The sequence below is a fragment of the Pecten maximus genome, chromosome 16 (genome assembly GCF_902652985.1).
Source record: "Pecten maximus chromosome 16, xPecMax1.1, whole genome shotgun sequence".
Lineage (NCBI taxonomy): Eukaryota > Metazoa > Mollusca > Bivalvia > Pectinida > Pectinidae > Pecten > Pecten maximus.
Genome location: NC_047030.1, coordinates 32138102 through 32282280, shown reverse-complemented (window position 1 = coordinate 32282280; position 144179 = coordinate 32138102). Strand labels below are relative to the sequence as shown.

Here is a 144179-nt window from a genome sequence, read left to right as displayed (position 1 = left end):
CCTACATCAACACGACAGGTCCGAGGTACTTATCAGAGATAGGTACAATATATACCTGTAGGTCTACATCAACACGACAGGTCCGAGGTACTTATCAGAGATAGGTACAATATATACCTGTAGGTCTACATGAACATGACAGGTCCGAGGTACTTATCAGAGATAGGTACAATATATACCTGTAGGCCTACATCAACACGTCGGGTCCGAGGTACTTATCAGAGATAGGTACAATATATACCTGTAGGTCTACATCAACACGACAGGTCCGAGGTACTTATCAGAGATAGGTACAATATATACCTGTAGGTCTACATGAACATGACAGGTCCGAGGTACTTATCAGAGATAGGTACAATATATACCTGTAGGCCTACATCAACACGTCGGGTCCGAGGTACTTATCAGAGATAGGTACAATATATACCTGTAGGTCTACATCAACATGACAGGTCCGAGGTACTTATCAGAGATAGGTACAATATATACCTGTAGGTCTACATCAACACGTCAGGTCCGAGGTACTTATCAGAGATAGGTACAATATATACCTGTAGGTCTACATCAACACGTCAGGTCCGAGGTACTTATCAGAGATAGGTACAATATATACCTGTAGGCCTACATCAACACGACAGGTCCGAGGTACTTATCAGAGAAAGGTACAATATATACCTGTAGGTCTACATCAACACGACAGGTCCGAGGTACTTATCAGAGATAGGTACAATATATATCTGTAGGCCTACATCAACACGACAGGTCCGAGGTACTTATCAGAGATAGGTACAATATATATCTGTAGGCCTACATCAACACGACAGGTCCGAGGTACTGATCAGAGATAGGTACAATATATACCTGTAGGCCTACATCAACACGACAGGTCCGAGGTACTTATCAGAGATAGGTACAATATATACCTGTGGGTCTACATCAACACGACAGGTCCGAGGTACTTATCAGAGATAGGTACAATATATACCTGTGGGTCTACATCAACACGACAGGTCCGAGGTACTTATCAGAGATAGGTACAATATATACCTGTGGGTCTACATCAACACGACAGGTCCGAGGTACTTATCAGAGATAGGTACAATATATACCTGTGGGTCTACATCAACACGACAGGTCCGAGGTACTTATCAGAGATAGGTACAATATATACCTGTAGGTCTACATCAACACGACAGGTCCGAGGTACTTATCAGAGAAAGGTACAATATGTACCTGTAGGCCTACATCAACACGACAGGTCCGAGGTACTTATCAGAGATAGGTACAATATATATCTGTAGGCCTACATCAACACGACAGGTCCGAGGTATACTTATCAGAAAGATAGTTACAATATATACCTGTAGGCCTGCATCAACACAGCGGGTCCGAGGTACTTATCAGAGATAGGTACAATATATACCTGTGGGTCTACATCAACATGACAGGTCCGAGGTACTTATCAGAGATAGGTACAATATATACCTGTAGGTCTACATCAACATGACAGGTCCGAGGTACTTATCAGAGATAGGTACAATATATACCTGTTGGTCTACATCAACACGACAGGTCCGAGGTACTTATCAGAGATAGGTACAATATATACCTGTAGGCCTGCATCAACACGACAGGTCCGAGGTATACTTATCAGAAAGATAGTTACAATATATACCTGTAGGCCTGCATCAACACAGCGGGTCCGAGGTACTTATCAGAGATAGGTACAATATATACCTGTGGGTCTACATCAACATGACAGGTCCGAGGTACTTATCAGAGATAGGTACAATATATACCTGTAGGTCTACATCAACATGACAGGTCCGAGGTACTTATCAGAGATAGGTACAATATATACCTGTAGGTCTACATCAACACGACAGGTCCGAGGTACTTATCAGAGATAGGTACAATATATACCTGTGGGTCTACATCAACACGACAGGTCCGAGGTACTTATCAGAGATAGGTACAATATATACCTGTGGGTCTACATCAACACGACAGGTCCGAGGTACTTATCAGAGATAGGTACAATATATACCTGTGGGTCTACATCAACACGACAGGTCCGAGGTACTTATCAGAGATAGGTACAATATATACCTGTGGGTCTACATCAACACGACAGGTCCGAGGTACTTATCAGAGATAGGTACAATATATACCTGTAGGTCTACATCAACACGACAGGTCCGAGGTACTTATCAGAGAAAGGTACAATATGTACCTGTAGGCCTACATCAACACGACAGGTCCGAGGTACTTATCAGAGATAGGTACAATATATATCTGTAGGCCTACATCAACACGACAGGTCCGAGGTATACTTATCAGAAAGATAGTTACAATATATACCTGTAGGCCTGCATCAACACGTCAGGTCCGAGGTACTTATCAGAGATAGGTACAATATATATCTGTAGGCCTACATCAACACGACAGGTCCGAGGTATACTTATCAGAAAGATAGTTACAATATATACCTGTAGGTCTACATCAACATGACAGGTCCGAGGTACTTATCAGAGATAGGTACAATATATACCTGTAGGTCTACATCAACACGACAGGTCTGAGGTTCTTATCAGAGATAGGTAGACTATATACCTGTAGGCCTACATCAACACTGCGGGTCCGAGGTACTTATCAGAGTTCCACCAGTAGCTTGGACAAGAGGTACTGCAGCAGGCACATAGAATACACTCATATAAACCATCCTGAATAAAAAACAAGTCATGATCATAGTTTTTTTATCAATGTTATTCATCACCTTTTCCAAATACCTTTTAACTGTAACAAGAGGTTGTGAAGATTGCTAACAGAACAGTTATTTAATTCAACATGTTGTCTTTTCATCATGAAAATAGAATAGAACTTAAACATCTTGTGTATTTCAACAATATTTTTTTATTTTTAAAGATTTAGTTGAATTTCAACTTTCAATTTACTCTCACAATCCTATCTTCTTAAATTTTGATTTGTTTAGTATTTTTTTATCAGGCTGGTTGAGTGAACAGTCCTGGATGTTTTTAGAGGGGATGTCCTTGTAGTAGCTGGTGGCTACCTCACTGAAAACATATGGGAAGCCCATCACATTCTATATTTCGGAGCAATTTGGGCAGTGTATATTAGCACTTCCGCAAGGAAACAACCATGTTAGCACAGGCCCATCTGTATCGAGGGGTTGACATTAACTTAATCGCCTTGACAGACTGCTGGGCTGTCAATGGTGAAACCGGTACCCCTCCTAAGGCATTTGGGGGAAGGTCCCTTAAATGCAGTTTCCTGCTGTCTAACTCATCCTGAGCATGAAAATATCAGATCTTACACCAACAGGTTTTATATAAACAGTTTTGAAAATAAAATTATTGAAGTAAACAAAGAAATTTTAGCTGGACATTATACATTTGACTGAAAATGTTGGCAGCCCACAGGGCTGCTGGTCTGGACATTCTAGCAGCCCAACAGGCCTCAGGAAGCCCAGGGCTGCCAGGCTACTGTTAGTGTCGATCCTTGTGTATCTTAACTTTCCGAGAAACACAAATCGCCACATAGAAGGAGTGTCGAACCACTCACCTCAAATCTTCACCGGAGGTTACATACTCGACCCTATAACCCACTCACCTCGAATCTTCACCGGAGGTTACATACCCGACCCTATAGGCCACCGAGCTGTCGAATCACTCACCTCGAATCTTCACCGGAGGTTACATACTCGACCCTATAACCCACCGAGCTGTCGAATCACTCACCTCGAATCTTCACCGGAGGTTACATACTCGACCCTATAACCCACCGAACTGTCGAATCACTCACCTCGAATCTTCACCGGAGGTTACATACTCGACCCTATAACCCACTGAGCTGTCGAACCACTCACCTCGAATCTTCACCGGGGGTTACATACCCGGCCCTATAACCCACTGAGCTGTTGCAGCCCCCTGGCAGATTAACAGTAGATAATTCACAGGACTTACATGTTTCATTCATCAATCAGTAGATTTGAATCATACAAGCTTAAGAGGCACAATAGGCCTGTATCGCTCACCTGGTTTGACATATACATGTATAATATTCAAATGTTTACGAACGAAAACATGAATGAAATCACTGAAAATGTAATACTTTACAATTTTCACTGCAAAAAAAGTCAAACTGCCAAAATATCTCAACCATGAATCAAAAATATTTGTCACCAAATTATTTTAACCTTGAGACACAAAATGAGTATCGAGTCATTATTTGTGATAAAGAGTCGAACTTCATTATCTCAACCTCAGAAGACTAAATGGCTCCGAGTAAACATTCAGTTCTGATAGTAATATTTCCATTTAAGATGTTTCTGATAATCTGGAATACTCCGAATATCTCATGTTTTTACATGGCCCTAATGACTTCGAGATAACAATAGGTCTGACTTACAACATTGCCTTGTTTGTCGGAATACTGACCAATTTCGCTCTGTCTTTGACAGACTGTAGATTCTGTTCCTGTCCTATCTTGCTCTCGTCCGACTCTATACTCTTCTGTTTCAAGTATGGCTCTATGGCTCGGTATTGGGCATAGAAATTACTCATGTCCTGAAATAAATAAATAATTAGTATGTCTTGTTTTTCTAAAAGACTGCACCATTTAACATAGTTCATATATCTGTAAATAATTATTTGTATCATGTATAGATTACAAGAGGCCCAGGGGCCTTAACAGTCATCTGACTCTAGATTAAAGACCCTTATACTATTGTAGTATGCAAACTCTGTGGCAGGTATAGTGGAACTGTGGGCCATGGTGGCCATCTTCGAATTTGGATCAACCCGAAAAATATCAACAACACTTGATCAAGACTATCTCAGGATCATTTCTGGTAAGCTAGAGATGAATCCCACAGGTGGAATTTGTGAAGAAGATTTAAATAGGTGTTGTTCAGGAAGAACCATGATTGCACAATCAAGTTACAAAATGGCCGCCGTGGCTGCCATGTCAAAGTTTTTACGAGGCCTAAAAAATAACAACACTTTGTTGGCTCTCCTTCCTTAACATCCTCACCAATTTCCAGCTCAATGGCACCAGTGGAACTGGAGAAGAAGTTTAAAATGTGTTTTTCAAGATGGTTGCCAAGGCGGCCATCTTGGATTTCTGACCGACCTGAAAAATAACAACACTGGATCATTTCTGGTAAGTAAGAGCTGAATCCCACTGATGGAATTTGAGAAGAAGTTTGAAATAGGTTTTGTTCAGAAGAACCACGATTGTGCAATCATGTTACAAAATGACCCTTCGGGTCAGATGACCTAATAAAAGATATAACAGTTAATCACTTTTAATGTTATGTACAACGAAATGTATATAACGCTCACCTGTATATGACGACCACCTGTATATAATGACTGCCTGTATATAACGACCACCTGTATATAACGACTGCCTGTATATAACGACTGCCTGTATATAACGACTGCCTGTATATGACGATCACCTGTCTATAACGACCATCTGTGTGTAACAACTGCCTGTATATAATGACTGCCTGTATATGGCGACCACATGTCTATAACGACTGCCTGTATATAACGACCACCTGTATGTAATGACTGCCTGTATATAATGACTGCCTGTATATAACAACCACCTGTGTGTAACAACTGCCTGTATATAATGACTGCCTGTATATGACGACCACATGTCTATAACGACTGCCTGTATATAACGACCACCTGTATATAATGACTGCCGTATATAACGACCGCATGTCTATAACGACCACCTGTATATAACCACTGTCTGTATATAACGACCACCTGTATATAACGAACATCTGTATGTAACAACTGCCTGTATATAATGACTGCCGGTATATAACGACAACCTGTATATAACAACTGCCTGTATATAATAACTGCCTGTATATAACGACTGCATGTCTATAACGACTGCCTGTATATAACGACTGCATGTCTATAACGACTGCCTGTATATAACGAACATCTGTATGTAATGACAGCCTTTATATAACGACCACCTGTATATAACGACAACCTGTATATAATAACTGCCTGTATATAAAGACCATCTGTCTATAATTGATGACGATGAAATTTTTATTTTTTATTTATTAAATGATAATCCAATGGAGCATGAGGTAAAAAGCATGAACACAAAACCTGAACAAACTTTTCAACTCAAAACAAAATCACAGCTTAATTTTTATATTTCCAATATTTTCTTTTAACAATAATGACATTCAAAAAGTCCGATACATATATTTACCCGGAAACACCAAGTCAATATGATGTATTGTGTTTATGACGTGGTGTGACGTCACACTTAGTTTAGCCCAGTGTCATTTTCCTGTTATCTAGATAAATATAATGTATTGTGTTTATGACGTGGTGTGACGTCACACTTAGTTTAGCCCAGTGTCATTTTCCTGTTATCTAGATGAATATAATGTATTGTGTTTATGACGTCATAATCATTGTGACGCAACACTTAGTTCATCAAGATAAATATAATGTATTGTGTTTATGACGTCATAATCATTGTGATGCAACACTTAGTTCATCAAGATAAATATAATGTATTGTGTTTATGACGTCATAATTGTTGTGACGTCACATTTATTAGCCCAGTGTAAAGTGTCAAGATAATTATAAGGCACAACCATTAACCACCCTTTTACAAACAAGTATCAAAATTTAAAAATCAAGGATCTTTGGTTCAGTCAATATTGTGTTATACCAACCTGGTAGAATCTAAAATATTGACCTCAGTCTTCTGAATAGAATTCTATATAAGTCTATATTAGTCTATTAAATACTATAAAATTCTATATAATACTGTATTACTAAAACATTCTATATAATACTGTATTACTATAATATTCTATATAATACTGTATTACTATAAAATTCTATATAATACTGTATTACTATAATATTCTATATAATACTGTATTACTATAATATTCTATATAATACTGTATTACTATAAAATTCTATATAATACTGTATTACTATAAAATTCGATATAATAATGTATTACTATGAAATTCTATATAATTCATATTAAGATTTAAATTTTGACATGAAATTAATGTAAATTGTGGTATGGAGTATTAATTACTAACCTCCGACGGATTATTATAAGGAGGACCACCAGGATCAGCAGAATAAGGATGATCAACATGAGAACAAGTCAAATTAGGCCACCTGTAAGAAAATTCAGGGATTTAGTCTGGCCTCATATTGTCTCTCCCTGACTGTCTGGTCCCATATTGTCTCTCCCTGACTGTCTTGCCCCATATTGTCCCTCCCTGATTGTCTGGCTCCATATTGTCTCTCCCTGACTGTCGAGGCCCTCAATGTCCCTCCCTGACTGTCTGGCCCCATATTGTCTCTTCCTGACTGTCTGGCCCCATATGTCCCTCCTTGACTGTCTGGCCCCATATTGTCTCTCCCTGACTGTCTGGCCCCATAATGTCTCTCCCTGACTGTCTGGCCCCATATTGTCTCTCCCTGACTGTCTGGCCCCATATTGTCTTTCCCTGACTGTCTGGCCCCATATTGTCTCTCCGTGACTGTCTGGCTCCATATTGTCTCTCCTTGACTGTCTGGCCCCATATTGTCTCTCCCTGACTGTCTGGCCCCATATTGTCTCTCCTTGACTGTCTGGCCCCATATTGTCTCTGACTGTCTGGCCCCATATTGTCTCTCCCTGACTCTCTGGTGCCATATTGTCTCTCCCTGACTGTCTGGCCCCATATTGTCCCTCCCTGACTGTCTGGCCCCATATTGTCTCCCCCTGACTGTCTGGGCCCACAATGTCCCTCCCTGACTGTCTGGCCCCATATTGTCTCTCCCTGACTCTCTGGTGCCATATTGTCTCTCCCTGACTATTTGGCCCCATATTGTCTCTCCATTACTGTCTGGCTCCATATTGTCTCTCCTTGACTGTCTGGCCCAACATTGTCCCTCCCTGACTGTCTGGCCCCATATTGTCTCTCCTTGACTGTCTGGCCCCATACTGTCTCTTACCGTCTGGCCCTATATTGTCTCTCCCTGACTGCCTGGCCCCATATTGTCTCTCCCTGACTGTCTGGCCCCATATTGTCTCTCCGTGACTGTCTGGCTCCATATTGTCTCTCCTTGACTGTCTGGCCCCATATGTCCCTCCTTGACTGTCTGGCCCCATATTGTCTCTCCTTGACTGTCTGGCCCCATATTGTCTCTCCCTGACTGTCTGGCCCCATATTGTCTCTCCCTGACTGTCTGGCCCCATATTGTCTCTCCCTGACTGTCTGGCCCCATATTGTCTCTCCCTGACTGTCTGGCCCCATATTCTCACTCCCTGACTGTCTGGCCCCATATTGTCTCTCCCTGACTGTCTGGCCCCATATTGTCTCTCCCTGACTGTCTGGCCCCATATTGTCTCTCTGTGACTGTCGGGCTTCATATTGTCTCTCCCTGACTGTCTGGCCCCATATTGTCCCTCCTTGACTGTCTGGCCCCATATTGTCTCTCCCTGACTGTCTGGTCCCATATTGTCTCTGATTGTCTGGCCCCATATTGTCCCTCCCTGACTGTCTGGCCCCATATTGTCTCTCCCTGACTGTCTGGCCCCATTTTGTCTCTCCCTGAGTGTCTGGCCCGATATTGTCTCTCCCTGACTGTCTGGCCCCATATTGTGACTCCCTAATTGTCTGGCCCCATGTTGTCTCTCCCTGACTGTCTGGTCCCATATTGTCCCTCCCTGACTGTCTTGCCCTATATTGTCTCTCGTTGACTGGCCCCATATTGTCCCTCCCTGACTGTCTGGCCCCATATTGGTTCTCCTTGACTGTCTGGCCCCATATTGTCTCTCCCTGACTGTCTGGCCCCATATTGTCTCTCCCTGACTGTCTGGCCCCATATTGTCTCTCCCTGACTGTCTGGCCCCATATTGTCTCTCCCTGACTGTCTGGCCCCATATTGTCTCTCCGTGACTGTCTGGCCCCATATTGTCTCTCTGTGACTGTCGGGCTTCATATTGTCTCTCCCTGACTGTCTGGCCCCATATTGTCCCTCCTTGACTGTCTGGCCCCATATTGTCTCTCCCTGACTGTCTGGTCCCATATTGTCTCTGATTGTCTGGCCCCATATTGTCCCTCCCTGACTGTCTGGCCCCATATTGTCTCTCCCTGACTGTCTGGCCCCATTTTGTCTCTCCCTGACTGTCTGGCCTGATATTGTCTCTCCCTGACTGTCTGGCCCCATATTGTGACTCCCTAATTGTCTGGCCCCATATTGTCTCTCCCTGACTGTCTGGCCCCATATTGTCCCTCCCTGACTGTCTTGTCATATTGTCTCTCCTTGACTGGCCCCATATTGTCTCTCCCTGACTGTCTGACCCCATATTGTCTCTCCTTGACTGTCTGGCCCCATATTGTCTCTCCCTGACTGTCTGGCCCCATATTGTCTCTCCTTGACTGTCTGGCCCCATATTGTCTATCCCTGACTGTCTGGCCCCATATTATCCCTACGTGACTGTCGGGCTTTATATTGTCTCTCCTTGACTGTCTGGCCCCATATTGTCTCTCCCTGACTGTCTGGCCCCATATTGTCTCTTCCTGACTGTCTGATCCCATATTGTCTCTCCCTGACTGTCTGGCCCCATATTGTCTCTCCCTGACTGTCTGTCCCCATATTGTGACTCCCTAATTGTCTGGCCCCATATTGTCTCTCCCTGACTGTCTGGCCCCATATTGTCTCTCCTTGACTGTCTGGTCCCATATTGTGACTCTCTAATTGTCTGGCCCCATATTGTCTCTCCCTGACTGTCTGGCCCCATATTGTCTCTCCTTGACTGTCTGGTCCCATATTGTGACTCTCTAATTGTCTGGCCCCATATTGTCTCTCCCTGACTGTCTGGCCCCATATTGTCCCTCCCTGACTGTCTGGCCCCATATTGTCTCTCCCTGACTGTCTGGCCCCATATTGTCTCTCCCTGACTGTCTGGCCCCATATTGTCTCTCCCTGACTGTCTGGCCCCATATTGTCTCTTCCTGACTGTCTGGCCCCATATTGTCTCTCCCTGACTGTCTGGCCCCATCTTGTCCCTCCCTGACTGTCTGGCCCCATATTGTCTCTCCCTGACTGTCTGGCCCCATCTTGTCCCTCCCTGACTGTCTTGTCCCATATTGTCTCTCCCTGACTGTCTGGCCCCATATTGTGACTCCCTAATTGTCTGGCCCCATATTGTCTCTCCCTGACTGTCTGGCCCCATATTGTCCCTCCCTGACTGTCTGGCCCCATATTGTCTCTCTCTGACTGTCTGGCCCCATATTGTCTCTTCCTGACTGTCTGGCCCCATATTGTCTCTCCCTGACTGTCTGGCCCCATATTGTCCCTCCCTGACTGTCTGGCCCCATATTGTATCTCCTTGGCTGGCCCCATATTGTCTCTCCCTGACTGTCTGGCCCCATATTCTCCCTCCCTGACTGTCTGGCTCCATATTGTCTCTCCCTGACTGTCTGGCCCCATATTGTCCCTCCCTGACTGTCTGGCCCCATATTGTCTCTCCCTGACTGTCTGGCCCTATATTGTCCCTCCCTGACTGTCTGGCCCCATATTGTCTCTCCCTGACTGTCTGGCCCCATATTGTCTCTCCCTGACTGTCTGGCCCCATATTGTCTCTCCCTGACTGTCTGGCCCCATATTGTCTCTCCCTGACTGTCTGGCCCCATATTGTCCCTCCCTGACTGTCTGGCCCCATATTGTCTCTCCCTGACTGTCTGGCCCCATCTTGTCCCTCCCTGACTGTCTGGCCCCATATTGTCTCTCCCTGACTGTCTGGCCCCATATTGTCCCTCCCTGACTGTCTGGCTCCATATTGTCTATCCCTGACTGTCTGGCCCCATATTGTATCTCCTTGGCTGGCCCCATATTGTCTCTCCCTGACTGTCTGGCCCCATATTCTCCCTCCCTGACTGTCTGGCTCCATATTGTCTCTCCCTGACTGTCTGGCCCCATATTGTCCCTCCCTGACTGTCTGGCCCCATATTGTCTCTCCCTGACTGTCTGGCCCTATATTGTCCCTCCCTGACTGTCTGGCCCCATATTGTCTCTCCCTGACTGTCTGGCCCCATATTGTCTCTCCCTGACTGTCTGGCCCCATATTGTCTCTCCCTGACTGTCTGGCCCCATATTGTCTCTCCCTGACTGTCTGGCCCCATATTGTCCCTCCCTTACTGTCTGGCCCCATATTGTCCCTCCCTGACTGTCTGGCCCCATATTGTCTCTCCCAGACTGTCTGGCCCCATATTGTCTCTCCCTGACTGTCTGGCCCCATATTGTCCCTCCCTGACTGTCTGGCCCCATATTGTATCTCCTTGGCTGGCCCCATATTGTCTCTTCCTTACACTGTCAGGGATTTACTCTAGCTCCTCAACAAAACTGACAAGGATTTAGTGTGGCCCCACACTGTCCATCCTGACACCTTCCGAGACTTTAGTCTTGTATCAGATGGTCCCTACCTGACACCAAAAGGGATTTAGTCTGGCCCCACCTTCATGGATTCAGACTGCCCCTACATGGTCCATTATTTTAATGATTTCCTTATAATACATGTGTACTGCATTGCTTTCCATTTATTAAATGCCGAAAGGAAATGAAAATCTTCTGGAACATTTTCTTTAGGGTGGTTACCCAAAAACGATTTAAGTGATATAATACAACCAATATTATATGTAAGAATGTTGAAAGTCATATTGGTTGTGTTGTATAACTTCAATTTATGTTATTACCTTAACTTGGTGATGAGTAATTAGATTATGAGCATTATAATATGGGAGACTACTTAATCAGATCAAGTTTCTGAGTGATATATTGTTTGGTTTTATTTACTGGACAATTTTAATTTGCCACACTTTCATTAAATTTTATAAATTACTCCACCCAACCCTTTTAGCCACTCAACACTTTCACAGATTTGGATGTTATTTCTACAATATTTGTAGATCAATTTTTCACACCTGGGGAGATGATTGACACGCCTGTGTAACTTACAACAATTGACCAGTGTATTGAAAGATTCCCCCTAAGGCTTTGAATTAACCAACTGTCCAGGTAATGAAAGGGTGTCACACCTGTGTTAGCAGGTGGACAAAGATGAGTGAGGGGGAGGGGGGTCCTATAACCTCCATTTTTTACCTGTGAGACATACTGAAGATTTAATTTCCTAAGACCTAATTAAACCAGATATAAAATGAATTATCTTAAACTGGTCATTTAACATCAGTATAAAAACTAATGTTTAAAGATAAGTATGAATTAGAAATATTGTATCAGGGACTCAGCTTGTTACTCTTCTTTTGTATCTTGCGCAATTAATATTAAGTACATCAAATATTCCATAATTACATTAAAATATAACATAAGCAATGTTAAGAACATATGCTCTCTACAATTATAGCACATTTTACCAAAATAAGAATATATGTGATAAACTCATAATAAACCTTAATTTATATATATAGTATACCACAATATATAATCCTAAAAATTTGTTAATTTAAAAAAGAAACAAAAACAACATAAAACTGATAAAAGAGGCATAATACAAGCAAAATATTTCATATAGATTCTATGGAGACCCTTAAACAGTTCAAGGAGAAATAAGTTAAGACCATCAGGTGTTGATTCATATATATATGGGCTTCAAAATTTACTCCGTGATGATATGATTGAATATTATGGTCCATTAGATGGTTTTACTTCTTATAAGGAAACCTCAAGAGATTCTACTTCAAGTGTACTAAACATGTATGTTTACTGTTTTCCATAATTAGGTAATTATATTTTTTGTTTTAACTTTTAATTTCCTATCAAAAACAGAAATACACCAGGATTGTACATTAATATATATATATGTGTACATTTATATATTTAGATGATTTTTTTCTGTGTAAAGTAGGCATCTATCATCTAATAACAAACTAAAAGCAAAAAAAAAATGAAATACATGAATTTTATTCAATTTTATTTGAGAGGTTGCATTTTGCCTGAATATACTTATATGTATACACATGTATATATATTTGCAATTTCTGATTTTATAGATACATATACATAAAGTTGTTAATTAATCTGTTTATAAAGTTGTTAAATCATCAGCTCATAAAGTTGTTAAATCATCTTTGTATTACTTTACCAAATCCTGGTGATATTCATTAAGAAACTGAATACAGAAATTTATTATTTCTTATGGAAAAGTTCATCAGACAAGATAGAAAGAGATGTAATTATTAAGAATTGTAGTGAAAGCGATCTGAAAATGAAACATTTACAATCTTTTATTGATTCATTAAGCTTACACGGATTCGACGACTGTTTGAAAGTACTTTGTAATAGGAAATGGCAGTCGATGATTTTTTAAAACATTCAGTACATGGTAATACAGTTATTTTAGCAAATAGCGGTTTAGATTATTTTTGAAATGCCAAAAAACTTGTAAGAATTAATTTTGGAAAGATGTTCTAAGATGAAGTTGGTGTAAATTTTCCAAGAAGACAGAATGTTCTGAAAATAACAATGCACTAAAAAACCTATTTGGTATAATAATTTAGTAACAATAGAAAATAAGAGCATTTTTTATATAGATTGGTATTAAAAAGGATTTATATAAAAAAATGTAAAGTCAAAGAAAATAGCAATGGTAGATTTTACAGCTATACAGAATTAATGGAGAAATTCAATATTCATACTAACTTTCTCACTTATCAAAGTGTCAAAAGTGCTATATATACTGAAACGAAAAAGAAACGCAACTTCAAATTGTAGGTTTAATAAAATAATACTTGTGAGCATTATGTTTAAATTTCATATGTAATAGTTAATATTGAATATTGATGTAACATCCTTTAAATGTTTAGAGATTTTTAAGAACAGGTCACTTTGCTAGAAGGTCATGATTGGTAGTACCCTACGTGAATCCAAGTTGAAATGGTAGCAGTTTTGAAACCGTGCCCTAATATCGTGTGTGTCCTCCTCGAACAGTTATCACATCTCTAATTCTTTGTTGCATTGAGTTCATCAGGGCATTGACTTTCCGTATTGGAATGTTATTCCATTCTTGGACGAGTGCATTTGCTAACTGAGGGAGGGTATTTGGGGGGTTACGGCGATTTCGAATTCTTCTGTCTAATTCATCCCACAAATGCTCGATTGGGGACAGGTCGGGGCTATATGGAGGCCAATCTATAGGAACAATGTTCTGTGTCGCAAGAAAGTCTCTACAGACTCTTGCAACGTGTGGTCTCGCGTTATCTTGCTGAAAGGTTAGATGATGCTGCCTAACAAACGGCACAACATGGGGCCTAAGGATCTCATCCCGATAGCGTACGGCCGTTAAATTCCCATTGACTATCACCAAAGGCGTCTTCAAACCATGGGAGATTCCCGCCCAAACCATAACTGATCCACCCCCAAATCGGTCGTGTTCCAAAACACAGGCGTCAGCAAAACGTTCGCCTCGACGCCGGTACACACGTTGACGGCCATCTGCTCGAAATAACGTGAATCGAGATTCATCGGTGAAGAGCATAGACCTCCAACGTCTCATAGGAAAACGTCTGGGCATATGTGCCGTTGCCCATTGCATACGACGTGCTCGACGTTGCGGTGTTAGTGGTAAACCAACGTACTGTCGCCTTGCACGCAAATTAGCCTCACGCAGTCTGTTGATCACTGTTTGGGGATGAATTCGACGGTTATGATTACCAATCGTATTCCTTGCCGTTTCAGCGGCCGTTAATCTCCTGTTACGCAGGTGTGCCAACCTAAGAACCCGGTCTTGACGTCGCGACGTTACGCGTGGACGTCCTGATCTCGGCTGGTCATCGACTCTTCCTGTTGCGTTAAGACGTGAAACTAATCGACTAATAGTCGATTTGTGAACTCTGAATTGTCGAGCGACGTGAAGTTGCGTGTTCCCTGCCAGAAGCATCGCTATAGCACGTCCTCTATCAACCTTTGATAACCGTGGCATAATTGTAAAAGGAATTATTGTTTGCAAAAGTATTGGCGATGATGTGGCTCAATGTTAGTGATGAATTGATACTGGTTTGAATGAAAAAAGAACGCATATGTTTGTACAGGCACGGTTTTTGATGTTTTTACCGCGCCGGAAGTGCATAGGTCTCTAGTCACACTTGGGTGATTTTGAAGATTGGTATGGGTGTTAGGCAGGGTGCATGTTTATTTCCGCGATTTTTATACAGATATGTATATTTAATACAAAATTAATCACAATTTTCCATGTTGCGTTTCTTTTTCGTTTCAGTATATATAGAAAAAGAATTTTTCCAAAGAAGATATCTCCACTGAATTCATAAAACTACCTTACATAGTAATACATACCTGCCAACTTAGATTTTTTTTCAAACAGAATAGAGGAGCATGAGAATTTTATAACTGTCTGTTTAAAAATAATATAGCATCTTCTGGAAAAAGGAAATGGGAAGCATTGTTTGATTTTGATGAAAATACATCTATAATACAAGATGCCAGGAAAAGAGTCTGTGTTTATCAGCTTTGAAAAATTACATCAAAGAAACAAACCACACTCTTAGATATACTGCAACCAGTAAAGGGGAAACTCATCTTAACATCTTTAATAAGGACTGGAAAAAATGGGAAAGACTACTGGTCTCTACAAAAATTATAAAAATGTTTAGAGGTTTCATTCTATTTTTGGAATTTCATATTTTATATGAAAAAATACATTTGAAGAATGTGTATCCTATACTCAACTTAGGCTTGAGAAAATGCTGACCTGCTTTAGATTTCACAGGAAGGACTATAAAGTATTCATTTTAACAGTTATAATCACAGTTTTCTGGGCTAATGGAAATATAAATACAGTATACTATAAAACACACGTTAGCTTTTACCTTCACACAAACAGACAGAATTATTGTCAAAGATCTACATTGTCCTTCACCTTTTGATCAAAATGACCTTGACTTCTCACCCAGAGTGACCTAGCTTTGTCTTGGTCAGGAGTCGGTCAATAAGTATGAAAGTTAAGGAACTATAGTGGATGGACAGACAAACAAACCGACAGTGTTAACTATAGGGCACCTGTATGGACCTGATTAAGAAAAACCATGTCATTCAGGGCTCCATACAAATGTAGGTCATAGAACACATTATATGAAGTCATAATTAATTGCCTTTACATGGCTCAAAGACGGCTCAGACCAAAGTTGGGCAAAAACCTATCACTAATTTGAAACAGAAGAAGGAAATTTGCCCATTAGATTTGAAGAAAATTAAAATCTAAATAGTGTACAGAGGATAATTGGGCTGCAATATGCCATAAAAATAGATGAGACTGGACAAATGTTTTCGTTCATTCTAAAAAAAATCTTCATAATCAGCACTTGTCATTAATGCCAGAGAAAATAATAAATTATATCTGAAATCAGCATGTCATGTGTTTGATATATAGTATTCAGTAAAAGAACACATGAACAATAGTGCATCAAACACAGTCATTAGTACATGTATAGTGACACTTTGACAAGGACGAATGGAAACTTTTCCTTTAATCCATGCTAATTCTGTTTAATGCTGAAGGTGACTATAACCTGACAAAAAAGTCTGATATTTCCTCAACTAAAAAAGATATTTGTGCATGAGTAAACATTCTTTGTATACATGGCATTTTATGGTTTATGTATAGAAATCTAGAGTATTTTGATTGAGTAACAATAATACATGTAATTTAATATATTTAGTAGAAAGAGACAGGCAGACTAACATCCTTAAAAATAATAATAATAATAATCAAATATATTTGTAGGAAAGAGCCAGGCCTTCAAAAACATTTAAGAAAACCAGACTGTTGTTTTCAATAAGTATGATAGGTTGTATAGGAAAAGGAGTTACCTCCCTTGCAAAGTTGTTGGTTTGGTTTCGTTTTTTATCAGGCCTTATGTTGTAATATTTAGACATTAATGCTCACATTACATACAAATTGATGTTATAGAAGTGTATTTTATTAGTATTTGAGTTTTTTTTTTTGTGTGTGTATTTGAGTGTATTTGAGTATATTTGAGTGTATTTGAGTAAAAAGTCAAGCCCCGCACCCACTTGGTGAATATTGGATGTGCCGGAGGCAGTAACGTCATAGGTTGTCTCCCTTGGCACTCACTCTTCTGTGTATATTACAAAATACGCTTTGTCGTGTTTTGAGGTATTGTAAAAAGGTAAGCAGAACACGTTGTTGTCTGTTGTGTAGATTTGTTTATACCTTTGCAACATGATAACTTTTTATCAGGGTGCTGATTGGTCGTATTATAGCCCGACAGGGGAATTAAACGTGTTATATCAATAATCACCGCGAGTTTGTACCGGTGTTCGTTTCGTACCGCAGACGTACTGTTTTTTTTCCAGTACAGACCTACTTTTGATGACCACACTAAAATAACACCAGTTCGATGGCACTTGGATTACTTGTCTGGGACTACTCTTACATTGTAAGAGGTTAACGTTCAACACGACGAGCGCCGTGTCGCAGATCCACCAATTTAATCAGGCGGGCCAAGACCTCTTGTGTAATATTACAAGAGTCATGATCAAGAGTACTGCAGTACATAATCTTAAGTGTTACGATGATGATATCACCTTTAAAGCTGCAAGTTGTGGTGTAGTAAGATCGTCAGAAAATTCGGACTAAAGAGTACGGTGATCATCTCAGCAAAATGTTTGACTAATCAATGAATTTTGTTTTTGTTAAACTTACACCATGAAAAATTCTATAAATAAATACATACGGTATAAAACTTTTGTATTTTCAGAAGTTTACTGATATAAGCATCAACTTTTAACGTTTATCTAGGGCTATGTCAGACGCTGAGGAAGACAGTAGCCCCTATGAGCAGGGTGAACTGGCCCCCAGCCCTGACTACAGAGAACAGGACGATGACCCTGATAGTCAGCTTTCGCTATCTCCACAATCAAGGGAAGCTATAGATGATGATGAAGACGAAGATGAAGATGTTGTACACACAAGCAAAGACAAGTAGGTTAAATTTTATAAGTCCTGTGTTATATTATGAGGATCAACATAAACAGGGCTCCGATGATCATAAAATGATTTCATTGTGTCGCCATCATTCTAAAAACATGTCCTGATTTAATTTCAAAATCACTAATCTAATGGGATTCTTGTTGTTATGAATACAAATTAGTTTTCTCCGGTTTTTTTCATTCTTCCATTCTGATCTTATCAGCCTAGATGTTGCTGAGGTTTTGAATAGTCTCAATTATCAGATTGCAAAGTGGCTCAAAAAATCCCATTATAAATGAACACACTTATAATTTGTTTGTTTGTTGGGTTTATCACCCTGTGAACACTGAACAGCCAGGGTTATTTTGAGACAGCCGGGTCTCCTTGCAGTAGTTGGTGCCTACCTCACTGAATAATATACAGAAGGCCTGTTGCATGCCATCCAGAACAATAAGGGTAAAGTGTCTTGCCAAGGGACACAATCATGACAGCACAGACCAGTCCGTTTCTCTGCTTTCCCAGAAACACAGAAGTAAACCAACACAGTTAGTTAGAGAGCATTAAACCATACACCTCAGATCTTCTCCTGACGTTATATGTAGCCAGTGTTCCAACCAACTAAGCTATCGCAGCCCCTTTACTGTATATAGACACATCTTAAAGAGTAGCTAGTACTGAAGCCAGGTTGACTGTATGTTTTGCTTTCATCTACAGTTGGTAACCATACAGGGCTTTTTCTCAGGGCTGGCAGGTAATGGGGCCACATTCCCAATTGAAATTATAACAGATTCAAGCCAAATTCTCAAAATTTGCAGTTTACTCCTGAAAAAAATCTTTCCCAATTCACTTGTTATTCCCAGAATGAGGCAAACAGGCCTCATCCCGAACCAGTGAGAAAAAGCCCTGCATAGTGTTTGAGGGCACAGCCTACACCTGTACAAATCTGACATTTCAAAATTGGTTCTTGAGAGAACTTTTTTCACATGGATGATGGAGAATTTTCTCTGCTGGTATTAAAAGTACATGTAGAAACAATTTGGTCTAACAACGCGTACAATCACACTTTAGATGCAATTGGTGCATTTTCATGGTCAATAATATTGTTATGGAACTCTTAAGAACGACATATAAAATTTTAGAATTTCCAGATATTATAGATATATCTTGTCCAGAATATTTTTCACAACACTGAGTCTGACCAGTAGAAACATTTTGTTAATTTAGAATTGATGATGAGGATGGCCTAGACATCAAACCACCCCAGGTACAGGCCGGGCGAAAGGAGCGGAAACACAAACATAAAGACGATCGTCGCCGTGACAAGGAAAGACACGCTCAGTCACGAGAAAAGAGTGATAGGCAGCCAAGAGAGAAAGATAGTGAGTGATTGTTTTTATTCCTGGTCTGTGTCGTTTTTTTTTTTCAATTTGCGATTTATTTGTACCTATTCCGTTAAGGGTAATAGGACTGATTATTTCTCTCTCGTACAACTACATACCTACATCAAGAAAAATTGCATGAGTACAGTGCAATCTTTAATTTTAGAATGTACAAGTAGCTAACTAAATCTTACCTAGTTATTTTTTTGTATTTATATATTTTCATTTTTGCTTACTTTATTGTGTCATTTGAGCAAGGGATACCTGCCAAGTTTCGCATGTATATATTTGACAGTGTTACATATATAATGTCCTTATGACAATTTTTGTTTTTTTTTTTTTTTTTGACATTATTTATTTTACAAAAATTGTGAAACAAGTTAATACCAACATATATTAATCCCTCATGATGTCTAAGATTGAAGCATTCAAGGGGTCAAACTGCAGAAGGAAAAGTGGAGTATCTGGAGAAAACCTGCTTGGTCAGGCAGGTGACCCCATACCTTTTCATATCCGGTCAGGGAATCGAACCCCGGCCACCTAGGTGAAAGGCAAGTGTGTTACCACTGTGTCACTGTGCCTATCACCTAAACAACCAGTGTTCAATATGTACCTGATCAGACATGAAAGGGTATGGAGGGTCAGTCATCCTGCATGGCCATGTGGATTTTCTCAGGACACTTTGTTCTCCTCCCTCCCACAACAACACACCAAATACACTTCCATCAGGGCCTAGAGTGATAAGTATAAGCTGTATAAAAAATAAAGGCGGTGGTGTTTTTTTTTGTTTTTTTTTTTCAAGAAGAAATTCTTTGGAGGCAGTTTCTCCTTTCAAATGATCATGAACTGACCATTAAAAATATCAAGCTTCGAGGAAATCAACATCTGGATTTTCTGATAAGTCATTGTTGTTTTGATACTACCAAAGAACATCATGAAAACAATTTATGGTTGTTACAGGATCCTCACGTAGTGCCCATGGTTACAATCGTGAGCCACAGAGATCCAGAAAACAGGATATGAGAGAACGGGAGGTCAGGGATACAAGAGATACTTATCGCGAATCTAAAGAGAAGGAACGAGAGCGTCGAGTCAAGGAGGAAGAGAAGAGGCAAAAATCTCGTATAGAGAGGTGAGTGTTTTCAGTTTCAACCTTTTTCTGTCTGGAATCAATTTCATGCGTAGGGGAATGACTATATATAGTTCCTTTTATGCACTATTCTGGTTTAAATGTTCTCAATGCAGTTGAAAAAGAGACAGTCTGATTGGTCAATAATTCATGACCTTTGTTCATTATTAAATATGAAAGGTCATCATGAGGATTCACACAGGTCACCATTACATTTCTTTGCAACACAACGCAAAAATGCAATGGAATAAAATGTTCAAGTTTTAACTATATTGTATCTGAATTTGTATTAAAAGGTGATAAAAATCTTGTATTTCTTTTGCACAATCTTTTGAGATCGCAGGTAGTACATACTGCCCCAGAGGTTTGTCGTAACCTGTTTGTATCATTTAATCCATTTGAATTAGTGACACAAGTTCAGAGTAGTATGTAATTAAAGCTGTTTTAAAATCTGGAAAATTATACAGTTTATTGAATTATTGGGCCATTGCACCATCTGATCTAGATTTCTTTTACAATTCTTTTGACCTAGATTGCCAAAAGTGGGCTATATTGCTATAATATCCGCTATCCTGGTGAGTTATACAGGCCAGCTGCACCTCTTGTATCATTGCAGCATTTGTATTTAATCTTTCAGAGAAAGGCTGGAAAGATTAGAGAGAGAGAAGGAAAGAGACAGAATAAGAGAAACAAGGGAGCGTAAAGAATTAGAAAGACGAAAACGCAGAGAGGAGGAGGAACGAGAAAAAGCAAGAGCAGAAGGTATGTATCTAATGTCTGAGGAAATTTTCGTTGAAATCTAGAATGCTATACCTGTACATTTGAAAATGTATATCTCTTAAGTCATTGCTAAATGTTCTGTATATTTTTACACAAGTAAAATTTTTCAAATTTTTGGCAAGATATGTCACATTTCATACATACGCTCTGTACAATTACAAAGATACTATAAACATTCTTTACATTCACACACTTTCATGCTTGAACATATACATAATTATAAATAAACAATAAAAACCCGCAGTATTCATGTATGAAAACAAAAACAAGACACATCAGAGGGCAAATGGTCATTTCTCAGTGTAATGAAGTAGTTTTGAAATGTTTTTTTGTAGCTCTATACAGACGTGAAAGGGAGAAGGGTAAAAAAGCATTAAAACAGTCAAGGGTACGGAGTCGAAGTCGAGAACGACAATTTACCAGTGATCCACACAGAGATAAAAAATCTCGTCATCGTATGAAGTCACCAGAGCCAGGTAGGTTTGAATTGTGACATTTAGACTTGAATTAATGATTTTAATGAAATAGAAATGTACTATTGAATTGTAAGAACATGTATGTAGTACACTGTAGTACTTTCTATATGTATTGGGGAATGTCACATCAAAGTAGTTTAGATATCGATATAAGGAAAACATTTCCCACGTGTAATGCATTACCTGTCAAACTTGAACTACATGCAGATCTTCCTTACCACAAGTGCTTGCTTGGGATTGTTTTTCAGGTCCGAAAGTCAAATGTCAAGGTCACTGTTACTAAAAATAGAAATTTGCTTCCGTGTGATAACTCAAGGTTCCCTTTGACCAATCAAACTCAAACTTCATGTAGTTTTTCCTTACCACAAGTGTTTGCATGAAATGTTTTTTTAACTGGTCCAAATGTCAAAGGTCAAGGGTACTGTTACTATAAATAGAAAATCTGTTTCCATACAATAACTCTTGTAATCACCTTTCTGCGCAGGTGACACATCCACTTAAGTGGAATTCTTTTTTTCTGCCTATTCACAGGCTATTGTGGTACATGCATGAAATTGACAATATTTCTTTGAAAATTGACTTTGAATCAATGCATGATTTTGTACTATAAAATTCCCAGTTAAGAAATGAAAGTACTGTGATTTATATTTAGAACGGTCAAGGCCCCGTGGGCCACACACACCTGAGGAGGAATATCCACATGAGGTGGAGGATATGGATGAGGAGGAGGATGAAGAGGAGGAAGAGGACCATGTCGCATCCTCCCACGAGGGGCTTGCTGAAGGCAGTGACGCCCACAGTGGCGACTCGGACGTATCTGTTGAGGAGGAGGACAGCGAGTCTGATTCTGATTCAGGTATAGATGTTTGAATGTTTTTAGCTTTGACATGTGATGGTGGAATAAAATAATTGCCAAAGTCATGGTTAATTATGTTACACAATTATCTTTTTAATTTATAAATGATGAATGTTGAAAATGTAAGTAAATCACTTTATTAGTGAAAGTCTGATCTCTTCTTTATATCAAAACCTGGGTGTGTGTACACTTTAAATAGGCAGGTAGGCAGAGACTGATGAGTCTTATCGTTTCATTAAATTTTGTCAAATTAGTTTAACCAGAAATTATTTTATCAGGGTTTTAAATTTGTTAAATTACTTTTTGAACAACTGGGCAAAGATGATTTTCAATAGTTTTTTTTTTTTTTTCAATTTTTTTAAGGAAAATAAAAATTCTGATGTAACTCAATTTAACCCTCTTGATTTAACTGGATATTAATGAACTTTCCTTCAGGAAGCGGCAGTAACTCCAACATTGGTAGCGAGGACAGCCACCCAAAACACAGTGACATGGAAGATGACTTGCATCATCAGGATCCAATGAAAGGTGGGAGAGTGATGTCCCTTGAATCCTAATACAACTGGGGCTTGTTCGTTTGTACAGACAAACTGATTTGTCTATTTTTAGCCCACCATCATCAGATGGTGGGCTATTCAAATCGCCCTGCGTCCGTGGTCCGTCCGTCCGTCCGTAAACAATTCTTGTTATCGCTATTTCTCAGAAAGTACAGAAGGGATCTTTCTCAAATTTCATATGTATGTTCCCCTTGGTGCCTAGTTATGCATATTGCATTTTGAGACCTATCGGAAAACAACATGGCCGACAGGCAGCCATCTTGGATTTTGACAATTGAAGTTTGTTATCGGTATTTCTTAGAAAGCACTGAAGGGATCTTTCTGAAATTTCATATGTAGGTTCCCCTCGGTGTCTAGTTATGCATATTACATTTTGAGACAAATCGGAAAACAACATGCCCGACAGGCAGCCATCTTGGATTTTGACAATTGAAGTTTGTTATCGCTATTTCTCAGAAACTGATGAAGGGATCTTTCTCAAATTTCATATGTAGGCTCCCCTCTGTGCCTAGTTATGCATATTGCATTTTGAGACCAATCGGAAAACAACATGGCCGACAGGCAGCCATCTTGGATTTTGACAATTGAAGTTTGTTATCGCTATTTCTCAGAAAATAATGAAGGGATCTTTCTCAACTTTTCATATATAGGTTCCCCTTGGTGCCTAGTTATGCATATTGCATTTTGAGACCAATCGGAAAACAACATGGCCGACAGGCAGCCATCTTGGATTTTGACAATTGAAGTTTGTTATCGCTATTTCTCAGAAACTGATGAAGGGATCTTTCTGAAATTTCATATGTAGGTTCCCCCTGGTGCCTAGTTATGCATATTGCATTTTGAGACCAATCGGAAAACAACATGGCCGACAGGCAGCCATCTTGGATTTTGACAATTGAAGTTTGTTATCGCTATTTCTCAGAAAATAATGAAGGGATCTTTCTCAACTTTTCATATATAGGTTCCCCTTGGTGCCTAGTTATGCATATTGCGTTTTGAGACCAATCGGAAAACAACATGGCCGACAGGCAGCCATCTTGGATTTTGACAATTGAAGTTTGTTATCGCTATTTCTCAGAAAATAATGAAGGGATCTTTCTCAACTTTTCATATATAGGTTCCCCTTGGTGCCTAGTTATGCATATTGCATTTTGAGACCAATCGGAAAACAACATGGCCGACAGGCAGCCATCTTGGATTTTGACAATTGAAGTTTGTTATCGCTATTTCTCAGAAAATAATGAAGGGATCTTTCTCAACTTTTCATATATAGGTTCCCCTTGGTGCCTAGTTATGCATATTGCATTTTGAGACCAATCGGAAAACAACATGGCCGACAGGCAGCCATCTTGGATTTTGACAATTGATGTTTGTTATCGCTATTTCTCAGAAAATAATGAAGGGATCTTTCTGAAATTTCATATGTAGGTTCCCCTCGGTGCCTAGTTATGCATATTGCATTTTGAGACTAATCGGAAAACAACATGGCCGACAGGCAGCCATCTTGGATTTTGACAATTGAAGTTTGTTATCGCTATTTTACAGAAGGTACTGAAGGGATCTTTCTCAAATTTCATATGTACGTTCCCGTTGGTCCCTGGTGTTGCATTTTGGGACCAATCCGAAAACAACATGGCTGACAGACAGACATTATCGCTAAATCTTAAATTTTATATATAGGTTCCCCTTGTTTGAAAAGTACTAGAGGGCTGTTTCTGAATTTACACAGATTAGTAAGACTTAGAGGAAGGGAAAAGTAGAGAAAAGATCAATCTGACATGGAACCTATAAAGATCATTCAATGGTGGGCGCCAAGATCCCTCTGGGATCTCTTGTTAAATGTAATATTTCAGGAATATATCTTGATGGACCTGCAGGTATAAATGTAGGCCTTCAAAGTCTTTGTCAAAGCTCATCTGAAAAAATCAAAAAATCAGCAGGTTCGTGCTTATTTTATAAACGACGACTCTGATCCAATCGCTTGGACCACGATAAACGAAAACTGTCCTGTTGATATTGCAATAACTGTAACTGAACACCCAGGGTGCTTTCGCATAAAAGGTTCAAGCAGTCAGAGCCAGATTAGTGAAAATGGATGAAAACTCTTAGGTGAGAACAAAAATTAAATGTTGTGAGGATGGGATTAACTGATGAGAGGATTAACTACTGACTTGATAACAGAAATTGGTCAAGGCATTTAGATTGTGACATATTGATAATCTCTGTTTATTCCCTTTGAATCTGTTGTAGATAATCTAAGGTCAATATTTGATGACGATGAAGAAGACGAAGAGTCGGACCCCGAGAGCGTTGCATCCTCCGCACACGTGTCGGAACAGCACCAGGATGAACGAATGTACCTACAAGACACGCCCCCACAGTCTCCCGTGGAGCTGGCACCGGACCTCCCGCCATACCTCCCCGCAATCCAGGGCTGTCGTAATGTTGAAGAGTTCCACTGTCTTAATCGCATTGAAGAAGGAACTTATGGTGTTGTGTATAGAGCAAGGGACAAAAAGACAGGTATTGAAATTGTTATCCACAACGTTGTCTAGATTTGAAATTTGTCTGACGAGTATAGTTTATCTACATTTGTCTATAAATCTTATCCCTAGGAAAACTGAAGAAACTCATCTTGCTACCTCCTTTCTTGTTATTGTGGTTAAAACAACCAAATGCCGCACAGGAAACCATACTGACAATGCTTATGTTTACACTGGTATGTTAATGGCAGAGGCGGTCTTCAGCATAGTGGGTGTGTCTCAATTGGAGGTCACGGCTTTATGCACTTGTGACGACACAAGTCAATCAGCCTCATTCCCACCCCAAAAATATGCATATTCAGAGCCGTGGTTTAATAGACACTGATCTTGTTTACCAGTCACGAGGAAATCGGGAGAGACATAATATCACGATTTAAACATGATTTTGCATCGGATCAGCACAAAATATTGGGTTTTTTTTTTATGAAATTGTGTCCCATATTTGTGTTTAAAAAACTGTATAGATTTAACTTGTTTACAAAAGTTAAATTTTCTTTATGAATATGATGCAAAAGTATATGGTGAATCTAGTTTTAAAGTGTAACCCTTTAATATGGAATGGATGAAATTATTTTTTATTTTTTATATTTCACAATAAATTTATTGCAGCAATACAAAATAAAATAATAAAATCTGATTCTATCATAGATGTAGCAGAGTAAACACAGCTTTTTTTTTTTTTTTTTTTTTTATGTGTGGGAGTTGAAAAGCAGGTTTAAGTATTGCCAAATCCCCTTTAGAAATTGTGATTATTTATTTCCAATTTCAAGAAAAAAAAGTTTTATTAAGTTATAAAAGATTTCCATATAGATAAAAAAAGTCTTGGTTGTTGACTTAAATGCAGATAATAGAAACAGGTTGCTAAAAATTATTCAAAGATAGAATAAGTGAAGAAAATACTGTAGTTAGTATTTTGTTGTAGATATATATTACTGTAGATTTATAGTGATTTATTGACTTTATGTTGCAGATGAAATTGTGGCATTGAAGCGACTAAAGATGGAAAAAGAGAAAGAGGGCTTTCCTATCACTAGTCTAAGGGAGATCAACACTCTACTAAAGGCTCAACACATGAATATTGTTACTGTCAGGGTAAGGAGATATGACATCAAGAATATCTATTTAAGGATTGAATCTTGATTTGGTCAATTTCATGGGGTCATGGATTGAGTTGCTCTTGAGACAAATTTAATGAACTGCGCATGTTGAATTTGTCTCAAGAGCAACTGCATTCATGACCCCATGAAAGCGACCAAATCAAGAGTCATTCTTTATATTTCAATTGTTTTTTTTTTCAAATAAAAAAGTCGGTCTAGATATTAATGTCTCGAAGTTTGTGCAAGTCCAAATACGGAAAAGCCCAAGGAGTTGCAGATTGTGCATGTCTAGTCGGTCGAGTAAAATAGTCCGCAATATTAGGGATTAAAAACAGCATTATTTTGTCAAAATAGAAGAATTTAGCATATCTGGTCTTTCATAAAATACAAGAATACATTATCAATTTGATAATTTTAATAATTATTCCATGTTTATAACAACAATGTAGAAAAAGTGAAATCGTTCCGCGGAAGGATTTTAACCATGTATTCATACGCACTGATCAGTTAATCTGATCAAATTCATGAGCAAATGAAACAGATTAAGTTTGGTAGTTTCATTGAGTCCAACTTGAGTAGAAATTGAAGTATTTTTGTATAAATTTATCCTGCGATAAGCCCATGGTGTAAATATGTAAAGTTTGAACACTTAAGTAGTATCAATACAGGGGGGTGGAGACGCAATGTCCCAGAAGGTAGAGAGTTGTAGCAATCCAGACCAATCTGCCGTGGGTACATATGTATACACGAATATGTACCCACGAGGTCTTGCCAAAAAACCAGGTAATTAATATATGTGTAAAAACGTTGAGAGCCCAACACGGAGATTCATTCAATGGTCTGATTTATTGGAGAGTGTTGTTGACATGTTTCGTCTGTAGGGTAGCTGTCATCAACAACATTTAGTAGTTTGTATGCTTAACGGAGTAAAATGCTAAACAATTTTTGCACTACTTATTTTATTTCTGAAAATATATTATCATTCTTCTATAAGCCCAGGGACTGCATGTGTATTAAATAAACTTTGAACTCAAAGAATTTATGCTTTTTTGAATGCAATGAAATAGTATGTGTTTCCACACTGCAAGAAACATGGATGGGGTTAATTCCAGACACTGGCTTACTGATAGATAAATATAGAATGGAGTCACAGAGAATTCAGATGCAGAATTTCTTATAATTTAAAATATATGTATTTTTTAATGTGATATTTTGTATTTGTAGGAGATTGTAGTCGGCAGCAATATTGACAAAATATATTTAGTCATGGACTATGTGGAACATGATCTGAAAAGTCTGATGGAGACAATGAAGCAGCCATTCCTTGTTGGTGAGTTGAGTCTAATACAAGATGTTATTGATTTTCTTGGCAAACATGATACCAATTTTTTGCCTCCTTTAGAAAATGCGAGATCAGCATATAGTGTTGCCCCCATGTCCCGTCCTGGCATGTCCGATCCCGATATAATGTAAACACTTAATTAGCAACTTCATCCTTTGCCAGATTTTGGTCAAACTTTAAACAAAAGTCAAGTATGAGTATAATTCAGATATTTTAGGGTTTTAGGGTTCCAAGGTCAAGGCCAAGGTCACACTTGCTATATCCATAAAAAAACGTTGACTGATTCAATTCAAACAATTCTTTCATGGATTCAGGTCACATGGCAGCAAGGGCATTTATGTCTTACAGACATTTTCTATTCTCAGAAATATATAAATATATGTTCTATAAGACCCTACTTTGATATACAGATAAATATTGAAACCTTTCAAGTCAGGACAGAGATTTTGGATGTTTTCGTGGACTTTTTGCTTTGGAAAAACAGGAATTTTTCAGTCCCTGCCTATTCCAGTAAAAAAGATATCGTACAGGACTCCAGAAAAAAAATAAGAAATTCTATGTGTGGTGGGTGCCGGAGAAAATGTGTCTGATCATACATGATACTATTAAATCACATATTTGTATTTCCTTGGTTGGTGGTTCCTGTTTGGCAAATCTGGAGTTCCCCATTTGGGTAGATATTTTACTGGACTAAGTTGATTTTAATGTGAGAATTTCAAAAAACTTTCCTCAAAAGAATTTGAAACTCTGTGCTATACTTCCCTGAGCAGATTTTGAAAAAAAAATTATTTGAAATTTTATACAACATACCATAAGCAATCAACAGATGATTTTTTTCTGAATTGTTTTAAGTGTTTGAAGTCCATTTTAGAGACAAGTCCTATAATTGTGTTATAGTTACAGACACTGACATTTTAGGCTATCGTTAGATATCCTGATGTACTTTCTCTATACCAGGTGAGGTGAAGACACTGTTGAAGCAGCTCCTTTGTGGGGTAGATCATCTCCATGACAACTGGATCATACACCGGGATCTCAAGACATCTAATCTTCTTCTCAGTCACAAAGGCATACTCAAGGTACTGTAACTTACTTAAATTTCACCAATGCTTATAGCAATTTTGTTTATCCTTCGCTTTAATGTCTGTCTGTCCGTTCGTCTGTCATGCTTCATTCTGTGCAAAAAATGGTAACAGATTTTCCAAGTTTGATTGCTACTTTTGCTGAATTTATTTCACAGAGTTATGGCCCCTTCATTAAGTTAAAATGTCGTTTTATGCCATTTCTGTGCATTTACTGCAACAACACAAACTCACTTGCACATCATGCTTTTACCATCTGTAGTCATCGTCAGAAACATCATAGTCATCAGCATCATCATCAGCATCATCATGTCATCATTATCATTGCAGCCTTATATTAATCACTATCATTATCTAGCACAGCCTACACAGCCTCCATCATCATGTTAACAAAAGGCAGAATACAAATCATCTTTATAAATTCTCTCATTCTGCGTCTTTGCCCAAGTGATAACTTATTATTATTAGCTGGGGGTGGTAGGGCACATAAATTTCTTTAACATATCTCAGTATGCTTGTTACCCATATCTTATCCTCATCTTTGCCTTAACTCAGTGATATTGCTCTAGTGACTTCAGATCTTAAAAGATTTTCAACACCTATTTTAGAGATCGTGTTATGTAGATAACCCTGATCTATGTCCCTTGTTCCTAATCTGGCTATCTTGTTTACCACAGATATATTTTATGGCCTCCTCTGCCTCGTTTGGTCTCACTAATTAGGAGCAGAAGCAAGACAATGGTGTTTTCTGTCTTTAAAAATTGTGTTTTTCTCAAGTTCTCGGGCAGTGTCAGTATAAATAAAAATGTCGACCCTGAAATGTAAACAAAATCATTTTCTAACTCAAGATCAATACATTTAGATATAAACAAACTACATATTTATTCAGAAGAATAAGACTTGGTCCCAGGCCCATGAAACTGTCTTAAATCTCTCAAGTTTTGCCTTATTTCTTCACGGATAAGATCATGAAAGAGACCTCTACAGTCATATGTGATTGGTTAAGCAAAAACTTATAAATTGTGTCCATGCCCTCTGGAAGTATAAGTGTCTGCTGCTTCATCGCAATACCCACACTACAAATCTAGGTCAGAGTAGTATGGCAACAAAGTTTGATGATGAGTAAAATTATAAAGGTTACAATGAAGATTAGGAAAATATGCTGTTTGAAATATTTTGATCAAATTTTAGGGTGAAAAACATTTTGGTGGATTTTAAGTATTCTGCAAGAATCACTTGAGAAATCAAACTAATAACTTGAACTTTTGCATTCATCTTCATTAAACGATGTACTTTACCATATAAAATATTAAATGATATGTTTAGGCTGATTACTGGTATTAAAAAGCTATTTTCAGAATGTCTTGATTGTTTTGAGGTTTAGTCATTTAAATAAGTTGAAGAGAGGATATTGAGACATTATTTCACAGACTATTTTGTTTCCTGAGATCGCCGTCCTTAAATGAGATCGTCTCCCTTTATACATCCAATAATGAACTGGTTAGCTGCTAATTGTTAAGACTGACTTTAGGAATCGTGCATAAATATGAATTGATCGCTGAATTGCTTGGCCCTGAAAAATAAATTTATGCAAATGGTGGGTTTGAACCAATCAAAAAATCATTTGAGCAATTAGAGATAAGATTTTAGGTACAAGACTGTATAAGTTAAAGTTTGTTTTCTTTCTTCTTTTACAGATCGGTGACTTTGGTCTTGCCCGGGAATATGGATCACCTCTTAAACAATACACACCTATAGTTGTCACATTATGGTACAGAGCGCCCGAACTTTTACTAGGGTGTAAGGTAAGTATTGTACAATTATGTATAATAATACAAGGCATTTTTTACCGTTTCACACTAGATTTTGACTATGACTAGATAGTTGATCAGTTAAGGTTGATTTGTATGCAAATACACATTTTAAAATACTCATAAACAAAATCTATGAGCATAGTCTTCGCCAAGTAAGAAAAATTTATGATTCTGTAAGAAAATATAAAGAATCAGCCATCTTTCTGTGTCAAACCTCTTATATAAGCTTCTTTCTTCAATGTCCACATTTTTAGGTCATCTGACCCAAAGGGTCAGGATGACCTATAGTCATCGTGCTTCGTCCGTCGTCGTCCGCCGTGCGCCGTGCGCCGTGCGCCGTCCGTAAACTTTTTCTTTCAAAACGCTACTCCTCCTTAACGCTTGGGTGGATTACTTCCAAATTTGGTTTGAAGCATCATTGGGGGAGGGCAATCATATTTTATATAAATGAGGCTGGTCTGACCCCTGGGGCCAGAAGGGCGGGGCCCCAAAAAGGGAACTTAGGTGAATATTGCTATAAAATCCTACTCCTCCTTTACCCTTGGGTGGATTACAACTAAATTTGGTGTGAAACATCATTAGGGGAGGGCGGTCATATTTTATATAAATGAAGTTGGTGTGACCCTTGGGGCCTGAGGGACGGGGCCCCAAAAGGGGAACTTTGATGAAATTTTGCTATAAAATCCTACTCCTCCTTAACCCTTTAGTGGATTTCAACCAGATATGTTGTGAAACATCATTTGGGGAGGGCGGTCATATTTTATATAAATGAGGCTGGTGTGACCACTAGGGCCTGAGGGGCGGGGCCCCAAATGGGGAACTTTGATGAAATTTTGCTATAAAATCCTACTCCTCCTTAACCCTATAGTGGATTTCAACCAGATATGTTGTGAAACATCATTTGGGGAGGGCGGTCATATTTTATATAAATGAGGCTAGTGTGACCCCTGGGGCCTGAGGGGTGGGGCCCCAAATGGGGAACTTTGATGAAATTTTGCTATAAAATCCTGCTCCTCCTTAACCCTTTAGTAGATTTCAACCAGATATGTTGTGAAACATCATTGGGGGAGGGTGGTCATATTTTATATAAATGAGGCTGGTGTGAGCCCTGGGGCCAGAGTGACGGGCCCAAAAAAGGGAACTTTGATGAAATTTTGCTATAAAATCCTACTCGTCCTTAACCCTTTGGTGGATTTCAACCAGATATTGTGTGAAACATCATTGGTGGAGGGTGGTCATATTTTATATAAATGAGGCTGGTGTGGCCCCTGGGGCCAGAGGGGCAGGGCCCCAAAAGGGGAACTTGGATGAAATTTTGCTATAAAATCCTACTCCTCCTAACACCCATAGTGAATTATTACCAAATTTGGTGTGAAACATCATTGGAGGAGGACAATCATATTTTATATAAATGAGGCTGGTTTGACCCCTAGGGCCAGAGGGGCGGGGCCCCAAAAGGGGAACTTTGGTGAATTTTTGCTATAAATCCTACTTCTCTCTAACCCTTGGGTGGATTAATACGAAATATGGTGTGAAACATCCTTTGGGAAGGGTGGTCATATTTTATATAAACGAGGCTAGTGTGACCCCTGGGGCCTGAGGGGCAGGGCCCCAAAAGGGGAACTTTGGTGAATATTTGCTGTTAAATCCTAATCCTCCCTAACCTTTTGGTGGATTACAACCAAATTTGATGTGAAACATAAGGTGACGGCAATCATATTTTTTAATGAGACAGGTTTGACCCCTGGGGAAAAAAAGATGGGGCAAAAGGAGTGCTTAGGTTAAACATTTCTTAAAAATGCAATTCCTCCTTAATGCCTGAATTGATTACAACCATATTTAGTATGAAACATCATTGGGGAAAGGCAATCCTAATTGATATAAATGAGTCTTGTCTGACCCATTGGGACAGAGGGGCATGCCCCAAAAATGGGAACTTGGCTAAAATTTTGCTTTATGATGCTGCTCTTCCTGGACAAGCTAAATGGATAAAAACCAAATTTGATCTAAAACATAACTGGCTGCGATAAATAATTTATGGTAATAATGCTGGATTGGGGTGTGTGTCCCTGCTGTAAGTGTAAGTGTTTGTCAGATGACCGTTAAGGCCCATGGGCCTCTTGTTAGGTCATCTGACCCGAAGGGTCAGGATGACCTATAGTCATCATGTTTCGTCCGTCGTCGTGCGCCGTCCGCCGTGCGTAAACTTTTCACATTTCAAACTTCTTCTCAAGTTCCACCAGTGGGATTGAGCTGAAACTTGCCTGAAATGATGCTTGGATGGTCCTGACCAAGTGTTGTTATTTTTCGGGTCAGTCTGAAATCCAAGATGGCCGCCATGACCGCCATTTTGAAAACACATTTGAAACTTCTTCTCAAGTTCTACTGGTGAGATTGAGCTGAAACTTGCCTGAAATGATCCTGATTTGATCCCAACCAAGTGTTGTTATTTTTCAGGTCGGTCCGAAATCCAAGATGGCCACCATAACCACCATCTTCAAAAACATATTTTAAACTTCTTCTCAAGTTCCACCAGTGCTGTTGGGCTGAAACTTGCCTGAAATGTTCCTGAGTTGATCCCGACCATGTGTTGTTATTTTTCGGGTCGGTCCGAAATCCAAGATGGCCTCCATAGCCGCCATCTTGAAAAACACATTTTAAACTTCTTCTCAAGTTCCACCTAGTGCTATTGAGCTGAAACTTGCCTGAAATTATCCTGATATGTTTGCGACCAAGTGTTGTTATTTTTCGGGTCGGTCCGAAATCCAAGATGGCCGCCATAGCCGCCATCTTGAAAAACACATTTTAAACTTCTTCTCAACTTCCACCAGTGCTGTTGGGCTGAAACTTGCCAGAAATGATCCTGAGATGATCCCGACCAAGTGTTGTTATTTTCGGGCCGATCCAAAATCCAAGATGGCCGCCATCCTGAAAAACACTTTTTAAACTTCTTCTCAAGTACCACCAGTGCTATTGAGCTGAAACTTGCCTGAAATGATCCTTATTTGATCCCAACCAAGTGTTGTTATTTTTCAGGTCGGTCCGAAATCCAAGATGGCCACCATAACCACCATCTTCAAAAACACATTTTAAACTTCTTCTCAAGTTCCACCAGTGCTATTGGGCTGAAACTTGCCTGAAATGTTCCTGAGATGATCCCGACCAAGTGTTGTTATTTTTCAGATTGGTCTGAAATCCAAGATGGCCGCCATATCCGCTATCTTAAAAAACACATTTTAAACTTCTTCTCCAGTCCACTGGTGCCATTGAGCTGGAAATTGGTCTCGTAAAAACTTTGACATGGCAGCAATGGTGGCCATTTTGTAACATGATTGCGCAATCATGGTTTTCCTGAACAACACCTATTTTAAACTTCTTCTCAAATTCCACCAGTGGGATTCAGCTCTTACTTACCAGAAATTATCCTTAGATGGTCCAGACCAAGTGTTATTATTTATTGGGTCAGTCAGAAATGCAAGATGGCCACCATGGCCAACAGTGCCACTATATACTTGCTACAGAGAATGCATACTACAATTATATAAGGGTTTTAATTTAGAGTCAGATGACCGTTAAGGCCCCTGGGCCTCTTGTTAGCAGTAACGTACTTGATGTATAACTACCATCCTATATATAGCGATCATTGTTGTGGCAGTATAATGAGAGTTAAGGTCTATTCCAGTAAAATTTTATGCCATCTGCAGAACTCCAGAAATAAAGAAATTCATGCTGGGTTCAGCCATAGAAATGTGTTCTGACTTGCCGAGATTATTACCAAGTTGTGGCAGTATATCAAGGGATTACTCTATTTTACAGGAAGATGCCACAGTGATAGACACGTGATCAGTGGGTTGTATATTTGCCAAGATAATTACCAAGTTGTGGCAGTATAACAAGGGTTTACTCTATTTTACAGGAATATGCCACAGCAATAGACATGTGGTCAGTCGGTTGTATATTTGCCGAGTTCCTGATGATGAAAGCGCTTTGGCCAGGGAAGTCCGAGATCGATGAATTAAACAGAATATTTAAGGTAACGAGTTCCTTATTGATATCTAGCATGAATTTTAACGTCTTTTTTGTACCATACATATACTTTCCTACCCTTATATACAGTAGTCAAAATGAATTGAGCTGCATCATACAGCTTTTTTGTCCTTCTAGGACTTGACAGTGATGCTTACGGGCCTAAGGTTTTGTTACGTAGGAACTGACTGAGGAAACTCAGGATAGCTAGAAAGAAGTGTCAAATTCTGGATGGGGAAATCCAATAGCCAAATAATTCAGTAAATTTCGTAATTTTCCAAATTGGATTTCAAAAGAATTTCAATCACACTTGTATATTCTGCATTCTGCATTTATTCAAATGAAATAAAATGAGGCATGCAAGTAATTAGAGGTCTACAATGAAATTTCTGCTGTGTAGAAAGATGTCATGGCAGATCTGCTAGGGGTGGTATCTCAGATGTTATAATAATATGACATTGTCTTCATTTCCACACAGGACCTGGGAACTCCTAACGAGAAAATCTGGCCAGGTGTCGGCGAGTTACCAGGAATGAAGAAATGTACGTTCACAGATTATCCTTACAACACCATACGACAGAAGTTTGGTTCCTATTTCACAGATGTGGGATTTGACCTACTTAACAGGTAGGTACAGTTTTATAATTATCGATGTGGAAAAATATACTGTAAACGCTGAAATTTACGCGAGGGGGAAATTTACGCTAATTATTTTGACTCCTTTTGGTCGCGAAAATTCCCCCCAGGCATATTATTTTCATTTCAATTTGCGTAATCTTGAACTACAAGCGAAAGTGGATAGATCGCGAAATTTCCCCCGCGCGTATAGTTTACATATTGAAATCACGAAATTAACCCCCACTAAATTAATCACCTTTACAGTATACCTTATTTACAATGATGTATTACATTAGCCAAGAGAGCCTACACATACACTTGACTTAAATGGGCTTATTGTCAGACAATGAAATCACACTTGGTAGCATTTTCACAGAACTGTAATAGACATAGATAGGCTTATTATCAGAGGTGGACTAATTGCTGGATAAATATGATGTACAGTATTTATTCTGTAATTTGTCGGAAAAGACCAACACAAAGAAAAAGTTTGACTTATTGCAGGAGAATGAAATTACACTCTTCTTAACTGTAAATGTATTGTACATGATACAGTAGGTGGAATACATCTGAATATATATAATGAAATTTTACTTTCTGTGATTTTGTGGGTTAGAGTTCACAAATTCAAATGTCCAATCAATATATTGTTAAAGATTTGCCACAAAGGTATTTTCATAATTGTTCAATATAAGTTAAGATATTGGTACTGCATGGGTGAAAGTCATTGAAAATAAGACTGATTAGATATATGTGGTTCAATCCATACCCAGGAAGGTTGTGCTTCTCAGGAAGCTGAGATCACAAACCCTCATAATGGTGAGGTAGCCACCAGCTACTACAAGAAGACTAAAATCTTGACATCGGCTGTTCACATGGTAATTGATAAAGTAATAATCCCAGCATACAAACAAATAATAAAGACCACAAAACTGGAATCATGCACAGTACCGCAAACCTACTTATATTCGTGGCAACTTATTTTTGCGTTTTCATGCCTAACAACTTTTTTCTATGGTTTAATTTCGCAATTTACAGTCATAAAACATTGATTGTATCTGTAAAACTATTTTAAAAAAATTGATTTTTGCACATTTTAATCACCTGTTAAATATGCAAAAATTAATCGCAATCAAAAATAATTTAGTTTACAGTATTTCTTTCCAAGTTGTATCTCAGTTTAGTCTTGATTTCTCACATTCCAGATTCTTAACGTATAATCCTGAGAAACGGATCACAGCTGAGGAAGCCATTAACCACGCTTACTTCAAAGAGTCCCCACTTCCTGTAGACCCCTCTATGTTCCCTACGTGGCCTGCCAAGAGTGAACAGCCGCGCAAACATCAGAACTCTCCGAAACCTCCATCAGGTGGCAACGCATACAATAAACTTATGGTAAGTATAAACCTCCCTCAGGCGGCAACGCGTACAATAAACTTATGGTAAATATATACCTCCATCGGGCACAACGCGTACAATAAACTTATGGTAAATATATACCTCCATCGGGTGGCAACGCGTACAATAAACTTATGGTAAGTATAAACCTCCATCGGGTGGCAACGCATACAATAAACTTATGGTAAATATATACCTCCATCGGGCACAACGCATACAATAAACTTATGGTAAGTATAAACCTCCATCGGGTGGCAACGCATACAATAAACTTATGGTAAATATATACCTCCATCGGGGGCAACACGTACAATACACTTATGGTAAGTATAAACCTCCATCTGGGGGCAACGCGTACAATACACTTATGGTAAGTAAAAAACTGTCCTCAGCTATACGGCGAAACACAAGATGAGTTTAGGATGTACTTTTAATGTCACCCTTTTGATCAACCACGCGGGTACAGACCAGATTGCGATGTTCTTGGGCTCGGTAATGTAACATTGGAGAAAAGGGTCCTGATGCTGCAGGAGGCCATTCATATTAGTTATATATCTTACAAATTCTAAATTCGTGATAAATCAACATGTAACTGGACTATGGTGCATCTCAAAAGGTTTAGAGCATCTACCTAGAGTTTGGAAGTTATAGGTTCGAGTCAAAGTCAGGTCCTTGAATTCTTTTCTCCGATTACATTTTGAGTCCAATGATATATAAAAAATGGAACTCCTTGAATAAACTTTGTTGTGTGTTATGCTTATTCTGTGACTTAAGATTTGCTTTCAGCTCCACTTCTCTCAGTTTGTGGCCATTTATATTTCAATCCTTTCATGGGACAATGGCTGTTCCAGTCATTTCCTAGGACCATGGATAATTTCAATAATTTGCTGGTATGTATTCCTATCATTTCAGGCTGATGAAGATGTTGAGAAAGTGATTGCATCCAGAGGATTCCACCTGACCAATGCAGCTAAAGGAGCGTCTGCTGTGGGGATGGGCTTCAGTCTAAAATTCTAGAGACGAGACTGAAAATACTTCATCTCTTACAGATCTAGTGAATTTCTGGAGACGAAAAACGAACTTAAGTCTGAAATTCTAGAGATAAGACCGAAAATACTTCATCTCTTACAGATCTAGTGAACTTCAGTCTGAAATTCTAGAGATGAGACCGAAATACTTCATCTCTTACAGATCTAGTGAACTTCAGTCTGAAATTCTAGAGATGAAACCGAACTTCAGTCTGAAATTTTTGAGAGGATACTGGAAATACTTTATCTCTTAAAGATCTAGTGAACTTAAGTCTGAAATTCTAGAGATGAGACCGAAAATACTTCATAAAAAAAACCCCGATATGACCAGGAATTTTTCATCTGTTAAAACTCTAGCAAACAGACTGAATGTCTCCAGCAGAGACTGGAAATATTGTATCTCTTAAAAATTCCTGTGAACAAATTGAAAATAGGTCTATCTGATAGCTGAACCAAAATTTGACTTAAGATACTAGAACTATTCTGACTTAGAAATTCTTGATTTAGAACATTAATATACTAACGAAAGATCTTAAACATTGATTGTGTGCAAGGATAATTCTTGCTGAACAAATAAGGATATCTGCCTTGTAACACTAAAGAGTGATCTCATAATGTTGTCCTGTTGGAGATTAGACACTGATCCTGAATTTTTTCACTCAGTGGAAAAGTTTATTTCAGAGTGAATTAATTCAGAAACAGAAATCTTACAATCAGGTTGAGATTTTGGTTTCTGACCTACAATGTGTGATAGATTCTGTTATTATGGTACATGAGGCTTGGAGATCTGGAACATCTGATGTTGGAATTTTCTATCTTCTCAGATTTCAATGCCACCTTAACATGACAATATTCTAGCATATAAAGGACGCATAACCCACAAGGGAGATAATTTAGTCTTGGTGATGAATTTCTAAATATTAAACAATACAGTTTTTTTTATGTACATTTGACATTTAAGTTCTATTTCCTTCTAGATTGATTTGTTTCTGGATATACATTGAAATAGATTTCGTTTTAGACTTCATCTGAAATAAATCTATTACATGTACATGAAATACAGGCATTAAACTTCCATTTTGAAGAGGAATCTGAATTCATTACCAGAAAGAAAACCTATCTATGGAACTGGTCTGTGCATTTAGTCATATGTTCATTTAAAACATCTCATCCAAGATAGTTCTGAGAAAATCTTACTGATCATCAGAACAAGAAAACATAATTTTTGTGAGAATGTTGGGTAAGAGTATCAAATAGAATGGAAGATATCATTATTCATGCACAGTTTATATGCATCAGTTATCTCCCTTGTATTTAGATTTTGGAACAAAACCCATAAACTTCTGATTATTTTTTATAGAAATGTGGGATAATGTTTGAAAAACAATAAAGTTAGTTACTTAGCTTCAACATTCACAATTTTGTATTGAAATTTAGAAAAACTCTCCTTATCTTTATGTTGAAAATTATTTTAGGAAAATTCCTGGCCTCATTAAGTTGACAGTGCAAGGTGTCCTTGGGTAAAATTATCATTATCTAAGATTAATTCCTTACTGACATGTTGTTAGAGAAAAAAAAACAAATCTGAGAATTTTATAACTACAGAAAAAAATTCCATTAATTAATGAGGAATTATTCAGTGACATTTTTGTCAATGGTTGCTGTACAGCTATGAAAGAAAGTTATATTGAAGCGTTTCTCCTTATGTTGTCCTTATATTGAAGAATGTGGAATTTCTTATTATTTATTATTATAAGGAGAATACAAATGAAAGGAAAAAAAATGAATATTTTTGGATAGTAGAAAGATAAAATAGTAGGTGTGGCTGGTCTACACAAAGTGAAGTATATTAACATTTATTTCAACATAATGACATTGAAGAATTACTTGAATTTAAAATAGATTTCTTTCTTCACAATCATTGTACAAAGGAGAGGAAATGAAGACAGAGAGTTACTAATGAATCATTTGTATTGTATGTCTGGTTTGAAAGTGAGTGGTGAGAAAAGTTTTCATGTTAAATGCCAATCATGTTTTTTATTACGAAAATAAAACATGGTAACAAAGACATATATTTTGTGTATGTTTTCTTTATTTAAACACACATCACACATTGGGGTACCCAATCCTTTCAATTTTCCCCCGTTGTTCCTGGTTTATTTTGCAAGGAGCTTTTATAATGTCCTTATAATGTTGTTAAGGTCTTTTTCCAAAAAAATAAACATAGATAAGTAAATTAAATTTAGATCACTTTTATGAAGGACAAATGAACTGGTGCATTTAAGATTTGTTTTACTGTTTTGAATCTTATTAAGATTGACAGCATTTTAAAGTCGACTCTGTGCAACATGTGAGCAGTTTCATCAATACCTTATATTTTTCCATACTGGAAAGCATTTTGGAATTTAAGTAAAGTTTCTTAACGAAGGTCTTTTCCTAAAATCAAATATTGCTTAAATTTTAAGTAAAGAAAGATACGACTTCGTAAACATACACACAATCACGTCGTGTCACAAAAATGCATAAATCGACATGATTGTATCTAATAAACCCAAGCAAGCGAAAAAAATGATGAAAGCGTCTTAAAAATGATCGCTTGTAAGACCGAAATTTTGAGGTGAGCACGATAGAATTTCTTCCGTATGCAATTAATTCTTTGTTCACTATTATTAAAGTCTAAAAAGGGTTTCTTATTTTCAATCTACCATCGCCTTTACCGGTCGCATCATTACGGCAAGGCTCGGATTCATACCTTTTGATGGCGGAGTTGGCCGACTTGTTTTTAAACCACGCCCCGAAATGTGAATTGTTCGTTGCTTAGAATTGTATGACAATATTCCGTGGTCAAACAACCAATCGGAGTTGTCGGAGATTTCAGTTTCTATTGAGCATGCGTGAATTTGTAAAATTTCCATTCTAAGTGGTGTCGTCTGCAAAAACGGCAGCCATATTTGTAAGTTTAGAATTGCCGAAGTTTGAACGAAGAGGAGAAGAAAAATAGCTGGTTAAGTATAACATACAACGATATGAAAATGGGGAAAATGCGGTAAACAATTGTTTTTAAATCATTCAAGTTAGGCGGAGACTTCAATTCAGAGGTCTTTGTCTACTTCAAAAGCCAAGGCAATATATCGAAGTTGAAATGCAAACACGCTTTTCTGAATTTTCAAAATAATTCTTCATTAGAGCTGAGCAAACATTAAAACAAGCAGAACGTGAGTCTCGATTTAATTTCAAACGAGTTTGGTTCACAAGACTTTTATCCCGCCAATATCCAACATCTCGATACATTGAGAGCGATGTGGTTTTACTATAACGGGGATTGGGTACAAATTAGGATTGAATGAATGTCTTGTGATTCGAACTTCGCTCTGATAACTCATAAGACTGATGCTGTCTATCTATTCCGGTATTTAATGAAACTTTAGGATTAATTTAATGTTTAACATTGGAATTTTGTATTTTTGAAGGTCTTTTTCTTTTCTATTTGTTTCTATGGAGATTGGTCACCCTGCATGCGCTCGGAGTCTTTGGTTGTTTGAGAGAAATTTCGGGGGGAGGCAATGGGAAATTAGTTAAAATGTTTTTGATGCTATTAAGCGTGGAACCCATTTTATTTTGTATTGAATTCTCGTGGATCTAGATTCTTCATGAAAAGTTCAAATTTGCATACACAGGTGATGTTTTGTTTGCTGTATAGATATGCCCTCGTAACAAGTTGTACAAATCGTTTCTTCGTAACAGGTCATCCATTTCACGTGAATCTGATTTCGGGGCTGTCGGGTGTACATTACAATCTGCGTTACCTAGAAACTAGTTGACGTTTGACAGAAATAGCTACGAATGAAGATGGACACGCTGCTGATGTTATGGGAAAATGGTGTTATATTTTTTCTTCTTTTAATAAAATTGCAAATGATATATTATGGAAGACGATGAAACTTTAATAACACAAAATAGCATTTTTTAGAAATCTAGAAAAAGAATTTCATATCCATTTCATAAATATACCCAACCAGAAATGCATGATATACTTTTTAGATAATCAAATAGGTGGTCAAGAAGGAAACATGACCGAAGTATTGGTACAAACGATGTTGCTAGTCGTAACGCAAACACATTCTAATGTATAGCCACTCAAAAGTTTCAATCGAATTTTCTTAATTGACTGAACGTTACACAAACGCTGTAAAGTTTAAGTTCCGAATGATTTTGTTTCACAAGACTTCCATCCCGCCAATATCCAATATGTCGACATATTAGTACTGGTGCCAATGACGATGTCGTTTTACAATAGGGATGCATGTCTTGTGACTTGAACTTCACTTCGAATCATAACTCCAATTCAATATAATGCTTTGGGATTTTACTGAAATTAAAGTGGTTTGAGGTGAGGGATATTTATTTATCTATTTATTAAAAGCAAAACCTGTAGGCATGGAGCCAAATATGTTGGTTCAAGTGGCAGGCATTTGTAACAATATGAAAATAAAATGCCGAGTGTAAGTGTTTAAAGACGGAGACGAAGTCATGGGCACATTTGTGGGAACAAAGAGTTTTATGAATTGTATGTCGAATTTCGATGGATGTATTATGGAATACTGCCTGTTCGTCCTGTACGTCATTAAGTGGTAAGTTTATTCACAAACTTGCACCTTCATAAACAAGCATATTGTATGAATGTTAGTTCATTTTTTTTTATTCCCCTCTCCTCCCCAATTTCCAAATTGTTGAAACTATTTTTTGTGAAATGTGAACTTTATTTTACAACGATTGCGAAACAACTTAACTATATTAATCACTCTTGTTGATTCACATGGAAGCACGTGAGGGGTTTTACTGTGCGAGTAATTCCCCGGAGTATCCATGGAAAACCTACGTGGTCGGGCTGACGACTCCAAACCTTAATTATCACTTCCGATTAGGAATCGAACCCCGGCCGCCCAGGCCAAAGGCAAGTGAAGGCATTAGAAAGATCTGAAAGGGCCTGTTAGGAGTAGGTTTAACCATCGAATGGAGGGACGCATCGGTCTGCGGTGTTCTTGTTCTGTTTTAAAGTGGATTGGTACGTACCTTTTTACCTTTTAAACTAACTTGTATATGTTTGTATAGTTCAGTTTGGTGTTATATATTATAACGCATATCAATGTTTCCTGCACGTGGAAGACATTTAAGAGGAAGAAATCCCCTTGGCAGTCATCAATTTCAGCTGAAGATGAATGATACTATCATGTTTTGGGTTTTTTTATGTAGAAAATTGGAGGTAGAAACCCTCCCTGTGTTGGAGATACGGTGGTCTAGTGGAAGGACGCGGGCTACGTGACCGAAGGGTCGCTGTTCGAGTCCTGGCAAGGGTGATATGTTGTATCCTTGAACTCCGTTGACTTCAGCTGTAAATGAGGTTTGTTTGTTTTTGTTTAACGTCCTATTAACAGCCAGGGTCATTTAAGGACGTGCCAGGTTTTGGAGGTGGGGGAAAGCCGAATTACCCGGAGAAAAACAACCAGCCTACGGTCAGTACCTGGCAACTGCCCCACGTAGGTTTCAAACTCGCAACCCAGAGGTGGAGGGCTAGTGATAAAGTGTCGGGACACCTTAACCACTCGGCCACCGCGGCCCCCTGTAAATGAGGACGTGGTAGTGTAAGAAATGACAGGATGGCTGTATGCTTCCACTGGGAGTTGGGGGGAAAACATTGGCTATGTGCTAAAGGCCCACGATTTGAGACGGCTATGTCGCTGTGATATACCGGTATACAAAACTCCAAATTATTTGATGCTTATAACATATACAAAAAATGTGTTGTATAATGGAAAGTTACGGCAAGTTGGTTTTTTTCATCGAACAGACAATATCAAGTTATCTTGTTATGAGAAAACCATATGCCGATTCTAATGGTATTTATTTTATGAGCCACACTCTAAAAAACAAGATCACAGATAAGTGTAAAAGGAATGTGTCTTTTTGTGCTATATACAAGATATATACGAAACAGCTTCGCGCTTTCTGTCACAGAACTCGTTAGTTATAGCGATACATTTGTTTTCAGGTCACAGGGACTTTACATATTAAGATATCGTTGTCAGTGGTTGGGGTCGCATGAGCTTTGTACAAAATTATGGTACCAGTTGTTAGGATCACAGGGACTTTGAACAAATTGAGGTACAAATGTACCCATGTCAGTTTTGGGGACACAGGGGTTTGGTAAAAATTAAGGTACCCATGTCAGTTTTGGGGACACGGGTTTGGTAAAAATGAGGTACCCATGTCAGTTTGGGGGACACAGGGGTTTGGTAAAAATGAGGTACCCATGTCAGTTTGGGGGACACAGGGGTTTGGTAAAAATGAGGTACCCATGACAGTTTTGGGGTCACGGAGATTTTGTACAAACTGTTACCCCTTGCCAGTGGTTTAAGTCACAGATAACTAACTGGTTTTGGAACAAATTGGGTCACCCTTGTCAGTTGTTGGTGTCAAAGGAATTTGTACAAACTTGAGCACCATTTCGGTGGTTTGTGCCACAGTGATTTGGTACTAATTAGCACAATTTAGTGGTTTGTGGCAAATGGACTTAAGTGTAAAAATGATGTCATCCTGTCAGTGGTTGGGGTTGCAGGGACTTTGTGTTGGGTTGATTACCAACGGAGATATATGTGTATTGCATAATGATATATACATAAATCGAAAAATTATGTCCTTTTTGCTCTTTTTGGAAACACTATCCGCAATACTTAAAACGCTCAAATGTATGAACCATAGAGTTGGAACTGTGTACAAAGCTCCTGTGGATCGGCTCCAAAAATTAAAACACTATGCCGTTTGTTTTTTTTTTAAGTGAAAGCAGATGTACCGCGGTGGATCTACGTGTTTCTGTAAGCGTTTTTGACACGGAATAATTTATCAAAATACACTACACCGTATATTGCATACATGTTAGTATAACATACACTTTCTGCCGGTGAAAAGGCCGGGGGACCTCTTTAAAAAGCTGTTAACCCGTCAACAGGATTTGTCTATCATTTCGTATGTTGCCAACTTTTCGCGATGATTTGATGCGTAAAATAACGGAATCAAAGTCCATGACAAAAGTTTTTATTTCTAAAACTTGATCACGATTATGTATCAGTCAATTAAACGCGTTAGGTATTTTAAAAGTATATGTCAAAGAATTACAATAAACTGACGTAAGGGATTTTGATCACACTATGACGTCACAATACGGCATGCAATCGAACATTAAAATAGTAGCAATAAAGCGCTTTTGACCAAAAAAAATTCTGATTATATAATTTGATTTCGAAGTAGATTGTAATATGTATATTCTTTTCGCGAGTAAATGGGACCTAGCTGTGAATACGAGCAAGACTGAAATGGTTGTTTTTCGTGGTAGGTCACTCAATAACTGGTATAACAAAGGCTGTAAATTAGAAACTTAGAGTTGAATTATCTTGGTATACTCCTAAATTATAATGGTGAATTCAGGATACAACAAGGAGCAAGGTAAAAACGCATTGTTTTCTCACTTGAAAACATATTGTCTCTATTTGATACAAATGGCAAAACATTTTAAACTATGGTTGTTGTATATGGGAATTCATTCAGCCCCGGATATAGAGAAAGTGCATATTAATGTTTGTAAAAGATTGCTTGGTGTACGCAAAAGTACAAGGAACGAAATTGTTTATCTTGAATTAGGCATGTGTCCATCAAGAGTATACGGACAACTGGAATTATGAAATATTGGATTAGATTGAGAAACTCCCGAAAATTGTATTTTACAGTCTTGCTTCGACCACATGATAGAAAGGACGAATTATATAGATTAGGTTTAGGATATATGTGGAAATCACAAAATGATTTTCCAATAATAAAGCAAAGATTTTTCTATATCTGTATATATGCTAGAGTGTGAAAATAATCGATTGGTTTTTTATAGTTTATAGAACTATCTGAAAAAGTCGGTATCAGTTGAATACTTAGAAGATATTGCTAAAATTTTACTGTAGTCGCACACTGTTTATATTGGAAAAGGTAGATATCATAACATTGAGCGACACCAAAGAGGTTGTCATTAATGTGACCTGAATAATATTGAAAACGAGTTCCATTTTGTATTAGTGTGTCATTGTTTTACAAATTTAAGAATTATGTTCTTGAAATTGATATGTATCAAATACAAGTGTGTACAAATTATTGTAATTACAGTGTACTTTGTCCAGATAGACCTAATGAATTGAAAAGTTTGGGTAAATGAATTATTACTTTGATGGATAGTTCGTGTGTACACATACTTTTTGATATGTAATTACTTATTATCAATGTATGTAACGAATATATAAATACATCCTCAAATTATTTTTGTGTATTAGTCGTTCTACGGCTGAACCTAAATATATATGAATTTGTGAAATCTTTATTGCTGTATATGTGTCTATTCTAAACTGACGAGCTAATTAGCTCAAAGCAATAAAGAACTTGTACACGCTTTTGTCAATGTTATATTTGGGAACCAAAGCTGGGAATTATCACGCACCTGACAAAAGCAATCATAGATTAATTTGATATTAAACCGTGATTTAGTATATCAATTTTCCATATTCATACAACCTGTGTTGCAAATTGTGTTCCTTTGTGATGTAACAAAATTATCAAATACCAAGCCAAATAGGTCATAGATACCATATCCCATCATTCCTAATTCACCCCATGTGGGACTGTCATATGTGACCAAGAAATTATTGTACAGCAATATATGACCCCTGATCGAGCAGTTACCGTCTGTGCTCGGCAAGGGCGGGAGGGAGCCTTCACTGACCAAATGAAAACGGCCCCCTATTGGGGACAACCAGCTGACAAATCTAGAGATGAGAGTAGAGGTCAGAACCAAAGCCGAGACTAATTAAACCATCAGCATGAAGAGGCCAAGCAAAATAAGAATCCTATCATTTTCCATTAAGTAATAGAATCTATCATAAATATATTACTCAATGCTGAACTTATAACCAGGACATCAAGTACCTGCTCCTGAACAGAGATCGCTGTTAAACTTTCTCACTTATTAATACACATATACGTATATTTTTGTTACACACCAAACTAAGCCCATACCGCCAACCAGTCGTTTTGTGTTGTGTGTGTACATTTAAACAATAATAATTAATAAGAAATTTCAACGACTAAAACGTAACCTTTATATATAAATCGATCGTCACCATTTGCTGTTCAGTTTTGCGTTTAAGTTTATAAGTTTCAATGTTAATCTGGCTTTTATCCAGAACTCGGAAGTATATTCCCATAACTGTATATATACCTATATCTTTACGTGAAATTCAGTGCGTGTTCTACACGTGTACAGAAACAGTCATCGCACGCGCGTTCAGATTTTACAATGTCTATCAATCTTTATCCTGGATTGTATGTAGGTTTTCCATTATATATATATATTGGTCCCGTATCCTGTGTTCTATTTATAACTCAGCTTAAGTGTACAGCACGAGCGTCCCACGAGCGCACGTCTTACATACATAATATATAGTAGCCTGTGTATCTTATTATATCCGCCAAACCCTCAAACAATTTTCCTAGGCATATATCGGTATAGAGTCTCATACAGTCGACTAGCGCTCATCTGCCAAATCTAGAAGGGCCGGGCGAATAAACTTGAGAGAGAGTCATTCCCTAGCAACCAAATTCCAGATTCCTTATAGGGCGAGTCAGCCGCTGAAGCCAGCACTGTGTATTTTTGGCAGTGTTGTTGTATGAGCCCCACCAATGTGCGACCCCCCGCCACAGTGAAAACCGATCTCCGTTCTGACTAACCGAACGCCTCCATATATGGCACACGGAGGCCACAAAATCTGCGTTTTATCTCATGAACTCCCGATTTTACACAAATTTGGCAACATGTGTTGTGGTTTTACCACAGCCAGTTTGCAAGGCACGTCTCTGACAAAAGTTTGGAGACTTTTGAAAAGTTCTGGTATTCTCTTCTGTTGTTGATCAGCTGATCGACTGGTTGTGGAGTTCAGATATATTGTATACACATACAGTAGGAACTACCACAAAGGGAATATATTTCTATGGATATTGCATTGGATTATATTTTAACGGTCATATACATCTGACAATGGATTGGAGATCATCAATGGCTATTATCGATATCGGTGGAAAGAGGATGTTGTACGACGACGAGTTCCATTGTTATTGTTGATATATCGTCATTCGAGGAGTAACTGGAGTTTTAAGATTTTCTGTGATTTATAAATAATATTGTTTATTCGCTATGTCTCACCGGAGGAAAAATGCCCACCCCCTGAACAAGCAGAAACGGATTGGTAGTGTGGTGGACAGAGTGTTAGCCGCCAAAACACGAGAATACGTACGTATATATTAAATATTACTGTTGTATCTCTATACGAATATCATAACACTGAATATTGTATTCCGTGACGTCACAACACTTGCACGGGACGGCTAATTGACCCCAACGCTACTGATATAAACAGTATATTTTTACGGTGCTCTGCATGCAGATTTTACAAACCCCGGCTTTTCTTATTACTTTGTTTTCCTGGCATGTGCAAGTGTTCAAATTTAATTGATTGAATTTATACACTATATTTTCGCTTGGTTGAGTTAATTTATAATTAATTATACATTCAACTTTCATAAATGCATGCTGCATCGATATTACCTCATGAAGTCCAGCAGAGAGCATGTCCAGATGGAAGACTTGATACTGAATTAATGACTTTGAATATAAATATGATAATTTGTTAACATCACTGTATATCCTGCTTGTGTTAATGCGCCATGCTATTTTTGCTCCTTTCTCTGGTTCGAAAAATAAATATACCACACTTTATTTTTACCTACATTTATTAATTTCTGTTATATCCTAAAAATCTATGTCATATATGCATTAATTAAAATGTTTTCTGATTTCTAACATATTTGTGACATATATCGCAGCTTATCACACAATTGTGGTGTTCTATTTGTGGTGTTGATGGCATTTGATAATGGACAATTAGTAAATTTCATGTGTGTATCCACTGTCACTATATCAGCTGCTAGAATGTCATGCATCTTGTCCTGTAATATCGGACAGTAAACCCGTTTACATCATGGAAACCTGGACTTGAGCAAGACTATAATAGTCTTTCACAAGTCCGAGATTATGTCCACGTGTGCTGGTAAAATGCCTCTACGTGCCAATAAAGATTTGAATAAAACTCCATATGTTGCTTAAACTCTTGAAAACCATGCAATGATAATCTATGATAAGTTAAGCCCTGGGTGGAAACGACATTGACGTTTTAAAAAGATCGTAAATGTCTCTAAATCACCATTTTTTAACCGATTATAGTACAATTTCGGATCAAGATAAAAAACACCTGCTGGTCTTAATTCCTTTACAGTGTAACGCAGATGTCATTGCAATGTTTTCAAACAAGACAAAGTTGTCAAACTTCCATTTTCATTTTTAAAGAATGCAAATGATCTTTGTTGCACCCACTTCCACCAGGTATCGATACTTCAATATTGATGAAGTTGTATTGAAATTTCTTTGATAGAAATAAAACATAACTTACAACAAAAACAAAATACACGATTAATTATGCATCGCACGTGTGAAATTAGTCACATATTTAACGGACCCAATTAAAATAAGACGACTTTTGTCAATGTAGCCCGAGTTTCCTCTGACCCCGACACCAGACCTGGACATTCGGACACAAGACATCTATCTGTCTGGTGTCATGGCCAGAGGAAACTCCAGCTAATGTAAATGGTTTTAGATAATCGTCTTAAATATATGAATTGACACGATCCAGCACACACCGCGAAGTAAATTAAACATAAAGCTTTGAATCCGGTTCCTAGACCTTTTATCTTTAATATTCAAACGATATTTCGTTTAACTTCACTCAAAATATATTCCTTTGGGGCAGTCTGATGACGTAGAAGATATTGTTCGCATTGGGCTCCTCACTAAGACCCCCACACGCTTAATTAGAACTATCCGGGCCAACAAGGTGATTGATGAATATATAGCAATATAATTTATTATCATTTCGTCAAATAAATGGTTTATTTTGTATTGCTTTTAAAGTGCTTACTACGAATGTAATACGTATTAAAATATATAAAATATGTGTTCTTCAAGTTTTATATGGTTTAATTTAATGAACTATAAAAGTGATATCAAGGACAGTTCTGCATATTTTACGTGGCACTATTGATACTACAGGATGGCATTTTGGACAGGAACTTGGCAAGATACAGGTAACTAGGATAGGACAGGCTGGATTTATATATAAAACAATTTGAAAAATCTCTGAATTTTAAAGAATATCACCAAATTTAGATGTGATGATTTTCAAATCGATTGGCAACTTCGCTTCTGTGCACAACCATCTGCAGGAGAACGCAGCAGGGTAGCCCAAGTTTCCTTTCATCCCAATACCAGACATTAGACATTATGACAGTGTGCCCGAGTTTCCTCTGACCCAAACACCAGATGTTAGACATTTTGACTGACAGTGTCCGAGTCTCCTCTCACCAATACACCAGATGTTAGACATTTAGACTGATCGTATCTCTGAGTTGCCTCTGAACTTCAACAGTAGACGTTAGACATTCTGACCAACGTTGTACCAGGCGTCTGTCAAAATGTCTAATTCTGATGTTGGTGTCAGAGGAAACTCGGACTAGATACAGGAATGTGATTAGTAGTGAGTGACCTTACATGGATGGAGGACAGAAACTTAAAAGTTATGTTATCCTTCACACCTCCATCAAATTGTGTTAACTACTAAACTCCAAAATGTCTTCGCCAGAAATCAATGTCCTTCATTTTATGTAAATCTTGAAATACTTCGGCTTCTGTCCATGCTGGGCTACTAATAATTTTGATGATAACAATACACAGTAATCAAAGACTATTTAAACGACATTTTAATGGAGATAACTGAAATGTCTAAATTTTGTGTCATAGAATACCTCTTAGTCTGAACCTCTGTCTCTAGAATATTAAAATTATAAATGAAAATGATATCACTGTTTCAAACTAGGGGGAGATGATATATTATTATAATTAATTAAGCTGAGCATTCTTAACATAAAACTTAGGGGCTGGTGGCCAGTCAAATAGAATATTGAAATATATAATCCGATTCTAGGTTTCAAACTAGGGGAGATAATCGAGTAATATTTACATAAAACTTAGGGGACGTTGCCGACCTATATGTCTCTGGTTGGACAGTCTAAATATATGTCTATACATGATATTTGATTAAAGTATGTATGTAAGATCGAGTGTGTAAGCACATCAATACCACAATATAGTATATTAACTTTCCTTCAAAAAATCTGTTTGTGTTGATGCAGAGACCTATATATAATACTAATATAGGTCTCTGGTTGATGGCGGGAAGTTTATTGGGGGTTGGGTGAGAAAGGGTTGGCGAGATCACCAATAACATCAGAAGCAATAAAATTATAGGAATGAGATGAACTGAAAAATGCTCCCATTTAGCGTTTCTTGTCGGTTTATGGCTGTGTGGTTAGATGTCTACTAGGGGATCACAGCGGGGGACCTAATCGGCCAAGGCTGGTCATCGTTTGGTCAGTTGATGAATACCTATTTACCGATAACATATGTTCCCTGTAGTTGTCAGTGTGACCTGGGGTCATCGGGGTCAGAAATCCGGACAATAGGTCGGAACCTAAGCCCTTAGTATGAGATAGCGGGAGATAGGATACGACAGCACCCCCTCCCACGCCCCCTCCTGTGTTTACCGGCTATGTACACAAGTGCACGTACATTGATGCTTATAAGGGTTTCCCCGATATTTTCTAGGGAGGGGGGCTAATACTATAACACGACAGCGGGAAGCTGCGAGCTAGCGTTGAGTGATGAGACGGTCGAGGGTCGGGAGGAAAAATTAGAAGGAATACAACTAACTCAATTAGAAGTTTCATTTATCCCCGTGATATATCGTAATAAATTTTAAGTCACTTAATATTTTGAAAACTTACATGATTTGATTATGTCGGTTAGGAATCTGGATATATTAATTGCTCACGTTGAACGGCATGTCATTTTGTTTGCAGTTTCCCTGTAATTAATATCAGTGATACCTATAATGTAGAGGATGTGATAGCATCGGGAACCCCTGCCCACCTAAGAACAGCCCATTCGTTAAATGTCTTTAAAATATGGCGAACGGATGGTTTTATTGAATTATCTTGGGGGTTTGCTTATTTTTGGAGATGTTTTAACAGCAACCCATTCTCAAAAGTATGACATGTAAAGTAATTGTATCGTTTTATATTAAATGAATGTTTTACCTGACAGAGACGTTGATTACCACTAATTAGGTCAATTACTTGTGAAGATGAAATCGGAAAATCACACAAATTCGTTGTGATTTCATTTTTTAATCCCAAATAATATACGATAGTTTAGGTTAAATGGAAATATTTTTTAACTTCATTGTAATTTTAATTTTTAAAAAATCGAAATAGACTCATAAATCAAGTGAATCAAATGATTACTTTTCTCGTGTAGAAACATGGGTATATAATACACACAGTTCGCTAAAGGAAAACCATCTCTACATAATTTTAAAGTTCACCTAAATAAATCATTTGTTTCCTATTATGAAAATAAATCATTTGTTTATATAAGTTGTCTGGACCAGTCGCTAGAGTCAAGCATTTTTTTTATCGTTTGATAAACCCACAAGCTCCCGTCCATGTAAAGAATCTATCTTAGGTTTCAAACGTGTGGAAAATGAGCTGGTATTGTAATTCATTTTGACAACTGCCCCCTACAAAAGCTGATAAGCTGGTAGCAAGTATATATTAAATGAAGCAGCAGACAGCCTGCAGCTTTTAGCGATTAAAGTACGTCTTTTGGAGCAGAGGCGCAATATGTCACAAAAGGTACTATACGGCCTTAATATCGATTCAATATATCTAATATCGATTGTTCTTTATTTTAAACATGATCAAAACAAGGATGCGAAAACGAATAAATAACCGTACACGTGTTTTTTTCGCATCATCCATTGCACGCGCACAAAGTATTGTGGAATCTAAACACATTCTAAAAAGGAAATGAAATCTGAACTATCGCCCATATCAATTTGTTCAGCTGCTTTTGAACGGAATCGTCACCAGTAGGGATGTTTTTCCTTGTTTTACGGTCAACATATGAAAAAATATGGGTTTTTTTTTTAATGAATTTATTTTGATTCCTGTTCACGTTCCTCCCATTTGTTTTTGTCTTTTTCTGTGGCGTATTTCACCGATTTGACATTTTTAAATCTTGAAAATTGAATTCCTGTATATAGTGTTTACATAACAATGATAAGAAATAAGTATACAGCGTCTCAAGAAGTTGTCGGACAATATCACATGTATACATACTTTAGCGGTGATGTATACAATTTATATACACGTATTTTATGTCTGTTAGCCGCACGCGCATCTCTAATGCACGTACATTACTGACACACACTGTTGTACTGAACGTGACATAACGCGGCCCGCCGCTCCAAACTTTTTACGGCGTATGACGTAGCTACTCCGATATCAAATACCATATAAGGTAGTGTAAGTGCCCGGCTCAGTTGCTACAGCCCTGCTTCTGTGCTACATATGGGGTGCATGAAAGTGAAAGTACGCCGATTTGACGTACCTCCACGCAAATCTGTTTAAATGAGCATTTGTCTGACATTTGTTATAAACAAGTTACAAGTCCCTTACTCATTTCCCCTGGCGCACCTTCCGAAGGGGGTTAAAGCTGGTAAGGTAGGGCTAAGCTATTTGTAATTAATGAAAGTAAAATAGAAACAATGAAATTTGGGTATTATATCATGTATTCTAATAAAGTTATCTGATATTTCATGTTTAATTAAATAATTTATTATTTCATAATATTGTAAAATATTAATTTCAGACTATTATATTTGTATATTCCACAGATAATTTGAATACCAACTATGAACTTCCGTGAAAAAATATATATGTTGGAATACTAATGATTTTTTTTAAACGAACATTAATGTTCGGTTATTGCCATCAAGAACTGGACTGAGAAATATGACCATATTTGGTAGCCACATTCACCAATACGCCATCTACTGTCTGTTTCAATGAAATATGGCTGCCCCCATTGCCTTACGCTTCAAATAATTTACTTGCAAAAACATCTTCGTTTTATTTAGTAGTTTTACCGAAAATGTTGAAATGTATTCAGTAGATGTTTTCAAGATGCATACGATTTGAGAAATGCATAACGCTAGCGAAATGTGAAGACTAAATGAACCTGAACTTTACGAATAACTCCAGGTCAATATATTTATGTAAACAAATATTGCGCAGGCGCATTCGTCTCCGGATGTTTAGAAAGTTTTGCTCTTCCGTGTTCATTCCAAAACGGCTGACACTATAGCATCGGTCTGCAAATATGTCCGCGATTTACTTAATTGTGTATTATATATATTCTAGAATGTAACATCATTATCAACTAGATGAATATTTCTATAATTTAGAGAAAGAAATATATCAATAACGGCATACGAGACGATACATTGTATCATACTATAGGTTACTGTACTGCGTACAGTACATGTTTGCGAGAAAGGTAGATACTAGGTGGCATTTGTGGTCAGGGTGACTGGTCATAGCGTTAACATTGTCATCGATTTCCATATTCCATTTTCCTTTGACGAAAACGACCAATAAATCAAATGCAAATGATAATAACTTGTTTGCCATGTGCACGGGATTGGTTGTTGTAGGCGATACTTGGAACGTATTTACTGTTGTAAGGGAGGTAACTGCAAGATTACGGAAATCAAACGTTAAACCAATTTGATTGGTCGATTCTTCCATGACTTTGGCAGGAGGTTTACAATCGAAGTGACAGATAACTACGGCAATATATTCAGATGATATCAACAATAACACTTTTAGATACGTGTGGTCGGCAGTTGTCATGTTTAAAATGAACAATTATATAGCTTGTTTTTATTTCGGCAAAGTCGAGAATATTTACTGAAACGGACCACAGGTGAAGCAGACTTGGAAATACCGAAATGAAGAAAAATGGGGCTCAATTATAATATAAATTGGCATTATTTTCAGAGAATTGACCCACATATATGTTTTTCAATGCCTAATTGTATCATATGTAAAATATTATAGGTTTACGAATTTTAAATTAATTTTTCATTTGCGAATCGCGGCCCGATTGTCGTTAAGCTTAGAGTTGAATTATCGAAATGGCCGATAGTGGACCCAAATCGATATTTTTACGAGAGAATGGACCCAATATAGGATCTATTAATCTTTGGTGTGTGTATAGAGACCATATGCATTTTTTTCCTTTACCTGGAAGTATTTTGAAAGAATTTGCAAAATACCGAATTCACGATCAAATTTTCGATTGTGACGAACTACTGAGACGGTGTTAAGTTCATGTTAAGTCAATCTGATTGAAATCAGCTGTTACATATGTACACATGGCTACGTTTACTATGCAATACGCCTACGTATTTTTTTTTCAAAGACGGAAAACGGAAATCCGGATTATCTAAAAACAAATGCAAAAAGACTTGTGATATTCACTTAATTTAACATTCAGCCATTAATTGTTATTTGTAGTTTTATAACTTCTGAAATAGTGTGATTGATTCTCTATATAATATTGCTGTGGAACTTGTGTTATTTTTCAACAAATTCATTTTAATAATTTGTTAATTTAAAATTTTCATCAAGTCATGATCAGGACTTGAAATTCTCACTACACCATACTTCAAACACGGAGTAATCAATGAATTGATAAACTGAAAATTTACCTTAAATAATTTTTCAATATACAACACATGTTCAGATGACTATTTGTGCCATGCTGTTACAAGATTTCAGTTACAATTCTAAAATTGAATTCGTATGTAAATATATGTTATCCTGTCAATATCCACAAAGCGAGTGTAGTTTACTGTACTCAAAGTCATGCCAGTAGATAGCGGTACATATACTTACTGCTTACATCTAGTGCTTACTTGTGTGAATAAATCAATAACAAAATGGTTCATATATTTCTATATATGACTTCACAAATTATGTGGTGTCTGAAGATCTGAATGAAGTGAATAAACGATGTATTACATTATTTTTATGAAATATTCAAGTCATAGATCATTCTCTTAAAAATATTGATTTCAAGTCCATTTTGGTAATTTTACTATGACGGCAATCAGGCCTAGAATGGCGAATAAGCCCCTAATATTTTACATATGATTAATTTTGACATTGGAGAACATAAAATTGTGTCCATTCTCTAAGCACTGGTAGAATGTACAGAATAGAGCTTCATAAATATATTCTCAAAATTACTAATTACCCCGGTAAATATAACATTTTACATAAACCTCCCATGACTGATGGTGAACTTAAACTTGCAAATCTCCTGTGTCATTCCAATTTTGATATGTGTAAATATATACACGTACTGTATATATATATATATATATAGTTATAGAAATGGAATGCTTCACAATTTGCATACAGTTATGGAATCTAATAACACCCCCAAAAATGTTCTCACCACATAAAGGTGTGATTTGTGCAATTACATTGCTGAATTGTGTGGTTCAGTATGATTGGATGATCAACATTGGAAAAGGACAATAAAAAGGGAATGTGTCGTCCCATCGAATGGACTGTAATCTTTGTGATCAGGTTTGAAGTTGAAAATGAATCTTCAAGTTTTCTTTTCCTGTTTGCTGAATTATTCGATGAAGATAGTCTTTATCTGGTTGTTATTCTTTATCACATTGTTTACCATCCTGTAATTATACCACAAGTTTATCTTCTCATATACAGATTTATTAACATCAAATGATTCCTGAACAAAAGGAGTCAAGTTTTTTGTTTTGAAGTACCATAAATGCTTGAGTACAGTTTCAATAGGATACATTCCTAATTCGGGCCTTGATTAGCAGCTCTGGTTTTGGTTTTCAGTAATTCTTTATGTGTGTTTCATCATATTAAGTTGAAATACAACTATGTATGCCAAACTAACGATGGAACTAGCCTAAATTTAGTTCATATTAGAAGTTGGCGTCAATAAGGTCACAGAGTCCTGGCTGTATTATAACTGATGATGCCTTCCCGAAAGAAAGAAGACATATTTTATTTTCATCGATCCAAGATAGATCAACAAACTTCCAATTTCAATTAGGACCTTACAGAAACATGCATGTGTACAATCAAATCAGAACAGCTGCAAACATTTCAAATTATTTGCAATTAATTCCTAAACCGATATCAGTAAATTTATCAACTTAAAACTAAGAAGATTACTGATTTTGCATTAAACAATAATGTTCGTTTACAGTACTTCCAGTACTTTGATTTAATTGTAAATTGGTGTGCAGTCTATCTTAAATCTCATCTGTACATGTATCAAATAAAAGGAAATATATATCGGACGTAAGTCATAGGAACTTATAAACGCCCTTAATAATATATTTCCGTTTTAGTATGTAAATGTGACGAGTGAAACAAAATGAGGGTCATTATGTAATCATTACATAAGTTAATTACAACTCTATTAATTTGTTATAGGAATTTTTGATAAATGTTCATTTAACTATAAATTCGGATATGGGTTAGACTAGGGGCCGTGGTGGCCGAGTGGTTAAGGTGTCCTGACACTTTATCACTAGCCCTCCACCTCTGGGTTGCGAGTTCGAAACCTACGTGGGGCAGTTGCCAGGTACTGACCGTAGGCCGGTGGTTTTTCTCCGGGTACTCCGGCTTTCCTCCACCTCCAAACCTGGCACTTCCTTAAATGACCCTGGCTGTTAATAGGACGTTAAACAAAATAAACCAAACTTAACCAAATGGGTTAGACTATATACATGTAAGTTAAATGTAACACTCTAGAGTGACCAATGTGTAATGCTTGGAGAGATATGATATCATAATCCTTTGAAGAATTTTAACAATTGTTGTCTCTGTCACCATCTATAGCGACATGGCCACTTAAACCGGGGTAAAAGTCGCCATCTATAGTGATATGGTCACATAAACTGGGGTCTGGATTTAGTATCGGTCTAATTGAAACTATAAATGACGTGGTCAGTTAGTGAATTACCCTGATGAAAGCTGTCAGGTGTAACATATGGTACTAATTTTGGGCAAGAAGAGCTCTTAAATACTGGAGCCCGCCGAGTGTCGACATCGTCAGCTGAAATGCCGCAAGGCCGTAATAAAACCCATTAAATAAATAGATACAAAAAATGTAGATAAATAAATAAATAAATAAATAAATAAGGGGTGTCGACAGTAGGTTCGACCAGCGAGCTGACAATACCATGATCGTGCCCACTGCTCTGAAGCACTACACATTAAGGGTCATTTAGTGAATGTGGGTTTTTAAGAACTTTATTTTGTGAAAACTTGTATATTAGAGACCAAGATATCAAAGAACTCAATTCGAACCTGTGGTTGAACTATTATTTAAAAGATCGATAGTAACTGGTCGTGTTACACCTGGCGCCACTACCGAAGGTATTTGTAATTAAATAGATACAGCGTAATTTTGGTATAATATCATGTATTCTAATAATGTTATCTCGTGTTTAATCAAACAATTAATTATTAAACGATATTGTACAATATTACTTTCAGGCCATAACTTGTCAATATGTGAAAAGAAAAGAAAAATAATTTGAATACCAACAATGAACTCTCACGAAAAAAATGTTGAAAATACTAAAGATTGCTTAAAAATTATAAATTGGTGTGCAGTCTATCATAAATCTCATCTGTACATGTATCAAATAAAAACAAATATATATCGGACTTAAGTCATAGTAACTTATAAACGCCCTTAATATATTTCCGTTTTAGTTTGTAAAGGTGACGAATCCATTGAACTCTCCACGATACGTGTATTGCTTTGTCAATTTTCCTGGATTTCCCAACTTTCGTTTTAGACTGTACATTCAATTCTGAAGTAGGTGGGATACGGAAAAGTCTGAGATCGTAATATAGCTAACGATACAATCAGATGAACGTCAAATAAGAAAGCGCGCCAGCTATATTTTAGGCAAGTACAGAAAAAAAACATTATTTTAAACATAATGGCATGACAGAAATATTGGATTAACTTAATCGAGGTTAGTTATATATATATTTGTTGTTTATAAACTGTTTATTTGTGACATGTTAACATTAAGGGGCAATCCTTCGTTCGGACATCAGAAACATGCACAATTTCTATTGATGAAATCTATGAACGATGACTATATGAGCGTTTGTGCCTACATGTAATGAAATTAACGCCGAAATGTACAAGAAAAGGGCGTATCGTATGCAAATACCGTTTGTCTTGGCGGTAATTAGTGATACTTCGGGTCGAAATAAGAATTTTCAGGACTTAATACTCGAAGAACTGTGGTTTATCTTGAGAGTGTACTTGCTTTATTTATGTAAAGATTATAACTTTCTGCTTTGAAATAAAATATATTTTCCAGTAAGTTTAATGTTGACGACCTAAACTTTATTCAAAGAAGGAATGTCCCTTTAAATAGTTCAGCAGTTTGCATGGTGTTTGGTTTTCTGATTGGCGGTTGTTAGAACTCTGTATGAGGTGTGTTTTGCTTTTTATTTATCTTGACACGAAATTATAAAGCAATTCAAGAGGATAGATCAGAAGGAAAGTCAAAGAATTGTGGGTTTTAAAGGAGAAAATTGAGTTGATATTATGTAAGGGAGATCGCTACCTGAACGAGTACCGTGGAAGAGTTTTAAACCGTATATTATGCGTGTTATTACGGGGTGTAACCCACACAAACGCAGTGCGTTTAAACGTGCTGTTTGTCTGAATGAAATAAAAAGGAATTATCAACCTTGTTAAGTTACACAGAAAATGAAAAGATTGACTATCTATCCCCGTTAATTTACTGTATGTACTTTAGCGGTCATCGGCTATCTACAGTATATGAAAGTGGATATGATCATACGGACTTACTTAAGTATACACAGGGTTTTCGGTATACCGTAACACCAACCTTCTCCGAATATTCCACATTGATAGTCTACATGATTCTCTCTGTGTGATACTCGCACATTTTCAAAATCATTAAAAATTAAAGGAATTCACTATCGATATGCTCGAACATATATTTTTCTACCTTTGGAATACGTGACATTCAAATGGAGTGGAATTTCTTTTTTTGGATGTATTTGTTATATTATAATGAATAGTCTTTTATCGGATATGAAACTTGCATATTATACAAAAAATACATTACAAACCACTCTAATTATTTTATATTTATTTTCAGGCCTTATTGTCCGGCGAGAAAGAACCCGTATCACAACCAGGCACAGTAGAACAAATTCTCAAGTCAAATGAAAGCCTATCGACCAATCGGATGTCGCCGGCTGTGTCCACAGACGGTTCCAGCCAATCATCTTTCAGCACCTTGCTTGATTCATCCAATCAGAATATTGCTATCCCGGATGACCTCTTTAAGGACTTTCAGGCTCTGAAGAGTGCCACTCATCTCGATACAACCGAATTGATGAGAAAATTGTTGAAGGAATATACAAGGTGAGTTGTGTACCGGCTATCGATGCATAAGACGTAAGTCTCTGTGACCTATATTTCTTATGTCACTGTGACCCATATTTCTCGCGTCTCTGTGACCCATATTTCTTGCGTCACTGTAACCTATCTTTCTTGCGTCACTGACCTATATTTCTTATGTCAATGTGACCCATATTTCTGGCATCTCTGTGACCTATATTTCTGGCGTCTCTGTGACCCATATTTCTGGCGTCTCTGTGACCCATATTTCTTGCGTCACTGTGACCTATATTTTTCTTGTGTCTCTGTAATCTATATTTCTTTCTTCTCTGTGACCTCTATTTCTTGCGTCACTGTGACCTATATTCACCAACTATTGTATAGTCTTGTTGTTCGTATCACCTTATATGAACTGAAGATCTTTTCAACTACAACACATTGACGGAACATTTTCAATCTAATTAAAATCTACATGCTCATTCTCACTACGTTACATGAACATCTAACAACATCCCATGAGGGTTCACGTTCTGATGACCTCCGATATGTGTGTATTTTACTTTCATGGCGAATTGTCTATTTGGCGATGTCGTCGAAGCAAAATATTTCGTCACAAATTGCATCTGAAGCAAACCATTTCGGCACTGCGTATATAGCTATATGCTTTGTGGGACGAAATGACTTGAAACAAATTGACAGTTTATACAAGCTATGCACTCTAGTCATGCTAATTCGGACACGTAAAATTCACTTCCAAGATTCTGGAAGTAGTCATTTGATTGGTTAATCCAAAAGGTCATCCTGACGTGACCCCTTATGGGATGTTGTTAGATGTTCATGTAACGTAGTGAGAATGACCATCTAGATTTTAATTAGATTGGAACATTTTCAAATCTTCGTATAAAAGTAAAGCAATGTTTCCTGTTTCCTAAAAAAAAGTATTTTGCGTATTTATCCCGACGCAAAAACACGACAGAGTCAGCTCGGCTTAATATCTTGCCAACGTTCCTTCTTATAAATATATTTAGTATTTTGAAATGAAATGTCATTACAATTCAATTGGTTAGATGTTCAACTTTTGTATCTGTCAAATAAATGAATCCGAAAAGTGATAATGGGGGCTCAAACTTTAGTTTAATCTGTAACACCGACTAAGAAACCGATTCTTACCGACCACTAATGCTTCTCCGGCTTGTTTTATTTCAGTGGAACCGAATCGGATGCAGAGGGCGCCAGCAGCACCGATAACCGGAAGTCACCCGGTATGGAACAAAATCAAGACGTTTCAAGCCTCTCCGAGTATTATAAAACCGAACCAGTTGACGTCACGAAATCCGAAACAGATCTTGCCTATCAGCCTGATGTCAACGAACCTCTTGATCTATCCACTATCAAAACGGAGAAAGAGGACAAATATACTGGCTTTTGTACTGGAATAACCCCAGCGTCATTGAACCGTGACTCAGCACAACAGGTCAACGTTCGTCAGGGGTCAACTCTCTTCCCCACTAACATTGAGACACAGAAATCACAACCCTATTTTGGAGCCGGAAGTCCTGGTGTGATCTTGTATCCGTTTTTTGGTTCCGGTCCGGGAGCGGAATACCCGTTAGCTGTTCCGGGAACTTCCATGAAGGTTCCGACCGTAATGCACCCGTCAGTGCAGGGCGATCGCGAACAAACGGTAAACCTTAATGTGGAATCTCCGGAGCAACTGCACGAGACCAGCCCAACCGTACAGACGGAAAATAATTTTCCATCAGAGAACAATTACAGAGAAGTTCAATTTCAAAACGGGTCAGTTAAAATCAAAGGTACTAAGTTACATCCGGAAATTCAAGTTGGTGATTTGCAAGAAAGTGGCCAAAATATCCCTGTCGAAAATGAACACAGTTCTATACAGTTTCAAAACATATCTCCAAAACTGGTGACGAATGTCACTAACGCAGAATCCGGCGCTGTTGTCATGCCAACAGACGCGACTCCAGTACCAATAGCAGCCATTCCGACAACTCGGGAAATGATGCAAAATTTGTCGCCTATCCAACAACCATCCCCTCAAATTGCTGGCGTTCTGCCGACGCCAATGACTCAAACTGATCTTTCAAATATGACATTCGCCGAGAACTATGCAGCAGCAACGGCTCAATATCAAATGCAGGAATTTCAAAAGCCAACAAAAGTGTCGGGGAAATCTCCCAAGAATTTAAACAAAAAATCTGGACAAATGAAGCTAATAGCCGAGAACACTTCCCATCACGGTGTTTATACAAGTGTGTTAAAATTACCCTGGAGTAGGCGGACGCGTACACCGAAGGCGGATAACGGTGAAAAAAGCAGCCAGCAACAGCAAAAACTGCTTCTAAAACAACAGCAGTTACAACAACAACAACAGCAGCAACAGTTGCTACAGCAGCAGCAACAACAAGCGCAGCAGCCACTCATGTTGCTTCCTGTTGCCACAACAAATTTACCATCCTCCCAAGCGGGAGTTTTTATTCCCGCCACAAACTTTACAATGCCGACAGTCGCTTCTCATCCTTCAGATTCGTCTGCTATGAGTGGCCCTTTGACTTCGACCGTTACAACGCCAGCGGTCACGCCCATAACCACGCCTACTTCCACCCAGCCGATGATGATGGTGTACCCCAATGCCACATTTGGCACTGTGAATAAACCCGTGCGGAAACGAGGCCGTCCACCGAAGGTTCCCGTGTTAGCCCGTATGTTAGCCGAGGCAAACAAAAGAGCCGCTTTAGATATGCAACAAATACCAAACTTTTTTCAAAACTTTCCAGCATGTCAACAACCGGCGGCTATTGTTTTGAATGTGAATAATATGGTCAATCCGGCTGTACCTGGGTCAATTACAACACTAAACCCTGTGACATCATCCTCGGCAATACCAAATAATCCGCCCGCTGTCGTCACCGCGCCAACAGACACGGTCCCTATTGAACAGATCCCAATTCAGCATCACACTCTCGATCTACAGCAGCCATTGCCCGTGTTGTCGGGTCAGATACCCATTCAGCAAGTCCAAACACCGGATGTAGTTACCCCAGCGTCGATAGCACATAGCTTGGAGAACGATCCACGGTACAGAACTTTGTCACATGCAGAGGTTTCCGGTCAGACTCTGTCGAAACCTTCACCAGATCTGATGCCAAAACCTCCGCAGCCCCCACAGCCAGAATTAAAGACTTTGTCGAGTACAAGTGTCTCAAGTAACGACAATGGCGCCCTCTACCAAGAAATGATTCTTTCATCTAAAGCGTTGGTGAATGTGAAACCGAGGCGACGTCAGACAACTACTGAACTCCTTAAATCGAAATCTGGGGCCGACAGTTTTATATGTACCTTCATTCCGCCTCCGATCGTTACCGGGGAAGGCAAAAGAGAAAAGAACCGCTGTGGTCACCGGTATGAAACGTCGAGGTCGACCGCCAAAACGGAGACTTATGGGAATGTTTGACCATCAGATTGACGGCATGGGCAAGAAAACAACTGACCAGCTGCCGTCACAAATTCCGATCTCAGATTCGCAAACCATTGCACAGTTGTACGGTGAGTCAAACCTCGACGCCTTGCATTCACCAACAGAGATAGGACAAACTAGCCTTAATCTGACTGCAGGAGATGACCTTGACCGTTGTCCCAGAAGTTTGAGCAACTCTGAGGAACCGCGTCTGTTTGACGGCGAAATTGACAGTAACTATGACAACCCGTTGTTAGCTAACCAGTTCGGTGTGGAAGGTTCCCTGTCAGATGGATGTTTGCCTCAAGATCCAACTCAGGGACGCTTCATTTTCTCTAGCGATGACGATGAAGCTCGTTTGAACCGAGAACAAAAACTTAGTTTGGGTTCAGACCTTGATCGTGACGATAGCTCCAACGAGGATAACGATTGTCTATCCAACGATATGTTTTCGAAGCTTTTCCACTGCAAAGTGTGCAATGAAATCATACCAGTTGAAAAGAAAAATGAACACTGGGAAAAGCATGCGCGTGTTAAAGTTAAGTGTGTCACGTGTTCCGCCTTATGTCACAAGTTCTTGACCAAGGAACAAATGGCGTCCGATTCGGCGCGGGAGAATCTCCAATGTGACAATTGTGAAAGGTCAACAGAGATGGACGTCGCTGACCATTCTCTTTCCACGGTTGTCCAGTGTGAAATTTGTCAGGAGAGTTTCCCCGACGGAAGGACATTAAAACGACACATAAAGGTAGAACATCCGGGCACGTATGCTCTGCAGAAAGCAAAGCTGATGAGCATAAGAAAACACACGGATGACCACCAGCAGCCGAATCCGAAATCTCACGAACTTAAAGTCTACTGGTGTCCCGTTGAGGAATGCCAGAAAAAGTTCTATTCGAAGTTTCGTATCAAACTGCACATGAAGAAATGGCATACAAACAGACAAGGATCGCCATCTTCTGGTGGGGAGGGAGGTAAAAAGAAGGGCCGTGGCCAATATAGGCAATTCAATGTGAAAGGCTATACATGTTCGTGGCCCGGATGTGATGAAGAATTTCAGACTGAGCGAAACCTAAAAGTACATCTCTTGCTTCACAGAGACGAGAAACCTCTGAAGTGTGACTTCTGTGACTATCGATGTCGTCAGAGGACGGCACTTGGGTGGCACACACGTAAACACCACCCAGAAGCTTCAAACGTCCTCATGACTTATACACAATCAGGTTCAGCGGAAAGCTCTGAACCTGGGGAGGAAAACGGTGTTGAGTAATAAGGACAACCGAACCAATACTTGTAATTCTGAAAACCGGTCATATATATCGCTACAGAAATAATTCCACATTAGTTCGCGAGAAAACCTTATCACGAATTCAAACATTCGCGAACTTGGCTTGGAAATCAAGATATACTTTAAAGTATGTGATTAAGCACCTTATCATGTTTATTCGTGTTTCTATGATCGTGTTGTCATGCCACGGGAGATAAAAACGAAACGATATTTCATGGACTTTACTATGTTACCATAAACCACGACCTATAGATATTTAGGTTCTGGCATCTGTGATTTTGCATGACAACACAGACTCAGGGAAATTGTCTGCTGCTCGCAAATTAAAATTTTAAATAAATCATTTGCTTTTCGGTCTTCTTTCTTCATCGAGTTCTACGACGACAAAACTTCTTTCCGAAATAGTGTAAATTATATATACAATGTATGAATCTAAACTTTGAAAGGAACACTTGAAAACATTTTCCAACTTCGGAGTTTCATTGTAATGTTAGTTAGGCAGTCCGTTGCTATTATATTATAATATGGGTTAAAGAAGTAATATTAACGGTAATAATCCGTGTAACACTGGATCCTTGTAAAGGTTTGTCTGCAGGATACGAATTACTTGAAATGTTAATATGGGGCAAAAATTATTTGAAATGTTAATATTGGGCAATTATGTAGTTCTAACAGTGTGGACATGAAAAATGTCAAATTTTCTAGGCAATCCACCCCTTTGTCAAGACACAGAAATACAAATACAACCACATGATATATAAACAGTACTAGAAAATACAATTAGATACAGTAATACTAGTATATTTGGTAGTAGTTGAAATAACAACCATGAACCCTTCGGCTGGTGTGGGCCGAAGGCGGAGTCTAGCGTGATATGTACAGAGCCATGTTCTATGATGGAAGGCTATGTGGCCAACGGCCTATAGACATTCGAAAATATCCCGCGCGTGCAAATACCGAAGTGTTAATGGACGTTTCGTCCCAAAATGTACATGAACTTCCTCGAGTTTTGGTCTCTAATTTTTTATCCTAATATAAAATAAGATTCTTGTACACAAAGACATTTTTGGCAATTTTGAAAACTAACTGTAACCGTATTGGCAACAAATATTCAAATATAAAAGGAAAGCATAAAAATAGAACATTGTTGGTCTATCGTAAGTTTAAATGAAAAACGTAACCTACTCTTAAAACATGAATGCCCTTGTACACCTGTCGAGCCGTTTCATCAAACCTATATTATTTAGAATTAAAATGGGTTCTTTTTCGGACCTTGTACATATTTAAAAATTAACTTTTCACATCTCCCTCACTTTCCTGATCTCTTATAACATGATTTTGTTTTCTACACAATTTGGCAAAATCTTACAATATAGATCACGTGATAAATACCTACGTGCCGAATGATCAATCTAAAACTGTGTCGTACAGTTGTTACGTCCTTCTAGGATTCATCAGTAATGTGTGATAATTCAAATGGAAATAAAGAAAAGAAAAATCGGTGTAAACAGATGTGAAAACATGGAGAGGTTCAAGAACCCAACGATATGTCAATATATTTGATAACATCTTGGTTAATTTTGGATAGTGAATAAATTTAAAAACAGCATAAAATGTGTGTCCACATTCAGAACCGTTGTCATAATTCATGAATCTACTGGATTTAGAAATTACATACGTGGTAACTTACAACAGATTCTGCGTCTCGGCTGGAGTTGTTAAAACTTAACTAACTTGTGAAAAATTAGTTTAAACAGTATTTCATTTAATCAATAGACATTGTTTACAAAAATACAAAAACATCAGTTTATAATTTGCAAAAGGATCTGGAAACATGCTTAAAGCTTATATCAACGAAGTTGCTTTCGAATATAAAGTTAGAACAAGTCACAAACACGTATATCCTCGAAATAGATTCTTATATTTATCACACTTTAATTGAACTGATGATGCATTTTAGGTTGTTTTGATAATGTTTATCTTTGATATTTTGTTCTGGGAAATGCTTAATACCTTATCGTTAATCTGTTCAAAGGAATGTGAAATGCGCGTTATTTTAAAACGTAACTCCAGAGGATCACGATGATAATCTTTTAAACAGCTTAAAATACTGGTTTTGAGTTGCATTTGGAGATTCTGATTTTGGAAAACGTTATTTTATTCTGTCGGTGGTAGTAAACAAAGATAAACTTCGGTACATTCAAATATTGAAAGAACTTAAACAAAATCAGAAACTCAAGCATACGGCCAAGATGGATCAATCTAATTAAAATCAGACTTCCATTATCAACTCCGTAAACTCCGCATACGGAGTGGATAGTGAACATCTGATTTTAATTTGATTGAACGCGAAGTCAAGAGTTAATCACACATAGTATACGTTTATCTAGCTGGATCTGAAGAAATTTGGTCCCTTTTGGCCCCGTCTCTCAGAGGCCAATGGACGATAACCAAATAATTAGCCCTTTCGGTGCATATTTGGTCCTGGATGGTTCTTTAAAACAAATATTAAAAGTTCAATCGTTTTGGACAAGTCCAAAATGCCCAATGTTTAAAAAGGACACATGACGAAAAAAGATGATGGCAATAGGTTGCTGGAGATTCTGGAGATCTCTACATAGTGAACCCAGTGCCTCTTAATCTAAACACATTCATACCTGTGACACAAAAGGTCAAGGTCATTCATTCAAGCATGCTACTGTCAAAATATCATGACCCATGGGCCTTTTGCTTCATCAGAAGAAGTTGTTTAAAGAACAAAACATTTGACACTAGTTACATTGAAATAAGGTCAATTTCGTTCATTTGAGCGAACTTGTTGCCCTCCATCTCAGCATACAACTGCCCCAATACCATGAACCTCGGGATATTGAAGATAATTCACTAAAAAAGCGGAAGGTCAACAACTGTAACCAGGTGCAGAGGAGGAAAGCAATTTGAAAGAAATGTTGCTGGACAGAGGTCAAACTGTTACATAAGGGCAAGGGTCATTTGAACCAGATGAGATGAAAAAAAAATCCACACACAACAAAAACATGACTATTTTCTTTCATTTTCTTTATTTATAAAAAAAAGTTACAAACATAACAATTAAGGATATGGATAATGAAAATTTCATATTGAGTCTTTTTTTTTAATTCCACTGCAGTATATATCTAAAATATATTCTCAAACCAAATAAATCTTGGATCAAATATATTTCGAATGTTATACAAATACAGATGTGGTGTAAAATCAGGCTACTTTGTATTTTGAACAAAAATGTCTGTTTTTTGAGACAGATAATATGAACAAATTAAGGAAATACATTCAAAGTTAAACTTATCTTGAACTATGATAACTCAACAACTACTTAACTTTAGTGAAAATTCGGTTCCGACAATAACATTCTACCTCGAATACACAACATATCTCAAAGTTTCTTTGTAGCACACTGACTTTGAAATTATGAGGTTTGACTGTATATCACCAATCCCGACCCTCAGAAATATCACTGGTTTGATTTACTGTAAACACAGAAATTGACGTGAGGGGGAAATCTATGCTAATTACGCGGAAACCTTTCGATCCCTAAAATTCCAATCATGCATATTATCTTGATATCAATTTGGTAATCTCAAACTACAAAAAGGTAGATCGGGTGTGAAAATTACCCACACGTGTATGGTTTACATTTGAAAATCGCGAAATTAACCCCCCCCGCGAAAAAAACATGTTTTCAAGAGTCTGGACAGCCTAATTCAGTGATGGCTGAATTTATTATCGGACTGGACAGTATTAAGTCAGCGAGATTCACATTGCAGAACCCAGTATATTCAACTCTTAACTCTCTCACGGCTACAACAGAGTAAAAGTGAAACCAACGTGTTACTTTCAATACCATCAGCATCCGTACCAACTTCAGAAATTGAATCTGATTATAATACATACCATCATTATACATTACTTAATTTTTATTTTTTTGAATATGTAACGGTTTTTCAGAAAGTACATATACATATATGTAATGTGGATTAGGGTATATAAGATGATCGATCAAAAGTATACAAATCAGAAATTAATATATTTAACTTACTTACTATGATCAAATTTGTGGTAAAAACATAAAACTTTGGTGGATTTTGAGAATTGGTAAGAGCTACTTCAAAAGAAATTAAATAAAAATCAATTTGAAATTATGTTCACTTGCCAAACTTCCAGCTTTTCCATTGAATACCGAGTAAATACAGAGTTTACAAAAACTGCATTATCTATTATAAACAAATACATTTTTTCAATTTCTGTATCTATTCCTATCTCAATGGAAAATCACAAAAAAATCAACGACCTAAAATGAACAATATTCATTTTCTATTTCATTAAAAAAAATTGAATATGTATTTAAAACAAAATGAATGAAAATTGATAAAATGCAGTCAAAACAATTGGCTATTGTAATAATTATTGTTTTCTTAATTGTTCTTTTGTACTGTTCCTTTCAATTGAAAAATGAAATACATTTTGTATCATTTTCAAGTTTACAGAGGCAGTAAGAATGAGATTAATTGTTTTTATTTACATTTTAAGGAGTACCATGCCATCTCATCAAGAAAATTTAAATTCCTGTCATCCGAAGAACTTCTCGAAGAATATTTTTTTAAGGATTTCTATAAAGGTGAATTAAAGTATACATTTCATCTACGCATCACTTTGGTATTATATACCGCAGTGAAGATCTTGAAGCCAGTTACGTGTTTTGTACTTGTAGAGTTATGCCCCTTTGTTTTCTTTATCAAAATCATTACTCCTACAATTTACCACTCTAGTGGGCTGAAAACTCCACAGACAATACATATTAATTTGTATTGTACAATTTTGAATTTCTAGCGCCATTTTGGTCATAACACATCAGGATTTACAGAGTCTGTATCATTTGTGGCCGCTGTCGTAATGTCGTCTGACGGGTTGCCTGATGCAACATCTTGCCCTACGTCTGTTTTTTGTTTTTTCTTTGCCCGTGTGTCAGCCAAAACCTGTTCTATTGTCCGATGGTCTTTCTTGTTTTCACTTGGCACTGAAAAATACAGAAATAAATCAACCTGAAAAAATATTTTAACAAACTGTATATTTGCATAAAATACTCAGGTCCCGATTTTTCCCTTCTTTTTCTTTGTTTTTTTACCTCAAGAGTATTTGCATAGAATTTTACCCTGAAGTGCTCTTAGTTGCATATGGAAATTCTGAAAACTATGCTAAAATGTGTAAAAAACAATTTGGGGGGGGAGGGGGGTTAATTTTCATGAAATGTTTACATATTTTCCCTTTAATATTCATTAAGATATGTAATGATTGCCCATCCGCTGCAAGTTACTTTTAAAATTTTTGATAAATTTGTCATTTTCCCAGTGTACACATAGTGACAGATTTTTTCTGGAGTTACCTACATGTCTCGACGAGACTTACCAAATCCGTACGCCTTGTTTGCTGTCGTTGTTCTGGCAGCTTCCTTTGCAGCCTCATCACCAATCAGATGGCGATACTTATCCTGGTAGTTTGACGCGGGCATTATCTTTGGTTGTTTTATTCTGGATTCTGCTTCCTCCGACAGTTTCTCCATCTCCTAAAAAATAATCCAATTCAGTATGTGTTAATGTACTGGCATACGTAAAACTTCTCTCAAAGATACAGCTAACCTAACTTTACTTTCCAAACGTAATTTCCACATTTTGCAATGCCTCACTAATTTTGGCCATTAATGTACCAGTATACAAACCAACCAATCCCAATTTCTGAATAGACACAAAAATACTCAACATACCTTTTATCATGTTGATATCAATTGGCTAAAGCTACTTTTTATTTTTACAAAAAAAAATCATATATGGATTATATTTGTCCCAGTTAGGACAATCCATGACTTAAGCAAATTCCTTTTTCTATTTCTTTCCTTACCAAATGTAAGGAAAACAGTTTCATTTTTGTTGACTTTATACTTTTGTTATTACTTTCCAGTAAGAAATAAAGTTAAGGAACTTCCTGGCACTTATGAATATTGGTAAAGCTGGGAAATATAGATGATTTTTTCCATTTGGAAAAGATATAAACCGGTTTGTTCTACAACATCAAAAGCTGCCAGTCTTTATTGTTCCCACAGCACACATGTAACGACACATTTAGGGAGTAGCTCATTATTTTAGATAATACAACTCATAGGGAGTAATCATTTTATGTTTGTCACCTTTTTTTTGGCTATTTCCTTAGCTTTGTCAGGGTCCCAGTCTTCTCCTTTTCTATAGGCAGCAAGCTCCTCGTCAGAAGGGGCAAATTCCTGTAGACAACACCATCAAGTCACAATCAAATCCTGGTATCTCAAAATCAATACATATTAAGTTGCACAAACGAAATGCTAAATCTCCTCCCGACTTCGTAACGAGGGGATAATAACATGTTGAGCTGTTGATTTCGATGAAATCTGAGAAATGTCATTAACTGTATGAATCAGATACAAAGATGGAGTGGGCTCATATCGCAAGAAATTCAAAAGTGTGAAAATGGACACAAATGATATTATTTCAAACAAAGACCTTTAAAAATAAACAGAGGGGTAGTATTGAGTCAAACTAATACGTGTGGAAATTTGAATGCCAACTAAACAATGATTCGTTGTTTGTGGGTTGTATATGACTTACTTTGTAGTAAGTATTATTTTGAGTTTGAGGCACAGTTAGGGCACGAGTCATGAAATTGGCTTCCTTTGTCATTTGTGTTTTAATACCAGCTAGGAAGCCTGTTATGATATTTTGGGATTTTTTTGTTTAACGTCCTATTAACAGCCAGGGTCATTTATATACAGGACATAGCCCAGATTGGAACTTACAAAATAATTTAACAATCATGTACTAGTATTACTCGAAAGTCTGTAGTTTGGTTTGTTTTGTTTAACATCCTATTAACAGCCAAGGTCATTTAAATATAAGGAGTACCTGGAGAAAAACCACCGACCTACGGTCAGTACAAGGCAACTGCCCCAGGTGGATTTCGAACTCGCAACCCAGAGGTGGAGGGCTAGTGATGATATGTCGAGACACCTTATAAACTCGGCCGCCGCGGCCCCTTGTTATAATATCTAATTATTAACATTATGTATTTATCTACACCATGCGTTTTTGATCAGAAGGTTAAGATTTGATTTTCCTGTCAGAATTGTACTGTTTTAAACATAAGTGACATTTATACAATTTGCATCCATGTATGATCAGGTCAGAGTATTGGGCTATCCATCACTACAACATCAAAACTTCCTTTTTGGGGATGTTGACTTGGTGAAGTGGTATAGAATTACCGCATTAAGTGGGTTTATTGGGCTAAATGATAAAATTAATTAGACATACTTGTGGTGATACACGTATATGCAAAGGTGATTACTTAATTTTACTTTTCTTTGAAAGCGTGTGTAAGTTTGAGCTGATAAATGTTCATAATGTCGTGGCACGGCTGTTACCGTAGCTTTTCCTCATATGGTCGATTGAAAGAAAATAAACAAGACGCAATTTTGCTATTTCCTCATTACAAATACAAAATAATCAGATTATTTTAATTATCAAGTATTTAGTAGAATGATTTTAAGCAAAGTTTTGTTTTCAGGAGACTCCCTGGACATCGTTTTTGGTCAAAATATACGGATAGAAGTTTTTTTCAGCATTTTCAGCCTCAAAAAGTGTGATATTTTAATTACACTTTATGGATTCACAACAGGTAAAATATACAGGTAGACATCAGGTTCAGTGTATATAGCAGCAAACTTGATGACATTCCTGGGGAACAGGGACTTGTTCACTGGGCTACATTTGGTGACATAAATCACTATTATGTCATTATTTGCTGTAAATCAACAATTCTATATAGATATTAAGTATATTTTCGTCATATTTGAACAGATTATCTACCTTTTTCCACAGCATGACGTAACGATCTTCTTCCTCCAGACCAAACGAGAATGACGTCATTCCAGCCACATCTGCTATCTCATGTCTATTTAAAAGAAAAAATAACGAATTAAAAACAAATTATATTGTGATGTTATTATTGTCATCAGGACATTTCATAAAGGCGATATGTTATATATCACACAAAATACTTGCACCATGTCCACCTCCCCCTAAACTTTTTTTTATCTAGTTTAAAATTATGAAGTATGTTTTCTTGTGCACCTTTAATATGTGACACCAATCTGTTAGGTCAAGGACTCTCTGCTATCTCTGTCAACAAACTGAGGGGTCAAGGTCAAATACTATCTACAATCTCTGCCAACAGTCTGAGGGGGTCAAGGTCAAATACTATCTACAATCTCTGCCAACAGTCTGAGGGGTCAAGGTCAAATACTATCTACAATCTCTGCCAACAGTCTGAGGGGTCAAGGTCAAATACTATCTACAATCTCTGCCAACAGTCAGAGGGGTCAAGGTCAAATACAATCTAATATCTCTGCCAACAGTCTGAGGGGTCAAGGTCAAATACTATCTAATATCTCTGCCAACAGTCTAAGGGGTCAAGGTCAAATACAATCTACTATCTCTGCCAACAGTCTGAGGGGTCAAGATGGAATACTACTCTTCTATCTCTACCAACAAATTGAGGGGTCAAGGTCGAATACTATCTATTATCTCTGCCAACTGTCTGAGGTCAAGTTCAAATACAATCTACTATCGCTGCCAACAAACTGAGTGGTTAAGGCGAAGTATTACTGTAATATAAATAATCAATGGGTAGGTTTATTACCAGGATAGGCATAAGCTTATTGTGGGGGATAATGGCATATTATTTAATACAGTATAAGACAATCCTCACACTATGGCTCGGAAACCTTTGTCCATAGGTTCAAAACTGTGTTTCTGTTTGCTTCCATCTTTCACAAACTCATGAATCCTCTTCCTGATCTGAAAAATAAAACACATTAATCTTACTTTATGTACAAGACAGAGGGAGAGGAAACCTATACTATATAGCCCCTCTCCATATGTTTAATTCACAAAAGCCTTCCCCCCCCCCCCCCCCCCCCCCCCCCCAAAAAAAAAATCAAGTTAACATATATTTATATACCATATATGTATCCAGTACTCTTTATGGCAGACAAATCTACGGTACGTATAAATGAAAAATAGTTATTGTCCAGTTATCATTCCATTTTGCCATATAATCTTCATTAATTCTCAAACAATTATGTTAATCTATTGTAGTCACACACATAACATATTACTTACCTTTTCCCTGAAATCATCCAATTTCTTTTTTTCTGCTTGTTGATGTTTTTCTATTCTAGCCTTCTGTTCTGTAAAATTAAATGAAACAATTTTTCATCTGTTTTAAACTTACATATTTCAGATTGAGAAACTTTGTTGGAGCTAGAACCTGGGTTCTTGGATAGAAGAATGTAATGTGTGGCGTCATCATCATGCTAGATTGAGAACAATTGACACCAAACGGTTTCGGAGATTTTCAAATTTTCATATCTTTTAGACTTTAGATGTAAAAGTAGAAGTCAGCTTACTAGCTCAGACTAGCAGGAATTTCCATTTAGCCTAGTGGTAGGATGTTTGCCTTGAGACTTGAGAGTGAGAGTTCATTAGTTCGAAGCCTGTCACAGGCAGGGTATTTTTCATTACTCTTTCCTATTACAGATTTGGTACCATTAACTCCAAGCTATAGCTATAGGAGCTTCCTTGGAGTTAAAGAACCTGGGTTGTGGTTGTCTTCGGGGGCGAAGACTTTGTGTGTAAAAGTTGAGAGTATATAAAGGTCAGCTTACTAGCTCAGACTAGCGGGAATTTCCCTTTAGCCTATATAATGGTAGGATGTTCGTCTTGAGAGCGAGACGTCGTTAGTTCCCATAACACTGCCTCACTTATGGCATTATGTTGAGCGTTTGTCCTTGTAATTAAAGCTTTGTGTTAACGTTCCAACCATTATTCTTTAGTGACGGAACTGTGTCTATTCTCGATCGCTAACTAGGTGTATATATATATATATATATATAACCTTCATATAGTGTGAGGATTGATATATATATTTATATATAGGGAGTTACTGCCTCTACCTTTGTATCCACATTTTATCTACTGTTATGTATAAACTGTCTACACCTAATACTACAAAGAACAATGTGTGTGTATATATATAACCTATAAATGTATATATCCACAACCAGAAGGTTTAATATAATTATTGAGAAATAATCATTTGAAAAACAAATTAATCAATGTGCAACCGTCTTGTAACTATGAATGGAGATGTAACCATTACTCCTTAAAGTAATGATGAACAAGTGTCATCAATAAGCTTAAACTAAGCTTTCAACGACACTTAAAGACTGATTCTGATTATGTCCCGAGATAAACCGACCAACGCTCTAATTGTAGAGAAACTGGATTGGGTCTATCATCGACGACCAGGTAGCTCAATCGGTAGAGCATCCCGATCCGGCTAGTGTTCCGAGGTCCCGGGTTCGAAGCCCGGTCTGGCCCTGCATTTTCCCACTCCTACTACATAATTATGATAGTTACAACTCCTGTTTAAAGTTCAGTATTTTAGGATTGGGCGACTTGTTCGTCCGGATCCGTTGTCTGGTAATATGACCTGGTTTGGTGTTATGTCGAGTGGCTTCAGTGAGGTAGCACTGGAGCACAAGGAGACAGACACAAACAAACTGCAGTCTCCAAAATAGCCCGAGTTTCCTCTACACGAGATATGGTGTCAGGACCAGAGGAAACTCGCGCTATCTCTAATACACAAATACTTCACCTCGCACACAAAGGAGGCCACCCTTTAAGACCAGTGCTGTTGATAATGCGTTAACAATTACAAAGCAAGCGACATTATCTGTGATGATGTCCAAGTCTGGTGCCAGGGCCAGAGGAAACTCGGGCTATGCAAAAACCATGGTGTGTTATAAATAAGTCTATTATTTTCTGAAATGGCCTGGGCCGATGAAAATGTGCCCCGAATATTAAATAACATTATTCATGTATAAATTTACCTTTTGCTTTCTTTTTCTCGGCGTCACCCATTGTAGGTGGTTTCTGCATTGATCCCAGAATCGACCCTAACAAATCCATGTTTATGCCTTGAAGTTTTGACTGGCTCCAAAAACACGAGGATTTTATCTGTGATGCTCTACATATTAACTTATATTGTAGTGGTAAAATATACTAAAATTTAACAATGTTTGATCTAAGCTGTTTATTGTAGTGTATTATAATTTGTTATTGAGGAAGTAATTACCAATTTTCTTTGATCTATTTTAACTGACAAGAATAATTTAAAAAAGGACTAAAAATAATTCAATAGCTTACCACATCCCTGTTTGTGCGGTCCTGCATTCACCTTGTTGTTTCGACCCTGTTGACTGGGACCTCTCAACCATCGACACGATGGTTGTGTTCAGCTCTTTGCGTCCCTCAGCACGAGGACTAAAAGCTGTTCTACCGATCTTGAGAAGTTCACCAAAAACACCAGCCATAAAACAAGCAGGACCCGGTAATTGTACCTTATGCTTCAATATAAGTTCGGCACGATATCTTTCATGTCTTTTGATGACCGTTTTTGATATTCGATTTCAGTCAGTACGGCACTGTCAAACTAAGTCTAAAACTAACTAGGCACTGTGCCTAATGTGTAATAACAAGAAAAACATTATTCTGGATAGTTCTAACGGAATCTCCGACGGAAATAAAACCCGGCTCTCTGCTTGATAAGCCACGGCTCTACCAACTGAGCCAATCGGCTAAACATGGTAGCAGGGTCAACGAAAATAAGAAAATGTTTATTGCACCATTAAAATCTTGTATGGGAAATAATACATAGATTACTGAAGTGGACAGTAATCCAGATTTTCATTTGTTCCTACACAATACCATGTTATCAAATTATTCGTACTCTTGAGGTCAAATGTAAAATCACATTCAAGGGAAGTAATCAATATGAAATAAAACTAAAAAATAGAGCAAGAGAAACAACTCTAATAATATTATCATTCTCAGATTAACTATAGTTTATTTCCGATAACTACACATCACCATACATATGTTATCAGGCATATCTAGACAACTATATTGATCCCGATATCGACATTTCAGAAAATGACTATACCAGAGGGTAGGTAATTTAACCCCTACACAAAGAGTCGTTGTTGCAGAGGTTAAAAACATTGTGCATCGACATGCAGTAAACAAACAAATTAGAACAGCATATAAATTATCTAAATGATGTTATACACCTATTGAAATGTGTAAGCTAACTAATCATTCATAATTATAATTATAATTAAGAAAAAATTGGTCTCAGTTAGGTAACGACCAAACATCTGCGATGAAAAATAACATGATTTTCTAAACATCAAAGCAGTTTTCTTTTATCTGGTTAAGTATGAACTATAATGAATACTGTATATATGAATTCCCACACAAACTGAGTAATTGTCAGTTAAGTAATACCTGGCATTTCGTCAGATATTTCCATGCATGCATATACAGCCATACCTTTCATACGTTTTCTCACAACTCTGAAGTCTAAGAGTAATCTACCTTGGAGTGACCTCTCTTGATAATTAACCCTGCTAAACATGGGTGCAAAACATTACAATTCCGTACCAGAACCTATCATGGTCGTATATAGGACAGACTATGCAGAAAAAAATCTGATTAAACTAATATAATCTTACAAAACCAGATGTAATTGACCAATAAATAGATTCACATTTAAAAAGAATTAAATAGTTGTCGATATTTTGCTGTGTATGAAATTTACACTGCAGTAAAAAAAAAAAGAATAAGACAAACCAGTATATTTGCACCTTTGCACAATCAAATAGGTAATTTCAGTTCAGCCAGCTTGAACAATAAGTCCAAAATAAATCCAAAAAAAGTACACAAGGATTTAAGAACCTTAAGAGAGTGGTCACAAAAGCTTCGAGCTTTCCAAAGGCAGAGAAACTGTTCAAATAATGTAAAAAGTTATCAACTTTAGTTTCAAAGTTACACTGTATTCAAAAATCAAATGAAAGTACACACACAAAAAAACACATGAAATTCTTTTCATTGCATTTTGTGTTATTGGAATTTTGTAGTTGTCATGTCGACGAGAGGGGGAGCTGGCAGAAGCATGGTGCTGCGACCTGGTATTTACCTGGATCGGATGTGGAGAGATAGTGTGGTAAGTAACTTAGTAGATCAATAACTTTTTGGCTTTGAAGAAAGTCCATGAATGTAACTGTAAGGCAATCTAATACCATACCGACCAACATTTGGTGCCTGAGGATTGTATCCACGGATTCTGATCCACTGTCCCAAAAAGTGTTAAAATGTTGATATATTTAAATTTTTCTTCTCGGGCCCCGAAATGATCACAACTGGGATGAACTAAAGATATTTTGATGTTTTCACTACTCAAATTTACAGTTCAAAGCTCATCAAATTTCCTCAACTTAAAATCATTTCAAAATCTAAGGGGGAAAAATCTTATTTAATGAATCTTCCTTATTGAATTCTGTAATGCTTAATTAGCTTTTGACAAATTTTTGGCTAAAGGGAGGTAATTCTGTAAAACATTCCAAATCATATCTTTCACGAGTTGAAAGATTGGTGTTCGTGCTTTACATGAATTATATTTTATTTTTTAGATGGGAGGGAGTATAAGTTGTGGCTATTGTAGCTTTCTTTCCCAATTTGCTTTATATGACACGGCCGGATTAGTATATTGTGAATTCTCATTAATTTTTTACAATTTATTCTTTCAGCATTTCTTCATCCTACTGGGAACAATACCAGTTCTAACACTAGCTACTTTGGCCAACCTGTTTCTGAGTAAGTTGATAAATGATAAGAAATGTACATCAATCCTGTTCAAAAAAGAAATATCTTTAAAAAGGATAAACAGCATAGTTTTAATGCTGGTGGTTATAATGTAAAACTGCTGGTGAAATGAATTAACGAACTAAGGTAGCAGTGTACAGTAAAAATGCCAAATTCTGAAAAATATGGCACATGCTTTAGATATGTAAACATTGCCAGTTAACCTTACATATAACCTCTAATAAAGTATATATATTTGAAATCTGTACAACATTTGCAATTTTAATAGAGCTCTGAAGGATAAGTAAACTGATATTTTCTGTGATTTTTAGAGCTGTGAATACCATGGTAACAGCTTAAAAAATTCTCAAAAATTGCAAAATATTATGATATTTGACCCAAAATGGCACAATTCTCTACACAATATTTTTTCTGAAACCTATTTAAAATTAAATATCTCTATCCCAAAGACAGAATTAATCTTGTTTGGACATATGTTGTAAATTAAGTTTTTCCGCTATCTTACCTTTTCTGTGGGCTTCCATTTTGCGCTGTAGGCGAAACTAAATTTCCTGTGTAAACACACGTTCGGAAAATCCGGATATTTAAAATCCGGAACCAATTTATTGATTTTTGTTTTAATAAATGTGAAGCCTGTATGTACTACTTCATACTGGATATACCAATTATAGTGTACATTTATTTTTTCATTTTTTATACATATCATAATACAGGAGTTATTTGCTTAACAAAACAATTGCCCATGGCCAGGCTGTCTTACTGTGGTGTGCTACCTTATACATCACTTTTGTTAATTCTAATTTTACTAAAAACCCCATGAATGTCTAGAATATGTTCCGACGAACAAAATGACATATCGGGTTACTGTGTATCTTTAATAGTCACCGAGTATTGCTGATTTCCCTGAGAGGTGTATTTTGACAACTTTTTCTCCCAATCCAGTAATAAGGGGAGGTAATTTTAAAGATGAAAACTCCCATAATTCTGTATATCTCTTGAATAAAGTTGTGTTTTGAGTTGAATGTGGTACTTTGAGTCTCTGTGCATGTAATCAAGCAAAAAATACTATACAACTATCAAATTTAGCCTTGTAATATGACGTCATAGTTACCATGACGTCATCAGTAACTATGACGTCATCAGATGGTATCTATGACGTCATAAATACTCAATGGTGTCATAATAAATAACCAAATTCCTTTCCAAACCTCAGCTTAGCAACACATGCAATATTCTAACTGATAAATCATGACATGACATCCAAGATTTCAAAATGTCATGCCTATGACATCACAGTCATCTGTTTCCACCCCGGTAATTCAGATATGTACCAATGATCATATGAAAGTGTCCGCTGATCCCATTTTATGCGGAAAATGCTATTTTTTCTGCTTTACCGAAGGAAGTGACAATAATTGACAATATTGTATCAACCGTACACTCCATCAATTGAAATTACATGCTTACCAATGTATAAATAAATTGAAAATAATGGTTTCACCAAATATTTCAAAAAATAACACTTACTGTAATAGTTTCCATGGATACGGGGTAATAAATCAGGTAAAACAAACCAGAATTCAGTCTATATGGTTTGTTAGATACCCAATAAGTTATTTTGGGTTTGTTATAAAACATAGAATATCTTTTCAATTTACACTGACTCATTAACATTATGCTTAATTAACCCACCCTTAAAATGGGTAAATATGCGAGTTACCTCCCTTGATTCCTCTAATATGACAAGCCTGATAATAAACAAGTTTTAAATTGTTTTTATGCATTTTTGAGCAATAATGAACTAAAATGAAGCTTAATCAAGCATAATTAAGCACAATTTCCAAAAAATAACATTTTTCAGCCCTTATAAGGTAGCAGTGTACAGTAAAAATGCCAAATTCTGAAAAATATGGCACATGCTTTAGATATGTAAACATTGCCAGTTAACCTTACATATAACCTCTAATAAAGTATATATATTTGAAATCTGTACAACATTTGCAATTTTAATAGAGCTCTGAAGGATAAGTAAACTGATATTTTCTGTGATTTTTAGAGCTGTGAATACCATGGTAACAGCTTAAAAAATTCTCAAAAATTGCAAAATATTATGATATTTGACCCAAAATGGCACAATTCTCTACACAATATTTTTTCTGAAACCTATTTAAAATTAAATATCTCTATCCCAAAGACAGAATTAATCTTGTTTGGACATATGTTGTAAATTAAGTTTTTCCGCTATCTTACCTTTTCTGTGGGCTTCCATTTTGCGCTGTAGGCGAAACTAAATTTCCTGTGTAAACACACGTTCGGAAAATCCGGATATTTAAAATCCGGAACCAATTTATTGATTTTTGTTTTAATAAATGTGAAGCCTGTATGTACTACTTCATACTGGATATACCAATTATAGTGTACATTTATTTTTTCATTTTTTATACATATCATAATACAGGAGTTATTTGCTTAACAAAACAATTGCCCATGGCCAGGCTGTCTTACTGTGGTGTGCTACCTAATGCGTTTCAGCACGGATAACAAAATTATATCAGTTTGAATCAATTTTGGTAATAATAAGACTGCATTTGAATCAGGAATATAATTTTTATTAATGTGCCATTTGAAAAGATAATCCACTTATTCAGCTTGCATTCAGTCTTAACTTAGTTTCGTTTTTATCTACATATCTGCATTTTGTATTTACCGCTACATTGACCAATCACATACTTCATATTGACCAGTAACGCCACCTGTCACGTCATATCCGGGGCAAAAGAATATTATATGGCTATGCCAAAACATGTCCAAATACCAGACCTGTAAACCTAATTATTTTGTGCATTTATTACAAAATATTTACAGATTAACACATTGACAAATTGTTGCATTGGCATTAATTGCTACAGAAATAATATATTGAAAGTGTAATTATTAATTAGCACAGTCAGAGTTTAGCACATTCCTTCAAGCACTAAAAGCGCTAAATTAAGATTACTGCTAAAAATATGTTCATTTAAAGTACTTGTTGGTATAAGACATTGATTTTCTCGGTCTTTGATTCAAAGACTCTGTTGAAACAGAAAGATAACTAAGTTTATGAGTCTTTCTTCTGTTCTCTATCACTATGAATATATATATACTAGTATTATAGTAAAATGTATTATTCACAACAAAAGTAGTGATAACGAAATGTCAGTCTGATATATATCAAAACATGGGTGTAGGATTGGATGTCTACGTACCAATGAACTGACAATATAGAACACTTCAGACCAGTCTTCTCTAGAACGTTTGTTCAAAATGAATGTGTAGCAGGAAATGATTGCTGGATTAGATGCTTCCCTACCAAATGGTACCTTTGTTTTCCCTTGTGGGTTTTCCTCAGTATCCGATTCATTTGTTGCTTTAGCGAAAGGCAGACCAAACAAAAATTTATTATCTGTTTAAGTTGGATTTGAAAAAAAATAGATATGCATTTTATCTTTAAAATTTCATAAACATTTTCTTTTCTGTTTATGATTAAATTCAGACATTAAGTTTTAATACACTGTAATAGGTTAGCATGTTCTAATTTTTCAGCTCATGGAGAATTGACAGATTTACCTGAAGATCGCGTACCTCAGACATGGGAGTACCACCAGGTAATTATAGTATACAGTAATGTCAGAATTATCTAACCACTTAATTTCTTGTCAGTTTTTGTTTAAAAAGAAATATGAAAAATTGTTCATAAAGTTTTTGGGAGACTTTTGATCTAATCCCCGAAAGATATATTTTCATACAAAACGTTGAAATATTTTTCAATATCGAACTGCGATATGTTGAGGTTAGTTGGTGAAAACAATAGAAACAGGATACAATAGATGGTTTACAGGAAACAATAGAAAATTATAATAAATACGACTCTTAAACATAAAAACAATACAGATTGTGTAATGATGATGGCAAATATTCCTCTGGGATATTGTTTGTAGCTGACCTGAAAACATAAATGTTGACGTGTTTACTTCGAACCTCAACTAAAAAATATTCTATTACATCTCATTGCGGTGGCCGAGTGGTTAAGGTGTCCCGACACTTTATCACTAGCCCTCCACCTCTGGGTTGCGAGTTCGAAACCTATGTGGGGCGGTTGCCAGGTACTGACCTTAGGCCGGTGGTTTTTCTCCGGGAACCTCCACCTCCAAACCTGGAACGTCCTTAAATGACCCTGGCTGTTAATAGGATGTTAAACAAAATAAACCAAATGAAATCAAACATCTCATAGTCGGTAATTTGTTTTCACAGCATCCCATCACGAGGTTTATTGCCAAAAACATAGTACGTTCTCCAGAGAAGCTGTACGAAACCCACATGGCAATGATGTACGAACAGGATCAGAAAAGGAAATTAAGGTAAGGAAAAGATCAAACATTTATTTACTAAAAAGCTTACACCACGGCAAGCCCCAGTCAGGTAGGACATTCATGAATTACCCCTCGGGTTGAGGTTTCTTTGTCACACCCCCAATGTAGGGAAAGATTCTATTAATCCACCAATGGCCCACACCCAGTAATAATATAAAGCTAAAACACATTTATCCAACAATAAGCCCACACCTAGTAATAATATAAAGCTAAAACACATTTATCCAACAATAGCCCACACCCAGTAATAACATAAGCTAAAACACATTTATCCAACAATAAGCCCACACCTTGTAATAATATAAAGCTAAAACACATTTATCCACTAATGAGCCCACACCTAGTAATAATATAAAGCTAAAACACATTTATCCAACAATAGCCCACACCTAGTAATAACATAAGCTAAAACACATTTATCCAACAATAGCCCACACCTTGTAATAACATAAGCTAAAACACATTTATCCAACAATAGCCCACACCTTGTAATAACATAAAGCTAAAACACATTTATCCAACAATAGCCCACACCTAGTAATAATATAAAGCTAAAACACATTTATCCAACAATAGCCCACACCTTGTAATAACATAAAGCTAAAACACATTTATCCAACAATAAGCCCACACCTAGTAATAACATAAAGCTAAAACACATTTATCCACCAATAGCCCACACCTAGTAATAACATAAGCTAAAACACATTTATCCACTAATGAGCCCACACCTAGTAATAATATAAAGCTAAAACACATTTATCCAACAATAAGCCCACACCTAGTAATAACATAAAGCTAAAACACATTTATCCACCAATAGCCCACACCTAGTAATAACATAAAGCTAAAACACATTTATCCAACAATAAGCCCACACCTAGTAATAATATAAAGCTAAAACACATTTATCCACCAATAGCCCACACCTAGTAATAATGTAAAGCTAAAACACATTTATCTACCATTAAGCCCACACCCAGTAATAATATAAAGCTAAAACACATTTATCCACCAATAAGCCCACACCTAGTAATAATATAAAGCTAAAACACATTTATCCAACAATAGCCCACACCTAGTAATAATATAAAGCTAAAACACATTTATCCAACAATAGCCCACACCTAGTAATAACATAAAGCTAAAACACATTTATCCAACAATAAGCCCACACCTAGTAATAATATAAAGCTAAAACACATTTATCCACCAATAGCCCACACCTAGTAATAACATAAGCTAAAACACATTTATCCACCAATAGCCCACACCCAGTAATAATATAAAGCTAAAACACATTTATCCAACAATAAGCCCACACCTAGTAATAATATAAAGCTAAAACACATTTATCCACCAATAGCCCACACTTAATAATAACAAAGTCTAGTTATAACATAAAGCTAAAACACATTTATCCACCAATAGCCCTCACTTAGTAATAATATAAAGCTAAAACACATTTATCCACCAATAGCCCACACCCAGTAATAATATAAAGCTAAAACACATTTATCCACCAATAGCCCACACCCAGTAATAATATAAAGCTAAAACACATTTATCCACCATTATGCCCACACCTAGTAATAACAAAGTCTAGTTATAACATAAGCTAAAACACATTTATCCACCAATAGCCCACACCCAGTAATAATATAAAGCTAAAACACATTTATCCAACAATAAGCCCACACCTAGTAATAATATAAAGCTAAAACACATTTATCCACCAATAGCCCACACTTAATAATAACAAAGTCTAGTTATAACATAAAGCTAAAACACATTTATCCACCAATAGCCCTCACTTAGTAATAATATAAAGCTAAAACACATTTATCCAACAATAAGCCCACACCCAGTAATAACATCAAGCTAAAACACATTTATCCAACAATAAGCCCACACCCAGTAATAATATAAAGCTAAAACACATTTATCCAACAATAGCTCACACCCAGTAATAATATAAAGCTAAAACACATTTATCCAACAATAAGCCCACACCTAGTAATAATATAAAGCTAAAACACATTTATCCACCAATAGCCCACACCCAGTAATAATATAAAGCTAAAACACATTTATCCAACAATAAGCCCACACCTAGTAATAATATAAAGCTAAAACACATTTATCCACCAATAGCCCACACCCAGTAATAATATAAAGCTAAAACACATTTATCCACCAATAGCCCACACCCAGTAATAATATAAAGCTAAAACACATTTATCCACCAATAGCCCACACCTAGTAATAACATAAAGCTAAAACACATTTATCCACTAATGAGCCCACACCTAGTAATAATATAAAGCTAAAACACATTTATCCACCAATAGCCCACACCCAGTAATAACATAAAGCTAAAACACATTTATCCACTAATGAGCCCACACCTAGTAATAATATAAAGCTAAAACACATTTATCCAACAATAAGCCCACACCCAGTAATAATATAAAGCTAAAACACATTTATCCACCAATAGCCCACACCAAGTAATAATATAAAGCTAAAACACATTTATCCAACAATAAGCCCACACCTAGTAATAATATAAAGCTAAAACACATTTATCCAACAATAGCCCACACCTAGTAATAATATAAAGCTAAAACACATTTATCCACCAATAGCCCACACCTAGTAATAATATAAAGCTAAAACACATTTATCCAACAATAGCCCACACCTAGTAATAATATAAAGCTAAAACACATTTATCCAACAATAAGCCCACACCTAGTAATAATATAAAGCTAAAACACATTTATCCACCAATAGCCCACACCTAGTAATAATATAAAGCTAAAACACATTTATCCAACAATAAGCCCACACTTAATAATAACAAAGTCTAGTTATAACATAAAGCTAAAACACATTTATCCACCATTAAGCCCACACCTAGTAATAACAAAGTCTAGTTATAACAAAAAGCTTAAGTATATTTATCCACTAGTAAGTTCAGGCCTGGAGGCCTTTTTGAATTATTTCAAATATGACTCATTTTGAACTCATCTTTTCATGGAACAGACATTTTTAGGTCACCTGAGATGAAGTCTCAGTTGACCTATTGCGATCGCCTTTTATTCGGCGTCATGCATCTTAAACAATTGACATTTTCAACTTATTCTCAAATACCAACAGGGCCCAGAGACCTGATATTGGGTCTGTAGCATGATGGGATGAAGGAATAGCAAGTTTGTCCAAATGGATGACCTTGACCTTCATCGAAGGTCACAGGGGTCAAACATGCTAAAATCTTTAAATGACTTCTTCTAGATAACCAAAAGGTCCAGAGTCCAAATATAAGGTCTGTAGCATGCTGGGATGAAGGGCTACCATGCTTTTCAAATGGATTACCTGGACCCTCATTCACAGTCACAGGGGTCAAATATGCTAAAATCTTTAAACAACTTCTTCTTGATAACCTAAAGGTCTAGAGATCAAATATTAGGTTTGTAGCATGCTGGGATAAAGGGCTACCAAGTTTGTTGAAATGGATGACCTTGACCTTCATTCAAGGTCACAGGGGCCAAATATGCTAAAATATATAAAAACTCAGGTGACGGTTATGGCCCACGGGCCTCTTGTTTCTTACCCGATTCTCCCCTGTCATTCCATAACTAATCCCTTCTATTCATTTTCCTGTCTTTACTTGCAGCTGATGGTTGTATTAGTGTATGTTAAATGTTTTTGATAAATAATTTTTTTCTGTATTTCCAGAAAACTTGATGCCCAGGTAAAGCGTGTGATGTTAGATCGCCAGGATGTACGTGGCTGGTATTTCTTCCAGGGAGCAACAGATGCCAGACAGATGTCTCTAGAGAGCCAGGACAATAAGAGAGGAACTCCTTTTTAAGATCTTCAGTGACTTTACTATGAGTGTGAGCGAGTGAGCATGTATTTAGTATTCAACCAAATAAACAGGTTCTGGTGATTTTAATGACTCTTTGTCATGTCTATACAAAATGACTCGACGTTCGCGAGATTCTATGGAATACCTGATGATTTTCCCCCTGGCTTCAGATATGTTGTCCAGAAAGACAATTGGGAAGTTTTTCGTTCTACAACTGCTGTGATGAAATAAATTGCTGTTTTAAAATTGCTCCTTCTGTCGTATTTTCTTCAGTATAAAAATGAAGTAACAGAAGATTGAAAAGACAATTTCATTAGGATTTCCTTGTTTGACATCATTAAATGTTAATGATTTTTCTTCAGAATTACTGAAAGGATTTATTTAGTACCCTACCAGTGAATTCAAGGACACCGTTGGTTTCCTGTCTGTCCGACCGTCCTTACAGTTTTCTGCACTTTTCCTTGTCGTGCTTCAATGTATGTTGCTAAAAGATGGTATGCAACTTCAGTACGAGTAGCTACAGATAAAGTTTCAGGGTTTTGGGTCAAGGTCAAGGTCACCTTTCTTATCAGGGGCAGTAGGGGACATGTATTACTTAAGCAATACCCAACATGCTTGTTTTTGAAACATTAGACACTATTTTTGTGTCACCTGCATGTTAGTGACAGAGTCATCAAGAGGTTTCTGTGCGATTACTTAAGTTCCCTCGGGCTGGTAAAATAAAACTTTATGCAGATCTTCCTTACCAAATGTGCTTGCTTGGGATTGCCTTTTAGGTCCTAAAGTCAAAGGTCAAAGTCACTGTAACTAAAAATAGAAAATATATTTTCTTGTGTAATGTGATAACTAATTCCTTTGGGCCCATCAAACTCAATTTTTTCTTACCACAAGTGCGTGAATGGGATTGTTATTTTACTGGTCCAAATCATGAAATGTCAAAGGTTGAGGTCACTGTTACTATAAATAGAAAATAGGTTTCTGAAATAACTCCAGTTCCCTTGGGCGAATTAACCTCAAAACTTCTTGAGGTGCTCATTTACTGAAAGTGCCTGCTCTGTATTGCTAATTCCAAGCAAATTTGAGTGATGCTTGTCTTGCATTGCTTACTTTTAACATTATTTCTTGAAGTGAAAACCGTATCTATTTCTGAATAATCACCTAACTTGCTGTGCAGGAGCCACATCCACTTCCGTTGAATTCTTGTTTATTTTGACATGAAAAGTTTGTTAATCATTTTTCTCTGGGCTATTCCAGTAGAGTATCTATCCCATCAGAGGACTCGGGAAGTATTAGGAATTTTATTCATGGTGAGCATAGCAGAAATGTGTCTCATGTGATGGTAGTTTTGATTGAATCTTTTTATTTTTGTGGTTCCTGTTTGACAAACCTAGAGTCCTCTTGTTGGATAGATATTTTACTAGGTCACATGGGTCAAATAGGCTATAATCTTCAAATGACTTCTCAATAACCAAGAGGCCCAGGGACTTGATATATATGGGGCCTGTAGCATGCTGGAGTGAAGGGCTACCAAATTTGTTCATATAAATGACCTTGACCTTCATTCAAGGTCACATGGGTCAAATAGGTTATAATATTCAAACGACTTCTTCTCAATAACCACGAGGCCAAGGAAACTTTATATTGGGCCTGTAACATGCTGGGATGAAGGACTTCCATGTTTTTCAAATGAATGACATTGACCTTCATTCAAGGTCACATAGGGTCAAATAGGCTATTATCTTCAAACACTTTCTTCTCAAACACCAAGAGGCCCAAGTATTTGATGTTGGGCCTGTAGGATGCTAAGAGCCAAGAGTCACCAAGACCCGATCTTAGGCCAATGGTATGCTGAAATGAAAGACTAGAAAATATATTGACATGAATAAACCTAGCTTTCTCTGATAATTGAATAAAGTTGTTATCAGCATAGTATCTGTAGAAATGACCTCAATCAACTGCAAATTTGCTGTAGAGCCAGGTGAGCGATACAGGTCCATTGGGCCTCTTGTTCTACAGCTGAAGATTCTCAGAAGTTTTTGAAAATTGAAAACAGATGACAGATGTTGCGCCATGGCATTGAAAGACACCAGCTGTGGAAGGAAGAAACAAAACAATTCTTTGGAATATTTCTTTATTATTTGAACATGTTGATATTTTTCTTTCCACAAATGAATATCTTTTGTCAATCACTGAACATGAACAGTAACCACAAAATACCCTCAACAACTTTGTCAACATTATAATATACAGAACAGTATTACTGTCGTAGAACAGTTCCAACATTCACAAAATAGCTAGAACAGTTCCAACATTCACAAAATAGCTAACATTCTGTCTTAGAACAGTTCCAACATTCACAAAATAGCTAGAACAGTTCCAACATTCACAAAATAGCTAACATTCTGTCTTAGAACAGCTCCAACATTCACAAAATAGTTAGAACAGTTCCAACATTCACAAAATAGCTAGAACAGTTCCAACATTCACAAAATAGCTAACATTCTGTCTTAGAACAGTTCCAACATTCACAAAATAGCTAGAACAGTTCCAACATTCACAAAATAGCTAACATTCTGTCTTAGAACAGCTCCAACATTCACAAAATAGCTAGAACAGTTCCAACATTCACAAAATAGCTAGAACAGTTCCAACATTCACAAAATAGCTAACATTCTGTCGTAGAACAGTTCCAACATTCACAAAATAGCTAACATTCTGTCTTAGAACAGCTCCAACATTCACAAAATAGCTAACATTCTGTCGTAGAACAGTTCCAACATTCACAAAATAGCAAACCTCCTGTCTTAGAACAGCTCCAACATTCACAAAATAGCAAACCTCCTGTCTTAAAACAGTTCCAACATCCACAAAATAGCTAACATTCTGTCGTAGAACAGCTCCAACATTCACAAAATAGCTAACATTCTGTCGTAGAACAGTTCCAACATTCACACAATAGCTAACCTCCTGTATAAGAACAGCTCCAACATTCACAAAATAGCAAACCTCCTGTCTTAGAACAGCTCCAACATTCACAAAATAGCAAACCTCCTGTCTTAGAACAGCTCCAACATTCACACAATAGCAAACCTCCTGTATAAGAACAGTTCCAACATTCACAAAATAGCTAACATTCTGTCGTAGAACAGTTCCAACATTCACAAAATAGCAAACCTCCTGTATAAGAACAGTTCCAACATTCACAAAATAGAAAACATAAATCAGCTGGTTTTAAATTCCAATATTACATAAATACGGATTCAGGTTTCAGTACAGAAACACAAACAAGTACATATTTTATGTAATTTTTCAAAATTTAGAAATTCAAAATGTCACAAAAATTGGATCACCAATCTGTTTTGAATTGTCAAAAGTTACATATGGACTGGGACATACATACCACATATGTTATGGTAACAATCTCGAATATCACAAATTTAAAACGAAAAATTCAGATTTAATTTTTGTGGACTTTCCAAAATATCTTAAGTCTTCTATTAGAAACGTTGGCCACAGTTACTTTGAAGTACTTAAGATTTGATTCACTGTCTGCCAGTAACGAATTTTGTCAATAACAATTTGTCGATTAAAAATAAAGAAATAGTAATTAATCAACATTTCTGCTTTAATTAAATTGATTAATTATGTAATGCTTTCCAAAATGTTATTTCATATTGACATTCAATATTCCTGATAGTGAGTTTTTTTTCCTACCATAAAATCATTTAATATTTGAACTTCCACAACATCAATATCACAGAAAAAAGCACTTTATATTCCAATATTTTCCTTCTTCATAACTACATTTGGAGTCAGATTTAAATAAGTTGATATGAATCAAACAAACAAGACAACTGCTATAACAGACCGAGATCAATCAAAATATTTGCTCACATGCCCGATTACAACATTAATACTTCATTATGGCCTTAAATTCAAACCAAATTTGATGCTGTGTTGATTGGGCAATAAGTGAATGACTGAAAATAAGGCTAACCATATATATTACTGTTCAATACAATGACCAACAAATGGTTTGAATTTCATTGTCCTGTCACAGTGATAAGCTCATTCCATAACTTTGAGGTTGCATTTTTTGCCCTCGGCTTATTGCAGGATAAATATGATACATTATTAAGTTAATGTATATTCTTTAGAACTAAATTATCGGTATAAAGAGTGAAATATGTAATATGTTACCGATATATGTATTAAAAAAAGTTAATCAAAGTTCACTGGTCCGATTTCAACTAAACACAACACATTAATTAGGATTTGGACTTGAACACGAACAATTATGTTGAACACAATTCAAAATTCTGCAAATAAAATGAACATTCAATGAAATATCCGTACTTCACAATGATATCATTGTCAGTGTATCGTCCATATTTTACTGTATTTATCCAGTAATAAGTCCATGTCTGATAAAAATCCCATTCATGTCTATAGCAGTTCAATGAAAATACTTCTAAATGGTGGGCTTATCACAAGATAAATACAGTAGCCCCTTCCCCCAGCCTACTTCCTCAGTTACGTTGCAGATTTATCTCCCTTAGATAAAAGTCCTGGATTATCTCCCTTAACAGAAAACTGTATTTGTGAACATTTCAGTGTGTGGTGATAAGCCACACTTATTAAGAAGTTCCTCCCTTGTTGCTAATTTCATCGGCGACCGCGAGACTCGCTTCTTTCTTGGACTAGGCTTAACTGGGTTTGTAGACATGGGAAAAACACTCAATCCAGTATTTGAACCACAGATATCCAACTTTGTTGGTGTTTCTGTTGAATTTAGCGGCTTTACACTTAAAGACGGATTTGGTGTCTTTGTTGTATGAGAAGAACTGGCATGATTTGTCATTTTCTGTTTAACACAAGTTGAATCTGGAACAATCAGTTTGGGAGTCGAGTCAGAAGGTAATGACTGGGGTGTTGAATGCTTCTTGGCAGATTCACTACAGAATGAACTTGTTTTAGATTTGTGTGTAGATGATCTTTCCTCCTCATCAGATGAAGCGACAACACTCTTGAGAACATCCGTAGCAATGCATGCAAGTTGTAGCAAATTATTCATTGGCGCAAGCTGGTCAAATTCGTCAACAGAACCGTTTAACGTATTGGCTGGTAATTCGACCTTTGGCACTTCAACCTTAGATTTCTTGTTATTTGACACCTTGTCAACTGACGTCGTAACCTCTATTGCATTGTCTATAGATACTTTGTCAGTTGACATATTGACCTTTGACCCCTGGGCATGTGACATCCTGTCAGGAGACAAAGAACGCTTAGCACTATTCTGAACACATTTGGTGGCTTTCGATTCGGGAATTGAGATATCCATTTTTGGTGCCGTTTTACGGCGCTTCCGTGGAGATTTGACTATTTTGTCTGACTGTGATACAGCTGAACTAGACAATGTAGTATTTTCGGGACTCGGTCCTTGTGCCTTACTCACTGAAAGTGTTTTGCTGGTTGATGACTCTACTGCAGATTTCCTAGAGTCACCTCCTACTGATGAATTCACTGACTGAGAAATGGTATTAAGTTGATTGGGAACTTCAAGACTGACATGGCCATTGCCAACTGGTAATCCTGAAGTTCCTGTTTGTCCTTCCTTCAGAGAGTCTACTGTTTCTTTGGATTCCTGTGAACATTTTCTGATTGTTGCTTTTGTTTTTGTTGTTTTTGGGTTTGTTTTTGTTGTTTTTTTGGTGATTTGTCAGTAGTATTCATGTTGCTTTTCTTTGGTTCCTTTCCTTCACTACTATGAGATGTCACATTCCCGGTGTGTGTAGATGTTACAGCACCAGGCGAATTCCCTTTGGCCAAACCACCTTCATCCAGTTTCACCTGTGATTTTTTCACTGGCCACCGTACCTTTGAAATTTTCCCAGAATCCATTAAAACCTTTGACATTTTCGGTGCAGTTTTCTGCGGACACACTGGTGTTGTTGCAGTGTTGCCAGTTATCTTAATCTGATCACTTATTTTTGTACTTTTTTCCTTTTTCTCATCTTCAGAAGGAAGAGTTGTCTCCATTGATTCCTTGTTTCCAACAGATTCGTCTCCAGTTTTGGCTATGATTTGTTTATTTGCTTTAGACGTGCTATTTAAAACTGATGATATAGCAGGATTTGGTAGAGCAACACAAAATTGTTCTGACCCTAAACGAACAATAACTTGCTGTGGTTTTAAATGACCCTTGTTCGTATCCTCTTCACCCACCTTGTTCAATTTATCCACTTTGCACAACACCTTGGCTGGAACAGCATCACATTTTGCCAATGACCCTGGACCACTTGATTTTCCAGATGGCTCGTTTCTGATAAATTCCATTTTTGCTGTATCATTGGTCCTTGGAAGACCAGAAATTATTTTTGGAGGCAATCCGTTGCTAAGTTCTGTAGATGCATGTAACATTTGATTTTCTTGTGATAGAGGTTTAGGTTTTTTAGAGGGAGTTGATGACACAGGCCTTGATTCACTAACCGATTCACTTTGATGGCCTATCTGTACATAATCAGAGTTAACTTTAAGTACGAGTTCACTAGAGTAAGACTCCTTTTGTATTTCTGATTTGATGGATACTACTGAAGAAGCAGGACTCTGGATTGGATGTGATGGTGTCTTGATTCCCTTTAATTCTGACTTCTTTGTTTTTCGTGGGTTAGTCTTTTTTGTCAAATCTCCTTTCCCAACCATCTTCGATAGATCAGGGCAGTTGAGGACTACTGGGGAACGTTTTTCAACTTTTGTTGGCAATATTTTGGCACTAGATCCTTTTGACTTGTTTGGACTCTTCTTGCCCTTTTCCTCATTCAGTGATAAATCCTTTGAATTCTGCTTTTGTGGCACAGTAGAATCTTGTTTTGCAATTTGTGGTTTACTAACAATTTTTTTCCCTGTTTTTTTCGCTGGAGATTTGGAAATGGCCGCATCAATTGGAACTTTTGCATCCATAGCTGGCAAAACTGTCTGTTGACTGGAGAGTGTATTGATTGATGATAACTCAGTATCAATCTTTTTCTGTGATGAAAGCATTGGCAGTGATGATGCAGGACTAGGGATGACTGGCTCTGTTTTAACCACATTTATTGAAGACACTTTTTCTTGTTCTGATTTGTTCTTTTTCACTTTCTTTGGAGATTTGTATACAGATTTGTTTGTAGTAGATCCCAAATCACTTTCTTGTGAGACTTTCGAAGGCGATTCATCACCTCCGTGACATTTCGTTTGAGACGAGGGCCCGTCTAACACTGGCTTCAGAGTCAGTAAGTGTCGATCTGTAGCCGGTGACACTGTATCAACATTATACTTGACTAGATTACACTCCGACTTATCTTGTCCGATCTGGCTTCCATCTACCACAGCACTTTTGGTCCTTTGACCTCCATTTGCAGAAGTGTTCTCAGTGACCTGTTTTGCAATCTTTCCCATACTTTGACTAGTACACTGACTACCACTATGCTTTTGTTCTAGTTTTGTTTCATCAACACTTTCCTCTGGCTTCGCAACATCAAAGTTATCAAGAGGCTCAATTTTGATCAAAACTGGATTTCCATCGCAGTCTGTTGAGGCAGATGTTTCCCGATGTTCCTTAAAAGAGCCACTTAAATTTGTTGTCTTGTCAGGAAAATCTAACAGTTTTAAAGATTCCAAGGATTTCTGAGATGACATTGCCTCGGATATTAAAGAAGATGAATCACTACATTTTGATGGTGAATCTGAAGACATCTGAGAAGCTGTCTCCGACAAATCATCGTCATCATTGTCAGGAGCATCATTTGATGATTTGCGCTTCTTTATGTATGTCCAACAGTGATTTTTACGTCGAGATTTTCTCTTGAGTCCTTTCGGCCAACCCTTCCTGTGGCCTTCGACCTCCTCCATGTGATGTACAGACACAGCCTCATTCCGATCCTCATCCTGCTGTTTGAGCCTCACTATCATCTCCGCCTCTGTGATGCGTTCCGCTTCACTCAATGTACCCTTCATAACTTTGTCCTTTTTCACCACACAGAAGGCTCGATAGTGATTCATGAGTGTTTTTGGGTAGGCAAAGCCACGCTGGCAATAAAGACAAATCTGTTTATGTTTTTTATGAAAACTTTCATTTACGGTGGACTTCATGACCTTCAAGTCTTTGAACTTGTCTTTGCCATCACATTTGCGTACGTGTCTTTCTAGCAGCGAGATTGACTTGAATTTCACCCCACACCCTTTACACTGATGTGTGTCCAAAAGTTCTGTCATTTCGCGACGACGCACATGATTGCCAGGATTGTATCCAATTTCGTAACTACGACGTCGCCTCATTTTGTTATCATTGGGATTTTCGTTGAGTGGTAGATCAACTATCTTGCGCTTTCTGCAACCCAAGAATATTTTTTTCTGAGCTTTTAACTTTGCAATGTAGTTTCTACTGAGTTCCTCCAGTTTGTCTCGTTCTTGCTGTTCGTTATCTTTAGACTCGAGTTCCATTCCAATAAATTTCTTTGGAAATTTCCGCTTACGTTTCCGTGGCAGTCGTTCTTGTATTTCTGACTCCACAACAGATTTTGGGGCACAATTCATGATGTGGATATGCAGTCGATCAATATTTTTGAAACTGCCATTACACCTTGTACAGGTGTACATATTACGATCCAAAACATTCTCCAGCGCCTTGCTGCATGCACCAAGAATTCCAACATTGGTTGGCTGTGTGTAATAGAGATATTCAATATTGTGGCCATCTTCGATCTCTAACGTATGACATGCAACAAGAGGATGTTTCTTCCATTGGTGTCGCAATACCGCCTCATTATCAGCAAAATGTCGCATACACACTGAACAAACGTACGTACGTTTACCAAAATTTCCCAAATGCTATTGAATCAAAGTTGTGTAGCGGACTATGCTGTTCCGATTGATTTGGGTCGTCTTTGAGCTTTAGCAGACTCCGGTAAATACGTTCTGCAGATAACATTCTGTCATCCTGTGTTCCGATGTTGTTGTTTTCCTGCCAGTTCTGCCGTGCCTTTGCCAAATTGAGACCTTGAATGAGTTGTGCTGGTGAAACAGTACCATAGTTACTGAAATCCAGATCTGACTCCGAATCGGGGGAGAGTGGAGGATTATAGACTCCTGGACTACTGTATCCACTATTATCACCCTCTTCGCTCTGGCACGCATTCTCAGTGTCGTTACTACTTCTGTTCATGTCGACAGTGTTATTTTCGAGATTATCTGGGCTGCTGTTGCTGAGTGTTTCGTGACACCAAAGTTCTGCCACTTCTTTTCCACCCACAACGTTAGATATCAGTAAGCCTTGATTCGAATCCTTGTTTAATTCAACACCATCATCACGTTTTTCCTGATCTATTACCTCTGCCTTGCACAGTTCTGTAGATTTTGTTGTCTTTTCATCTTCTGTAACAGGGCAAATTTCTTTGTTCTCGGAACAACTGTCAGTCATTTTGAAGGTTGTCTTCATGTCTTTTATCCATTTTATTTACTGCTTCTAAATCCTTTTCTTTGCTATTATCCAAATCTGAATTCCTCTCTTCCTCAGCTCCTGACATACTCTCAGAACTTATTTTTTCTTTCTTTTCACTTTCAGCCTTCATCGAATCCACCGAGACTGAATCAGTAATTGTTTTGTCCGTATTACACGGAGTAACATCATTTACCTATTGTACTGCTGTCATTGTCATTTCCTTCTTTTGTCTGAGCTGGTTCTGCTTTTGACAAGCTTTCAGATGATCCAGAGTCTAAAAGATCATTTTTTACTAACTCAGGGCATGGATTCATGGAATCCTCAATATTGTTCTCACAGTTTTTTTCTTCAAAATGTTCTTTGAATTCATTTTTATCACAGGAATCCTTGTTATGTGTCTCAGAACCCTGCTCACTTTTGATAGCTGTTGGCTTCAAACACATTATCAGAGGAAGTTTTAATACTGCTTTAGTAACCTCCTCTTTGTCATCTGATTTGTCCTCTTTATTGGATTTGTCATCTGATTTGTCCTCTTTATCTAATTTGTCATCTGATTTTTCCTCTTTATCAGATTTGTCATCTGATTTTTCCTCTTTCTCGGATTTGTCATCTGATTTTTCCTCTTTATAAGATTTGTCATCTGATTTTTCCTCTTTATCGGATTTGTCATCTGATTTTTCCTCTTTATCGGATTTGTCATCTGATTTTTCCTCTTTATCGGATTTGTTTTCTATTTTATCAGACTTGTCATCTTTTTCTCTCTCCCTGTCACATGTTTTATTCATAGTTTCATCATCCTTGTTGTCATCTTTAATTTCTGTTTTTATTTCCGTTTTTATTTCAGGTTTTTCATCCTTTTGTCTGAAGTGACTAGATTCAAATCCATCGCGTGAACTTTCCGTGGATGACAATCCTTCCCTTGATGTCCTACGCCGTGTACAGAGAGCTGGTGCCTTATTCTTGTAAGAAGGGTCATCTTCAACTTGCTCTGGCATAGTCTCCTTATTCAGGGGAGCTAACTCTGTCAGATCGACAAAATTTTCAGATATCACTTTAGGATCATAGTTTTGAGGAAAGTTGAACTTTTCCCATTGAAATTCATCCTTAACATCAGAATTTTCCACCTCTTCACATTTCTCCTCTTTTACAGTGGTAAACACAGAATCATAGTCCTTTATTCTGATATGCTTCTTAAATTGAGCCATAGAGGCCTCACCACCGTCGATATAACTTGTGAGATTTTCTGCAATGTTGGCCGCAACATTGGCATAAAAGTTCACATTTGCTTCGGGAGAATCATCGATTGGATCGTTGGCGGTTTCGAACACAATTGGTTCCTCATCTCTTTTCGGACTGCCCATAAGTATCCTAAGTCTCGACAATTGACGTTTTGGTTTGACAGGGCTTGGCACCGACTCTTCAGTTTTAGTACTTTCACTTTGACAAATCCTTGGTATCTCACTGCTATCTTTGTGAGCCAATCTTCTGTGTCGACACATGTTGACGTAAGCTGAAAATCTCTTCTTACAAATCAAACAAGAAAATTTAAATTTTGAGTCCGATTCATCCCTCATAGGCACTTTTCCTTCTTTGATTATTTTCATGCGTTGGACAATTTGCGACGACCCAGTGAGCTTTTTTTGGAAGGTTGATGAACCGTCTTTGTTGTAACTTTCCTGTAAGGTACGCGCAGCCTTTGTTCCAAGTTTTCCTCGTTTCTCCAACAATTTAAGAAGGCGTTGGCGATGGATGTCTGGATGCTCTAATCGAATATGCTTTCGGAGACTTCCAACGTGGACAAAAACGGCTGTGCAGTATTTGCATGGAACTCTGCTTCCTAGGTGGATATGCTCATGTTTCTTCATGTTTGTGGCAGAAGGAAATCCTTTCCCGCAGTAGGAACAAATGAATGAGCGATCAGCTGAAAAACAGAATTAAATTTATTATAGAACAGCATCACGCAGAAAATGAAATGTTTACAGTATAAAGATCTTGTATATGTCTATATATATCTGGCTAATCCCAACCATCAACAAGTATCTTCTTGGGGGGGGGAGTGGGGTCAAATACCTAATTTTCAGGGTTCACTGGGGAATGGGGAAGCCTGTACCTAGTGTTTCATTTTATAAAATATTTAAAATGCTGGCCTAGATCTAGATCTCTAGAACCCCAAGTGTGAAATTTAAAGGAAGGACAGACTCAGTGGTTTTTATAGAGATACGAACCCTAGTGACAATGATTTCTTTCCTATACATAAGGAATTTTGCCTTAGCCCAAAATTATCTCCCCTTACTGCCTGGTTTATGTGTAAAATGAACAAATTGGCGTGTCATGTACGTATGATAAATACGGTCTCTGTTACTCAGCTGATGGAGCATGATTCTTTGGCTCAGGAGGAACAACCACTAAGATTATCATACTGGAAACCTGGGTTCAAATAAGTTGAAGAAGCTTGCTCCCTTAACTGAGTAACAAATACCATATTTATCACTAGGTACAAGTCATAAAATTTCACCAATTTCTCCATGATCATATCACAGAGACAAAATTCTCAAATAATAGTATTTATCATATTAGCATATACACCTACAATTTGAAGGACAATGTGAACCATATATACACTGCAATATAACTATTTTTTTTTACATGTCATATGACCTACAACTCACCAAAATGCAAGGCCTCATGACGTTCCAAGTTTGTCGTGTATTTGAACTTCATTGGACATCGAGGACACTTAAATGGCTTCCCAATAACTGGTACTTTCTTCTCTCCAAGCTTTGGCTTTGATTTTACCGGCGTCGTTGGCAGGGATTTAGCTGTTCGGTCTGTTTCGCCGTCATGCACCATCTGATGTCGTACTAGGTTCTGTTTGTATGTGAATCTCATGTGACATCTGTCACAAGCAAAACCTTTAACATCAGGAACTTTCGGGTGGTCCTGCGTGTGCAGTTTCAGGGCCTCGATCTCATCAAAGAGTTTATAGCATATGTTGCACTTGTAAAGTCCGGCCATCGATGGCAAAGACGTTTGCATTTCATCTTCTGGCAATTCTTCAGTTGAGTTTTCGTTTTTGATTTTGACTTCCTCACTTGCTTCCTCATCCTGATGATTCTGTGAATTCTGTTCTGTGGAATCTGTCACTGAATTATGTGCTGAATCAGTAGCTTTAGTGTAATCTGCTTCAATTTTTCCGTCTTTTGGGTCCGTCACTGTAGCTTCCTGTTTAGCATCTTCCGATTTGGTCTCTGATTTTTCCTTTGATCCATCGTCATTCGTAGTCTGAGACAATGTTTCATCAATTTTTTGGAGCAGGTCTTTCTTATTTGATTTGAGAATCGCAAGCTGCTGTTGACCACTCAGAATCATGCAGTTTGTGATGTCAGCACGACTGAGGTAGCGACAGTTGATATGGTTACGGAGATAATGTCGTTTTAGACTGAAAGTGTGTTTGTAAACACCAGCACATACATCACACCTGTATACACGCCGTCCGTTCTGTGTGATGCCGAAGTGGGGACGAAGTGAAAACTGGTATTCCAGATGTTTATCCGGATAGGTCCAGGATTTTTCCAAGCTATCAACTGTATTTCCTTCCACTTCTTCTAAATTTTCCAGAACAGGAGAAGCTTTCATTGGACTGTCTTCCCGACCCCCATGTTCCTCATCGTCCTCTCGGGGCTCCACTGGGATGTCTTCCTTGACGATCATCTCAGATTTCTTTTTCCGACCACGTTTACGTTTTACTTTGGTTTGTGCGTTGAGGGCCGCCTCAATCGCATCTCGCTCGATCTCTTCCTTACTACGCCGGCGTCTTTTCTTCTTGAAAACGAGGTCTGTGAGAAGTATTTCCTCGTCAAATAATTTTTTCTTCTTTCGTTGTCTCTTCGTGTCCAGAATCTCGATTGGCGAGTCTATATAATTTCCTGTGGATGCGTTAGTTGTTATGGATACTGGTCGTGTTGCAGCCACAACAGACTTTGCTGTAGTTGATTCTGTTGATGTTGCCTCCTTCATGATTTTGGACGAGGATGATTTTGTTGTAGATGTTTCTGTTTCCATAGCAACAGATTTAGCCTTGCTTGGAGTTTTGACCTTGGGCTGAGATTTGCTGGTAGTTTTGACAGGAACAGCGACATCTGTAAAGAAATATTCAAATATCATTAATATTGTATATTTTAATTCTCCAAAAACAAAGAGAAAAAATATTCATGTTAATTACCAAGAATACACTCATGCTTATACATTATCTTGTGATTTCAACACTCATATACAGAATAGAAGTCTTTTGAATTCGAGCATAATACCATTTCTGTTTTATATCATTGTGTAGTGTATATAGCGGTTACAATGTTTACTTAGTATCACACCTGGAGTTTTATCATCCACACTTGTGTTCTTCCTGCGTCTACGTCGTTTCTTGAAAGGTTGGAACCAAGTGAGTAACTCCTTCTCTGGATCAACATCCTGTAGGAGAACAAAACAATAAATTCATAATCCTGATTACATGATCGCTAAATATCCATCACATGGTTGCTAAATTTTGATCACATGATCTCTAAATATTGATCACATTGTTGCTAAATATTGATCACATGATTACTAAATATTGATCACATGATTGCTAAATATTGATCACATGATTACTAAATATTGATCACATGATTGCTAAATTTTGATCACATGATTACTAAATATTGATCACATGGTTGCTAAATTTTGATCACATGATCTCTAAATATTGATCACATTGTTGCTAAATATTGATCACATGATTACTAAATATTGATCACATGATTGCTAAATTTTGATCACATGATTACTAAATATTGATCACATGGTTGCTAAATTTTGATCACATGGTTGCTAAATTTTGATCACATGATTACTAAATATTGATCACATGATTGCTAAATAGAGAGCCATATCTAACGAAATTGCTAAAAAAATTACTAAAATGGTAAGCAAAAATGGAGTAATATACATGGAGTTATGTTAATCAAATTGTGACTACTTGTACATTTGTATCAAAGTTTGGTTTTGAAACAACAAAAACAACAAACAGATGGTAACGAAGGAAAAGTGGAAAGTGTGTAGACGTTGTCACGTGTCACACATGTGGATGCAGATGAGTCACACAGGTGGGACGACTAAAATGTCATTTCACTGACAACGCAAACAACATTGATAAGCTCACTCTCACTACTATTAAAGATATAGTGTATTGTGTATTGCACCGTGTGTAGTCAATATCACATACATCGTATCAGGGCTCAGTGTTTCGTTACACCCCTAATAGTTATAAATTTCTATGTATAAATTTAGATAATGTTCCTACTGCTTAAACTTTATTTTGTAATACTTTTGCTTCCAAAATTTGACTTTTTGACATTTTTAACTATGAAGAGTAATGAAATATATGAATTCAACAGTGTTCCCGATTTGAGGAAGTGCTAATAATGGTAATATCACCTTCACAGTAAATGCGGACATGTTTAAGGATGATATACCTGGATTGCCTTGTAAAAAACTTGACCGTTGTCCTGGACTGATACAATATTCTGTTCCTCCAGGAAGCGGGCACAGTTGACGTAACGCATCCAGTTTCCCTTCATTGGATCTGTGGCATTTATGATGTGTGACAGTTCATTCTTCTCCAGATCAAAAACCTGCAAAATCGCAGCACAAAGTTAAGTTAATAGTGATCAACTGGTTATAGATGGACAGATATAGCTTGTTTGATAATCATTTATTTTGCTGATTTCATAAATAAAAAAGAACAAAACACAACACTTCTCCAAAAACATCAATGATTGTTAGCTGGAATATAATGCCAAGTGAACAGTCAGGGTAAATTTGAGGTGAATTGTAGTAGCTTGTAGCTACCTCCCAGACTAAAATACGGGAGGCCTGTTTGTGCCATCCAGAGTACTTGAGGTGAAGTGTATCGCCCAAGGACCCTGCCATGACAGCAAAGGGTGGTCTATGATCTCAATTGAATATGAAATACAAATCATCGTCCTGAGTTGCGATCAAACTTCCAACCTCAGATTTTCACCAGAGATTACATGTCGGATGCTCTACCAACTAAGGTATCGCAGCCCTCCAAAAAAAAAAAAAAAAAGATTTACCTCCCAAGCGAATCTGTAGTCAATGTTATTGTCTTTGTGTTTGTATACAATCTCTCCGACAAACGGCCCAAAGATGGCTCCCTTGGCGATGGGTGTCACACACCAAGCTCCTGTATACAAATTAATGCAAATTAAACACAATAGGAGATTATTGGGTATTTCCAGAGCAGAAGACTTAGTACTTTTATTTGCTCTAGATATTAATTAGAGACTTAAATTTCATATTTATGACTTTAGATGTTAATAACATGAATCTCATCTTAGTCGCGGTCTTATCTCCTTGTAATTTTACGGAATTGTTTTTCTAAATTTATTAAAAAAATCTGCAATATGCTTTGTAAAATATTTCCTTGAAGATGGGTTCTTTTTTTTTCTTCATGATCAAAAAAAAAAAAATTATAGAACGTTGAAAACTTTTTTCCTGCTGATTTCTGTAGGAATATGAAGAATCATTCTCCCTTGATAATGTTTGTCGAAATACAAGCTCCTCAGAACTTTTGTTAACTACTGCAAATACTAGAATTCTATGTTAAATATTGGTAAAGATTCTTGTATTTTGAATCCTGATGAGGTACTGGGTATTCATATTACCTTGAATTTCATTTACATATGATATGAACCATGCACACAAAATATATATCTGAGATTTATTCTTTTGTAATATTACACTGTGTGTACATGATAAGTACAATGTACTTGAGTACTTTCTTTTAAAAGACTTTAATTACCCATTTGAGAAGTGTCAACCTCAGACCTCCTCAGTTCAATCCCAGCTGGAGCAACAATATGACTTGGAATCTCCATAGTGACAAGTTACCCTGGAAATATTTGGTAACCACTGGTAACTATGCCCCTAGCAACGCCTTGTGGACAGATACTGGGGACAGCTATGTCATCATGACCTGGAAAAGAAGAAAGACATTATAAGATTGATGGACACTTGTTGGATCATTAACATCCGTGTTACGTTGTTTTCTAACCTGATTTATCAGGAGACTTAAGGATGTATCTTACGTTATACTGTGAAATCAATGGAAACGTAATGTGTTTGTTATACCGAATACTTTGACATGGAAACTTCAGGATTATGGTATCTTGTACTACGACATATAGTGACTAATACGGTTGTATATACGCTATCTTGTACTATGAAATTGTGACTTAGTCTGTATATGCTATCTTGTATTATGACATAGTAACTTAAAGCTGTATGCTATCTTGTACTATGACATAGAGACTTAAGGCTAGCGCTGTATGCTATCTTGTGCTATGACATAGAGACTAAAGGCTGTATGCTATATCTTGTACTATGACATAGAGACTTAAGGCTGTATGCTATCTTGTGCTATGACATAGAGACTAAAGGCTGTATGTTATCTTGTGCTATGACATAGACTTAACTCTGTATGCTATCTTGTACAATGACATATAGAGACTTAAGTCTGTATACTATCGATCTTGTACTATGACATATTGCGACTTAAGGCTGTATGCTATCTTGTGCAATGACATAGCAACTTAGCAACTTAAGGCTGTATGCTATCTTGTATTATGACACTGTGATGTAAGTCTGTATATGCTTTCTTGTATTATGACATATAGAGACTTATGGCTGAATGCTATCTTTTAATATGGCAAAGAGACTTAATATATAAGGTAGTATACTATTTTATACAGTGACATAGATAATAAATAAATTATATATACATATGTATATACATTGGATACTTGAAGATGTAGGTTACCTTACATGGCGATTAGCATCACAGTATGAATTTGCATTGTTTATCTCTATGCCACACATGCAGGGTGTTTTAGAATGCACCAGAAAAATATCAAAACAGCTAGAGATTCATCCTATTTTTAGGTAAAAGAAACAATTTCTTTGTTATTGTTTTTTTATTTCTTTTTACGACAACATTTTTAGCCTCCTCATGGGGTCATGGATACAGTTCTAGTTATGACACATTATTGCCAGGTTTTCATAGTAATTTGCACTTAAGTCAGACCATGACCAGGTGATACTATATTTAGCTGCATGTGATGATCATCTACCGCCTGGAGGTGAAACACAGCAGATATTCTCAATACTTCCCCAGCTGACATCAGTTTCACTGGACAGTTCAAAAGCTAGGCCCTGAACAGTGAGCCTTAGGCTATATATCATAATGTATCATGTTGTGTATTTCGCCTCAGATTGTACCTCAGTCATTAGGGATAACTCTAGCACATTAATACACAAACTAGGTCTTTTAGACAGGTATTCACATTCTGATAATCACTGTATAAGCAATAAAAGGTAAAGACATTTTCTCTGCCAGTCATTTGGGATAACTCTATCACATTAATAGACAAATTAGGTCTTTTAGACAGGTATTCACATTCTGATAATCACTGTATAAGCAATAAAAGGTAAAGACATTTTCTCTGCCAGTCATTCACAGTTTCTTTGTTCAGACTGTATACCTTATAAATAAATACACCTGTTCTGTTTAGAAATGAATGACCAATTTATCAGTCAGGTTTATTGTATGTCACAGGGACATGGCACATATCCCCCAACCCCATGTATTATTTATATTTACAGACTGTGGTGATAGAAGTTTCAGCCAGTCTTCCTGTGGTTTTAAGATCAACATGAATCTCTATATGCATCACAAATTGAATGTTATGACATCGAATGTAAAATCAAGTCCCATACTCACACAAACAACCTGATCACATGATTATATACAAAGATATATATTATTTTTCCGGTTTGTCCGGATCCTGTAATAAATAACTTGGCCCTGTGACCTTATACGCCCTCAGTACACTATATAGAGAAGCTTTAGAGAGACTTTTACATTGTCATGTTGTATCATATTGATGTCATCAATCATTTAACAAACAGTACCTTATATTATCCGTTAACACTGTCAATAGTATACAAAGAGACTCCACCTACGACTACAGACAGAAATTTAAGTACATGTTTAACCATCTTGCCTACTGGTGTTGCCTTGTGTAGGCAGGCTGTATGTTTAAAACATAATTTCAGGCTGAAAACAGCAGCAGTCTGTGTAGGGACTGGAGTCTGGTTTGTTGTATACATGTTGGGGTGTGTATACACACTGAGCTATCGGACCATATGTTTATAGTTAACGACTCCAAGATAACTCTGAATTGTGTATTGTCTGTAACTTACTTATGGAATTGTTTGTTCAGGTTTTACAGTCTCAAAACAGAAAGAGTTATAAATAAGAAAGCAATGCCAACTGATCAAGAGATCAATGACAGGTGCAGTTTTATAGTACAATCTCACTGAAATATCATGTTCTGAAAACAGCATGACATCTCGTTATACAGACAATAGGCGATTATAGTCCTCCATATATTGCCACTATTTTATAGACTTTGATTTGTCATATAGCTATATAGTCCAGGGACAAAATCAAAATCAGAAAAGTGTAACTCATTTTTCCTTGGAAGGCAAATCAGCAAATAAAATAACCACATATATTTCAAATTATATTTAAAATTAACTTCCTTGGTCTGCCTAAATCAACAGAGCTAAGTGTAGATGGCTAGAAAATGTTGTTTCTGCATATCTACTGGATTTGCTTGGAGTATCACTATTTAATACAAGTTTGATTGAGAACCATTGACCACGGTCAGGGCTAGCGCTGTTCATTGGATAGTTACCTAATACTGATACACATCTAGCAATCAATGCACTGCTATCAAATAATAATGTAAGTGCAGAAGATCACTAGCTATATATATATATATATATATAGTCACTCTGATTCAACCCAAGAAAACTAAAGTTATTGGTAGACATACGATCGATTACCATGTTTATCCGACAATATGCCCTGCCTGGTAATTAAAAAAGTCCACCTTTTTATTGTAGATCAGTAAAATTGCAAACATACATTGTAAGCTCATGATCATGATCACCTACTTTAAGCTGAAAAATATGTATTGGTCGCTAGGGCTTATAACGGGATATATGTATATGCAATAAAAGGTTCTTGCTTCTTCATATTTTCTTTCAAAGTCTATTATGATCAATTAATAAGTGTGCTTTTTGATAATCGAAAGATCAAGTGATTTAAAAAAAAACTTCCTTTTGAAATATGTTCAATACAGATCTTTTTAGAATTGATTATGATAAGTGTTTTATTTATAAAAGTTTGAGTTAACTCATAGCAATCCACTCACTGCCTTAATTACAAGAAATGATACCAGACTCAGCCTATATATTACTTATAAAACTGCATATTCTGCAGATCTCTCTTTGACTGAGGATGTGAATTGTTACTTCAAATCCACACAAATTTACACAAAATAATCATATATTATGCATATATACATGGATATAATTCTATACGAGTTTGGCCAGAGAATAAGACTTGAGGTATACATAATCCAGGAAGTATATCTGACAATACACACATGTATAATTCATGTGCACCAGGAACTTCTCTAGGTGTTTGTACATGTGTATATGTGTACTACAATACCACCTATCTATATACTATCAACACATTTCAAAGTTCTGTTCTTCATACAGAGTACATGACAGTGGTCTCTGGCCGAAGTTTCCCCTACGACCTATCCCCAGTCCTCACTGGCCGAAGTTTCACCTAAGACCTATACCAAGTCCTCACTGGCCGAAGTTTCCCCTACGACCTATCCCCAGTCCTCACTGGCCGAAGTTTCACCTACGACCTATACCAAGTCCTCACTGGTCGAATTTTCACCTACATACAACCTATACCCAGTCCTTTTAGGCCACCCTTAAAAATATCTTGGTTTGCTGTAACCCGACCAGGGGGTCTTACATATGGGTAGGTAGCTACAGGTATGTAGGCTGAAATTTTTTTTATTCAGTTCTGAAAACAGATATTCAAGTTTTAATAGGAAAACAAACCAGAATATGGAAATCATTATTTATTTTCTGTTTTTAAAGCAACACACACCAATTGCAACCTTATTTCGGTTTGGAAGACATAGTTTCAAACCTGCATAGCAACTTCCACACATAAATATCCGGAACAGTCAAATCATTAAAAACAATATTTTATTTTTATTATATTTTTCACTATCAATTTTTTTGAGTCGGCTCACTTTTTCTGGGTCGGACAGGTTACGCCAAACCAAATATATTTTTATTTTGGCCAGCTGTCCTTTCAGTATTTCTACCAACACATCTGAATGTCTAGTACTAAAAAATTACTACACTGCTATGCATAAGACATGAATACACACTCTGACTTATTGAAATATTCTAAATGAATCCAAACCTTTTAACTAATACAATCCCTTACACCCATTTTCATTTCGTAGTGACAATGACAAATTCATCTGAATGAAATTTCTAGGATGTAAATGGAAGGACCTTTCCAAGATATTATAAAAACACATAATAACCTATTTTTATAAGATGTACCAAAATATGACACTATGAATGGTCCCTTCAAATTTTGTGAAAACATCAATACACTATTAAAGTAGCATGATCAAATCTATTTTTTTTCTACTAAACTCTTTCGATTTTAATTATCACACTATAAAGATGTAGCACCATATATAAATGTCATCCTTTTATATTGATAAAATTGACAGATTGTCAGCAATCATAAAACTTCTTTTATAAATTCCTATTGGAGTACCACAAACACATATTGGTATTACAATGGAATACAAAGCATAATTATCTGCAAAAGTTCTTTGGTTTTTTTTTAATGAAAAATGTATATGTAATGTATAGAATGTCAAGAGAGATGCACATATTCTGTTTTATGTTTGTATAGTTGTACTTAGAATATAATTATAGCATACAATATGCATAGTGGGTATATATATATAACTATGCATACTTTACAAAATTCTACTGCCCATTAATATTAGTTAATTAGGAGCTATGCCCTATTAATCAGTACCCATTAAAATTCTGACCCATTAAAAGTGTGACCTGTTAATCTAAATATATGTACCTATTAAAATTGTGACCCATTAATATATATAGGTACCAATTAAAATTGTGACTCATATATATACATAGGTAACAATTAAAATTGAGACCCATTAATATATATAAGTACCCATTAAAATTATGACTCATTAATATATATAGGTACCAATTAAAAGTGTGACCCATTAATGTAAGTACCCATCAAAATTGTAATCCATTCATATAAGTACCCATTGAAAGTGTGACATGTTAACCTAAGTACCATTAAAAGTGTGACCCGTAAATGTAAGTACCCTATATCATAATCATGAATATTATAAGAGGTTAACAAGTACCATTAGATTGATGGTCCATTAATTTTAGTATAGTATAGCAGGTATCAATATTACTACCTAAAGGATAATGTTTGTATCAAATCAGCTATACCAGGTGTATTTATCAGGTGAGCGTTACAGGTAGAATACATGGTTACGCCTGCCTCAGGTGTTCCTGTTCGCCTGGCTAACATCACAATGTACACACAGGATACCTCCGCCACATTTAAACGACAGCCTTGTTAGCTTGACATGTTATCAGCTAAATTTTTCAAACATTTCCAGATACAGTGTAAATCGTAATATAATTTTCAATTTCTGGTCATACTTTTATAGTTTTAAATTACATCCTTATATATATATATGTAGATTAAGTAACAAATTTCACAGAACACATGCATGAAAACCTTTGAAGTTATTTTTTTATTAAGATAACAAGATTTTGATGAAGCAAAATGGGACCACAACGGTAGTTTCAGTAACAGTTTCATATATTTTGTACACGCCCATTGAACAACAGTCAATGAACAACGGCTTATAATACAAGTACAAACATATTCCCTTCCAACTCCTACATATATGACCTCCCAGATATATATCCATGTGTAGAAAATAACATCAATCAAATTGACAGCTATATACCTCCATCAAAATCATAGCATCATAATACTAAACAGATATTATGTTGTAGCCAGATCCTGGCCTTTAGGTATTACTGGTGTCATTTGTATATTTAAAATGACAACAGATTTCCTACGATACCTTTGCTGTAGTGTTGATTGTATATGACAATCCATCTATCGCTATACATTAAATAATTCATTCTGAGTTTAAACCATCACATTCTGATCTATAGCTTGATACCTGCATTGTGCAGCATATGTTGATTTTCCTTCAATTATCATAAGCTTGCTATCTGTCTGACATTTCTCGATTTGCACATCAATTTGCATATTGGATTCTGTCTGTCTCTCCCTATAACTATCAATATCTGTCCATATCTCTAGATACATCTGTCTGTCCATATCTCTGATACATCTGTCTGTCCATATCTCTGTAAAATGTCTGTCCATATCTCTGTAAAATGTCTGTCCATATCTCTGTCAATGTCTGTCAATATCTCTGTAAAATGTCTGTCCATATCTCTGTAAAATGTCTGTCCATATCTCTGTCGATGTCTGTCCATATCTCTGTCAATGTCTGTCCATATCTCTGTCGATGTCTGTCCATATCTCTGTCAATGTCTGTCCATATCTCTGTCAATGTCTCTCAATATCTCTGTCAATGTCTCTCAATATCACTATATCTCTGTCCATGTCTGTCCATATCTCTGTCCATATCACTGTCATGTCTGTCCATATCTCTGTCAATGTCTGTCCATATCTCTGTGAATGTCCGTCCATATCTCTATCAATGTCTGTCCATATCTCTGTCAATGTCTGTCCATATCTCTGTCAATGTCTGTCCATATCTCTGTCAATGTCTGCCCATATCACTGTCAATGTCTGTCCATATCTCTGTCAATGTCTGTCCATATCTCTGTCAATGTCTGTCCATATCTCTGTCAATGTCTGTCCATATCACTGTGAATGTCACATTCACCATGTCTGTCCATCTGTCTTGTTTTAGACATCACCATGTCTGTCCATCTGTCTTGTCTAAGACATCACCATGTCTGTCTATCGGCCTGTTTTCTGTCCAACACAGCTTGTAGTCTTTCTCTGAAAGCCTGTCCATAGTACATTTATGTTGTTCATTGAGTAAGTCTCTAACCTATAGCAGTAAAAATATATTGACTTTTTAGCATCTCACTTCTTGAAATAAATTAACTTCTTAGCATCGAACTCGCATCGAATATGAGTACTGTTGAACATTTTAGACCTTATATTGTGTCAAAGTTTGACTTACATCAGATTCGTAGATCGAGACAAAAGTTGTATCATTTCAGATTGGGAACTCTTATTGATTTCTTAAGATGTTAACATATTAAAGTTAAACATTCTGTCACAGCGCTAATACACACATGTACAAACATGCGAGTCAGATCTGTTTTAATAACACTACAAAAGCTACAGGGACACTCCATCTTTGTGATTCTCTGGATCCCTGACCACATGAACCAGCTGACCAGTACCGGTGGCCGTACACCATAGATTTGACCACGATGATCACCTGTACCAGTACCACAATAACAGGTGCTATGTACGATAATGTTGAGGTTACATTGATCTATAGACCACCCTTCTCTCGGCCTCCAGATTGAACACCCTGTAGTAGGTAGTAGCACATCCTAAGGCAATACAAATCAATACCACACAGACATCAACCTTGACAAGGACAAATCCTATACCAAAAATTACAAGGAAAGAATTTTGATCCTTTACAGTAGTACGTATGAAGCGGTTTTGTTGTCACACACTACACAGTGAAAAGTATAAAAGAACTATATATATTATGTAAATAGTAATTATTCTGCTATAGTTCGACACCTTCATTTTACTTACTTAGTAAACCCTGTATAGTCCCCATCTTTCCCCAGGAACTTTCCACATCCCAGATCCCTGTATATCTCATCTTTCAGTACCTTTCCACTTCCCCGACCCCATGTAGACCTTATCTTTCCTCAGGACCTTTCCACTTCCCAGATCCCCTATAGACCCCATCTTTCCCCAGGACCTTTCCACTTCCCAGATCCCCTGTAGACCCCATCTTTCCCCAGGACCTTTCCACTTCCCAGATCCCCTATAGACCCCATCTTTCCCCAGGACCTTTCCACTTCCCAGATCCCCTATAGACCCCATCTTTCCCCAGGACCTTTCCACTTCCCAGATCCCCTATAGACCCCATCCTTCTCCAGGGCCTTTCCACTTTCCTTGTATATGTAGACGTGCACCAGGACCTTTATTTAATTTCCACTTCCACTTCCCTTGAAGTTGTTATTCTACTCCAGGACATTTCCCTTTAATTTTTGTGAAACATTTTTTCTTTATTTACCTATCTATAGCTACTCCTGACAATGATTAGCTCCAATAAGTTGTCCAATCTCTTCCTCCTCCTCCCAAACTTATTTCCCTACATCTGTATCTCCCATTTTCTGTCACTTCCCGTTAATATCTTTATCCCTTTTGTTCTCCCTTCCTCGTTATCATGCCCCTATCCTTCTGTACATCCGGTAAATCTACCTTAAATACATAAGTAAACACGTCTACAAGGTCAGATTTCAGGGTCTAACCTGCACATCTCCCCAGAGCTAGACTTAACCAGATATGGCACAATACTAAAGCAAACATAAACTGGTTTCTGGAGTTCTTACAATATGGAGCTCTGTATTACAGACAAATATGGTCATTAGTCTATACTCTACAGTATACCTGTTTATTGTTTCCATCACATTCTATCGAGACCTGACTGCGCACTCATATTTGTAAATGCTATCATCATGAATCAAATACTTAATCAAGTTTGGCAAGTGATTTAATATTTCTGAAACAAATACGTCAACAATCCAAAGGTATTCAACCAAATGGCATTACATTCTACATGCCTGCCACATTTGTTTGTTTGTTTTTGTTTAACGTCCTATTAACAGCCAGGGTCATTTAAGGACGTGCCAGGTTTTGGAGGTGGAGTAAAGCCGGAATACCCGGAGAAAAACCACCAGCCTACGGTCAGTACCTGGCAACTGCCCCACGTAGGTTTCGTACTCTCTTGCTACAAATATATATAATTCAACATTGCCACATATTATTAATTCAACTAACATCACATGATTCATAACTTTATGATATAAAGCAGACTCCCTTAATCTGAAATGTGTATAGAGGAATTGGTATTCAGTATATTACATAACTTGTAGGTTTGATATACACAACCTGTCATCTAAAAACTTTAAAAGAGAAATAACATGCGAGTTCATGCCACATTAAGCTTATGATAAATCAATACCTCCAGTATTACATCATACAGGACAATTTCAGTTAACATATCCCATCCGGCCCCCTGTCTCTTCATAAATTCAACAAAGCTGATTTACTACAATTTTACCAGTGAAATAAAAGAAACTAGAAAATGTCTGTTGCAATGGGACGGGAAGGGGTGGGACGGTACGGGAAAGGACGTACATGACTAACACTATATGCCCCCAAATTTTATCGCGGGGGCATGGTTTTCAACTTGATATTAAACTTTTGGTTAAAAATGGCAGGGCATTAATTATCAACTTGATAAACACTTTTGCTCTTAACCAATCAGGACAGTGCTTTCACCACATTGAAACCTGCTGAATTTTTGGTTCATGTCTGGATGAAAAGAAGGTAGAATAAGAGGTTATATCATTTGCTGCACTTCCACATTATACATTGCAGGTTATAATAGCATTAATACTCATTGGGCCACAGTTATTCCAGCAAAACTTAACAAGCAAGGCCAGAAAACACTAAAACTACATTAATCAGCCTATTCAAGATGTTACAGTCTTGTTGTCAAGCATTACATCATAAAGATATGATGTCAAAGATTACTGACACGAGTGACTAACTTGTTCCCTCTGAATTTGCTTATGTGATAAACTGTGAAGGACATCGCTATATATACAATATATAAGGCATGGTACACTATATACAGTATGTTCCAGTGTTGTATATATGTACCGTATATGCAGATATACAGTTTCCAGAAACAATGGTATTTTTTATTTTAGTCCCTCATTACTTTATACACAACAATACTAAGATAATGACACCATATAAATCTATTGATAGAGTCTATATATACAGCTACGGACAAGTGTGAATGATCCAATATATATAACACTGACAAACTAGACATATATGGCTACTTCCTAATCAGGTGACTCTAGTTATCCAAACCTCAGTGTTGTGACTTGTCTGATAAGATCTGGGGTGGCTAGTGATAACTCACACTTCACCTCATGATCAAATCAACAGGGGTTTGATTCTCCAATCCATCTTTATACTCTTGAGGAAACCTAACATGGTCAAGAAGATGAACCCTAATTTCCATGTCAGGTTTCCTCCATCAGATCCAAGAAGAGTGCTTAAAATAATTTGTAATAACTTGTTTTGCAAAATCTGAATATTATAGATCTACCCCTATAGTTACAGTACTTAGATGATGAGGCCTATAAATCACGAGTTATTCAACTATTCTGATCATGACTGACCATATTCTGTGCCTACCATGAAGTTTTGTTTGGCCATTTTTAAAGCATGATTGAAATAAAAAATACTTTCCTGTAAGATGACCAATCTTTATCGCTATATACACTTTGTACCTTAATTATATATAATCTGGTCATTCTATTGTTTTAGTTTGGACATTTTCAAGCTGAGCCCTATTGCAAGGACAGACACTCCAATATATTTACATTTACACTGCAGCCCCACTATATAACTTTACCAAGCTCACTTGGAAGTTATGAGTCCATAACTTCCAAATCTTTATTATGACGTCATTATTATAGTGACGTCATAATTGTCACGTCGGCGATAACGAAAGATGGCTGCTGAAAAGGCTGTTCCGTCTTTGACGATAATAATTTGTTCATTCATTATCAGAGTAAAATTCCTGGATATAGTCTTTCAAATTCGTTGTCAAATGTAAATATAAGGCTTCATTAAATTTGCCTTTGTCCAGTTGGCATTCATCAGCCCATAACTTCCAAATGAAAGCAGTTTAATGCTTAAATGAACCCTTAAATTTGCAAGGACAGACTCTCTCTCTCTCCAATGAGCCTTTGATTTTGCAAGGATATACCCTCTACGATGAGCCCTTTGCAAGGTCAGACCCTCTCCATGAGCCCTTTACAATGACAGACCCTCTCAAATGAGCCCCATGTAATGACAGACCTCTCCAATGAGCCCCATGCAACAACAGGCCCTCTCCATTGAGCCCCATGCAATGACAGACCCTCTCCAATGAGCCCCATGCAAGGACAGGCCCTCTCCAATAGGCCCCAACTCTCCAACTCAGTGTAGTCTTAGTGAGAAGCACTAAGTATCTGAGCCCATATATCCGGCAAGGCTTTAATAGTTTGTGTACAATATTAATGCACAAAGATAATGCTAACACAGCCATACATAATAAGCTTTGGTTACATAATTACAAGTTAATTTAATATGCACACACAAACTCCATCCGAGTGATCACCACATCAGCCTGACAGCTAGCATCATGAACCAGTCGTACCATTACTTCTACAACAGGCTGTACTTGATCCAGTTGTGGGTGCCATTGATTTTATCATATCAGGTCTTATTGACATTTCACCCACTGGAGACAAACAAAATTCCCAGGAAATGTTCTTCTTCAGAACATCTATAACACCTGGGCCTGGGTAGCAATTAGGGGTAGCAATATAATGGAGTCGAATAAAACACCAGCCTTCTTAATTCGAAATTTGAATGTAAAATAGACAGCATTGTGATGGCAAAACTTATATCCACAACTGACATGGATAGATAGATAGATAGATAGATTGATCGATTATAGATGGATGGATGGATGGACAGATGGAAGAATTGACAGACACCTGCATAGCTAGGTATATTTGTCAATCCAAGATGTAAAAGAAAAATTGAAAATATCTAGAGCTATCTGGATCTATAACGGATCTACATATTTACACTCAAAGTGATCCAACCCTTAACCCATTCTTCATAGACTTTATACAACATTCTGGATCAATTTAATTAATTGAAAATTCTAGAAGCTTTCAATTTTCATGATCCTGTAAATATTTCAAACAATAATGAACACGTTTTAAACCCGCAACTTTATAACATTTAAAGATGCTCCTTTGTAACAAAACTGCACTTAATGACCTCTGCAGAACCGCTACCGATCATATTAGGTACACAAGCCTACACAGGCAGACACCTACACTCTCGATCTTCACATATACAGACGTTGAAGGAACTTTTCATCAGAGTGTATCATACATCTGTATGATTCACAATTCTGCTAATGTAATATAACAGGTTAGTCTACATCACAGCCCCAGACTCCCCACACATATATATAGCAAGACTAAGGTTTCTCCTGTGACAGGTGGGTGAATTTAGGACAACAGCTGGTCCTCATACAAAGAAGCTGTTCAGTAAGACAGGGTCACAGTAAACATCTTACATGACCTGTATTAGCCCAGCTAAAGGTGATGTCTTTGAACAATGCCTTATAAAACTGTTCAGACATCTAAAAACATGTGACATGCTTATTCTACAAGACATGTAGAAAGAATTCCTAACTGCAGGTCATTTAATTTGAAAGATCACATATGATCTATCTAGACAAAATGTTTTTTTTTCAATTAATGTAAAACTTTCTACAGAAAGATACAGTCTTTCTATAACAAAACAGACTTTCTGCAGCGAGATATGTTTTTTTTAAACAAAGATATAATCTTTCTACTGCAAGATAGTTTTTCTTTAGAGAGGTATAGTCTTCCTATAAAGGGATAGTCTTTCTGCAGGGACTCTTTCTACAGAGAATTAACATTTCAATAGAGTTTTTAAACAGCTAGTGGCCATGTTTTCCCCTAAGAATCAATACAGGTGCTCCGGTGTGTAATCCATTCCTATATATAATACACATGTGTATTTGGAATTAACTACTAGTAGGAGTTGTCTCCCTTTCTGTTATAACAGTATACACTACCGATATATTTTTGAACAGTTTCACAAACAATAGCCAGCACTTGGTCAATGTCCACTGTCCAATCACTGACCATCCCAAGGTCACCTCTAGTTTGTTTGTACAGTGGTCAGTCTTTATAAGTGACCACAGCAGATAATAAGACAGAATGACCCATCAGGTCATTACAGAATTTATTCTCAGTGTACCAGGTACACGCGTGGCTAATGTAGCACACCGCTATAGCTAGTACAAAGAAGATGTGCTATATATCTGAAGTACTATGACACACTCTGGCATTAAGGTCAAATATAACCACTACACCTGAAGTACTATGACACACACTGACATTACGGTCAATTTTAACCCACAAATACAAAGGATTCTCCAAGAAATTAAATCTTTAATAACATCCAGATGCCTGTTCAGGGGCCCGGGTCGCTCCATGGTTTAGTAACAGATTTTATCGGAAAATATTATAGTGCTGTTTCACGCAACAGCTATAAGGAAAATTTTACTGTGGATTTCAATAAAAACAATCAGAAATTTTAAAATACACAATGTCTTGCAAGAGCCCATCATATATACATGTAGGTATATATACATGTATGTAATATTATATACATTTCCCAAACAATGGATTCAGCTGTTTACTTTTTACATTTTTTTCCAATAATTATCTATAGAACTAACTTTGTTTTCTCTAACATTTTGCTAAAATTTTGGACATCAGTTTAGAATTAATGGGTTCTTCTTACATTAATATCAAAACATTTACATAACTATCCATTTCTTGGATTTGTGCCCATGATCATCGATATCATGACAAATAAATTCATCAAAACAAATTTTTATGGCAAAATTTATTTGATTATTCCTAGTGGGAACAACACCAGCTGTAGCATTTATATGGAGTACAAAATATTAACGCTAGAGAAATGGAAACAAAAGCCATTTAGTACATGCAAACACAGGGATTTTCTAACATTATGCAAAATTTAAATTATAAAGTTCATTGCTAAGTGAAGACATTCTTTTTTATAAATGTAAACATACCTACTTGGTAACAGATTTCATCAAGAAATTACCTAATATGGAAGGCTCATTGTATAATTAGATTAACACTCTATTCAAATACATCATTTATGACTTTTCTGACCCAATTAGCAGACGTTTACTTCCAAATATAGTACACATACATTTTAATTGCAGTAGAATTATCTCAATATCAATTAAATTAATCACCATGATTAATCAGAAGTGCTCTAAACGGTGATCGTTTTTATTCTTAAACTTCATCCGATAGCCAATATATACACATCAGAAACCTATTAAACAAGCAAGCATACCACGTCTACTTTAATGATATGTTGAGCCTAACAGAAGCCTATGCAGGTGAATAGCCCTGTCGGTAACAATACACTTTATATACTTAAGCCAACAGATGTGTCGACCAGCCAATGACTAGTGTTCTATATATATTGATTCAACTCTTCCATCACTATATGTCCTATCAAAAGTTCCTGTATGTACCACAAGTTGTATACACAGAAGGTTTTCCTACCATGGAGTAAAACATACTGACTTCACCACCATACTTAGAACATAGTGACCCATGCATGCCACCCAGAATCTGTGTATCAAATTAAGATTTCATCGAAAACTTCTACATGCATGTGGAACAAGTACATATAATGACCCACCCAAAATGTTTACTGATTTTAGGTTTAATTCAAAATTAAAGTTAAGCATTCGAAAGAAAATATTGTGACCTCAAAATATGACTTCAATAGCTATAGAAAAACATTGCAAGTCACATTCTGCTGTACAGTAGTATGAAAAATGGCTATTTATAAAACATGAGATTTATTAGATTAATTTAGAATGTTTGATCACAGTATCAAGAGATAAGTATAACTTGCGTGGAGCTCTAGTGGTGAATCCGTTGACAAAAAGGAATCAAAGCTAGAGGGGTGTCTTCAGGGAGAGAAACCTGGAATGAGAGTTAGAGGGGTGTCTCTAGGGAGAGAAACTGAAACAACAGCTAGAGGGGTGTCTTCAGGGAGAGAAAACTGGAATGAGAGTTAGAGGGGTGTCTTCAGGGAGAGAAACCTGGAATGAGAGTTAGAGGGGTGTCTTCAGGGAGAGAAACCTGGAATGAGAGTTAGAAGGGTGTCTCTAGGGAGAGAAACCTGGAATGAGAGTTAGAAGGGTGTCTTCAGGGAGAGAAAACTGGAATGAGAGTTAGAGGGGTGTCTCCGGTGACAGAATGGAACAGAAGGGTTGTCTCCAATAACAGAATGGAAATGGGAGCTAGAGGGGTGTCTCCTGTGACAGAATGTCCGAAACGGGAGCTATAAGAGGGGTGTCTCTGGTGACAGAATGGAAATGGGAGCTAGGGGGGTGTCTCCGGTGACAGAATGTCCGAAACGGGAGTTAGAGGGGTGTCTCCGGCGAAAGAATGGAAATGGGAGCTAGAGGGTTGTATCCAGTGACAGAATGGAAATGGGAGTTAGAGGGGTGTCTCCGGGGACAGAATGGAAATGGGAGCTAGAGGGGTGTCTCCAGTGACAGAATGGAACAAGAGCTAGAGGCGTGTCCCCGGGGACAGAATATAACGAAAGCTAGAGCTCGAGGGGCGTCTCCAGTGACGGAATGGAAATGGGAATTAGAGGGGTGTGTATGGTGACGGAATGTCCGAAATGGGAGCTAGAGGGGTGTCTCCAATAACAGATCTAGAATGGAACGGGAGCTAGAGGGGTGTCTCAAGTGACAGAATAGAAACGGGAGCTAGAGGGGTGTCTCAAGTGACAGAATAGAAACGGGAGCTAGAGGGGTGTCTCAAGTGACAGAATAGAAACGGGAGCTAGAGGGGTGTCTCAAGTGACAGAATAGAAACGGAAGCTAGAGAGGTGTCTCCGGGGACAGAATGGAAATGGGAGCTAGAGGGGTGTCAACATTGACAGAATAGAAACGGAAGCTAGAGGGATGTCTCAAGTGACAGAATAGAAACGGAAGCTAGAGGGGTGTCTCAAGTGAAAGAATAGAAACAGGAGCTAGAAGGGTGTCTCAAGTGACAGAATAGAAACGGGAGCTAGAAGGGTGTCTCAAGTGACAGAATAGAAATGGGAGCTAGAGGGGTGTCTCCAATAGCAGAATGGAAACGGAGCTAGAGGGGTGTCTCCAATGACAGAATGGAACGGGAGCTAGAGGGGTGTCTCCAATGACAGAATGGAACGGGAGCTAGAGGGGTGTCTCCAATGACAGAATGGATTTCCAAAAGAGACAGGTGTCTCCAACAATTGAATGGAATGAGTGGGGTGTCTCCAATGAACAAAGACGGGTATCTTTGATGATGGAATATATGGAACAAAGACGGTGTCTCCAATGATAAAATGGAACCGCAGAGGTGTCTCTAATAACAGGTCAGAATGGTAGTGGTGTCTTCAATGACAGAATAGAACAAGATGGGTGTCTTCAATGACGGAATAAAACAAGATGGGTGTCTTCAATGACGGAATAGAACAAGATGGGTGTCTTCAATGACAGAATAGAACAAGATGGGTGTCTTCAATGACAGAATAGAACAAGATGGGTGTCTTCAATGACGGAATAAAACAAGATGGGTGTCTTCAATGACGGAATAGAACAAGATGGGTGTCTTCAATGACAGAATAGAACAAGATGGGTGTCTCCAATGACAGAATAGAACAAGATGGGTGTCTTCAATGACAGAATAGAACAAGATGGGTGTCTTCAATGACAGAATAGAACAAGATGGGTGTCTTCAATGACAGAATAGAACAAGATGGGTGTCTTCAATGACGGAATAGAACAAGATGGGTGTCTTCAATGACGGAATAGAACAAGATGGGTGTCTTCAATGACGGAATAGAACAAGATGGGTGTCTCCAATGACAGAATAGAACAAGATGGGTGTCTCCAATGACAGGATGGGTGTACTATAGGAGACATTTCCTAGAATGTCGCTGCAACAGACCACTGCAGCTATATAGTGGTGGTCCCTGCCATCAATATACACCCACCTCTACAGACACCATACAATAACACTGCTATTGATTTATACTGCATCCTAGATCTGGATACCAAGGTAAACCTATAGGACCTCATTAACACCAAACTCTGAAGCTTATACCATCCTAATGCTGCCTAGATTGATCATCAAGTTGAGCAAAGACTATACATCTCCAACTACACAAAGGTCATTCAGCCAAATACAAATTGTTTTAGAGTAAAATATCCCTGTGTAGTACGTATACACTCAGTTTATATGTAATTACTGCACACAAAATGGCCAAGGGATCCAATTTACATTATATACAATTTGATAATCAAAACTGTGAAATAGATACAAGTTCGGAACAGACAGAAAATTTTGTAATGGAACTCTTTAGATATTTATGGCTTTGTCCTATTTTAAGCAGTGAGTTTTATTTTATTATATTAAATTATATTTCTACTTTAGTGTATAAAACTCTAGGTCAAGCCCCCACCTTACACTAGCTCGATCCAGATGCTTCCCTCGGTTACAAAAGGTCCTCTATATACCCCTGTTAGATGTCTGTGGGACGAAAACCAGATGTCTTCTTGTCTATTTTTTCTACCTCAACTTGGCTACAAACTAAAGTGTCCTTTGGCTGAAGAATATTTCAATTAATTGAAGACTGGAAGAGTTAACAGGTGTCAAGGCCACACGCTAATTAAGTGCATTACAGAAATAGCAAATGAAAACTTTGCATAATCCCATTCAAATATGAGAAAATTTTAATATGTGATTAAGATGATAATTTAATGTGTTCAATATCTGAATTGACCAGCCTTGTCATAAGAGTTAATTAATATTAAACTGATAATTGATAATGATATTTCATTTGATTTCCAATTGATTCTGAATATTTTCACAATCAATGGTACCTGCAGTTAGCCACTTTTATCAGAATCTTTGTTTCCACAGATATGTACTGTTATATGCTGGTATTATGTGTAGCGGAACTGGACTAGGCTAAACACCTGTGGCCAGGCACCTCAAATGGCTAGAGCTTCCATCTATGAGGTCCCAAATTTGCAGGTCGTGGGTTCGAGTTTCGGTCTGATCATTGCTTTTTTCCTCTCCTGTTAAATTGGAGCCCAACTAAATACCTCCAGAGGAGGTACATGTATAGGGTCTTGTGGAATACATGGGGCACATTAGTAGCCCCAAAAAGCCCCAAGAAAAAGCACAATTGGTAGCACATAGCATACTCATCTTTCACCTAGATATGCACTTTTTTAATTATATTATTATTATTTAATTATATAATGTCCTTGTGATGGGTATACATAGTAATAATAATAAAAAACACAAACCAGAAATTCACACTAGCGCTTTCAACATGCTTTGAGAGCAAGCTCTTCAGGTGTAATGAAAGGATTTATAATAAATCCTTTCATTACACCTGAAGAGCTTGCTCTCAAAGCATGTTGAAAGCGCTAGTGTGAATTTCTGGTTTGTGTTTTTTATTATTATTACTATATATATATATATATATAGGTCACTGGGCTGGTTTCCCCGACTGGACGTCCAAAGGTATCAGGCCACCAGCTGCCTGACCATTGGGCTTTTTCTCCAAGTACTCTGAGCTCTTTTCCTCCTACAGTAAGATCACTCATGCACTTTGATCCAGGTCAACAAAAGTGATTAATCATCACTTGATATAACTTCATAATTGTTGCAAAATAAAATTTATAAATGTATTTCCCATATTTTCACCATCAACTCTTTCTTAATTTTGTCATGAACTCGAGATGCATTTGCTTTTAAAAGTGATTTAATGGTTTAGGCGGTGAACCTAATATGTATAATTTTTGCTGAGCCTGTTTGTTTGTAGAAAACTGATGCCCCGACCCAAAATATGGAGTTAACATGATCAATACACCAACAGCAGCCAAGCTAACATGTGTATATTTGTCCATATACTAGCAATCAATTGTAGAATATATTGGTGACAGTGATTCACATCACACATGTTCATCAAATATTCAATAAGCTCCATAAACACATAATCGCTATATACTAACCATTGTCATACTGAACGAAATATAGATATGTGTACTTCAGGAAATATAAGGGATATTGGGTTAATTATGTTATATTGTTCACATTATCTAGATTTAAGGCACCAGTGGGTGATTTTCTATACCTGACATTGTCATACGACCTTGGCTGAGGAGTGACCCCATCTTCAGTACACGCATCATCATAGGATTTTGTGTGACTCATGTGTTATCTTATCTTCGGTATGCATACCAATGTCATATGACCTTGGCTGACGAGTTTTCCTAATTTCTGTATGCATGTCATCTTCAGACGACCTTGGCTAAAGAATTTCCTCCATCTTCTGTATGCATGTCATCCTCATATACAACCTTTGCATGTCATCCTAATACGACCTTGTCTGTCAAGTTTCCCTATCTTCTGTATGCATGGGATCCTCATACGACTTTGTCTGTCAAGTTTCCCTATCTTCTGTATGCATGTCATCCTCATACGACCTTGGCTGAATAGTTTCCCTATCTTCTGTTTGCATGTCACCCTCATACGACCTTGGCTGAATAGTTTCCCTATCTTCTGTATATATGTCATCCTCATACGACCTTGGCTGAATAGTTTCCCTATCTTCTGTATGCATGTCACCCTCATATGACCTTGGCTGAAGACTTTCCCTATACTCTGTATGCATGTCATCCTCATACGACCTTGGCTGAATAGTTTCCCTATCTTCTGTATGCATGTCATCCTCATATGACCATGGCTGATGAGTTTCATGTAACTTCTGAACATGTACTATGGATGTTATTGTGATATGACCTTGCAAATTGGTAGATAGAGACCTTATCTTCTGCATGTCAACCAACTGATGAATGGCCCCAACTTTTGTAAGCATGCTATTTTTATACGATCTTGGCTGAGTGATGCCATGTTTTGTGCACAGTATTGTCAATATTCAAGAACAAATGAATGAACACCATTCAATAATTATATACATGTATTGTTCTGTCTTCAGAAATCAAATGTTTGACTTAAAGCAATCAAATATTTAGCATTCAGTAACAACTAATTTCAATTATTTGTGCAACCTAAGAAATTAACTTTGACATTTAGAAGTCATCAAGGCAATCAGTTGTTGTACATGTGTTGTCACTGATTAACTTCAATTTTCATAAAATGTTATTAGTTTGCTTTTTAATGACCTTCACAGTTTGACCTTGAACAATCAACCGTGACCTGCATTCAGCTTATGGTTTAGCTTTGTTAGTTGCAATCAACCGTGACCTATATTGATCCATACATTAGCTTTGTTAATCAACTAGTACATATTGTTAGCTGACCTCCTGACCTCCACACATCAATATTCAATACATTGATAGCACCAATCTGCTAAATATCTCAGATGATCATCACCCTGTCAGATAAGAAACACCTGCCTTAATTATCAGCACTGAATGACAATACTGGAGGAAGACCATAACAATTTATATAACTATGCTAATTAGATATCTTTTGTTATATTGTATTTTGCTTTTTATTGAACAATTACACAAAGCCAATTACAACTGCCAATCTGAAATTGGTTCTATAATGTGAAAATACATGCATTTTACATAAATCTTGGAAACATCAATTCAGGTTATATTTGAATCTTGATAAACAGCCTCATAATTAATAGATATCTCTTTTATGTAACAGTTTAGGCCAATCAGCAGGAGTGGGTTACTAAGATGGCTGTAATTACCTAAACTTTGATTTATTATCATTTTTTTTTTATAAATTCATTCTTTTGCATAACCAGCAGTTACCTCTATATTCTACAAGGACAATGTGGCTAGAGACTTTTTAAATTGACATGTAAAAACTTTTCTCTTGTACAAATTAATCCTACTGAGTGCCAGCTAAATGCAGGATATATATATATATATACCAGCTTCCTAAAAAGGCCACTTCAGATTTTGATGGAGTCATAAAACATGCTAACATTAACCTAATCATTTCAATAATTGAATACAATGATTTATTATCAAAAACAACCTGTATATGATAAACACATATACAGTAATGTGTATCAATTGTCAACTTTCCCTAAATACTTGTGTAAGCTTCCTGTTCCAGGAAAGGAATTCAAAATCAAGGGAGATAACTCCTTTAATTTTAACATATATTGAGATTGGATTATCTCATCAGAAATGTAGTGATAATCCGACATTTTTGGTATCCGGCCAGTTAATACAATGTATATATGATAACTTAAATATTATATTATAAGTGATATTACCCAAAAGTATCAATATAACTACGAACCGAATCTCACATTCTATTAAGTCAGAGAGAAACTCAATTCAGAGATAATTTTACAGGTGCATGTATGTGTTACCCAATCACCATGGAATTTAGTTTGTCGTCATATCAGAGATACTTTAGTCAACTTAATGTAGAAACAGTACCCTTATAATTTTAATACAAACATTATGTTGAGCAAGTTTCAAAAAACACAAATGTGCTTCTGATAAAAATATTAGACGGTACAGATCGGTGGATACTGATGATGTGCATGTAATGAATGAGAACTATATATATCTTATGCTAGTATACCCTGCGTCGGCCCCAAAATCAATACTAGACACGGCATAAACCTGTTGAATACAGTAACACCTGCAGTACTTCGACTCATTTATAGGCAACTGTAATGACAGACTTTATACCGAAGGTTGATTCCAGCTGAAAATTAACATGTCACAACCCACAATTCTTAAATGTGGTCCAGTACTCCATATTCACATATAAATTTGTAATAAATATGCACTGTCTAACACAAATGTAGATATGTTTATTTATTTCGAGAAACTTCATTCCAAATAAAATGGCCATCTTTCAATGATAACAATCTATTGGTATACAATTAATTTTGTCCCTCAAAAGTTAAGTTTCTGTATATTTTTGAAAATCCTTTTAAAAGTAAACATGTTTTATCCATATATATGTATTTGTGATGATGCTATGACAAATTTCATTGAAGATTATAGAAACTACAAATTATTTCAGAAACACTCATCAGATGAGGTGTTCTCTCTGTTGAACTTTTATCATTCAAATCCCATGCCAGTAGCCTAAAGAAATGAGCATAGCAATTGTGACTTCAACCATAGAACTCTTTAAGAAAAATTTCTACTTATAAGTGCTTTCATACTCAACAACCTATAAACTTTTTCGAAAATCCCGTAAGAAGTGAATTCACTAGAACGATGACACTTGATCAGTTGATACTTAGCTATATATAGTAAAAGTGGCCTTGACCTTCGAATCTTGAAACCTGTACACACTATGTCAAATACTATATACTGACATAATGACAATTTAATTATCATTATTAATCAGCAAACAATGATGACCACTTATAATCAAATTATAAGTTAATTCATTCAGGCACACCTTTATATATATAATGTATATAAAGTGTTTTCACTGTCAATTTACAATGAGTTGGAATATGAAGGTTACCTTGGGCAAAAATTCAAAGAATAAAGGGCCATGACTCCAACAAAACTAATCAAATTGGAAATCATCTCCTTCTGAATTGATACACATCTATAGATATATATCTCATATCTATAATGCACTTGTACCAAACCAAGTTACGTCTGTACAATGAAGTCCAACAAATGGTGTACAAGTGTTGCTTTATTACAAGGTTTCTGGAACATAAATTTTAAGTGGAAAGGGCCACAACTCCAGCAGACATGAGTCCTGTCATAGCTTCGCAAGAAACACAAACCAACATGGGTAGGGAGCATCGAACAACACACCTTGAATCTTCACCCAAGATGTGGCCGACGCTCTAACCGAATAAGCTGTTGCAGTCCCCTGCTGTCCCGAACATATTATTAGCTAGTAATACTACAAAAGTTTTTATGACCAAAAGTTTTCCAAGTTTATTCATCATTTGATGTTTAATCATGGTCAGAATGCCAAATGACAGAGCAAAGTCAAGCAGGTTTTTCGGACGATGAGTCATTGATATTTCATATTTGTTTAATTTAACTGTTTATAATTTTAAAAGACAATTTATGCTGCTGACTTAATTACGAAAACTGATTTTCCTTTAATTAACTTTAGAAAAATGATAAAATAAAATAATCTTTGATTAAATTATTACAGATATTTAATGAATATTTATTGATTAAAATCTTTCAAAATTAAAGGGAAGTAACTGGGTGATGATTTTTTTTTTGTAAGGTCAATAAATATCGGTAACATTTTATGTATACAAAAAGTAAACACCACAAACTCGCTTACACATTGATTCAAAATACACATTACATATTAATCAATAGACTACTCGACTTGCCCAGGTATACTTCGTTACAAAGAAGACGTTAAAATGAGAAATCTGACATATTAATTACAATGAAAATATTATGCTACCCCTTAAAATGTAATTCTATAAAGAGATTATTTCCATAGTACTATAATTAGATTCATATACAATACCTAGGCTACCTGTTGACAAATTTGACATATTATACACAATCGTCCATGGCTATTTTCATACTATAAAATCTGGGACAAATATTTTAGACAGAATAGTGCTTCCTTCCTTATTCAGATATTTTAAAGTATTAATGTGGCATTAGAGTAAAGCAAGACACAACATACTTAATATGTACATACATTGGTATACTAACTCTAGTATAATGATAAACAGGTTTTGAGATACTGGTTTAAAAACCATCCCATCTTTATATAGAAGTTGCTAGGTTGTTGTATTTTGTGGCCTAACATTGCCACACTTAGCATGGCTGCCCCATATTCCTAATCTATACAATGACTCGAGCGCCCAGCGTCCAAACACAAAAACATAGCCAGTTTACCTATAGCAGTGCTTGCTTTATCTGTGTTTATTCCCCCGGAACAGGAGAGTCATGCATACACAGAAACACCACCTTATTTCACATTCAACAATCTCACAGCGTTAATTTTAAGCTCATATGATTAAACTAATTAGTTAACAAATATATAAACTAACTAACGATATATATTTATTGTCTTAACATCGACAAGTTTTGCAGAAATCCTTGTATAATTTACTCTAATACCGGTCGCCGCACGGTCGAGATTTCGGGCCGCCATATTGTATTCTCGTGGAAGATTCTCACTTTGTTCAAGTAGGATGCATACAAATATTGATCAAGAAAACCTTCATGGTGTAAACTTAGCTATTGTGAAGGTACCGTTAGATTCAGAATGAATTAATCTAATAAATGGTCTGTATAGATTTATCAAAAACAATTTATAAGTAAACAAAATATCGGTATAAAAATCAGGTAAACTTGTTATCATGAACAGACCGCCGACTGCTGGGCCCAGCAAATATGTACACATAAACGTCCATCTCTTTTTACAAACGTTCATAGGTTAGGGTAAAATATAAAATATATCTCTCTCAATTAGCATCAATATATAAAATAGCATCTCATAAAGGAAATAGATATGATAAACAATGTTGTTATAAATAGATTTACCTTTCCGGTCGAATATTCCATAAAGTATCTCCCTGTACAGATGGAACTCGGACAGTATATAGGGATTACGTAAAGAATCTCGTCTCCAGGTAAATTTCGTAAATATTCCGTGGTCATATCCTCAAAGTGTGTATTATATGATGAAATATTCTTACCTTAAGGTCAAATTGATGTTTTTTCACGATTTCCTCCTCAAATAAATTCTGTGGTCATTTCTTCTCTTCAGCACGTAGGGGGATTGACTTCGTGGAATCGCCCATCTAAGGGGAGACAGGTCTACGTCGAAACCATCAAATCGCTCAAAAATATTATGTTATCTCTTTTATTGAATTGAATTTTATAACAAAGGCTATTAACGACCAACGTTTAGGTTCTATATGGAATGAAATATTACTTATGACGCAACTGTCTCGATAAAGTACATAATCCTACCCTATTTGTTCATAATAGACTGGCCCTAGTATTATAGTCATCTAACTAGTCTGCCATTGTCCCCAACCCTGGAAAAGACATGTGTTGCTACCTCTTCGCAGGTACCTGGGGGCCATGTGTGTCCTGATCCCAGGTCTACCAACTATTAATAAAAGGGCCACAAAATTTAAAGAAACTTGCAACCATACTATTGATGTACACGGTGTTATATATGTATTATGATTCAGAAGAGTAGGTATACGTGTATACGTATTACAATGACTATGTACACACGATGGATCGAGGTTACCTGCCGAACTGTGTGTACGGCACTATGCTTACTTCGTAGTGGCATATATGCCGGACTATGTAAGATAATTACACATAATATACTTATGTACCATCAGGATGATTGACTATAACAAACATACGCGTTACTAAAATAGTTCTCTTATACATGAATACGGCTAATATAGTCAATATGCAACTATTTATATATTTGGAGGGACAGTGGGTTGAATTTACCAGGAAATCTTTCTAGATGCATTGTTGCATGTGACTTTTGCCGCAGCAGACAAAGAAATGCGAGATAAACTAACTACAGTATGGTGTGTATTGCGGATTGGTATCAGTGTAAGAGTTGTACACATATGTGTTTCAGCGCACCTGTTCTGTGTACCTGTAAATACAGCTCGCACATGTGTATTAGGGAATACAGATGTGCACAAAGACTTCATGCTACAAGGGAAAACATGGGTACCCTTGAAATGATGTTACGGGTCACACACATACACTTAATATAATACATATACCCATTAAATATGTGTACAAGTTCTGTCTAGAACGTTCGATATGACGGACTATATATGTTACAACTGATGTAGATAAGAACATTACAGGCACATGTGTCCTACAGTAATGTGTTGTACAACACATGTGTACACTAGGGCAATGATTTCTGTACATTAGGAAATATATATAATTACACGTACGTACGTGTGGGCATATGATTTACACTGTAACTATAATATTGGGTGGCACTTAGCAACCTAACCTTAGTAGGTAGCCCGAGTTTCATATGGCCCCACACTAGACGATATAGATAATTTGACGGACATATGCATGTCTGGTAACATACACCAGGCATATGTCCTTCAAAATGTCTGGCGTCTGGGTGTTTGGGTAAAAGGAAACTCGGGTTGCAATGAAGGATTGCATATATATTGTGTATATATAACAGAAACTTGGTATCTTATACCAACCTGAGATACTATTTTATACCACAGGGACTTGAGACCTTTGATGATAAACCAGGGATCCGATATATTATACAATGTATTATAGCACAGGGACCAGAATTAATGAATTATACTACAGCTTGGGACCTAATACCAGATATACCGAATGGAGGGACCAAGCTGCGATCTTGTGTTATACAATAGGATTTGTTCAATGAATGCGGGCCTACAGGTCGGGACCAGAGACCATATCATAGGGGTTTTAGGTAACACCAAAGTTTCTTACCACAGGGACACGAGATCTTAGATTACATGAAAGGGACACGAGATCAAAGTTTATAACACAGGGATCTGAGATACAGCATCATACTTCAGGGACCTGAGCTATTGAATTACACCGCAGGAACTTGAGTTAACAGTTGATGTTTGTATACCAACATCCGGGTGCTGTCAGATTAGACAGGTAAACGTATTGTATATGTCGTCCGTTACAAAAGGTCTCGGATTGGAAATAGAAAGGTATTCGTGTGTTGTCCGTGGCACAGGGTCTTAAATTGGACAGGTATGCTTCCCGTGAGACAGGGCGTCATATTGGACAGGTAAACGTAGATGTTGTCCATGACACAGGGTGCCGGGTTGGACAGGTTTGTTGTCCGTGACAGCCTGTCGGATTGGGTAGGTATACTGTGTTGTCCGTGACACAGCTTGTCGGATTGGGCAGGTATACGTGTGTTGTCCGTGACAGCTTGTCGGATTGGGTAGGTATACGTGTGTTGTCCGTGACACAGCTTGTCGGATTGTGTAGGTATACGTATGTTGTCAGTGACACAGCTTGTCGGATTGGGCAGGTATACGTGTGTTGTCCGTGACAGCTTGTCGGATTGGGCAGGTATACGTATGTTGTCAGTGACAGCTTGTCGGATTTTGTAGGCATACGTGTGTTGTCCGTGACACAGCTTGTCGGATTGTGTAGGCACACGTGTGTTGTCCGTGACAGCTTGTCGGATTGTGTAGGCATACGTGTGTTGTCCGTGACAGCTTGTCGGATTGTGTAGGCATACGTGTGTTGTCCGTGACAGCTTGTCGGATTGTGTAGGCATACGTGTGTTGTCCGTGACAGCTTGTCGGATTGTGTAGGCATACGTGTGTTGTCCGTGACAGCTTGTCGGATTGGGCAGGTATACGTATGTTGACCGTGACAGCTTGTCGGATTGTGTAGGCATACGTGTGTTGTCCGTGACAGCTTGTCGGATTGTATAGGCATACATGTGTTGTCCGTGACAGCTTGTCGGATTGTGTAGGCATACGTGTGTTGTCAGTGACACAGCTTGTCGGATTGTGTAGGCATACGTGTGTTGTCCGTGACAGCTTGTCGGATTGTGTAGGCATACGTGTGTTGTCCGTGACAGCTTGTCGGATTGTGTAGGTATACGTGTGTTGTCCGTGACAGCTTGTCGGATTGTGTAGGTATACGTGTGTTGTCCGTGACAGCTTGTCGGATTGTGTAGGTATACGTGTGTTGTCCGTGACAGCTTGTCGGATTGTGTAGGCATACGTGTGTTGTCCGTGACAGCTTGTCGGATTGTGTAGGCATACGTGTGTTGTCCGTGACAGCTTGTCGGATTGGGCAGGTATACGTGTGTTGTCCGTGACAGCTTGTCGGATTGTGTAGGCATACGCGTGTTGTCCGTGACAGCTTGTCGGATTGTGTAGGCATACGTGTGTTATCAGTGACACAGCTTGTCGGATTGTGTAGGCATACGTGTGTTGTCCGTGACAGCTTGTCGGATTGTGTAGGTATACGTGTGTTGTCCGTGACAGCTTGTCGGATTGTGTAGGCATACGTGTGTTGTCCGTGACAGCTTGTCGGATTGTGTAGGCATACGTGTGTTGTCCGTGACAGCTTGTCGGATTTTGTAGGCATATGTGTGTTGTCCGTGACAGCTTGTCGGATTGGAAAGGTTTCACTGTTCAACGTACACGTTAATATTTCACAGCCATTGTTCCACACAATACATGCGTGACGGAATATGTTATGTTAGAAAAATGTTTAGTTATGTTTAACGCCTTACAATTCCTATGGTCATTTAGGGACGGCGGGGTTTTCTAACCATTCAAAGGTTACCGTATAACATCGTCGATATGAATGCAATTCTGATAACAGAAATGGAATTAAACATTGCCTCCCCTCCCTCTATAAAAAACATCTTCGTTACCGTCTCTTCCACACATATATCTTGCTTCTCGTCACTTGAAAACAAACATCCTGCTTCCCAGCAATTCTAAACAATAATCCTGCTTCTAATCTCTTCTACACAGAAATTTTACTTCCCCTCCCTTACACACAGACATCTTACTTCCCCTCTCTTCTACACAGACATCTTACTTCCCCTCCCTTCCACACAGACATCTTACTTCCCCTCCCTTCTACAGACATCCTGCTTCCCCTCCCTTCTAAACTGACATCCTACTTCCCCTCCCTTCTACACAGACATCTTACTTCCCCTCCCTTCTACACAGACATCTTACTTCCCCTCCCTTCATTACAGACATCTTACTTCCCCTCCCTTCTAAACTGACATCCTACTTCCCCTCCCTTCTACACAGACATCTTACTTCCCCTCCCTTCCACACAGACATCTTACTTCCCCTCCCTTCTACAGACATCCTACTTCCCCTCCCTTCTAAACTGACATCCTACTTCCCCTCCCTTCTACACAGACATCTTACTTCCCCCCCCTTCTACACAGACATCCTACTTCCCCTCCCTTCTACACAGACATCTTACTTCCTCTCCCTTCTACACAGACATCTTACTTCCCTCCCTTCCACACAGACATCTTACTTCCCCTCCCTTCTACACAGACATCTTACTTCCTCTCCCTTCCACACAGACATCTTACTTCCCCTCCCTTCTACACAGACATCTTACTTCCCCTCCCTTCTACACAGACATCTTACTTCCCCTCCCTTCTACACAGACATCCTACTTCCCCTCCCTTCTACACAGACATCCTACTTCCCCTCCCTTCTACACAAACATCCTTCTTCCCCTCCCTTCTACACAGACATCTTACTTCCCCTCCCTTCTACACAGACATCCTACTTCCCCTCCCTTCTACACAGACATCCTTCTTCCCCTCCCTTCTACACAGACATCTTACTTCCCCTCCCTTCTACACAGACATCCTACTTCCCCTCCCTTCTACACAAACATCCTTCTTCCCCTCCCTTCTACACAGACATCTTACTTCCCCTCCCTTCTACACAGACATCCTACTCCCCTCCCTTCTACACAAACATCCTTCTTCCCCTCCCTTCTACACAGACATCTTACTTCCCCTCCCTTCTACACAGACATCTTACTTCCCCTCCCTTCCACACAGATATCCTACTTCCCCTCCCTTCTACACAGACATCTTACTTCCCCTCCCTTCTACACAGACATCTTACTTCCCCTCCCTTCCACACAGATATCCTACTTCCCCTCCCTTCCACACAGACATCCTACTTCCCCTCACTTCTACACAGACATCCTACTTCCCTCCCTTCTACACAGACATCTTACTTCCTCTCCCTTCTACACAGACATCTTACTTCCCCTCCCTTCCACACAGACATCTTACTTCCTCTCCCTTCTACACAGACATCCTACTTCCCCTCCCTTCTACATAGACATCCTACTTCCCCTCCCTTCTACACAGACATCTTACTTCCCCTCCCTTCTACATAGACATCCTACTTCCCCTCCCTTCTACACAGACATCTTACTTCCTCTCCCTTCTACACAGACATCTTACTTCCTCTCCCTTCTACACAGACATCCTACTTCCCCTCCCTTCCACACATACATCTTACTTCCCCTCCCTTCTACACAGACATCCTACTTCCCCTCCCTTCTACACAGACATCCTACTTCCCCCTCCCTTCTACACAGACATCTTACTTCCCCTCCCTTCTACACAGACATCCTACTTCCCTCCCTTCTACACAGACATCCTACTTCCCCTCCCTTCCACACAGACATCTTACTTCCCCTCCCTTCTACACAGACATCCTACTTCCCCTCCCTTCTACACAGACATCCTACTTCCCCTCCCTTCTACACAGACATCTTACTTCCCCTCCCTTCTACACAGACATCCTACTTCCCCTCCCTTCTACACAGACATCTTACTTCCCCTCCCTTCTACACAGACATCTTACTTCCCCTCCCTTCTACACAGACATCTTACTTCTCCTCCCTTCTACACAGACATCTTACTTCCCCTTCCTTCTACACAGACATCCTACTTCCCCTCCCTTCTACACAGACATCTTACTTCCCTCCCTTCTACACAGACATCCTACTTCCCCTCCCTTCTACACAGACATCCTACTTCCCCTCCCTTCTACACAGACATCTTACTTCCCCTCCCTTCTACACAGACATCTTACTGCCCCTACCTTCTACACAAACATCCTACTTCCCCTCCCTTCTACACAGATATCCTACTTCCCCTCTCTTCTACACAGACATCCTACTTCCCTCCCTTCTACACAGACATCTTACTTCCCCTCCCTTCTACACAGACATCTTACTTCCCCTCCCTTCTACACAGACATCCTACTTCCCCTCCCTTCTACACAGACATCTTACTTCCCCTCCCTTCTACACAGACATCTTACTTCCCCTCCCTTCTACACAGACATCTTACTTCCCCTCCCTTCTACACAGACATCTTACTTCCCCTCCCTTCTACACAGACATCTTACTTCCCCTCCCTTCTACACAGACATCTTACTTCCCCTCCCTTATACACAGATATCCTACTTCCCCTCCCTTCTACAGACATCTTACTTCCCCTCCCTTCTACACAGACATCTTACTTCCCCTCCCTTCTACACTGACATCTTACTTCCCCTCCCTTCTACACATACATTTTAGTTCCCCTCCCTTCTACACAGACATCCTACTTCCCCTCCCTTCTACACAGACATCTTACTTCCCTCCCTTCTACACAGACATCTTACTTCCCCTCCCTTCTACACAGACATCCTACTTCCCCTCCCTTCCACACAGACATCTTACTTCCCCTCCCTTCTACACAGACATCTTACTTCCCCTCCCTTCTACACAGACGTCTTACTTCCCCTCCCTTCTACACAGACATCTTACTGCCCCTACCTTCTACACAGACATCCTACTTCCCCTCCCTTCCACACAGACATCTTACTTCCCCTCCCTTCTACACAGACATCTTACTTCCCCTCCCTTCTACACAGACATCTTACTTGCCCTCCTTTCTACACAGACATCTTACTTCCTCTCCCTTCTACACAGACATCTTACTTCCCCTCCCTTCTACACAGACATCTTACTGCCCCTACCTTCTACACAAACATCCTACTTCCCCTCCCTTCTACACAGATATCCTACTTCCCCTCTCTTCTACACAGACATCCTACTTCCCCTCCCTTCTACACAGACATCTTACTTCCCCTCCCTTCTACACAGACATCTTACTTCCCCTCCCTTCTACACAGACATCCTACTTCCCTCCCTTCTACACAGACATCTTACTTCCCCTCCCTTCTACACAGACATCTAACTTCCCCTCCCTTCTACACAGACATCTTACTTCCCCTCCCTTCTACACTGACATCTTACTTCCCCTCCCTTCTACACATACATTTTAGTTCCCCTCCCTTCTACACAGACATCCTACTTCCCCTCCCTTCTACACAGACATCCTACTTCCCTCCCTTCTACACAGACATCCTACTTCCCCTCCCTTCTACACAGACATCCTACTTCCCCTCCCTTCCACACAGACATCTTACTTCCCCTCCCTTCTACACAGACATCTTACTTCCCCTCCCTTCTACACAGACGTCTTACTTCCCCTCCCTTCTACAGACATCCTACTTCCCCTCCCTTCTACACAGACATCTTACTTCCCCTCCCTTCTACACAGACATCCTACTTCCCCTCCCTTCTACACAGACATCTTACTTCCCCTCCCTTCTACACAGACATCTTACTTGCCCTCCCTTCTACACAGACATCTTACTTCCTCTCCCTTCTACACAGACATCTTACTTCCCCTCCCTTCTACACAGACATCCTACTTCCCCTCCCTTCTACACAGACATCTTACTTCCCCTCCCTTCTACACAGATATCTTACTTCCCCTCCCTTCTACACAGACATCCTACTTCCCCTCCCTTCTACAAAGACATCCTGCATCCCCTCCCTTCTACACAGACATCTTACTTCCTCTCCCTTCTACACAGACATCTTACTTCCCCTCCCTTCTACACAGACATCTTACTTCCTCTCCCTTCTACACTGACATCTTACTTCCCCTCCCTTCTACAAAGACATCTTACTTCCCCTCCCTTCTACAAAGACATCCAGCTTTCACTCCCTTCCATACAGTAATACTGATTCCCCTCCTTACCGCTTTGTCCTCTTAACATTGAAAATGGTGCGTTTTACCTAAGGTGCATTTCTGAATCTATCAAAATAACAAAAGAAACAAATCTACAGGTTATAGATGTCCGCTTTGGCGTGTGGTACTTGGATTTATTGAATTAGAAAAGAACTTTTTTTTAATTCCGACTTTTTCGGATAAGAACTGTCTCATAAGCACTGGTACACTATAACTTTTTAAAAAACAAAACCTAACTGTTTTTGATATTTGTGCTTAGCCTGCATATTCTGTCAACTCCTGAGTGTCATTCCCAATCCCACATCGGAGGTTTCAGCTAGCATTTGAGATTTTCGTCTTAAATGTCAACTACGCTGTGCTGTATTGTGAGTTTGTGACAACTCTTTGTTGTATGGTGACAACTCATGATTGCGTTTGACAACTCAGGATTGTATGGTGACAACTCTGGGTTGTACGGTGAAAACGCTTTGTAATATGGTGACAACACTTGGTTGTATGGTAATCAGGGAGTTAGAAGCTAGGGGCTAGAAACGTACGACACGGCCTTACAATGTTTGGTCTTATAAGAATGTGTCTTCCCTAGAAGGAATCATGGAATGGGACGTCGTGATGGGGCTGTCAACCCGACTACGGTATTTGTCTTACACTATAAGCCTTATAACACTAAATTTAACCCCGAAGCCATAACTGACGTTCTTCCAAATTTCTCTTCCTAAACGCGTTTTATTATCTATTTTTTGGCCGCGCCGAAAACAAGTAAAACGAATCTTGTGGATAAAAGTGCACGATATCAAAGTCAGCGTTGTCGTTATCGTTGTCCTGGATTGAGGATTTGCAATCTGGGGACAACGTAGAGCCACCGTGGCTATAAGTTGAGATCACGAAACCGAGAACCATTCTCGGTCATATTTAGTAATTCGGAACACACCGCTCCTGTTTCTGCACTTTCCGGCAAATCGACCAAGGCGTTCCGGGGCAACATTTAGCGTCCATGTTTACTTTTGACGTTGATCAGCAATCTCTCCCAGAGTGCATTGCGGTTCTCTTCCTGTAATGGTGGGAATCGCAATGCACTCTGGGAGAGATTAGTTGGACAGGTTCCGGAAGTGAGGCAGGCGTATCGCTAGACCTATTGACGTCACGAATGCGTTGACGTCAAATAGTGCAAAAAACTACCAACCACTTAGTTACGTACACACTAACTGGGCGGCGCGACGTTGTGATGGACCTTGTAACATTATAGAAATATCTCATCTTCTCTCAGCTTCAGAATTTCGTATGTTTTTCGATATTTAATGATTTTAGGCAAATTTGTGTTGCGACGTCAGAAGTTCGTTTTGAAATAATATTCAAGTTCATCAAAGACGGTTTGCTTGGATGGTTCGATACCTTAGGCTTACACAATGTTTTAGCAGCTCTGTACCAGGAACAATGGAGCGGTCAAAGTACAGCAGAATTAACTCTACACGTACATATTTAAATTATAAAGACGAAATCGACATTAGGTTGTCCTGGTAATACATATGACTGCATTATATCATATGACGGAAATACAGATTTAATTAAATTTTATATTGAAAAAAAAAAAATAAATAAATAAATAAAGAAAGAAAGAAAATAGAACCATAACCTCCATTACAGAATGTGGAGACACAAAGTTGAAATTAATAATTATTTCATCCAGCACAATGTATATGTTTCAACTTATATGAATCACGCTTACATTGTTGGCCTGATGAAGCGAGCGACTTGGTTAAAGTATGGGAAGACACCGGAGTAGCCACATACTTTGTAGGTGCATGCGAGTGTTACCACTGCGTCACCCAACCACTTGACCCTGCATTATGGAGCACCACCTTTTATTTATTTATTTTCTTTGTCATTTTTTCTTCTTCTTTATATTCATTTGTTCAATGAACCCAATTATCTGTGCCTGAACAACGCAGTTGAAGCAAAGAGGCAGAATGCGCTCTTTGGATATGTGAGAGTATCCGATCGCATGCCACTTAAACGATTCTGTATATTGTTATTCTCTGCTCTATATTACATAAAATACCTAAATGACATTCAATATAACACAATCGAGCAATATTTCCTTCAAGTCTGTCCCAAGGTAAAATAAATCAATTAAAACAGTTTTTTAAGGTTTGTAATTACACCCTGGAAAACATTTAAATCTCAAGACCGACCATGTTTGCTAAAAATAAAACAAAATGCATTATAGGTATTAGTACACCAACCAGTCCACGTAAGTTTGTTGCCTATTCACGAGTATTTATAGATAAGAGCTGAATCCCGGTACGCTTATATATACATTTATATGCATATATAGGGTATAGTAAGTAATAACGACGGTATAATCCAATATAGGTACTGGATCCCAACATAGTGTTGTATAGGGTCTAGTAAGCAATAACGACGGTATAATCCAATATAGGTACTGGATCCTAACATAGTGTTGTATAGGGTCTAGTAAGTAATAACGACAGTATAATTCAATATAGGTACTGGATCCTAACAAACAGATGTTCGTTGGATGCGTATTACTAGAAATAGATAATTTGTCAAGTAGTAATAACGACAGTACAGACAAGTAAATTGTCGAATTTTCCAGGCAATCTGTCCCTATATACAATTGTATATATATATATTTATTAATTCCTACATGTAGAAAAAAACACGTACATTTCAATAAGAGAAAAGCATCCTAGTTTCTATACCGTGTAGTATCATGTTTATTTACGAGCACAGACATTTGGTGTTCAGATGTAAACAGTAAGAATATGAGTGTACACATATACACATACATGTCTATACGTGCTATATATATATATATATATACATGTATGTAGAGGTATGTTTGTAACTATTACGCAAGATTACAACTTCCGGGTGATTTGGTCGTCGGCTGTTGCTATACTTCCTAGCGTAAAACAGAGAGGCAACGAAATTGACATTTTCTCAGGGTAACGTAATTTTTTTCTATCGCATTCAGAAATATTCTCAGAACTATAATAATCATATGTATTGGGAGTTTATCGAGATTTTTTCAAGATTTTTTCAAGATTTTTTTTCAAGATTTTCAAGGAATTTATCAGAGGCAACTCGGAGGTACCGTCAAACCTGCCTTAGCGACCACCTGAATTAAACGACACCCTCTCATATGCGACCATATTTCCCCCTGCCAACGTTATTTACTATACTAATGACCTGAATTAAGCGACCACCTGTCAGACGCGACCAACGACCATCACTTGTGTCCCAAATACTGAAAGGCGACTTTTTTCAGCGAATTTCTGAGAAAGTTTAAAACGAAAGTAGATGTCATAGTCAAGAAGAAACCAGACGAACCTGTCCACTTTAAACGATTAAAAGCTACTCAAGAAATGTGTGAATTTTCTTATTCTGTCTGAAAAATGTCTTTCATTCTATTTTCGCCCTGTTAACAACCAAAAATGAACGAAACTACTTCTGAAGAGGAAAAGGGGATGGGGCGAAAAAGAACGTACAAAAGGATGCATATACAGTGAACTTACTGTTAAACTGATATCTATATTCTTTGAGACATCAGGACAGATATTTACCAGTGAAAAATGTCTCCGTTTTGATGTAGGATATGCAGTAAAGTGACTAATAATCCGGACGGATTTATTTTGGCGGTCAAAGACTAATTCAAATAATCTACAATCATCGATGATATGTATCGGAATTTATCAGAGGCAAATCGGCATTATTTCGGAGGCCAAAAATATCTTCAAAATCCAAGCGTTCTACTGCTGCCTTTGTGGAATGCCATATCACACGTGAAACCTCTTCCTTCGTACACTCGGGTGGAAATCGGTACGATTTCGTCGAAATTTCAGTGGTGGCAATGCCGATATGCACCTTTCTTCTCTTCACCTGTGGGAAATGTCATGATCCGTGCTTGTAGACATTCAAATAAGTATGAATAATATCAAAGGGAAACCGTTTGCATTTCGTCAGATACAGTTCCATTGTCGACCATCTTCGCTTACCAAGGAATACATCTTCCTCTCCACAGGGAAAGGAGTGTATCGTATTGAACACCATTGGCAGGTGAAGATAGCTGTCAATATAATTCATCGATGGAATTTGTTATATGTTAAATCCAATGGTTCTACTGTTGATATACATGTTTTCTCATCCCATGCCTTGAATATGTCGCGACAAGCACGTGCTATCTGGCTTGCAGATGTTACCATTTGACCAGTAGTAGGAAGCTATCAGTAAGTCATGCATATCTGATTATTTTTATCACCATAGAGAATCTAACGAGTCCTAGAAGGACGAAGCAGATGTATGCGTCCTTAGCATAACTGCTGAGTCTTAGAAGGATGAAACAGCTGTTTGGCGTCCCTAGCATCACTGACGAGTCCTGGAAGGATGAAACTGCTGTTTGACGTCCCTTACATCATTGAGGAGTCCTGGAAGGACGGAAAAGTTGTATGATTTCCCTAACAAAACAGCTATAAGACGTCCCTAACTAACATCACTGACGAGTCCTAAAAGGAGGAATCAGTTGTATGATGAAGTTTTATATTCATTATTCGGCATATATACTTGGTCTGTTACTAAATTCGTATTTAAAGGCGTCATTCCCTCGCTTCCGAGTATATAACTACACAGTTCTAACTTAATTTGTAAGGAAGGAGGAAGGAAGGAAGATAATTTTGCCTCATTTACAGCTCAAAGTTTCATCAACGTTCCTGTATCACGGGAAATTTTTACTGGAAAAAATAAAAGAAACTTTAAACAAGAATCAACTGTGACCCTTATCTCCAGTAATACTTCCCTATGGACAAACTAAGTCGAGGGATGTCGATGAAACCTGAATTTGACCGATGGTACTATCAGCTTTTAATATATAGTCTTTAGGTTATGTCTGGAGTCTTGAGCATGACCGGTCAATGATTTAGTGTTAGTGAGATATTTGGAGTGTATTTCACACTGAATTCGAGACTCTTCCCAATTTGTCAGTAGATCTTCCTGAAGTTCAATTCGAGGTGGATGCTAGAAGTCAACTGACAGCAGTTCACGGAGGCATAGGAGGAATGACCAAGGTCAAATTCTATATTTCTTAGCTAAGAAATATTTTGCTATGGCATAAAATTAGCAAAATTAATCAGAATTAATTGAAAGATTAATTTTCCCATCGTGGTTACCCAAATCCAAGACAGTCAGCGACTTCTACATGCGGAGTCTTGTACTGTCTTACATAGCTGATACTTTACAGAATGCCTACAAGATACAGAATACAGTATGCTTGATTGATCAAATATTATTCCAAGAGGTCCAGTGGGTCTGTATCACTGACCGTCCTGCTTGCTTGATCCAGTGTTCTATTCCAAAAGGCCCAGTGGGTCTGTGTCACTAGTGTCTGTTCTGCTGGACTGATCCAGTGTTCTATTCCAAGAGGCCACGTGGGTCTGTATCACTAGTGTCTGTTCTGCTCGACTGATCCAGTGTTCTATTCCAAGAGGCCTAGTGGGTCTGTATCACTAGTGTCTGTTCTGCTGGACTGATCCAGTGTTCTATTCCAAGAGGCCCAGTGGGCCTGTATCACTGACCGTCCTGCTTGTTTGATCCAGTGTTCTGTTCCAAGAGGCCAAGTGGGTCTGTATCACCAGTGTCTGTTCTGCTGGACTGATCCAGTGTTCTATTCCAAGAGGCCCAGTGGGTCTGTATCACTGGCCATTCTGTAGCCAATGAAGTGAAGACTTTGTTTGGAAGATTTGATCCAGGTAAATTTCAAAGTTGGTTTTGACCATGTCATAGCTTATAACCCAAGGATTTAACTAAATGAATATTTCAATTCATTACCCTTAGACCTTAAACGTATTATCCTAGATCTGGATTATTTATTTTTAATATAATATGACTCCTAATACATTTGAACAAAATCAGCAGCCTTTATCAGAAGCCCCTAGCCTTTTGATTAATGAGAAGAATCATTACAAGATTTTGACACATCTGACCCCTGTGACCTTTGAAGTTGACCAGGGTCATTCATATTAATAACCATGGTAGTCCTTCATCCTAGCAAACTACCAGTCAAATATTTTAAAACTTGGCCTGTCCGATGACAAGTTGATTAAAAAGAAATATATTCAGCTGGATGGCTGACAGACACCACACAATGTAATATATTTACAGAGATATAAAACATATATCATCAAAACAATGAACTGTCTTCGAGACGTTTATTTCACATAATAAAATAACTACATACATCCATGTATCATTATGAGATGACATAACAGAGTCTCCTCATGACATAATATAAAACATGACATTCCTCTCATGACACAAAATATATAAACATGTATAGTTGGAATAGATAGCAACAAATTCCATTACTAAATCTTTGGAACACATTTTCTTCATTGCAACCTGTGGTTCAGCTTCAGCAACCCTTCACGTCCTACAAATTTAGTGGCTCGATTTTTGAGACAATTCGATCTGTGGGATGTTTTTATTTTTATTTTAAAGAGTCAAGCTTTCCACCAAAACATCTGGATGGAATAAAAGAAGTTGATGAAATTTCCTGTCAGCTACCAACTTGTTTGGCTATGGACATGAGTACTAGTAGAGAACTTACTAAAGTGAACAACAGCAAGTCTTCTGATAATTAAATGGATGAAATGAAATGAGTAACAGTATACAGGATAATTTTTGTGGGACAGATGTTTTCATGGATTATGTGGGTAACATCATATTATATTTTGTACTTCCAGATAAACTGATTTAGGGCCAATGCTAACTACTGAAACTGAAAGGTTAATAAAAGGGTTGTTATCCTAATCTCTCTCTCAAAAACAAATATGCTGCATTTTTTATAACACTGACATATCCCTAAATTCATCTCTCCAAGAAAGATTTGCTTAATATTTCCATAAGCCTTGCCTAACCCTTACCCAACCTCTCTCGCTAAAAAAAAAAAAAAAAAAAAACTGAATTTTTCATAAACCTGCCACCTCTCAGAAAAGGGGGTTTAGCTTAGTTTTTCTGTGATTAATATTAATCTTTTTTTTTTTTAAAAGTCCAGAGAAAAGTTGATTGGCAACAATTCCATCAACGTTTTGCTTCATTGTCAGTATTTAACGCACAACTAATGACAATATTTGAACAAGAGAGCAGTTACACCAAAACAGACGAGAGACACTTTCTCATCAACTGGTTTGAGTTTCCTGATGGGAACTGTTTGTTTGGACTGATTTCATCTTACTGTACATTAGAAGTTAAATAGACAATCAAATCCATCCGGAAATCTTTA

The 144179-nt window shown here is 37.5% G+C and overlaps 6 protein-coding genes and 1 pseudogene across 7 annotated transcripts in view; 3 read left to right on the top strand and 4 right to left on the bottom strand.

The window, feature by feature from the left end:
- Nucleotides 1-8196, bottom strand: part of LOC117344766 — a 13321-nt pseudogene extending 5125 nt beyond the window's left edge.
- An 8995-nt stretch (nucleotides 8197-17191) lies between these two features.
- On the top strand, nucleotides 17192-40250 carry LOC117345088 (cyclin-dependent kinase 11B-like). 2 transcript variants are annotated; one of them, XR_004536346.1, is made up of 18 exons: nucleotides 17192-17251; nucleotides 17884-18066; nucleotides 19279-19433; nucleotides 20394-20565; nucleotides 21200-21324; nucleotides 21678-21818; nucleotides 22471-22674; nucleotides 23110-23202; nucleotides 25482-25754; nucleotides 26745-26866; nucleotides 28096-28201; nucleotides 29171-29292; nucleotides 30993-31100; nucleotides 35026-35142; nucleotides 35614-35762; nucleotides 36959-37148; nucleotides 38064-38282; nucleotides 38343-40250. XR_004536346.1 is itself a non-coding variant. In XM_033908035.1 (17 exons), the coding sequence occupies exons 2-17, from the start codon at nucleotides 17888-17890 to the stop codon at nucleotides 38166-38168; spliced, it is 2361 nt and encodes a 786-aa protein (XP_033763926.1). In that variant the 5' UTR covers nucleotides 17192-17251; nucleotides 17884-17887; the 3' UTR covers nucleotides 38169-40250. The 2 variants fall into 2 exon arrangements, 1 of the variants encoding a protein (XP_033763926.1); XM_033908035.1 differs by having other exon boundaries at nucleotides 38064-40250.
- Nucleotides 40251-47902: 7652 nt separating this feature from the next.
- Nucleotides 47903-65909, top strand: LOC117345115. Its single transcript, XM_033908075.1, is given in 4 exon segments — nucleotides 47903-48557; nucleotides 60556-60824; nucleotides 62007-64161; nucleotides 64163-65909. Coding segments are annotated over 4 exon segments (3906 nt in total). The 5' UTR covers nucleotides 47903-48461; the 3' UTR covers nucleotides 65549-65909.
- A 2699-nt stretch (nucleotides 65910-68608) lies between these two features.
- LOC117345195 (sperm-associated antigen 7 homolog) lies at nucleotides 68609-76691 on the bottom strand. Its single transcript, XM_033908203.1, has 7 exons — nucleotides 76578-76691; nucleotides 74806-74873; nucleotides 74393-74481; nucleotides 73492-73576; nucleotides 71784-71873; nucleotides 71009-71165; nucleotides 68609-70619 (listed from the first exon to the last, which is right to left on the bottom strand). Exons 1-7 carry the CDS (start codon nucleotides 76654-76656, stop codon nucleotides 70444-70446), a joined length of 744 nt encoding a protein of 247 aa, XP_033764094.1. The 5' UTR covers nucleotides 76657-76691; the 3' UTR covers nucleotides 68609-70443.
- Nucleotides 76692-76896: 205 nt separating this feature from the next.
- LOC117345179 (NADH dehydrogenase [ubiquinone] 1 beta subcomplex subunit 5, mitochondrial-like) lies at nucleotides 76897-87939 on the top strand. Its single transcript, XM_033908183.1, has 6 exons — nucleotides 76897-77077; nucleotides 78666-78751; nucleotides 79335-79401; nucleotides 82993-83054; nucleotides 83701-83807; nucleotides 87561-87939. The coding sequence occupies exons 1-6, from the start codon at nucleotides 76972-76974 to the stop codon at nucleotides 87694-87696; spliced, it is 564 nt and encodes a 187-aa protein (XP_033764074.1). The 5' UTR covers nucleotides 76897-76971; the 3' UTR covers nucleotides 87697-87939.
- A 1868-nt stretch (nucleotides 87940-89807) lies between these two features.
- LOC117344765 lies at nucleotides 89808-112379 on the bottom strand. Its single transcript, XM_033907593.1, is given in 9 exon segments — nucleotides 89808-96549; nucleotides 96551-97182; nucleotides 97365-99092; nucleotides 99841-101310; nucleotides 101542-101638; nucleotides 102682-102840; nucleotides 103303-103412; nucleotides 104031-104117; nucleotides 112163-112379. Coding segments are annotated over 9 exon segments (7731 nt in total). The 3' UTR covers nucleotides 89808-93318.
- Nucleotides 112380-143089: 30710 nt separating this feature from the next.
- Nucleotides 143090-144179, bottom strand: part of LOC117345178 (splicing factor 3B subunit 4-like) — a 13671-nt gene continuing 12581 nt past the window's right edge. The window contains exon 10 of the mRNA XM_033908182.1: nucleotides 143090-144179. This exon is cut by the window's right edge and continues 214 nt beyond it. The gene's annotated coding sequence lies outside the window, so the exon portion shown is untranslated.

Bases quoted from the DNA above. Each gene is read 5' to 3' on its own strand.
- LOC117345179 (XM_033908183.1), top strand. From the start codon at position 76,972: ATGGTTGTGTTCAGCTCTTTGCGTCCCTCAGCACGAGGACTAAAAGCT. The intron at 78,752-79,334 runs GTAAGTAACTTA...TTATTCTTTCAG, and splicing joins GGATGTGGAGAGATAGTGTG to CATTTCTTCATCCTACTGGG. The intron at 83,055-83,700 runs GTAATTATAGTA...TTGTTTTCACAG, and splicing joins AGACATGGGAGTACCACCAG to CATCCCATCACGAGGTTTAT.
- LOC117345088 (XM_033908035.1), top strand. From the start codon at position 17,888: ATGTCAGACGCTGAGGAAGACAGTAGCCCCTATGAGCAGGGTGAACTG. The intron at 23,203-25,481 runs GTGGGAGAGTGA...AATCTGTTGTAG, and splicing joins TCATCAGGATCCAATGAAAG to ATAATCTAAGGTCAATATTT. The intron at 35,143-35,613 runs GTAACGAGTTCC...ATTTCCACACAG, and splicing joins AATTAAACAGAATATTTAAG to GACCTGGGAACTCCTAACGA.
- LOC117345195 (XM_033908203.1), bottom strand. From the start codon at position 76,656: ATGGATTTGTTAGGGTCGATTCTGGGATCAATGCAGAAACCACCTACA. The intron at 74,482-74,805 runs GTAAGTAATATG...TTTATTTTTCAG, and splicing joins TGGATGATTTCAGGGAAAAG to ATCAGGAAGAGGATTCATGA. The intron at 70,620-71,008 runs GTAAGTCTCGTC...TGTATTTTTCAG, and splicing joins AAACAAGGCGTACGGATTTG to TGCCAAGTGAAAACAAGAAA.